The following is a 138,106-nucleotide window of genomic DNA, read 5'->3' on the forward strand; positions in this document are numbered from 1 at the left end:
TAAAATTATTATCTTATAAATGGGATTAATGCGGCTCCTTTAACGGCTGATGCAAACACTTTAACAGTGATTTGACATTTACATGATTACGTGAAGTTAAATGTAGAAACGCAGATGAAGCGAATTCACTGAGGAGTCCAGATGTTTACATGTGTCCACAGCAAAACCCTCATCTCTGACAGAACGCCTTTATTATTGTGAAGTTTAGTTTGGAGTTAGTTTGGAGCCAGATGCAGACACCTGGGGAGGCAGGAGCAGGAAACTAAAGTACTTTAATAAAACATGAAAGCACATGACCCTCAGGTCAGGATAAGTCCAAATCACAGTCCAAAGAAAAAGAGCGAGTTTATTCCAAAAAGAGCTCCAACACAGAAAGTCAGTGAGGAGGAACTACACGAGACAAGAGATCATGAGAAAACAGATGATCCAGGACAAACTCCAGTATGTGAAAACGCTTTGATGAGTAGACTGAGGAAGCCACGCCCAGACATGCCCAGACACGCCCCATAACCACGCCCCTAACCACAACCACGCCCCTAACCACGCCCTCAAATATTATGTTACCGGAAACTAAAAGCGGCTACATGTCAGACAGTTGCCTGTTGGAGTGAGATCTCAGAATATGTGGAGACCTTTAAATGTCCAGTTTGGACACTTCATTGTTTAGATGTAGATGAGATAGAAGAAGCCGTATATGTATTTATATGCACATGCGTTGTGGTTGTAAACAAGTGTGTTTAACCTCATGCTGACATATATAAGTTGATTTTCCCGGCCTCCTGTTTATTTGGAGCGTAGCTTCATAACAGCATCACGTTCCTTCTCCTTTGCCCGGCCAGACGTTTATGGATGGTTGGTCTCTGAAATGTAAGCCCAGGATGACGTTAAGGGGCATTTATCAAGCAGACGTCGTTTTTTCTCAGCGGGACAGTGTCTAATATACGAGACGCCTGTATATCACATATATCACACATAGGACACATAGGACATATTTGGACGTGTTGAGGACGACATGTGATACAGTGTCCCGTCCCTGGCTCCACTCCATCACTGGCCTGAGAGCCACAGCTGCTCAAATGTCAGTCTTTACGGCGCTTTATGGCAGGAAATGACAAAATGCAAATGTCATCTCCACAATAAATAGCTTTCATTACTCGGGACTCATTATGCAGGAGGTCTGGACGGCCCTCGTCTTCAGCAAACATTGTCTGAACCCAGGCTACTGAAAATGTCCAAATAGTAGTTCTAGGCTCAGATGAGAAGCACACACACACACACACACACACACACACACACACACACACAGGACACACACACACACACACACACCGGACACACACACACACACACAGGACACACACACACACACACACCGGACACACACACACACACACACACACACACACACACACACACACACACACACACACACACACACACACCGGACATCTAATCACACCTCAGCTTCTCCATCTAAGCAACACATCTGTCCTGACAAGCAGGTGATAATTTAATTCAAGAGAGAGGATAATTGAATTTAAGGGGGTGAGTGAGGCATGTCAATGAACTAATCTGGTCTTTCCACAGTTCATTAAGAAACTGCCCACCCATGCTAACAGCAGCCCTCCCCGAAGACTTGTAGGACCAGCATCACTTTTATTAGATGCCCGGGGATCAGCTGAGCTAATATTCGGGACAAGAGAACATTTTCTGTGTGTGTGGCGCCGCGCTGGAAGGAATCAAAAATCTATTGACCCTGTTGACATGCGAGACATTTGCATACTTTAAACTAAGGTTTACGTTGAAGTCTATGCTAATTGAAGCTAATGGACTGATATTAATTGCACAGGCCGTTGCAGCTAGTGAATTAATTACCAACGAGGATTTGCCAGAAACTGCCTCCACATCTGCTTTGCTGGATTAGGAGGCGCTGGGCCTCCTCCAAGATGTGGGTAGAAGTGAGAATTGGAGAAGGCACAAGAGTGACAGCGCGCTTGATGTTATCTCAGGCTGAGAATAAATACACAGCAGCAGCAGCAGCCGAGGAACAGACCTTCACACTCCTGCCTACATCCTCACCGACGGTTTCAGTTATGTAAGTTGTGTCCGTTACGTCTCTTGCTGCTTTACGTCAGTGCAGCGTTTTTTCTCTTCAAATGCTGATGCACCTGTTTTCAATCTACAGCTGTTGACTGAACCGTTATAACATATGTGCAGTAGGACAGCTCTATCTACTGTGTTCGTGCTAATTAGTCTGGAATATTTAAGAGGCACAGAGGTATCAATCTTCTCATCTAACGCTGGAAAAATAAGTCACGTCGAACTGTTCCTACAGGATTTTACCGGTTCCTCAGAGTTGGACTTCTGCCCGACTGAACCCTGCAGCAGCACAAGTGTTGATTTCTTTCCTCGGCATGTGTCACCGCGCTGAATGATCTCAGGAGACACTGAAAGCTGACTGTACCAAACTAAAAAAACTAAAAAAACTAAAAAAACGTATGAAAACTAAAGGGAACAAAGCGTTCCGACTGAACCTGACAGCTCCTCTTTTTTCTGACCTTAGAGTCAAGTCAACCGTTTAAAAGTAAAACATGAGTCACCACAGAGTTTTATATGTTATAAGCATCACGTCTGAGCACAACAACCTGATCATTTCCTGTTTTATTCCAGATGTGTCTCACCTCGGCCTCATTATTCTCTTTGTGTTTAGTCTCCGTGTTTCTTTCCTCCTTTTGACCCAGTGATTTTCGTGCCTGCTTCCTTATTTATGGACATTGTCTCCACCTACTTTTGGAAGAAAAGTCTTTGAGTCGTGTTTTCATTCTGACCCTCAGACTTTGTGGCTGAAAGATCAAAGTAATGGGATATTTCTGTCCACTAAGGTCACAAGAGGATGATACATGTTCAATAAAAACTACAGCAGCTTTTCAGCCGTGACTTTAATTAATCAAACTGGAATTTAAAGGATTAAAATCCTCAAAATGATTGAATTTTTGTTACTTTTGTGAAGCGCTGAAGTTGAGATTTATGCAGAAAAAAGAGGAAAATATGAATCTGTTCAGTTTTTGTGTCAGTTTTTGTCCTTAATGACAGGAGAGACGTCTGAGGTCTGAACAGAACCTCGTTAACATACCAATAAAACTTGTCATGAAGTGGTTTAAGGATTTGAAAACTCTAGAAACCAAAAAAAATAAAACTAATAATAATAATACTTTCTGTTAGAATTATACTGAAGCGAAGGTCCCTTCGTTACCATGGTTACAGAAATAACAAACACACGTCTAAAATCTCTAACTCCAGGCAAGAAGCTAACTTTTAATTACTCCCATGTTACTGGCTGATGTTTTGTTGCCCCGTCCGTCCACCCCGACCTCCTCCACACGGAGCAAACACCTGAGAGACAGTGGACGTGGTCCAGCTGTTACTGACGGTTACAGCAGCGTTTACTCTGATTATCTGAGGAATATTAGAGTCAAAGCTCCGGCTTTAAATGGACACAAACATCCTCTGTGTTTGAATTCGATACACCTGATTATTAAATTCACAAAAAGCCTGGGGCTGCGTCCTGCTTCTTATTCCGTCAGTTTTAAACACAGAGTTTAGTTCAGTAGCAGCAGCTGTGACCAGATGATAATAATAATAACACAAAGAAAACCGAGAACAGAAACGTGTTCTTGACCTTGGAGGCAGCTCTTGTGTTCGTTTTTTTTTTGACTCCGAGCTGCTGCTGAAAGAAGAAGAAAAACATCCGTATTTAATTTTTTCTGGAATAATGGGGGTAAACGCTGTGGTCGTGCTCAGTGTCGGACAGAAGAGCCGTGTGGTTTCTGCTGCTTCGTTTGTGCACTTTAAAAAAGGAAACACATGTTCACACATTTAAATAGCATTCAGATTCCAGCATAGTGACTTGTGTGGGCTGACCACAATGCGAATAAGGCCAAGAGAACTGAATGTTTTTTATTGACTGGCTAAATCGATACTTTGAGGTTGTGCATGTGTGAGCGGAGGCGAGCAGCCTGCTGCATCTTCGCCGTCGTCTTCCCGGCGGTGGGAGGAGTGTTTCCCTCCGTCTCCGGCGGTCTCGTCTCGTTTCCTACAATATTTCTCCAAGAGTTTGCCGCTCTGACAGCAGGTGGGAGTCTGATGCAGAACAAAGCGTTTGAGTGACCGGTGGGTGTTCAGTATGCCTGAATACACGCCGCAGAAAGCCGCTGTTGACTTTTCAATCATTTTCACTTTGTCCTATGGAGCAGAAAGCGGTTGTCAAGGGGACAAAGACAAAGAAGAGAAGGAGGAGGAAAGAGACGGGAGGCAGCGGCTACGTCTGTCTGCTGAGATGAAAGCCGAGCTATAATTTAATCCGAATAATTACAGTAATAATACATTTTATTTATAGGGCACAGTCCAGGCAGGGAACTCAACTCAAAGAGCTGCACACACATGCAAACACATTCATGAATACGAACGAAACAACAGAATTATCTAACACATTATTAAATGTGAGCTACTGAAGGACACATACATCATGTAATATGTGTATGAAGTGTGTGTCTAGTAGCATATTCTATGACGGTGACAGTGGTAGTGACACGTTTCCAGAGATGATCTGAGAGAGACGGAGCCCAAAGGGAATCTGAAATATCGTCTAACACCAGACCCCCTTCAGAGGTTTAAAGCTTCGCATTTGGGTGGAAATTAATTTTTAAAAAATACTAAAAGACAGCAGAGTTCGGACTAAAATGTGGCCTGAAATGTTCCTTCTTGTTAAAGTGAGCAATTTAGCAGCAGAGGTTTGAATCAAGTGAAGCCTGTGAAGAGTTTTCCAGAAGGTTTGTGAATGAATAATGCATCGCTGTGGAGTGGTCTCTTTAAATTTCTCTAAAACGTCTCCCTAACTCTTTGGCCTTGAAGATCCATTGTCTGAATTAAGAGAGAGAGAAGTCAGCAAAATAATATTTAAAGGAAAAACGTTGGGGTTTTTCTCTGTGAGAATAAATCAAGTGTCTTTTAAAGCTCGGCTTCCGTTGTGTCTGTCTGCTGTGGAGAACGTGGGCTGCGCTCGGAGCTTGTGCTGGAAACGACCGGGCTGAAAAATATGGATCGACGTAGCAGAATATTACAGGCAGGTCTGCAGCATCAGCAGTCACACGCTCATAAAGGCGTGCATTGTTACTCCTGAATGGAGAGAACAGGGAGGGGGAAGGAGAAGGTGAGAAGCAGATTGAAGGAGAGGAGGGAGGAGATGCACTTTGGTATTTTCCCAGTGTTTGGAGGCTACTGATGAGTGGTAAGTGGCAGCTTTGTGAGTACTAATCTGCAAACAGTAGCAGCAAGCCCTCGTTTAGGCACCAGCACAGCGTCTATTATAGAGCCTGAAGTGTGCAAAGCCTTGTGGGAGGTGGTATGAGAGGAGTCTGAGTCTGGGTGATGAACAGGTGCTGCTTAAAAGATTCTGCAAGATTTAGCACAAACATGGGGGCGCTAATGTTCTGGTTTGGGCCTGTTCTGCTGCATCTGCTCATCACTGATGGACCAATGAACTGTGAATTCTACCAGTGAACATGTCAGGACATGAGTCCATGAGCTGACTGGGGTCAGATTAGACCCTGATCAGCAAACCACAAACATTTAGTCTGAAGGACTCACAGACTCGAACACTGGACACACGGACTCAACAACATGATCAACACTGGACCAGTTTAACATCATGGTTCTGGTTCTCGGTCGACTTTCAGGAAGTTCTGAGTCACTTTTAAAGAGAAGTTTGGAACGTTCTGACTTTAAAGCTTCTCACTGGTCTGGTTTTTCTTTTTGACACAGTTGCTTGGTTATTCCTGTTCTATGATTTGATCATTTATCCAAAGTTGCATCTAAGCCCTAGAAGACTCTGTTTGTGATGGGATGTGTGTGCACATTCTCCACCTATATAAAGGGACCCATTACATTGTTCTCCTGGCGCTGTGTGAAGCATACAGTGTGTTTTCTGATGATTGATGACGGTCGGTAGAGAAAGTGATGGAGAGAGAACAAAGCGAACTTTCCTCCACCGACCTCTGCTCCTGGGAGACTGTCAGATGCAGCCTTCACACACATGAACCTCATGAACTCCGTAACAGCCGAGTGCATGGATGCAGGAGTCACTAGTCATTACACCGATGGTCACATGAGTCTTATCAGATGCTCCTGAACTGATGGTTCTACTTTATTTAGTACTGTATCCTCCCAGATAGGTTACTCTAGTGCAGCCACATGTACACATTTAATATGTAGACATATTGTATATAGACAAACCCAAACCAGAACAACTTTTACAAAAGACAAAAAACAATCATCAAGATCCATCATCTGGGATCCAGGAACATGTCATATCTCCAGGCAACACATCGTAAGCTTTCCAGGGTTAGAGAACTATTAATATGGATTAATATGTATAAACAAACATCTAGACGCCACAAAAGACACAGGAATGTCCAAACCACAGCACAGTCCATTGGCAGTGAATAGTTAACGTATAAATGAAGATGGAACTCTAGAGTTTTACCAGAAGTCACAGCTGCACTGGAGGAAGTTCAGCTGGTCTCATCCTCTACAAACGGTTTCATTTCATCCCCTCAACTCAGAGACAGACTCAGGAAACCTTCCTCACCAAAGAGTGGCTCGCTAAAGCTGCAGAACTAACGCGCCTTGAAACGCCCATGTTCCACAGCATTCAGGTGGTAATAAGTCCAATTACTTATTTGCATAACAAGCTTTAAATATAATCCCCCCTCCTTACCCACCATCCTGACTAAAGAACCAACTATTTTTGTAGCTAAATAAATGAAAGACCTTTATCATAATTTCCCTACATTCAGCTGAGTGGGACCAGAACTTTCTTCTGCTCGGTGAAACCAGTGTGGACACCGGTGGAGTGGATTGGCTTTTATTTGTGGGTGGAAACAGAAGACCTCCGACCAGGTCTCCAGGTGTGATTGTTTTCTGCAGCCCGCTGATTACATGCTCTGTTCTTTCTAGAGCGCCGGCACACCCGCTGTCCTGCCCCGAGGAAGAAACACATGGGCACATTTGTCAGGCAGTTAGCTGCAGATAAACTCATCCCAGCAATCATGGACTCTTTATGGAGAGCTGCTTCTCAGATTGAGCCGTTGGCCAGAGATGCTCAGTCACTTAGAAATCCTCTGTGATTTTCTGGCACACAAAGAGGTGACTCAGGAGTCCGACACTTCACACTGCAGCAGCACCAGCAGCAGCCTCTCTATCCCCAAACCAGACCAGAGCCAACAGCGAGCTGGTGGATGTCAGCTGGAGAGGTCCCAGTGTATCTATCATAGCTGCCAAGCAGGTCGGTCTGTCAGATCCCCACGGTGAGCTGCCTTCCTGGATCAGAGGGGACGCTCCACTGCCTCCCTGACCCCCGGGAGCCTCAAGGGGAAACAGCAGGATCTCACACTCTTTCAGAGACGTGGCCTCACAGAATACAGAGAGGGAAACTCAATGAAACCCTGCGAGGTGACGAGGGCTGTGACTGGAGGCCAGAGGCTTTGTGGGAATCAAAAGGTCCCCAACAGACAGTTATTTAATACAGTAAAGACCGTCACAACTATTAAGACTCTTTTACCCACATTCAGTCCATGTGTCACAGGGTTCATGTTCACATTCAGATTCAGACAATTTTACGAATCATACCAGGGACAACTGGTTTGGACAGATTGCATATATTATCAGTACACAAATAACAGGAGCAGATAAAAGTAAAATTTAAAAAAGCAGAATGGAGCAAGTAAAACGCCAAAAACACAGTGGAGTCAATGTTCAATAAACAGAACAAAGATTATAGAGAATTATGGAGGTTTTAGGAGACGAATGGTTTGAACATGGACCAAGCTACAGTCTCATCCAGACTTAAAAATAAACTCAAAGCATCTAAATAAAGATGCATTTCATATTTTAGGTTGTTCGGCTCCTGTATCAGTCCCGACCTCCACATCCACCTCACGTTTCCTGTCACCTGACACTCACTCCATGTCTCCACGTCTCCACGTTCTCCACTCAGGTCCTTGTGCTCTTAGAACCACGTGTCCATCTATCGACGCCGTTCCTTCAGCCTCAGTCATCCTGATCACAGTCCGACTGCTTTAAGGAAATGATTGTTGACTGCAGACCTGCTGGAAACAGAACAGTAGAAGAAGAAATATGTCCTGAATGTCTCCACGTGTCCACGGCTTCTGTCCTCATGGATTCCATCTTTGGTTCATCTTCGTATGTTTCTGTCCCTCCTGGTTTATTCGTTGGAGGACGATCAGAAGTAGTTCTGCTCATGTCCAACTACATGTTTACTTTGACACTTTATAGTTTTAAATATAGCATATATATTTAAATTTAGCCCTTTTAGTTTTTCTTATTTAAAGAAATAAAATGTCTCGTTTTGATAAATGTATTTAAAACTGTGTTTGTCTTGTCTGTCAGTGTTAGATTTAATAAAAATATGAGAACACCAATTTAAACTTAGAGCTAATTATACATGCACTGAAAAAGATTTTTGCCGAAGGCTACGACTCCGGTTCAAGTCTCAAACTATTAACTAGGAAATTTCTGTAAAGGTTTCTCACGATTATAAAAAACGATTCCTGCTGTAAAAGTTATAGTTTTAACAAATTAAAGTCAAGTTCTGGTTCTGTTTGGAGTTCAGGTTTACTTTATTTATTTGATTTATTTAAACCGATTGTCCCAGTGAGACCTGGTCAAGACTGGAGGCAGCATCAGCCTCAGAGAAAACCGCAGCACTGCGTAACGTACGGAAGCTCACACAGAGTTTATTCAGTAGGAAGCTCCATCCAGCAGCAGAAAATACTCATTTTATCTTTTCTAATGAACTCACATTTCCAAGGTAAGATCAATTTAACCAAACAAATAACAGCTGACGTTTTAGTTTGAGCTAACTTTTTGTTTCTATCTGAAATATTTCTCATCATCCAAGTTTTAAAGTTCACGTAAACGTTCAGAAACATATTGAGCTTAGCATTAATCCATCCATCCATCCATCCTGTTTTCCAACTCACAACATCAAAACATATAGACATGAGTTAAGTTACAAGAGACGATAAACACGTAGGATTCAGGCAAAGAATGGATTTGTAAATAAAATCACAGCAGTGACACAAAGCAGCTCAGGTCACTTTTATATAGAATATAATGTGAGTAGGAAATCTAGAGTTATGATTAAAGTCTAATTCAAGGGCCTGAACAGCAGCAGCGAGTTTAAGACTTCAATCATAAATACACGGAGCAGCACGCTGTATGATACTCGAGCATCAGTGAACTCCCTCTTATTATTCAGATCACTGATCAGAAGAGACATGAAATAGGAAAACTGAAGCCTCTTTTTATTTGAGGTACCATCAGACATGTTTGATTTGTTAATGGTGTCGGCGTGGCATTTAAATACCAGATTTATGTCAAATCACAATGAAACACTTCTCCCGTCGCACGGACCGTGACAACTGTCAGGCAGATTACATCTGAAACATTTAACGCACACGTCAAAACACGTCGTCGGACATGATTTACGCCTCTTTCATTTCCTCCACATACACAGAGACAGTGGCTCTGTGAGCTGGTAAAAGTTGTGCGTGTCAATAAAGAAGCATGTGAGGGTTTTAACTGAGAACAAACATCAGATTTACACTAATGTTTCATCATCGTGCTGGATTCGGTTCAGACAGACACAGTGGAAGCCAGAGGGGGACAGACTGCAGAGATAATGAAGCTGTAACAGCAGCATCTTTTATTATTAATTATTTACAGTCACTTCTCCGTCCACCTCTGTCTCCTCTGCGTGTTTGCAGCTTATTCTTTCATTTTTCCTTCCAAGTGCAGATTCATTTCTCAGTTAATCCGTCATCAAACTCCTCCAGCAGTCAGCGCTAACAGCTAGCAGCTAGCAGCTAACAGCTAGCAGGTAAAGTTGTCTGGGATAAATGATAAAATAGACTTTTTTTCTCGTGTCGTCTGAAACCACATATAAAAACATTCTGACCAACAACCAGACACCTGCAGTTTTCTTTTTATTCGCAGTGAACCTTTAGATGAGTAAAGTGAGCCAGCGTAACAGCTGTTACTTCCTGAACGTTTGGCCGATACTTTAAGACAGAAACACTGAGAACCTTTTCCGTCCACACGTCCACTTTCACCCATGTTTTTCCTTGGAAGCTCGTTTAACCCCTCAAAGAGTTTTTAAAAACGTTTCCATCCATCCAATCGTTTTCATCTGCTTCCCTTCGCTCCCTCATGAAGAACCGAGGACTGTATAACCCCACGAAAGCTCCTTAAACTCATGGCTGTGTGTCCCAGACTGGTCCACCCTGCTGCTTTGATCCGTTACAGACGATAATGAATGAACCAATGAGGCGGCTGAGCTTTCACCCAAAGAACCAGACGCTGTCTTCATGTGTGTAGATTGGTCTAAATAACAGAAGAAATCATCTGTTGCTCTTTGAAGCCTCATCCAAGCCTCCATCAATGTTCACATGTTCCATTTATCTAAAGTCAGGTCACAGTTCAGAACATTTTAACCTGTGACTCTGCAGGAGGAACCCAGGATGGGCCATGAGGAACTTTCTGTCACACTGAAGGTTTTTTTTTTCTTGGAACAAACTAACACAAAGTATTTGAATAAGAACAAATCAACAGGTTAGTAGATACTCTGGGTCTGGGTCTGAGTCTGAGTCTGAGTCTGCAACTTTAATAGAACACATAGACCGATCAGCCACAACATTATGACCACATTAAAATCATCTTGTGACAGTGTTCTGGTGGGAAACTGGGAAAAAGGAGAACTTCACAATATTAGGGAGATGGTCATAATGTTACGACTGATCGGTCGGTGTATCTCGGTGAAGGTTCGCAGTGGTCCAGGACTGAAGACGGTGTGTAGTGTAGGTGTTGTTGTATGAAACCGAAGAAGCTTCTTAAAGCATCATGTGACTGTTTGTGTTTTAACAAAGAGCTGAAAACGTGACAGACAATGTTTCATTCTTATTAGAATCACAAATACTTGGCTTCACTCGACCTCTCAGAGAAATACCACCGATGACTAATACGTACACATGGGTGCGCTGCGATGCAGACTGGGTCGTTATGACACAGTGTCCTTCTCACTGAGCTGCTGCTCTTTAGCTTCCTCCGGTTGTAAAACACGTACAGGGTGAGGACGGTGCAGAAGCCAAAAATAGAGGTGTTGCATGAAAGCCCTGTGTGTGCAGACCTCAGCACATCACAGCTACAAATGGGCCTTTAAGCTAATGGCGAAAATCAGACAAAGCACATGTTCAGCTGCTGTCTCTACAAAACTCTCAGGGAGCCAATTACAGAGAATCCTCCTTCCTCCTGCACAACGCCGCCTCATTCCAGGAAGCCCCGGCAGAGGCAGCGCAAGACTGAGGCGTAATTAGCTTGAGCCACAGGTACGACAATCTGCATTCACACACAACTGTCAAAACACCAATTAGCTGTTGTTCCCGGATTTGCACACGTGGAACAAATTTCACATTCAGGCGCTGTTTGAGGGAAATATCTAATAAGAAGCATCAGGAAACCCATTTTCTTATTTTGGTCATAATTAATACAAATATTTACTGGAAGCAGCTGGACGGCAAATAGATATTATGAACAATAGTCATATGGGCGCAAGTTATCTTTGCTGCTGCTGCTGCTGCTACACTGTAAAATCTCAACACTTCAAATAACGTTCAATAAGAGTTCAGCCAGAACCACAGACACAGCTCCTGTGAAGCCAAAGCTGGTAGAGCTCCCCCTGGTGGCTGGCTGCAGTACAGGTCCGCCCCCTCCATGTTAGTGGGCGGGACTCGGGCAAAACTAAAACACCAAAACAGGAGTCTGGAGGAAGTGTGGGCGGGGCATCAATATTGTGGCTCCACCCCTGGACCGTACTGATGAGACTCAGAAGATGGCACCGCCTGTATCCCTGGTCCATATTTATATGTATATATATAGTCCATATTTATATACAGTCTATGGAGGAGACGTGTTTAGTCCATATTTATATACGGTCTATGGAGGAGACGTGTTTAGTCCATATTTATATATGGTCTATGGAGGAGACGTGTTTAGTCCATATTTATATACGGTCTATGGAGGAGACGTGTTTAGTCCATATTTATATACGGTCTATGGAGACGTGTTTAGTTGGATTTCATCTCTAACTAACTGACAATAAAACAATAATTTACATTTGGCAATTATCTGTTTTCAATATGTTCAGAAACTGGAAATAATAAAGCTGTTTTCATGTAGAACCTTTGTTCTCGTTTTCATTTTGATCGTTAACTTCCTACAATAACAAGATTATTTAGGGAATTCAGAGTCAGACCCGGATTAGAGAGACACATTCGATTTAAGGTACTTCTTCTTAGTTAGATTTCAGTTTTTTGGTAGTGTAGGTGTAAAAGCAGTGTTACTGTTGAGTGATATTTTGTGTCTCTGCACATGAGGGCCTCTGGAGGTTTCACGCCTACGTCTTTGCTCCCAAAAACTGAGCGTTTATCCCTCAGGTCGGTTTGGTGTCAACGCAGCAGTCACACTGTGTTAGAGAAGGCGTCTGAGGCCGAGGCCTGGAGCCGTTCGTCTGCCGTGTGAACTCGTGTCACCAACAGTGCGACTTTATAATGAGAAGCAAGTAGTTTTACCTGACGATCATCACGTCAGACTGGCAATAAACCAATGAATTACTTTGGCTCTTTGTTTTTATTTTGCACATCTTCTGAAACCTTTAGACTTGTGCTAACTCTCATTTTAAGCATCAGCTCAACTAAAAACCAGTAAGAAAAGATTATTATGAGAAAATAGGAACAACACTCAACATAACTGCTGAGTTAGAAGAACGTTCGCGTTTGACTAAAAACAAGCATATTTTGTTTTTAAGATGTTTGCTTCCAGTTTTTATCTGCAGCCTGAATCCAGAGGTCAGCCTCGCATGGATGGAAAATAATGTGCTGGTGTTTGAAGAGGCCTCCGTATCTGTCCCCATTAATCACACAGCTTGCATCAACGTTTCATTTTTCCATCGATCGGCTGAATTATCTGCTGGCCCGTCGGTTCACACGCTGCCTGTCCACCATTTAAACTCCAACACTCTCTCATAAACGCGGAGACTCTGTCAATCGACGGAGCAGCTCTGACTTCAAATCAGTCGCCTCATCTCGCGGCAGAGTGTCGATACCATCCAGCATTAAGTGCACGCTGAAGTGGCGCTGCCAGTCCGGGTTTTTTCCACTGAGTTAATGGTAATCAATCCCCACTGACTCAACAAAAGAGTTTCTAAACGAGAGGAGCTGATGGAATTCCATGTGCAGAATGATAAAGACATGTGTTCAGAAACAAACAGACTGAGAGATGACCTGTTACATTCAACGCACCGCTGAATCTTTAATGGTGTTTGGTCACAGATTCCCTCTATTCATGGCTTTTATATCATTTATTATGTGTGTTTTAAGGACGGAGCATCCTTTCAGCGCTGAGGCTGCTTCCTCCACATCAGAGATGATTAAACGCCATCTTCTGTTGTTCCTCCTTTAATGATCTGCCATAAACCCTTTTCTCCATGAAAAGCCAGTTTCTTAATTAAAAAGGAGAGATTGCATCTGGAATTGAAAGCTTGTCTCTCAGCTGTTATCTCCCTGTGCTGGGTTGATGTATAGAGGTGGCCGTGAATGGGTTTTACTGTGAAGTTTAATAAGAATATTTTGCTATTTTATTTATATATTTTTTTATTTGAATGAACCCTATGTCTTTTCTCTAGCGCCACCATTAGGATGAAGATTAAATGTAAACCCTGCGTGAATGAGAGAGTCTGGTGACACGTCCTCTGGATTCATTACCTTTCAACCGATGCAGAAAAACAAAATAATGCTCCTCTGCTCAAAACTGGTTAGTCCTTCCACCCGTGTGAGGCAGCTCAGATAACATGCATGACTCATGGAGGACACGATTTGATTGGCTGATGCATAATTCAGCTCCTAGCGCTGAATGTGTCATGTTTGAGTTTCCTCTGCTCCACAGATTCAATGCTCCCCTGGAAAACCTGCCGTGTGCAGACTTCACTGCGACGCGTTACATGATCAATGCCTGACACTATGCAATGTTCTCATTTAATTAAACTGATTATTTAAAAGATGAAAATCTTAAAATATGCATTCATTTATTCCGTGTTAACCAAACGTAGCAGAGCAGAGGATCATGTGGTAATTATTCTCTTGTATCAGCCTCACTTTCCACATTAAGTCCCTTTTTGCCCGAGCGAGAAAACAAATGATTTTTCTTTTACTATATGCATGAAATAATAACGGGATCATGTCAGGGAACAAATACAATAGAAATGTTCCGAATACAGGAGAAGACAAAAATGTGGAATTGTTGTATTTTTATTTAGTTTGAAGATCCTATAAACACTTCAATTTAAAATGAACAAATAAATAAAAAGACTTGAATCACTTTGTTTTTGTTTGTTTGTTTAGTTTCATTTGGTTCATTCACACTCACCATCCACAGTTCTGTCTCTGCTACGTCCTGCTTCACTCCGCTACACGTCTTCTCATCTTCAGTGTTTAAAGCAGATGAACACATGAATGGTGGATTTAATGGTTTCATCCCTGGTCTGAATGGGTGAACGGGTCAGAGATGTCTCCTATTTGTTCCCTAACGTCTGAACACATTGATCAGAATCAGAGAATCAGAAAAAACTTTATTTATCCCAGAGGGGCAGTTAGGAGGACAAAGGGTGGTACATGAACTTAAAGAGCGAGAGAAGAAATACACAGTGTGGTAAATATGAAATAAATAACGTGAAGCTTGGATTAAATTAAGAGTCATACTGTGATGTTGCACCAGGTGTAAATGTTAATATATTTATTTATTAAACATCCTGATTCTTATCAGTTGTCTCAGAATGAGATGCAGCCTTAGATGTAACATATATCAGACTTCAGTCCTTCACTTCTGTTTCCTGAAACAAAAACATTTCTCCAAGTTCCTAAAATTAAAGCTGCAGTGTGGACCATGTCTCACCCCCTACTGGCTGTGGGAGTAATTACACAAGCAGTGTGAAGCTCCTGCACCGTGTTAATGCGTCCTCCATATTGTCAGTCTCTTCTTGGACGTTTCTACCCGTCTCCCCTCGGCCTCCGACGTCCCAGCAACAATGAAACGTCACAACAAACTCCAGCTTTAAAAGATGAATATTTCAAGAAATACAGAGAGATTAACCTGCCTCTGATTATCTTAATCAGCCCTGTGTGAACCAGCCTGGCCCTCATTCATATGTAATAGTGTCACACTAATGCTTTAGTGATCCCAGAGGTACAAAGGGATATTTCAGTTGCCGGAATAAAACATGACTCCTGCCGCAACTCCGTGCTCCTGGTAATAACTCAGACGCGTGTTGTTGGTGTCCCGCAGCTTGTAAATTCTGCATCTGTTTTATCGCCCCTCTGACACTGCTGCAATTTTACAAGAAGATGGGACTTGTGAGAGGAGGACCGTCCACCTCTGCAGGGTCTGTTCCCTATCTGTCCCTCAGGAAGCCATTACTGAGTGAACTGGCTCAGGTTATGGAGAGAGACTGGATATGAATGTGGCTCACCTTGCTGGGAAGGAGCGCGGTGAAATATTGTTTGTGTGCTCTCTCCGGGTAAAGGCCCAGTTTTTTAAATTCATAGTTTTCACTCCCCTAAGGAGAAGCTGGCTTTACATTGGCTGCGGTGTGTAGAACTGGCTCATGCCTGCAGGGTGCTCTGAGGATAACTCAGAATAAGGAAAGCAGAAGACAAACAAACAGACGGGGAAGCCTGAATGAAGCCGTATGTGTTTCCATCGTCTGCAGCTCATTGAAATAACAACATTAGCGTTGCAGCCTGCTCCCATCAGCTCTCATCTAAACACAGAACCTCTTTTTTGGTTCATTATGTGATCACAGAGGCAAACATTACACTTCCAGGGTTTTCATTTCAAACAGTACCTGACTGGAAACAGGAATGTGTCAGAAATTAGGTGATTAATCGCAGCAGTGCATAGTCTGGATATTTATTCAGCTTTTTAATTCTCTGCAGTTTGAATGTGAATCGTTTCTTCTCACATTTTTCATATAAACCTCAAGCTGTGCTCCACATTAACACCCCCACTCCAAACTGAAAATTAAGTTTTTCTCTCCAATTAAGAACTAGAGTTGAGACATTCTTCGTAAAATGAAATGCTGCCACCTTCGAGTTCCACATGCACACGCTGTGAGGTTAATATAGCACCGGCCTGCGAACGCATCCCACACTCATCCGTGTGCATGTGGCCCAGCCATTGTCTTATCGCTTCGTTTCCACTTTCCTTCGACGTCTTTGTGGACGCGTTTCAGGTGGATTTCCTGTCCAGAGTCTCGGTGCTGAGGGAACGTCCTCCGCTTCCTCCAAAGAAAAGTGAAAGTCAGGTATTAAAGAGCAGCTTCTGTCTGTGACCATTTCATTCTGCTTCAGCTGATACAGAGAAAGAAAACAGATCAGCATCAGCTGGATCCTCCCACCAGTCAGAGGCGTTTAAACTCTCCTCTCTGTATTCTAACCCTCTACATGTTATTTTGCAGCACTTTCTATTTCATTTGACTAGATATTACTTACATTTTATCATTATTTTATTTCGTCTTTCTTTTTACTTGCGGTTCCTACGACTGTTTCTTTTATGTGCAGCTAAGCTTCTGTGACCAGGTAATTTCCCTGGTGGATCATTAAAGTCTGTCTGAGTCTTACTGGCCTGTATGTAGAGATTCCAGACTAACGTTACTCTGCAGAACATCACATTGTTTTCAAGAAGAATTACTAAGAAACTGGAAGTCTTGATGCTACATTTTACCCCCGTCTCCTGAGGACGAAGGCTGCGCAGATTCAAGTCTAGGACCAACACACTCAGAGTCCTTAGACACACAAACACTGCCTCTGCAATAACCTGCTGTAGTGTCTGTACATTATGAGCAACTCTGTTTCATGTGCAAGACTCTTATGCACAATATCTGCACAGTTACACATATATTTATTTATTAATGCCCTCTTTACACCAGCTGCTCTGCTCTTTATATCCTTGCTTGAGACTGTCGGGTTTATTGACATTACTTAGTGTCAGATTTATTATTTTGTCTGTCTATACCTCAGTACTTCAGTTTCAGTCCCTTTCAGGTACCTTATGTTCAGTGAAGACAATGAAGCGTAGTGACATCTAGTGGTGAGGGGCAGAGTGCGACGTCTCCATCTGTCTCCAACTGTCTCCAACTTTGACTCCACCTAACTATCAGCTGATTCAAGGTGGAGCTGGCTACCTGTGCGCACACCCACCTGTCAATCACACAGACCACGCCCCCTTAATTCTGCACAGGTCTAGTGGAGCCTCTAGTGGACATCAGAGGAATAGCAGCCCCAGAAGTTGAGAAGGTCCAGACGCTCTCTGTGGATATAAAGAGCTCATTCTAACCTAACGAACCAAAGATGATTAATTAATTCCATTTCTAATGACAGAGGCGTCCACATTGTGCACACTGGACCTTTAATTTCCTGCTACAGTAAATACGTGTAAATATGCCCTTTTAGATGAGAGACCTGGCTCAGCTCGGTCCTCTTCAGGAATATGCGACGGCAGGATTGTGAGTGGAACGTTCTGAACTGTGAGTCTCCACTGAAAGAGGCGGCACCAGATCAATGGGGCTTACTGGTGTGAAGACGATGAAGGGGAAGGTCGACGCGAACAAGCCTGGCTGCTCTGAACCCGAGATACCACGTTCAAAACCTGACCTTCAAGAGTAATCTCAGCTAATGACGCTAATAAAGCTCTCTGATGTCCTCCATTGTCTCATCCTCCTCTCCAGCCCTGCTAATCACATCATGCCTAAATATTTTCTCATTTTTTTGACAATAAGGCTGATGGATGTGAAGGTCATTTATCATATTGGCGGCTGGCTAATGCTATCAGCTCGTGGCAGCAGGTTTAATCATCCTCTTATGGATGAAGCTACTGCTACATTATCCAATAGTGCACATCTTGCAGGGTAGGAAATGTTATTAAAAAGTTGCAAAGCTGGTAGATTGTGTGACTTGCAAAGATGAGCTCTCGGTTTCAATCTTTGAGGGCTGCATATCTGAGAATACAATGAGAACGGTGCATCATCTGAGCTAAAACTCCAATAACCTCCAAACCCCCCACGCCAGGAGGCTCGTATATCATATCATAACACACAGCGCAGCAGGGAGACTTAAATTACCTGCGTGCACAAGGTAATAGCACTTTAGTAAGAAACAACAATCCTGCAATATAACACAGTACTGGACCTGCAGAGTGTGAGGAAGCTTCTTCACCTGAGCCAAGAGGAGTAAAAGGCTCAGATGTAACGGTAGAGTTACAAACACCTCAACATGTTATGAACCAAAGCTCTGTCTGGTCCAGATACTCACACTCGAGGTGTTACTGACCAGCTGCAAAGACACGGATAATACCTTCAATAAAGAAATAAAGCTGGTTTTAAACTATTGATGTAGACTTCGGCTCCACACTCGAGATTTTAGTCAGAACATGGAGGCTGAAAACAATGATGTTTAGAAGAATGTCCTCCTCCATGCCAGCGTCCAGCTCTACATGTCTAGAGTAGAAGATAAATATCAGAGATTCCAACTGGAGACAAAAAGAAGAAGAAAGAAGGAGACGAAGAATGGGATGAGAGAAGAAGGAGATGGAGGAGGAGAGGAAGTCAGAGGATTAAGAAAGACGATAAGAAAGTGAAAGAAGAGATGAAGGAGGAGGAAGAGGAGAAAAAGTAAGAGAAAAATGATGAGAATGGAGGAGTCATCCTCCTCGTCCTCCTCCTCCAGTCCTGACCGTCTAGAGTGATAGAAGACGACCAAGATGTGTCCACGTCTCCATCGTCTCTGTCCACATGGATTCTAGCTTTGCTTCATCTTTTCTCTCCATGTTTCTGATGCTGATGCTGATGTATTGGGAGGTGATTAGTGAAGGTGAACAGCTCCTCCTCTACGTCCACCAGGTCTGATCTGATTGAGGCTGTTTATTCTCATTAGAAGTGGAATGTCACTGTCCTTCTAAAAGCAGCCAGTTAGCGGCACATGGAACGTCCTCTGGAACCTGGTCATGTGTTGGATCATGCATTTAGTCTCATTTCACTGCCGTGTTGAAACACGTGTCCTGTTGTATACGGAGTTATTTAAAGAGCACTCACCCTTCCAGTTGTCTGCAGAGTAATTAAGAAACAGCTGAGCTCGCTGGAAAGAATCTGACGTAACTGAGGCATAAACAGTCGGTAGGTTGTGAATATTTCACAGGAGAGGAACAGATGGATGGATGTAAGTTTAAGTGAAACCTCTGGGAGCCTCTTTTCATGCCTGTGCATTGTCAGCTGCAGCGGAAAGACGTTCACAACACACTCCAAACAAACCAGCTTCATTAAACGCCACTAACAGAAGTTACAGCTGACGTTCATCTGCAGTCCAAGGATATTTGAATTCATCTGGAACCAGATTCTGCCATTTATTCTGTATTGATTATAGTGTTCCAGACTCATAAATGGCGGTTAGGATTAATCTCTGCATGTATCCTTGGGCTCGGTGTTAAATCTGGGAACTCAGCGGCCATGAATGAGACACTAAGCTCCCTCACAGGCACCATTTGTGAGAGATTTCTGCTGGATCTTACACTGTAATTGGCAATTTGCACCACTCTCCTTACCACATGAATTATTTTAAGGAGTATTTTTAATAGAAATTAAGTGCCGTTCCACAGTCCCTCCAAGCCTCACACATACTCACAGTCCTCTCTGTCACATATACTTACACATACACTTATCTTGCGGTTTTCCCCTGAAAAGCCGAGCTCTCATTTTCAGCCTCTACGGGCTGGAGCCATCGCTCTGCTGTAACAAAGGCTGTGTGCTTTCATTCTGCTCTGGGAACCTTCACGTAAAAGGAAAATGAACAATACATCATATTTTTCCACTGCTCACCTCTAAGATTTCACCGAGTAGAGTTTTAAAGCAGTCGCAGGAGGCCGCGCCTCAAAAAACAAAAAAAACAAAAAACACTTTGGAGGTAAGTCATTGTTTTGCGTGGCAGACAGACGTGAGTCCTCCTGCAGCAACTCTCAGGCCGGTGAGAGACCACACGGTGGAATTTTAAACAGTCGGTGGAGGAGATAATTGCACTTCATTTTTCAAGTTTTCTGTTCTTTTTCAAGAGGCTCCGAAGCCGTGGAAGACTTTACTATCTGCAGGAACGCTCCAAGCTTCGAGGGAGAAATTTGCATGTTGCTGACTAGAAATCGTAGAGAATGTAATGCAGAACATATTCTCTTCTTCTTTCTTTCCTTGTGTCCCAGGGCTCGAGGAATATTACGGTTCAGAGCCAGATACCTGAATCACTACCCGGCATGAAACAGTGGTTTCACTGTGAAAGCTCAGAGAGCCCGTGGGGTGAATTCTGGTGCGTTCTGCCCCACTTACACCAGGTCTTAACAGGAGATCTGGGCCTGGATGCCGACGCTTCATCCTGCTCTTCAGAGTTCTGCCGTAAAGGTTTAACACTGACAGAGATCTGCACAGACTCTTCTATGGCAGCTTCTCCCAAACCTGCAGACGACGTCTGAAGCTCCTCTTCTGGCCGGAGGGTCGACTCTATGAAGTGGTCCCAGTGTTTCCAAACTCCTTCCAGTTGACCGTTACCGAGGTCGCAGTGCTCTTGGAACCACTCACGGTGTTGGAGTTTTTATCACAGACGTCTGCAGAGAGCTCCTGGACGTCAGGGCTCGTCTTTGTCACGCAGTTTGAAATGTGAAGCCTGACGCAGACAGGGGTGACTTTCTCAAGTCTGTTCAGTCAAACTCTAGACACGTCTGGAGGATCATTAAAGCCACAGACATGGGAGATGACAGGATTTAAATGTTTTCACTTTGACACCGTGGGTGTTTGGTCGCACACAGATGAGGAGAGTGAGAGTCTTTCTGCAGGGTTTGGTTCTCTCTAAAGTTTTAGATGTAGATACATTTATAAAATCATCCTGATACTGACGTGAGGATCGATACTGAAACATCGATACCTCTGATACCAGGTCTTTATGCTCTAAAACTGATTCTCAAATCAAAACATCGACACTTCTGATACTTCAGTCATTGGAGGTGATGTAGGAACAGTGGAAAGTAACTGAACTACTGAGTTGTGGCAACACAACAAATCTTGTGAAACACAAACTCAGGTTAAACCACAGCACAGAATACGAGACATTTATGATGAGGAGACAGAAGAGGAGAGAACAGGGTCACGATTAAGATTAAAGGTTTCATTTTATAGTAGTTAATAGTTAAACAATCATTTATTTTAATGGTCTTATTAATTTACGCATTTAAACATCATTTCCTCTTATTTTGTGTGGTTGTGTCTCTGATGGTTTTTCTGTTGTTGTACTAACTCGACTCTATAGTAAATGAGGCCGATACCTCAATATACTTCAGAGTTTAAAATAAATAAATGAATGACTCTGATGTCTTGTGTTCTTTATGAAGCTGTGGTTTTCAGTTTACCAGACGCATTAGGATGTATCTACACAAAGTATCGTATCAGTAACGCTGATACCAGCCTGAATTGTGCTCAGTATCGTATCAGACAGGAAATCGATGGATCTTTATTCCATGACGACTGCTGCTAGAATCTTTCTGGCTGAAATGACGTTGATGACATTAACTTTTATCACTGATGCTGCTGAGATAATTACGAAGTGGAAAACTCTCCTGAATGTCACCGTTGCAGATTTAGATTTTGTCTAAATGGCCTTTCGTCCGGACATTAACTTAATATTTTAAGGACTAGACGCTGGTGAATTATTTTGGCCTCATAAAACATCGTCAGTAAATTGAGCAGAAGAGTTAAAATGCTTTGTCGCGGGCGCTCCAAATCTTCTTATTATTTCTTTTCTTATTTCTTTCAGTAGCTTCACTACAGAGGATTGAGATGAGCACTTGCAATCACACAGTGTCTCGTGCAGCCGTGATGGGATTTCATCATGTTACTCAGTGATTACGGCCTCAAACAGCCGCTGCTTTTCTTTCCCCCTAATGCAGCATTTCACTGCAGAATACCTGACGTTTAAGCCGCAGTGTTTCCCCCCAGACTGAATTTATTTTTATGGATTTGAAATTGAATCAGACTCAGAGGCTGATCCTGTCAGTTCATCCATGGAAACTGACGGAACAGGTTTGTGGATGTGTCTGCGCTCGGTGAGGGATTTAAAAGGTTTCCAGATTATTTTTAAAATGAGCGGGGACGCAGGAGCAGAGCCAGAGGGCGGTGAAGACCTTTTTACTGACGGACGCTGAGACTGACTTCTAACGTTGCAGGTTCAAACTCCACGCTGTGTTCTGAACCGAGATACTCAGGTGCAGATTTAAAACACACTTCACCTGAAAGGTTGATGAGGAAACGTGGGAGAAGGACAACGTGAGGAGGACATTGCTGTTGCTTAACGGTGTCTGTCTGTGAATATTTGCTCTGTAAATGGTTCTGAAGAGATTCTGACGTTGTTTTAGTTTGAGAAAGTTTCCTGTTTACTTACAGCAGGTCTACGTTTAAGGAGAGAGAAGTTAAATACAGTTACTGTCAGAGCAAAGAGACGGAGTGAAGAGGAGGAGCAGGAAGAACCAGGTGAGCAAATGAGATTTAAATTGAGAAAATCACTTCAAATGCATCATTTCATCTTTTCATGGACGCGATGTGTGCTTTCCACAAGTACAATTAAAACTCATGGCAGAGGACCTCTCTAATCAGAACATCCAGACACTTTATTTATGTCTTTAAATTCACAGGAGGAGGAGAACCAGGAGAAATTGGAGGACAAGCAGCAAAAGAGAAGAAGACGGAGGAAAGTCGAGCCAGAAGCCGAGGCCCAAAGCAGCGTAACCATCCCCTTCATCAGACACGTCTGCTCCTGTTCTACTTGTTAAAGAGTCTGGGAGACGCATGTAAGAGCTCAGGGATCTGCTGTGGTGACGTGGTCCTATGAGTTTCATGGATTTTAAAATCTTCCATCAGAGGTGTTTGGCCACAGTAGCAGGAGACATGTTTGATCAACACTGTGCAGCATTGGTATCGCTTCAAGATGATCATCAGTGTGAAAGTGTGTGTGTGTGGGGGGGGGTATCCTGAAGCTTCAAACAGAACAAATTGAGGGTTATGAAATCAAAGTCTAGATTTCAAGCGTGCAGGAGAACCCAGGAAGGAATTATGATGAAAGGTTGGTCAAGGAGTTTCTAAAAAATACCCTCAAGAAGTTATTTCCGCTGTTTTTGTTTCCATGATAGAATATTAGGTGTTGATATTCTGTTGAATAAATGATAGTAAAAGCGTATTTAGCTCATGGCTGTGTTCAGACATATCACTGTCTGTCTGCTTCCAAATACGTTAGAAGGAAACAATATTTGTCCAAATGACTGCGAGTGAGACAAAGCGAACGGCTAATTAGGGTTAAACGGTTAAAGGTAAAACAACATAAAGGGTCAGAACTGCTTCAGCAATCATTTCCATTGTGTTGCTGCTTTGTGCGAGCCTCCGCTGATGGTCAGCCGTGATTGTTGCCATTCATCATTTTCCACCTGCCTGAGCCCGAGCCACATTCATCACTTCCCACCTGCCTGAGCAGAGCCGGGCTGCAGAATCACAGAGCCTGAGCCGAGTGGGAAACAGAAAATCACAGTGATTGAACGTCAAGGGAAGCAGATGTCAAACTGGTATTGGCCTGGAATGACACACAGGGCCCTCACTTTCTCCTGTCACTTTAAAGTGGTAAGTGACCTTCAGAACAGAAACGCTACACCATTACTGCTGTACTGTGACAGTCTGATGGCCGCCGCTGACAGATGAGCAGTGAGGCGCTGAGGCCTTCAGAAAGCACTCACATCATTAAGGTGTGACCAGCTGGCAGCCGTGTTGTGACCATAAAGGTCCTGATGAATCTGCTGCGCTGGAATCCAGGACGGCGTTTATTAAGATCCCAGTCTGGAGCCAGAGACGCCAACAATTAGTCGCTGCTCATAGAGACGGTTCTCGTCATTCTGCTGTAATTAAAGCAGACACGTTCCTGTTTCACATCAGTATCCACTTTTCACCAGGTCATATGCTTGTATGTACATGCTGAGTCCCAGTTACTCAGCTACAACGGGTGTTTCTGAACTAGAAGCGTCTATCTTCATATCTTGATGCAGAGCGGGCTCAGCTGATGCCATGGCCTGCTTCCTGCTTCCTGCTTCCTGTTTCCTGCTTCCTGCTTCCTGCTTCCTGCTTGCTGCTTCCTGCTTCCTGCTTCCTGCTTGCTCCCCGGATATGAACCGTATTCAGGCTGGGATGCCTCAGAGGACCAGAGTTCCTCTACAGGAGTCTACAGGAATTAGCCCGGGATCTGAACGGAGCGTGGGACGCCCTGCTCCCTGACAACAAGCTCACCAAACCTGATATTAGTGATGCATGAAATCCCCCGGAACATGTTGTTCCTGTTAAACTAACCAACGTTGGGACACTGAAACAAAACCCTTGATCCTACTGTTTATCATCCCCAATGTAATTTAAGCTAGAACAAAGAGTGTGCAAAGGTTAATGGTGATTTCATTTTCAGTGATGTGTTTAATACATTCAACTAAAACACAGAGAAGAATGATCCAAAGAGAATCGGCTTCTGATCAGTGCAGCTAAAACCAAAAAGCTGGAGGTGGATTTCTGGAGGACCAGACCCCACCTGCACCTGTAACCATGAACAGGGAGTGTAGAGGTACCTGGACCTGGATCTGGATCACAAACTGGTCTGGTGGGCTAACACGGACACAGAATCCATAAAAGGTCAGAGGGTCATTTCCTCAGGTCATTAAAATCTAGCAGACCATCGTCTCCAGCGTCGTACAGAAGGAGGACTCAGTGGTGGGAGCAGAGCTGGAGGCCCTGACCTCGGTGGCAGAGACGAAGACCTTGAACAAACTCCAGTCCACCCTGAACAATGTCCACCACCCTCTACACAGTCGGACAGAGCTGATTCAGGGACAGGCTGCTTCAACACGTAAAAATAGATTTCATTCCAGCTTCAAGGGCCTCAAATTCAAAGTCAAACAGCAGGAACTAAAGCTAGAAAAGCATCATTCCTGGTTTGTCTGACTCATTAATATTTCCCCCGTACATGTTGTATAATGGGTGTGGATTAGGGCCTCGGGGGGGAGAGGGGGGGCGCTGGTATCTCAGCGTGTAATAACACCGCCCTGTCTCCCAGACATGATGCTCGTTTACTTTTAATTTGTTTTCCCAAATACAATTTGAGTGAAACGTAATTGAGCGCGAGGAGAAGAGATAGAAACGACCTGTAAGAATTCTCCATCACCAGCAGTAAATGTATGTTCTTTATTCATTTCACATTACGCTGGTTCACCTTGAAGGTGTCTCACTTTTACTTATTGTAGATATACTACCAGATAAGTATCCAGCCATTTCTCTAACTTCTCTGTTTCTCCTTCCTTAGATATTTCTTTTCCCGTGAAACAGCAAAAAGACTGAGAAAATATTTCTCTTTCGAGCCTTTCACACTCCTTTCAGTGAGACCTGGTGTAAAAGCATCAAACCACTTATATGCTCAATGTTTGTTTGGATATTTCTTTTTTTTACAGGGAAAGTTGTAGAAATTGATTCTCCTGCAAAGATCTGTCAAACTAGATGCCTCTGATCGGTTGGAGGAGTAACTCCTGATAACATGAAATCCAGAAGTGACCAGGCTACGCTAGGCTAAGGTAACAAACCTAAATAAAAATAAAGTCACACCATCATTAATGTGAACCTTGATCTCAGAAACATCCAACACCACTTTACACATGAATGAAGTCTGAAGTTAGCCTAGCCTTATGCTAGCCTTATGCTAGTCTTATGCTAGCCTTATGCTAGTCTTATGCTAGCCTTATGCTAGCCTTATGCTAGCTAGTTATCTACGCTTAGAAAAATAGCACCTAGCGTCATATATACTGTGAAACCCATGTGTTCATGTGATTTATGTCCATGTAGACACATTTAATTTACCTTTACCTCAATAACTACTGAGTTATTATGGCTAGCGTGCTAATGCTATAATGATAATACCAATGATAATACTAAATAACAGTAAGACTAGTTTAATAGTATTTCTAATTTTTCTGAGTAATTTGAACTTTTAACGGTAATGGATGAACACGGAGGCTGAGGAGAAGGTGAACACAGCTCCAGATAACAAGATATTTAAAGGAAGTAGACGCTGGGACATTTAAGTGAGAACCTTTTACATATTAATAACATTTATAGGCCAGTTAATGGTGGAAATAAGACATTTATTTCAACATCCGCCCATAGGGTTACACTGTAGAATCTAACCTCTGATGTAGCAAACATGGCGCCGTGGTTTGAATCTCTCTAACATACAGTTCTGTGTGGAACTGGAAATCATTCAAGCCTTGAGCCTCTGGACTTTAACGGGTGGTTAGAGAACTAGAACCACACTTGAAGTATGTGGATGTTCTCAGACTCTAGTCAGGAGAGTTTCTGACGGACGCCACCTACAGACGTTCCTGTTTAAACCCCAAACCCCTCCCACCAGGCTTCAGGACACGTCCAGCTGTTCTTACTTCAGCTTGATCCTTAATTCACAGGGAACCATGCTGACACCGATCTGTCCATCATTCCATCCCCAGACATGATGTCACTGTGGGGTACGTCCACATAAACGTGCCCTAATCGTGCTGATTGAATGAGTGGTTCTTCAGGGCTGTTAGATTTCTCTGCCCCGTAGATTCGCTGTGTGTAAAACCACGGTGATATAAAGAGGAGACGTGAGCAGAAACAGCAGCCCTGATAGATTTGCATTTTAATCTGTCCCACAGATCAGCAGCAGCAGTTGACCCCGGCCCTCCACCTGCCACAGTCTGCAGGCCTCGTCTGCTTAGTTAGAGATATAAAAGGAAATACCTGGACGCGCAGAGATACCGCCGAGCTTTAGCCGTCCAATTAAACGGAACAGATAAGTGACCTGTGCAAATGAGAAGGGAAAAAAAGCCATTCTGCCAGATTCTTGACACCCTTGATTCCAGCAAGGTGACCACTGGCCTCCGTCTAATTGGGTTTCATTTATGGATATAAATCAGATGAACCGGAATCCATTTCCATTCAGCGCAGATTTTCTGCTGTGTAACCACCGGCAGGACGGCGCCGTGTGCTCAGTATTCCCCGCTGTGACCACCGGCCTCCGCCGTGTTGTGTTATCGTGTCGTCTGTGATGTAATAGAAGTGCCCTGCTGTCACTTATCTGCTGCCCTTCAGAATAATGACGCTGATGATATATGGGTGTTTGTGCGCCGGGGTCCTCTGAAGCCTGTGAACTCTGCTCCTCAATCTCTGTCCATCTCGTTCTTATTAAACACCTCGGAGAGACGGCGGCTGGACGGCCGGTCTGAGCGCCGCTCTCAGCGCAGATAGAATGATATTTGTTGCGTGAGGCACTAATGGGCTTTTTCAGGCACACGTTTTGACTTTGAACTGACGCTGTTTTCAAGGCGAACGCTGCTCGAAGCCAATACTGGTGGGATTCAGTTTTTTATGTTTCTGTTAAGTGCATGAAGAACGACAGTTAATTCATTCACAAGTGACAGAACCAACAGTGTTTATGGAGCTTCTACCTCTGCTCTACATTTCAAACCTTTTATTTTTAGGCTTAAAAAACCCGTGCAGATGAAAAAGATTATAATTATGTGTTTGTCACGATCAAAAATCATCTTAATATCACATCAGCTGCAATTATGAAGTGATGCCAACATGAATGATTATGATCCTGTTCATGAGATGAACATCAAGCTGTGACCTTCTCTACGTTCTCTATGAGCTCAGACTAATAAAACGCTTTGAGGAAACATTACTGAGAATAATCTCTGTCATGTGACTGGATCTGATCCCAGTTAGCTTAGTTAGCTCCATGGTTAACTTCATAGTTAACTTACTACCTGACAGTGAAGTTAAATTAGTCTCATCTGATACTTTACTAGTTAAACGAAGTTGTTGATCTGACACGTTTAAAGAGTAGATGATACATGTCTGACGTCTGATCAGCCTTAAAATGATGCTGTGTTAACTAGAAGCTAGAGAAGCTTCTAGATGTGAAGCTACGCCGTCTAAAACGTGGACGTTACCTCCTCTCTCCTCCTCTCTCCTCCTGTCTCCTCCTCTCCCCTCCTGTCTCCTGTCTCCTCCTCTCTCCTCCTCTTCTCTCCTCTCTCCTCCTCTCTCCTCCTGTCTCCTGTCTCCTCCTCTCTCCTCCTGTCTCCTCTTTCCTCTTCCTTCTCCTCTCTTCTCCGTCTCCTCCTTCTCCTGTCCCTGTCTCCTCCTCTCTCCCGTCTCTCCTGTCTCTCCGTCTCCTCTCCTCCTCTCTCCCCTCCTCTCCTCCTCTCTCCTCCTGTCTCCTGTCTCCTCCTCTCTCCTCCTGTCTCCTCCTCTCTCCTCCTGTCTCCTTTCTCCTCCTCTCCTCCCGTCTCCTCCTGTCTCCTCCTGTCTCCTGTCTCCTCCTCTCTCCTCCCGTCTCCTCCTGTCTCCTCCCGTCTCCTCCCGTCTCCTCCTGTCTCCTGTCTCCTCCTCTCTCCTCCCGTCTCCTCCTGTCTCCTCCTCTCTCCCCTCTCTCTCCTCCTCTCTCCTCCTCTCTCCTCCTGTCTCCTCCTACGTATTTCAGCACTGAGACGTGGTAGTGTAGGAGGAACTCCTCCGTTCAGCGCTGTGAAGGAGGTCGGGTGTTGATCTCGATAGATTGAAGTGGTCAAAGGACTCGTGGCTTTATTGAAACACAGGTTTGACGTGAGGGAAGAAGGAAACTAAAGCACAGACAGTGAGAAGAAACGGCTGATGAGCGGCTCATTGTTGGAAACACCTGATGTTTCCCTCGACACCGTGGCCGTGTCGACACTTGAAAGCCAGTGAGTGGTTTGCTCATTAGTGAGGTGTAAATAAGAAAATCCTGCACTTTCTTCAGTAATTTGCACGTTCTGAGCAGCACTTTGTCTCTGTTTGAACGTAATAAGTGTGCAGGAAAATAACGAGGGTGGAAGTCTGAGGTGAGGCTGTGGGATTAGTCAGGCTGGAGCTGGAGCTGCACAGCTTCACGTTCAGCTGCACACGGAGAGAATTTACACAGTCCACTGCTCAATTATTATTATTATTATCATTAGTTTATTTTTTATAACACACAAGAATCGATGGAAGGCACCTGGGAGCAGAAGTGAGCAGATTCTTTGTGCTGACGCTGGAAGTTGAAGCTCCAGGAGCGGCAGGTATGTGAGGATTTATAAAGTGAACATAAAACCAGCAGCGTAAACACGTGTGAACCAATCATGACCTATCCCACGCAGATGCTCCTGTACGGGGATGTATCCAGGAAGATGTTTACCTGCTGTGGGAGGAAGTCAGTGCACACATGAGAAATCTGGGCTGTTTGTCTCATTCACTCACATCTAATCGTTCTCTTTGTGTTTTGCACATTTAATTATGACGCAGTGTTTCAGTAGAATATAACAAACAGCCTGTGTTTCTAAAAGGACTGCAGCTCCTTAATAAACACTGGGTCATGTTTATATCCATCCACCTGGACCTCCTGCCATGGTTGAAGTGATGTTTGTTCGTGCTCGTGTCGTCCTGCTAATTGTTTAACACCTCGGGGTGAAGTTTAAATCCACCACCTTCCTGTTCCTCTTATATCTCGTATACAGACTCGTGCGACGTGGACCACGTACGTGTCTGTGGGATCCACAGGTTATTTTAGCTGCTGCTGCTGATGAAGTGCTTTTTTATTTGGATGTGAGTTCTTCACTTCCTCCAGACTCACTGGTGTTTTCTTTTCATTAATTCATTCATTCTATCTCTGCTCTGCCTCCACCAGCTACAAGGAAATGTGGGATTATACACTGAACTTATTCATGTATTTATTTTTTACTTCATCGTGAACTAAGAAGAAGTAACTGCTGGTTGGCATGGCAACTTGTAATGATCATGATCACATCCTGTTTCTATAATAACGAACTAGAGTCACAGTGATGGGAACAAAACACAAGCAGAGTAAATGTGCAGATGTTCAGAAATGTTTCCAGGATGTGATGAAAAGATTCAGAATAAATATAAGAATCGTTTGTGTCTTCAGATCATGTGAATGGCTCCGGATCAGGACAAACACTGACACTCCTCTCGTCAGGTTCGTCCCACACACACACACACACACACACACACACACACACACACACACACACACACACACACACACACACACACACTCTCTCCTCGGTGGGAAGTGTGTCTGTGATTAAGATGAATGTCCTCCCCCAGCTACTTTCTCCGAGCTGCTGAATAATAGCACCGTAAACGGCTGCTTCACAGCTTTTATCTGGAACCTCAGGAGACCACCACTCAAATTTGCAAAGTTGCAGTTACCAGCAACAATAAACTCTGTCAACGAGCCTCTCAGCTTCTATATGTGGTGGATCCTCTACAGAAATGACCCAGATTCAGTTTGGTCAGACTGAAGCATCTCACCTGCTCTGGACGTCACGTCAACATCTTTTCTTCAGGTTCCTAGGTTCATATGTTGAGGTTGAGGCGAAACATCTCAGATCATCTGCTCTGTTATCCACCTACAATACGTTTATGATAATCAGCCAGATTTTATTTATGCAGCACCTTTCAACACAAATGAATTCCAAACTAACGCAAATTGTAAAAAGAATGAGTTAAAATAATAAATATAAAAATTAAAAAATATAAAAACTTTAAAAACAGAATGAATTATAATGCAAGATTAAAAAAATAGAAATTAAATAAAGATTTAGAAAAAGAAAAATAAGATGTAAGATGCGTAAGTATTCACATTATACAGAGTTAAATTATTAGAATTAAACAAAGAAACAAACAAAGAGTCCTCAGACTGGACATTAGTCAATATCAATCCTGAAACATCGATACCTCCGATACCAGATCTTTATGCTTGAAAAATGACTCTTTAATCAAAATATCAATACTTTTGATACTTCACTCATTTAGAAACTTTGGTATCTTTGATTTACTATCAGTGTAATGAATATTTTAGAATCTATGGTTTGACAAACTGTTATTTCTGTTGTTGTATTAGCTCAGCTATATTATAAATGAGGCCACTAATGTACTTCCCACTTTAAAATGAATAAATAAGTGACTCTAATGTCCTGTATTCTCAAATTATGATTTTTTTAGATTCACTCAGTATCGTATCGGTTGTAAAGTAAATCTGTGGTGTTGAACATCACTGTCCATGTGCTGTGAAATCGTCTGGATGGTCTTTACTTTTTCCAACATCCTCCTCTGACTCAGGCCAGATCCAGGATTTATAAAGTGTCTGGAGACAATTTGTATTGTTATTGACGCCACACAAATAAAACTAATTGAAAAAATTTAGCTGAATTAAATTAAATAAAAAAAAACCTGGAACTGGACCCATTATCTCAGTCGCTGCACGTAAAACTGAACGGCTAAAATAAATTTCAGAGCAGCATCAAGTAATATTCAACCAGACTGAGAATAAATAAAGCTCGTGTAAGTGCAACATCACCACCAGCCTCTGTGCAGCTGCCATCGAGCTCCTAGAAGTATTCAACTTCAAGTAGCTTTATTTGGTTTGTTTGCTTTCGAACATGGTTTCAAGTGGAACTAATGCTTTTTTCTTTTTTCTGCAGAGACGGAGTCATGAGCTGATGCACTAAAAAGATGAAGAGACTTTTCATGGGTCCAAAGGAGATGAGACTTCTGCATGAATTAGTGAAGACGAGGAATGCTAAGTAACTCTTAGTTTTAATGATAATGATGTTAGCATGTTAGCGTCATTTGCATAGTAACAAAATATGACGTTACTGTTTCTAAGTTGTAAGTTCTAATGAAGCAATAAATAATAATAACAATAAAAACAGTTCATTGGTGGAGGTGTGGCTGTGCAGCGACCGTCTCCTTGTAGATGAAGGGAAGGTTGATGGGTGTGATGGCCCATGAACACGCCCTCAAAGTGTTAATTTATGAGAATGTTTCCTGTTTGAATGTATCCTGTGTGCTAAGCTAAGCTAAGCTAAGCTAAGCCGCTCCTTTGACGTCCATTCAGTTATCGTGACTTGAGTTTGGGAACTCGATCACGTCCCATTTCATTCCATCGCTCAGTCCTCAGACATCCCCGTCCTCATCCCTCCTCATCCATTTCTCTCACCACTTGTCTACCAGTAAACTAGTTTGAACCAATGAGACGTGGTCTCAGCGAATGTCACATTAAATCTCTTGTGAGAGGGAAGAAAATGAAGCCATGAAAGTTGGGACTTTGTAGGAAGAGTTTAAGATCAGTTTGTGATGTTCCAGATAAAAAGAAGCTGCGTTCTATAGAAGAGACATAGCTTTAATCGTGATGGTTTCCTTTAAATTCAGATGAGCTTTTTGGTGATTTTATGATGGATAAACACAGGCTAAATACGTCTTCTAAGGCGGCCGCCACTGATGCGTGTGGATTGAAGTCAGTCCTTCTTGCCTTTCTTTTTTATTATTTGCGTTTTCCATCAATCACTTCTTTTCAAGCGTGACCTTACTTAATTGCATGTCTGGAATTGGCTGCAATTTTACTCTAAATGTCCGGCTTTTGGCTTTTGACATAAGCTGCAGTGATTTCTTCAAAGCATTCAGTATCTACAAACTTGCCTCCAGTCTGAGGGGCTCTTAACTCAGCGGGACTAAACGCTGCTGTACTTACTCCGCTAACGTGCCTCATCCAGCAGGTTACAGCATTAGTGTCAGTGGAAATCACCCGATGGACTTCTAATGGACGTCTAATCCAATGTAAATGTACTTTATTTATGGAGAATTCCACAACAACCCACAGGTGCAGCAAGTACCAACTAGAATTTAACTAGACAACGTGTGCGTGTGTGCGTGTGTGTGTGTGTGTGTGTGCGCTCCACAACCACTGCACTGACGTGTGACTCCGGAACACAAACATCCAAAGAAGAAGCGACACATGAGATTAAAAAAGCTGAACTATTCTCCATCTAGTTGTTGTTTAAATGCCAATCTGAAAAGACTAAAAAGACTCACATCGCCCCCTAGTGGAGGAGGAGGAGGAGGACATGTTCCCGTCAGCTATTGGACGTAAACCAGGGCCACATTCAGAAAGTCTAATTCTGAGCGTAGCTCAGTAAAGCTGTGTATCATCAGGACGAACACATGAAAAGTCAAACTTTAAAGAATTAGAGTCAAACTTTCTCTGTTTTCTGCGACGACTCTCTCACTGCAAATCGATCCGTTTTGCTCCTCCCCTGCTCCGTAGTTAGCTACCCAGATGTTTACACCTTTTTCTCAGGTTTATTTTTTGTCACGCTGTTTCAGTTGACTTCTCTGCACGTTCCACGCTCGCTGTCAGGTGTGAGCGGTTTTCAAAGTGTGGGGGGGGCTGAGGACTTCAGAGGAGGCGAAAAGAATCAACGGAAACACCTGTGAGCTGCAGCAGCGTCGTGTTTGATCAGGACAAAAAGAAGAGATTCAGCTCACTGTTAATCAGCTCACGGTCGAAGCAGCTGCAACAATCTGGAGAGTTCGATCGCCGCCCGTCACAGCGTCACACGCCTCTGTCCCTCCGCTTCCTGCTCACTTCGCTGTGTTCCTGCTGGCAGAACTTCAGCAACGCGCTCAGAACCTAGAGAACGTGACCCCAGGCCAGAACCCCCCCACGCTCTAAAAAACAAACAGCAGAGCTGCACAGGCTCCAGAACGAGCCTCCATCTGTGTTTATAGAGGTTACTGTGCATAATTATCCATACCAGTCACGCTAAATTGGGCAGAAAATATATAGTACCAGGCACACATTGTGATAAGTGAATCTCTATCAATTTGATGTGAAGTAAAGTAATGACTCGCGCTGGTAAGAGCCTCACAGCTGGTACTCGTTTTGAATTACCCCAGATGGGTTCACATGTGTCCCATTCACCAACTGTTGTCCTCCATGTGTTTAAATTCCTTTCTCCTCCAAGCACACACACACACACACACACACACACACACACACACACACACACACACACTTGTCTGAGAGAGATGTGATGAAGTGAGAATCACCTCCACTGCTTCTTCATTAGACTCAGTTCTCTGTGTTTTGGCTCCGGGGCCACCTACTCAAACTCCTGGGAGAACAGGTACTGTTTTTAGCATTAAGGAAAAGTCTGAGACAAGTTTTCTTTCCACCGAACTTCTGAGTTAATGAGCTGTGGCGTACAGGATGCTCTTTTAAGCACACTTTTAACTTCCTGTGTGAGAGCTCCTTGACTGAGTTTGCAAGTTAAATTATTAGGCTCTTCAATGTAAAGATGTGTGTAATGAGTGCAGAGCCGCCGTTGTCACAGCGTGAGCCTCGACTCGCCGCCGTACGGGTGCAGCTGCTGGATGTGTGCGTCGGCTCGTGGAGGGAGGAGAGGCGTGCGACGAGCTGCATCTCAAATGATGCTGCTGCTGCTCAACAATTATTTCAGGTACATCTAATGACAGCCTGCAGGGCTGAGGGGAGCAGACTCTTTAAAACGCACTTCAGAACATTTAAAAACCTGCAACAGGAGTCAGAGCCAATTCACCCAAAGCTGGAGGATTGTGGACGCAGACAGGCTGGCTGTTACCTGGACATACCTCAAAGAAACCGTGCAGGTGGAACCACGGCTGGAGATTGACAGGGTGGCACTTTAGTCGGCTTCTGTATGAAATGCTTCCTGTGGAGGCTCAACAGTCAGATACACAGAGAACTATGAGACTCCAGCTCCTCCAGCTCCCAGCTCGGCTGCTCGTGGGCAGAGGCAACTCGCTGTCGATGCAAATATGATTTACTGTTGTTTATTCTCTGCTCAGACTCACACAGAATGAGGCGGGAGCTGGAGTTATTTAAAGCTGCACTCCTGAACGTCTGTCTCCCCCTTTTGGCAGTGACGGTAATTACATAAATATAGTTCAACACAATAATCTGAAGAAACAATGTCTTGGCTGAATAAAGCGAAGCAAGTATTTAAAAACCAGCCCGTTCACATGTTCACATTTCTGAGCTCTGCAACACATCACTTAAATACAGCCACTAAGGCTACATGCTACATAGCATAGCCTTGGTGGCTGGTAGCGTAGCATTGCTATGTAGCATGTAGCCTTGGTGGCTGGTAGCGTAGCATTGCTATGTAGCATGTAGCCTTGGTGGCTGGTAGCGTAGCATTGCTATGTAGCATGTAGCCTTGGTGGCCATTAGCTTAGCATTGCTATGTAGCATGTAGCCTTGGTGGCTGGTAGCTTAGCATTGCTATGTAGCATGTAGCCTTGGTGGCTGGGGTCCTGGGGAGTTCCATGTGTAAATCTCCATCTTCTTCTGGATCGTATAATGAGCTCAATGGTAGAATGTGATGATGTCCAGGAGAAATAAAATGTCCAAAGGTTGAATTGTGTGAACGTTGCCTCCTGTAGTGAATCAGTAGCATTTTGGAGCCAGATTCACTTTAAGAGGTAAAACCCAACGTGGAGGAACTTTGGGTTCTTTGGTTTGATCCTAATGTCCAGATGGAGAGTGGACCTGGTTCTGTTTCACTAGAACCTTTGGAGAACATGTGAGCTATGTGGTGTTTCTAGAAACTCTGGGTCCAGGTCTAGTCCAGGTCTGGTCCAGGTCTGGTCCAGGTCTGGTCCAGGTCTGGTCCAGGTCTGGTCCAGGGGTTGATGGATGATCAGTGATCAGGATGATGTCGTTACTATCAGGGTGGTTTCTAGTCTCTGATCTAGAGACATTTTAGTTTATCACTGATTAATCAGATACAATGTTACTGACGCTGAAGTCTGACCCATAGAGACCAGGGTCCGTAGAGACCAGGGTCCGTAGAGACCAGGATCCATAGAGACCAGGGTCCATAGAGACCAGGATCCATAGAGACCAGGGTCCGTAGAGACCAGGGTCAGGAATATGGAGCTGATGGTTCTGGAGATGGTCCTGACTCATTGTGGGTCTTTTTATCTGAGCTCCTCGTCCCAGCAGCCCAAGGACGAGGACACAGTCTGTCTTTCTGTTTGTCCTTCTAAAGCACAGATTTATTTTTAGCATCAAAAACTTTTCTCAATCACTTCAGATTTTATTTCCTTCAAAAATACTGAACATGTTTTAGTTTTTTAATGGTAACTCTCATATTTTTCACCACATTTATTTCTGGTTGATGTAAATCAGTTCACTGCTGTAGTTTTAACCACGTAACATATATTCTTACCAGGCCCCTGTTCCTGACTTCCTGGTTCCTCCCCCGATCCATCCTCCGTCTCCGTCCATTGTCCAGGTGTCACCAATCAGGCCGCGGTCCTCATCAGGAGTGCTCTTTAAAAGCCACTCAGTGTCAGCTCGTCATTCAAATTGCTACTTGCAGCTTTTTCCTGCTGCTCGCTCAGAGGTTTCGCGTTGGAAACAGCAGGTTTTGGTTCGGTTGCTAAGTGTTTACATGTTGTTTCCACTTACACAAGTTTCACTTAAAGTTTGGTGAAGTTTGTGAGCTGCTCTCGTCAAACAGTCACCACCCCCCATTTTATTTCATTTCCCTTTACAACTCGAGTCCTGACAATTAGCTTTGGCCTGAACGGACGTTGCACATGAAAAGTCTGTAGCTGCCAGAAGTGAAACACAAAGACGTGAGTGACAAATCTGTGTAAGGTTTTAATATGTGAGTGTCCCATTGTGTGTCATTATAATGAATTTACTCTCAATGGTTTTTAATTAAACTTTAGTTAATCACATTGAGTGCAGGGGCTAATTAAGTTAAATAAGAAAGTGATTGGGAACAAATCAGGAAGCACTAGAATGGATTTGACCCAGGTCACGTTTGAGAGGTGAAATCTTTGCTCTTCTTTTGTTTGGGAAAATCAGTGAAATGTGTTAATAAGAGTTTCCTGGCTAATTCTAAAAGAAACAGTGATTCGTGACCAATTTCTTTTTGCAAAACAGCTGCAACCCAACGAGAGAAAAGCAGCTTTATCTGCGGCCTGATGAAAATATTTGGTCTGTGAATATATTAATGTTGGCTAAGCCTCATTGGTGCAGGCCTAACGTTAGAGAGGGAGGCGGGAGCCACACACCCACTCTGCTCTTCTGTCATTTAGCTCCTGCTTCCAGATGGCACTTTGAAATGAAGGGGGACGTGGACGCTCTGCAGGACACAGCCAAAGGAGGACACCAAACGCCTCCCAGAGGAGTCACAGGAGAGCTGAAGGTGAAGCAGAGTCTGAGTATCTCTGGAGTCGACCCAAAGGAAAGTCTGCTCAGAAACCAGAAGAAAATCATCCAGGAGAACGCTGCAAACAGGAAGAGTAATGAAGAAGAAATGGAGCCGATAACACGTCTCCATGTGACAGCGGCACATTTATTTCATCTACGCGGGCCTTTAATTTTACTGGGCTCTACACAGGCCTGTACGCTGACGCATGTTTCCATCTGTGAGACTGGCAGAAACATGTGAGAGTTCATTTAAAAAAAAAAGAAAAGTGAAAAGAAGAAGTCGCTCAGACAGGATTTAAATCACTGCAATTCATTCCCCACACACACTGCAGCCGGATTAAAATCACAGACGACGCTGAAATCTCCTCCACCTCCTCGACAGAAATAGCTCCAGCGTGAAAGGAGCCCTAAACTGACACGGAGCTGTGACAGTATGGTTGCCACTAGCAACAGAAAGCAGCAGATGGAGGCGGGATGCTGCCCGTCGTCTGCGCCGCTTTAAGTGGAGCAGTCACTGAAGGAGAAGGATGAGCCGGGCCTCGGGTCCCGGGTCTGGGCGTAGTCGTATCCTCGGGATGGGAGGTCTCCGCCTGTTCCACTTACACAGATCTACACTCTCTGACGTTCTCATGTGAGCGTCTGTGTTTTCAGCTGGAGCAGGAGAAGGAAAGGATGGCGACGCTGCAGCGTATCAGCCACTCACACATGTTTTATAAGAATAATAATAGTCTCAGTTTAAGGTTGAATTATTATTAAGACAGAGAACTGGCTGCAAACGAATCAGCTGATTAAAGAGAAGTCTGTTGTTTTGTTTTTAACTATTAAATACAGTAGCTCTGGAATAATCCCTTCTAATCCTAAAACCTTAGAAATCTGTATTGTTCTAAAACTTGACACAGTTATTACAGTGAGAGAAAAAGAGGCTCAACGCGTTCACAAGTTGATTATTGTCCCAGAAACTGAAGAAAATCCTCTGGTTCTCTGAATGTCCGCGTTATGATGAACGAACTGTGAAGCATTCTGGGATATCAGTCAGCTGACAGGGTGGTTGGAGTATTCACAAAATCTGTGTCGTATTGTTTCATTAACTTACTGTCTGGGATTTAATTTGCAGATTTTTCTGTTTCTCTGAAGCACCTGATTTGAAAAGTCCCTTATAAATACAGCTCATTATTATTATTATTATTATTATTATAAGTTCTGATGATACTGGGTCCTTTCCATCCAACCTCATCCTTTCTTTGTTTGGTACGTTTCCTACATTAGTCATTTGCTGGTTAGCTTGCTAACTGTTAGCATCCGTGTTAGCATTCTGCAAATGTCTCCAGCTTCACTGCAGCTCAGAGTCAAGATGGCGGCGTCCGTTTAGGCTTCACTTTAGACGTGTCGGCCATCTTTAGTCTGAATGAAAAGTTTATTTTATTTAAAAGTTTTAACAGCGAGTTGCAGTATTTAATAATTTTCATATTTTCTCTCTGTAAAACCGAGTTTGTCACAATTATCCATTTATTATGAGAAAGAAAAAATCTACCTGAATTACAGCATCGCTCAGACAAAGGCCTTTTTCCAGCTGAAGGTTCATTTGGTTCAGAGCAGAAAAGGAAATGACTCATTTGTTCATTCAGAGTTTGTTTTTAAATGTACAAATATATTTTTTCAGCAGTTCTCTGGATGGATGTTCACTGAATCAAAACAGAGTGAAAACGTGGCCTATTGTCTGTGTGCGACATGTTCCGAATTTAAGAAGAAACAAAGCCGTGGCGTGGGAGTCTGTGATCAAACCTGAGCGCCGGGGATTTATCACACTCATTAAAGTATTTATCAAGGAAAGAATCAGGAATAAACAAAGAACATAACTGAAATACTTTTAAATAAAGACTGAATTTCTCTGCAGCGTGTGCTCTGGGAGGAAATGAAGACATTAATCTGGAGCTGACGACGTTCTCTGAGACCTGGGTCGCCGTCGGCCGCTGTCAGAACGTGACGCCTCCATTAATCAGTGTTAATGTTGATTCGCATGTGTACGAGACGAGACGGTTCTGACTCGGCAACCTGCTTTTCTCACATTCACGTCAACCTGCCATCAACACGCTCACCGTAATGACAGTGATTAGGAGAAGTGAGTGGACAGCAGTCGCCATTAGCATATTCTCCAGGCCAAATACTAATGCAGTTAGTGAGTGTGTGTGTGTGTCCTGTCTCTGTCACATGCCTGCATGACTCCTCACGCTGGCCAAGGAAGAAAAAATCCAATTAACCAACAGCTTGCTCTCAAGTGGAAGAGAGAAATTGAGAAACTCAGACAAAGGCACGAGCTCGGAGCCGACTGGAATAACAACCGATTACTGGAGGAGCTGCAGCACATTTCTCTAACGGTTAACGCTGCTTCACTGCGAGCACCAAAAAATAACCGGACCTGCAGTCACAATGGCAGCATTTACATGTGCATAATGGCCATTAGGAAGCTGGTAAAGCTGAACTAATGAACCAATTAATGGCAAACTCATTAAACTTATGGCTCTCACTTGCAGCTCGACTCTGTGGAGAGTTAGCATCTGTTAGCTCCTGGTCACAGACACATGTATGTAGAGATCTCACTGGATGCTACTGATGTTTGCAGCGATGAGTCAACGCGTCATCGCCTTATTGTTCAGCTCAGTGGACCTGAACTCAAATGATCCAAGGTTATTTTTTTTAGGTTTGTGGATTTAAAAGGCAAATAGTTACTGGTTATGTGGGAGCTAATGAGCTAGGAAGAGCTGCTGTTGGCTGGAGGCCCTTATTTCTGCAGAACTTTAACATGGAGATCTATGAGGACTGACCAGAGCTGTAAGTTAGAGAGAGTCTGTCCAACTCAAATCATTTGCTACATCAGAGGTTAGATTCTACAGTGAAACCCTGTGGGGCGGATGTGCCATGTTAAAATAATTATTTCCACCATTAACGGGCCTATAAATGTTATTACCAACGTCTGCCAATATATAATATCTGCCTCACTTACATATCCCAGCATCTACTTCCTTTAAATATCTTAAATGAGAGTTTTTAAGATTTCTTTGGGGACTAACTCACTGGTGGAGCCTCTAGTGGACGATAGCAGAACTGAATTTTTGTGACATTGCACTGATTGATGCGGTTTGACAGATAAACCCTGATCACATGGAGGTAGAGAAACAAGCAGCTGTTTCCATGTGGACGTTGGAGACGTGGAGACATCTGGACATTGGGGACTCGAGAATAACATGGAGGAGACAACGCTTCTTCTTCTCTGACAGAAAGTATTTTAGAAGATGTTCCCTTACATTTACAAGAAACAGGAAGTAGCTATACTGTTGCCATGGATACAGGGAGTTGCGCTCACACCCAGGAGGATCTATCTATCTGTCTGTCTGTCTATACGACGCTGCAGATCAGAACCAGTTTAAAGTGCAGAGTTGTGTCTCACTTCGTGGTTAAACTTTAAACCTTTAAACTTTCTTCTCTGCATTAACAGTTTTTCTTTTTCCCGCTGCGTTCTGAGCAAACATTCGTCGGCGTCCAGCCGTTCGGAGCGGGTGTCTCGACCCCGGCTGAAGGCTTTGAGATGTGTAGGTAGAGTCAACCAGCAAATCATTTCATTTTCACAGCGAGCTCTCGGGGCAGGAATGAGAAATTAATTATTCTGTGAGCTACACCACAAGCTGCCACGCTGCTTTTCCTGATGGTGAAATTAGGGTTTTATTAACTCAAAAACAAACAGAGTGTTTTCAGACACGAGGCCAGGTGATTCAAATAACGTGAGATCAGAAACAAAAGGTGACTCATTCACCTCGTTTACTCCACATCGTCTCATCCCAGAACTCTGTGGCTCTCCTGGAAGAGTCCCAAGACACCGACCTAAACCAGGGCTAAACCAGGGCTAAACCAGGTCTAAACCAGGGCTAAACCAGGTCTAAACCAGACCTAAACCAGACCTAAACGGGGCTAAACCAGGCCTAAACCAGACCTAAACGGGGCTAAACCAGGGCTAAACCAGGGCTAAACCAGACCTAAACCAGGGCTAAACCAGACCTAAACCAGACCTAAACGGGGCTAAACCAGGGCTAAACCAGGTCTAAACCAGACCTAAACCAGGCGTAAACCAGGGCTAAACGGGGCTAAACCAGGGCTAAACCAGGGCTAAACCAGGTCTAAACCAGGGCTAAACCAGACCTAAACCAGGGCTAAACCAGGCTAAACCAGGGCTAAACCAGGGCTAAACCAGGGCTAAACCAGGGCTAAACCAGGGCTAAACCAGACCTAAACCAGGCCTAAACCAGGGCTAAACCAGGTCTAAACCAGACCTAAACCAGGCCTAAACCAGGCCCTGCTACAGTCCGACTGAGTGAAACTTGTTTTGCTGGTTTCTGCTATGTGAATGAAGACGTGACGGATGAACGAGAGGTTTTAGAGGTTTCAGAGTCTGGACTCGTTTCCTGGTCTTTATTAGACTCCAGACTGACGTTAATGATGCTTTATTCGTTTAATCTGCCGCAGCATGTTGGAATCTGCATAAACGTTCAGTACCAACCAACAAGTAGAAAAGAAAAGAAAATCTTCTGTTAGATTTCCATCAGATTCGTCTTCATTCTCCTCCCCTCCTTTTATTCCTTCTTCTATTCCTCCTCCTCCTACTTTCACCTCCTGCTCCTTCTTTCTTTCTTCCTCATATATTCTTCTCCTCCTTATATACTTCCTCCTCTTTTTCCTTTTTTATGACCTCCTCATCGTCTATTTCTCATCTTTTCTTCTCATTTTGTTTTTTCTTCTTCTCCTCTTTCCTGTTCTCCACCTTCTTCTCTTTTTCCTCCTCCTCCTCAGATTCTTCTGCAGTCTCCTCCTCTCTTTCTTCTCATTCTAATTGTACTTCCTCTTTCCTCTTATTCTCCTCCTTATTTTCCACTTTCTTCTCCCCCTCCTCCTCCTCCTCCTCCTTCTTCTTCTTCTGTTCTGTTTCCAGCTGATTTGAGAACCACTCCATCAGCTGGAGTCTCCTCCTCCAGGATCCTTCAGTTGTTGCTCAGACAGATTCCATTTCACAATAAATTCTTTCCTCCTCGCAGCTTAAACCGACCAGCGTCTGTGCGCCTCCCAAACCCGACCAGTGATTCTTGGTGAAAGGGCAGCGGGTCTGGCTGAGGTAATTCCAGCTCTCACAGGGAAGATTAACGTCCCCACGGAGGCTCGGCTGCAGGATGTCAATCAGCCGACTCACTGCTCTCGCTTTGTTCTCCAGCTGATGCCGAGGCCTCCGCTCGGTCACATGCTGCTCCTCTGGAATATCCTCAGCACAGAGCTCGCCCAGAAACAACGGAGAATGATTAAACAGAAAAGAACTCACTTTAGGGAGATGAGTCAAAGAGATAGTTGCCATTCATCTCGGCCTCTCACTGCAGCATGAGGAGGAGAAGGAGAAGAAGAAGGAGGCGTTTAATACGGAAATGTGAAGCAGAGATAAGGAAATGACATTTCTACACAACCATTAGTTTCAGGCTGAAGATAACCGAGCCGCTCCGCTATCGTCCTCTGCAGACTCCTCAAGAAGCAGCTGCTAGATCCATCGTTACGGCCGCTAGCGGGGACATTAATTAGCAGGAGATTAAATTACCTGGACGCCGTGGACTGTTTTCAGTTTGTGGTGGTGTAAAGTCCTCATTTGAGGACTCTCATTAGAGTCTGCTCCTCTGCTGTCTCCGTCCTGCAGAGACACTCAGACACATGGTTTTCTGTTCTGAAGTCACATTTCAGGAGGACACGAGGAGGACATGAGGAGGACATGAGGAGGACACGAGGAGGACATGAGGAGGACATGAGGAGGACACGTCCTCTTCTCTGAACCAACCAACACTAACATCCCAGCAGAGACTCTACGTCCTGAAAACACTCAGAAACAACAGCCTATCTGAGAATGACGTCCCCCTGTGGTTTACCAGCGTCCCCAGAGACCCGTCCCACCCTGGTCCCCACGTACCTGACCTGCTAACCCTCTGGGGGGCGCTCTAGGACAAAGGGACTAACAAAGCAGTCAGAGCATTAAACTCTAAACCTCGTTCAGTATTCTGCCGTCTGTGAAACATTCCTGTATCGTCTGTTTGTTCTTTGTATTTTTCTTCTCTCATAGTTTCTACTTTTAAACGTATATGAAGAACGGCTGCTTCATACAAAGATAATAATGATTCTGATGCTACAAGTCGTGGGCAGACAGCGCTGATTTCTGATGGAATGTGGTAAATGTAGTAGTTTAGAAAGTAGTAATGAAAACACGTCCCTTTCTATGTCCAGGTAGGCCCTGACGTCCCTGAGCCACAGAGAGACAGATGGACATAAATCAGATAGGACGTCCAGGAGTCCTGACTTGATCCCAAGTAAAGAAAAGAGAAACATGTAGAGAAGGTTTAGGAAGGAAAATACATGGTTCACATCCGTCCATCAGACCCTGGAAGAGCTACACATGAAGAACCTCCTCCATCTGCTACTCTCCTCTTCTTCTTCTTCTTCTTCTTCTTCTTCTTCTTCTTCTTCTTCTTCTTCTTCTTCTTCTTCTTCCTCCTCCTCTTCTTCTTCTTCTACTTTTTCTACCTCCTCCATTTTCTTTCTTCTTATTCCTTCTCCCCCTCTTCCTCTCTTTCTTCTTCCTCCTCTCCTTCTTCTCTCTTCTTTTTTTGTCTCCATGGAAATGGTCCATTGATCAGGAGGAGAACTCTTGGTCCTAGATATTTCTTTTTAGGCGTCATCGTGGAAGACGTCTCTTTCAATTTACAAGCGACAGGAAGTGTGATGTCGCCGTGGATACGGTGAGATTGGCTAATGAACTGCAACATGAACCAGATTTAATATTTTCTCCACTTTAGGGAATTAAAGAACGCCAGGATGTTGAGAGAAGAATCTTTAAACCTGAACTCTGTGCCTCATTAGTCTGAATAAGAGATAATTGTCTTGTAATTAAAAGCCATTATTAAAAGATTAGGATATCGCTTTTTAGCCAAAAAACAAAAAATAATAAATCTGCATCTTTGTGTCTGTGTTTTAAAGATGTATGAGCCACAGATGGTAGTTTATGACACACTGTCTCACATACAACAGTAAACATCACAAAGATAAAGATAAGTATTGAGAAATGTTCGTCATTCTTTGTTTTTTTATGAGAACAAACACGTTTTCTGATAAAATTACTAAACCTAAAATACTGTGAGAACTGAACTACAATTCCCAACCACAACCTTCAGACAAATCATTTCACAGTTTATTTCCATTAACTTTCTGATGCACGTTTAATAGAATGTCTGGCTGCTCTTCTGCTGCTATGAATCATGGGTAATGTAGTCTGGCAGCCTTGGATGTGCAACAATGCATCAGTAAAATCCACATTTAAAGAGGACTCTGTGTGACAGGAAAAAAAACCCAGACTGAGCAGAGGAAGGTGTATTTTTCACCACACAAGCCGACGGCGAGGCGGAAAATCCTCAGAGGCTCCGGTCCGAGCGGCAACACTGCCACCTGGTGGCTGGAGCCGGGACTGGAGCTGGAGCGCCTCCTCTTCTTCCTCCTCCTCCTCCTCCTCTGGTTGTCTCAGCCGAACCCCCAGGGCCGGTACTCCTGGACCTCCCAGGGCACTTCTACGGGACAACATTTGCTTTCTGGAGCAACATGTTCAATATCAGTCGGCCGGAAAGCGTTAAATTAGTTTGAATCATGGAGGCTGTGAGTTTAAGATGAAAGTTTAAAGTCGGCTTTTAGCAGAGAGCTCTGCAGCTCCTAGAAACACCTCAGACATGACAGGGCTCAGTCCAGACCCCAGGAAGAGCCAGGAAGAACCAGGAAGAGCCAGGAAGAGCCAGGAAGAACCAGGAAGAACCAGGAAGAGCCAGGCCCCAATTAAAGCTCCTGAATTCTGCATCATCTCCTTCCATCTGGCTTCTTCTTCATCTCTTCCTCCTCCATCTTCTTCCTATGCGTTCTTCCTGTCTTCTTGTTCCTCCTCCTCTCCTTTCTACCCCTCCCCTCCTCCTTATCCTCCTCTTGCTCCTTCTTCCTCCAGTTTTCGTCCTCCTCTATAGCTACTCCGATCAGGCATATCATTATGACCACCTTCCTAATACTGTGCAGGTCTCAGAGGATGGACAGGGCCGTCTGAGCGGGTCAGAAGCGTTAAATCATCAGCGTTACATCAGTGAATTATTTCGTTCGTGCTACACCTGCTGCAAGAGCATCATTCAAAAAACTATCTTCAATTCTTTCCAGACCTGGACCTTACTGTGAAGCTGTCCTTCTGACTGGACTTTCACTGCCCTCAGTCTGGCTTCTCAGGCTGCATACAACCTTCCTTACCTCTGATGGAGGCGTTTGTGTTAGTCTGCAGTCTCAAATCAAGTCATTCACTTGGATTGTGTCAGGCTGCACCCTGCTGTCTGTGGCTGCTGATGTCTGAGTAACATCCACGTGGATTAATACCAGGTCCAGAAGCTTCCAGCAGATGTTTAAATGTTATTCACTTCTCCTGTCAGTGGTCATAATGTTGTGGCTGATCAGGTCTCTCCCTGGCTGTGCGTGGAGAGACGTAGTCTGGGCTCGGTTTGATTCTTCAGGGTCGGTCATGTCCGGTCTTGGAGGTTTTCTTCTCCTTGTTTGTTGTCGTGATGATGCACAGATGCAGAGGCTTTGATCCGAGTCTCTCTGGACTCGCGGCGACACGCTGAGACACATCCAAACATCATTAACGCAGCGAATATTCACACTGATTCCACCGCAGCACAATCTCTTTGTGTCTCTCGGGTCAAAATAATAAATCAGAGAGAACGGAGACTTCCAAACATCTGCTGTGATTTATCGTGATTGTGCAGCCTCTCTCGTTTCGACCCTCCCACATCCTCAGAGATCCACAGGTCGTGTTGTTGCTCGTGGGGTTCAATGAATATTTACTCACTTTTCCCTGCACACACTCGACCAGCGAGGCCACTTCGTCCTTGTATCTGAGCCGGTGATCAGGCCTTGATTTGATCCTCCAGCAAACACAGACAGAGACACAAGAAAATCATGTCTCTGGGAAGAAATGAAGCCCGGGGGCTTCAAAATAAAGTACACACCAGACGGACACAGAGTTCCACGACTCAAACCTTCAGTCTCTGATCCACAGTTAGATGAGCTCTACCGCCTTTACTCATGTTTCTAAATGAATTAATAACATGGCAACTAACGATGGGTTAAAAAAAATAAATAAAACAAATTCATTTTAGTTCTTGTACAGTCTTCTGATGATAAAAAAAACGTATCAGTCTTTAAACTTTCTGACAAACTCAAACCAGAGACGTTGAGCTCTTGTTGTAGCATTGATAGAGTTTAATAGATTCCTTGCTTTTATTTTTATTTTCCAACTCATCTCGAGCTGCAGGAAATAATGAGATGATAATGAGATGATAAACCCGGACAACCTGAACCAGTCCTGATCAAACCCATCATATAGACTGAGCATGGCTGCATGGTGTACCTCAGGGCTCAGTTCTAGGACCACGTCCGAATCTAAACAAGTTTTAAGTTTTGGATCTGACCCTTTCATCTTTCATCCATTCATCTCTGTAACCTTCTTGCTGTGAGGCATCAGTGCTGAGCCCCGCCCTCATTTCATTCCACGGAGCCACAGAGATTATTTTACATGCTTTTATTTCACATCTTAAATCTCCGTCCCTGACTCACTCGTATCTTTACTATTTGTACCGTCTCCATGTAGCTGCGTGGTCCTGGAGCAACGACCTCTCATCTCATCATGTGCTGCTATGCATCGTTTAAAATGACAAAACCTTTAAGTGGAACCAAGATGAGTCCAGTTCCAGCAGGTCTCCACTGGTCCCTGTACGTTCTAGAGTAAACACCTCAGAGTTCTACGCTCTGCTGCTTTAACAGGAAATCAGGTCATAGCGCCGTCTGACTTTCTATATTATATATTTACACTGATTAGAAATAAAGATTGTTACTATTTATACATCCAGGTGTTGTTCAAACATTGATACCAGGTCTTTATGATCTGAAATCGATTCTCAAATCTAAATATCGATACTTCTGATACTTCAGTTATTGGAGGTGATGCAGGAACAGTGGAAAGTAACTAAACTACTGAGTTGTGGTAACACAACTAACCTTGTTGTTGTCAGGTTAAACCACAACACAGAATACGAGGCATTAATGATAAGGAGACAGAAGAGGAGAGAACAGGGTCACAGATAAAAGGTTTCATTTTATAGTCTTATCTTCATAGTTAAATAATCATTTATTTTAATGGTCTCATTATTTTACTCGTTTCTTTTTATTTTAATTGTTTGAAACAACATTTTCACATATTTTGTATGATTGTGTCTGTTTTTATAGTAAATGAGTTTAAAATAAATAAATGACTCTGATGTCTTGTATTCATGAAGCTAAGATTTGAAATACTTTATACTTCAGCCTGAAGTTGACTCGGTATCGGATCAGAAAGGAAATCAGTGGAGTCAAACATCAGTAGTTGAAGTTATGAGACAGAGTTTAGATTGAAAATGTTTTATTTCTTTAATACATACATATTATTTAGGATGTGCAACAGAGAGGGATCAGCAGTCAGTGGGATTCACTTCAGCCAGATGTTCTTGTCTCCAACATCTGCATTATAACCAGTGGCGTACTTCTTCCCAGGGAGCTACGAGGACAAAGACACAAACAGAAGGACAATTTAACGAGACTGACAGAGAAGGGACGGGTCCAGATTTAACTAAATGTCGGGGAAGTGACTTTTGGTAGAAATGTGCGGAGGAGACTGCGGCGCCGTGCGTCTCTCTGCTCATTCTCGGCACCGAGATCCCGGCTCAGAACAAAATGTCAGGGCACGGCCTCCTGCAGCTCTACGCCGGGCGAGTCCGGCAGCAGGGGGAGACAAAAACGTCTCCAGTCAATAAACACAAAAGGTCACACCCCAATGTTTCCCCACAAGACTGATGATACAAACAAGCCGCGCAGAATATTCCACTTCTGGCATTTGGCGTCTTGTAACCGCGACTCGCTCAATATTCCAGTGGAAGAAAATGAGTTGACAGTGACAGAAGAAGAGCGAGGATCTGGATTCCTCCGTTTACATCTGTAGGTTTTTAATAAAGACGGGAGAGGAGACGACGCGGGACGTCCTCCGAGGAAAACTAAACCAAACCAAAGGGCAGATCATCGTCTGGGAGCTTAATTGGAGTTATTTCTATCTCCTCTGACTGACTGACTGCTCCTCGTTACCACTGGAAATGCCACCGAGGCGTCGGGAGGAGCGGACGACGTCGTTTGTCAAATTCAAAATGTTTATATCAGCATTCTCATTGTCGCCGCGGCGACGGCAACGTCCTTGAAGCCTGATCAACGAGATGAACGCACGGCCTTCACTGCGTCACGTTCACTGCGTCACGTTCACTGCGTCACATTCACTGCGTCACATTCACTGCGTCACATTCACTGAGTCACAGTCACTGCGTCACATTCACTGCGTCACATTCACTGAGTCACATTCACTGCGTCACATTCACTGAGTCACATTCACTGCGTCACGTTCACTGCGTCACGTTCACTGCGTCACGTTCGCTGCGTCACGTTCACTGCGTCACATTCACTGCGTCACATTCACTGCGTCACATTCACTGCGTCACATTCACTGCGTCACATTCACTGCGTCACAGTCACTGCTTCATTCACTGCTTCATTCACTGCGTCACGTTCACTGAGTCATGTTCACTGAGTCACATTCACTGTCTGGAGGAAACGGGAAGATTCTCTCACAAACACAGTCACTGTGTTCAAGAGTGAGTCTGTGTGTGTGTGTGTGTGTGTGTGTGTGTGTGTGTGTGTGTGTGTGTGTGAGAGTGTGTGTGTGTGTGTGTGTGTGTGTGTGTGTGTGTGTGTGTGAGAGTCTGTGTGTGTGTGTGTTTGTGTGTGTGTGTGTGTGTGTGTGTGTGTGTGTGTGTGTGTGAGAGTCTGTGTGTGTGTGTGTGTGTGTGTGTGTGTGTGTGTGTGTGTGTGTGTGTGTTCTGCACTCAAAGCAGAAAAGAAGAAGTGTTCTCAAACAGAGCCACAACACACACACATAAACAGACAGAAGGAGCAGGAGGTGGAGGAGGAGGAGGAGGAGCAGGAGGAGGAGCAGGAGGAGCAGGAGGAGGAGGAGGAGCAGGAGGAGGAGCAGGAGGAGCAGGAGGAGGAGGAGGAGGAGGTGTCCCTGGGTGCCCCCCCCGTGTAATGAGACGTGTGTCGTACCGATTTGTAGGCGTAGTACTTCTGGTCGAAGTCGTGGGCTCCGATGGTGATCTCTGGCAGGAACCTGGGGATGTGGGTCATCGACGCCACCTCGTGTTTGTCCTCCACACTGGAAACCAGACGACAGAGAAACAGACATGAGAACTGACTCCTCCTCCTCCATGTGTGGGTTCATGATGAGTCACCACTCACAGCATCCTCAGGTGGTGGAAGGTGACGTCGTCCTGCTCCAACCACGGCCCCTTCTCAAACTTCAGATCCTCGATGTCCTCGCACACCTGCAGACAACACGCAGCACATCAGCTGTTTGAGACGTGCACGATCAGGTCCTTCTTCAAACCCAGACCTTCTCATATTATTTCCTCATGAAGAATCTACATAAGGAAGTGAAAATATCATGGAATCGAGTCTCACCCTTTCCACCTCCTGAGCCTGAGTCGCATCGTAAGCAAGAAGCTCTGATGTTTCTCTGAAAGACAGAAAGAAAAAGAAGTTCTTCTTAGCAGGTTGTTGATTGGTTGTCAGGTGCAACCAAAGGGACGACTTCATTAGTGACTTCAGATGGTTTGAGTGGAAGAAGAAGGACAGAGGAGGAGGACTGAGACCTCCTCTGGTCAAAAGGGACAAACCTAAACCCCAAATGTGGACAGAAGAAGATTCTTGGTCTTCAACAAACTGGTTTCTGTTTGGTTTTGGGACATCCGGTTACAGGTGTCCCCGATAGAGGACAGGAAAGTCTTCTAGAGCAGGTGTTAAACTGCCAGATGCTCCAATATGTCCACAGGACAAGTGGTAAATGACATTATGGACAGAAAACAACACTAAGACGTAGAACAAACAGAAACTGCCCGTTTTTTTCTTTAGAAATATCTGGTTGCCAATTATTTGTAGTAATAGTGAACTTTTACATAACGTACTTGTTCTTCTTTGCACTAAAACAAAGGGAAACATTTGGAGTTGTCTTTATTTCCAGGTTCTGAGAGGTATTCTGAGACCTTGTGTTACTGGTCTGAACCGGTCTGAATGTGGTCCCCCCTACTTCAGAGACTCTACGTGTGCAGTTGTCTTCGTTTCAGCTCGTTTCTTATTGTCCTCAGACGACACCGTCCTAAAGGAAGCAGTGAGCTGCAGCGTCCTGGTTCCCTCATCCTCACAGCTTCCTACCTGATTTGAGGCAGGAAAGTCTTCTTGTAGGAATCCTCGACGCTCTTCAGATACGACAGGGGCACGTTGTGCAGGTAGGACTGAGAAGAAAACACACAGATTGGAATGAAATCATTCACTTCCAGCCCAGAGATCCCAGGTTTCAGCGAGCGTCTCTACCACCTTGCTGCTCTGCTTCAGCTTCTTCTGCACCTCCTCAGCCGGCAGGTCCACGTAGATCACCAGGTGAGGGGGCAGGAACTCACAGATGCTGATGTGCTTCACCTCGTTGTAGTGCTGCACACCTGCACAGGTACACAACTCTAAATACCAGAATTATATCTTCTATGTGTACTTTGGTCATTTTATTGGGTGGACGCTGAGGTTTCTGCTGGATGTCGTGTGAGTGGGAGGTTACATGCTGTTGAGTCTATACTAGGACGTTCAGTCAGGATAGTCGGTCTCCATCTGTACTTACACTCCTTCCTGATGTAGCCATGTTTGAGCATGGCCTCCAGAAAGACCATGTCACTGAAGGGGGAGCGCTCCAGGATGACTCCCTGACCTTAAAGACAGAACATAAGGTTCATACAGTCCCAGAACATGTCACAGCCCGGGGATAATCCCACTCTTACTCTGGTACCTGTGGTGAGCAGGTGTTCCAGGGCGTCAGAGTACTGCAGCAGCCTCATGGTGTACATCCACAGCTGCAGCCTGTAGCTGTTCCCATCAGCAGCTTTGGGGTCCAGGTAGAACTTCTCCAGGCTGCACATTCCATTATAGTCGAGGGGGAGCGGCCCCTTCTCGCCCGTCATCTTATCCATGTAGAAGGTGTCAGGCTCGGGCATGTAGAGCATCCCTACGGATACAGAAGGTCAGTTAGACCGACCCCGTCCAGCTACAATTTACTTCCTGAAGACAAAGCTACAGACAGAGATGTAGACAAAGCTGTTTCCTGTCTGTCTTTACTGTGCTTTCCATCGAAGGCTAAAAGCCCAAAAAATATATTAAAAAAAAAAACAAAAAAACAACAGAGAGAAATAAGTGACAACTAAAAACCTGGTGAAGCCTTGTTTGATTTCCAGACTTCAGACAGTCAGTGCCTCTAAATGATCCTTGAAGGAACTGAAAAATGAGTGAATGTTTCCTAAATGAATGATGAGACATTTCTGTAATTTAAACTGAACATGTGTACTTCATGTTTGGAACGTAAAATGGGTTCAGACTGGACACAAGTGTCAATAAATTAAAAGCATTCCCGGTTAAAGCTCGTTCAGCCTGTTCGTGGCCCATGGGGCTGCAGAGGGACATAACGGATGAGACTTGTGTCACTGCCCAAATATTTCCGGACCTGATTGATTAAATTATTATTTGTATCACGGCCTCTATTAACATCCAAACAGCTCGGTCAAAGGCTGGACTTGTGCTCTGCTGTAGTGGTGGACTGACGGCCCAACAGGACCCAGGTGGTCAGGTAATTACCCAGCTTGTCGGCCAGTTTTTGGGCCAGCGCTCCTTTGCCCGAGGCCAAGTTTCCATCCACAGAAATGATTTTGCTGGAGCGCTTTAACCGTGGCGTCGTCCTCTCTCCCAGAGCGTAGGACCACCAGCCGTACTGCAGGCTCCTCACGGAGCTGGTGTGAACACCGGCCTGATGACAAACAGAAAACACGGGAAACATTTAACCACGGACCAGTGGTTTCCAGGGAAAACAGAATCTCTCTGTCCCAGTTATACTGTAGCTCAACTATGAATGATTAGCATGTGAACATCATCTAAACTGAAGCCAGAAGCCTTATTCACACGACCAGTTTTATCAAGTCATTTGTAATAATGTCAGAGGTCCTGAGATAAAACTGATCCACAGAGAATCAGAATCTCTGGGATTTAGGGTGAGTTTTTTTTTCTGCCTCTTGTCTCTCGTCTCATCCTGAAGGATGTTAAATAAATTAAAGTGTGGACACGTGTCAGGGAGCAAAGAGGAGACATCTCTCACCGTTCAGACCAGGGATGAAACCATTCAAATACTGACAGGTCCTTGGTCTTTCTGGTCCATGAAGGATCTATTAGATTAATTATTATTATGCATTATAATATGCACAGTAAGTAAAGCCGTCAGAAAGTGTAAAGTCTCCTCTGACATGTGTTGAAGTGAAGCTGAGTTTGTTTATCATGTTTATCCAAAGCGGCACATGAAACAGAGATATGCGCAAATACTTAATAATACTACTGAGACTAATGAGAATCTTGAGATGAGGGTTTCAGACTTTGTGTGTATTAACGACACATACTATCAGACACATGCTGGCTTGAAACAAACAAAACCCTAATTACACGGCTCAGTTATTAACCTCATGTTAGATCCGATGACGAAAGGTCAGAAAAAAAGGAAATTAAATGTTAAGATACAACTGTTCTGAATTTCTACTGTGAATTAAGGCACATAATCTTAACGCACAATTCATCCACACTTATTATTAATATTTGATTAAAATTTTGGTTTCGACCAAACATTTGTCCTTTTTAACATCATGAACCAACAAGCTAAATACAACACATATGAACATAAGACTTCACTTTAAATATTAATTTCAACGTCTTGTCTTGACGGTCGCGTCGGGACAGTTTGACAGCACTGAATCTAAATAATAGAACATTTAAGTCCTTGTCTGTCAACATCATAAACAAACCAGCCGCTGTCGCTTGTCTGAGATGCTAACGGCTAACCAGCTAGCAGCGTTAGCTCGTCCTTGAGACCAATCGGGATCTGACTAAGTTTCTTTTCCGTCTTTTACCTTCTGAACAACACCCGGGGCTCTGAGAGCATTCGCTCCCGACGGGACGAGCAGGCGGACCACCCTCAGGGCCATGGTTCACCGTCCTCCAGACTACCTCCGATCTGACCCGAGACTCACCGCAAGCCGGCGACGGATTAATACGTCACACGCGGGGTCCTTCGACTGGACTCGCGTCGTCTGACGTTGGGAAGTGTAGCGGTCTAGAAACTGCCTGAATTTATTTAGCTTTTAATAAAATAAAATAAAATAAAATAAAATAAAATAAAATAAAATAAAATAAAATATATATAAAAAAAATAACAAAACCACTGAAGTTTCAAGAAGATTGAATAATAAATAGCAAATATGAGTAAATGGTAAATAAAACGGGAAATAATAATAATAAAGTAAATAGTAAATAACTATCCTAATTCCCACATTGACCTGAATAGTTTTTGGCGAAATGCAAACGTCACTTTAACAAAAGGTTTTAAGTAGAGTCATTAAGTGCTATTTATCTCCGTGTGTGGCCTCTGTATATTTCTGCCCACTGTGTGTCTCTGCGGCTCTAACAGCAGGTGGCAGTCTTCATTAAATAAGTCGGCCTCACCGCTGATGTCAGAATAAATCAGAAATCAGTCCATCTGCACAGGGACAAAGGCAGAGATGGAACATTACTTGACGATGCAGGACACATGACACATGGACAGAGTCAGCATTTTAAAAAACACTGAACTCACTGTGGGCTAAATAAAGGATTATCTTATCTTATCTCACCTTAAACCTTTGCACTGACATGCTCACATCTGCAGGGACAGTTTGCTGTCTTCTATGACAGAAGGAGATGTATGACACACTGGAGACCTTCAGTCACCTTTTGCATCCTAAGAGAAAACTGAAAGGTGCAGGAAACTGATGAGTATCTTGGTTAATCTCCTGCCTCTGATTTATTCATACGTCCACTGTGCTGTAATGTAGCTAACGTGGTTTCAGCGTTATCTCAGCGTGTGACACGACTCTCACACACATGCACCTTGGCCCCGCGGCGCCCCCTCATCCCCTGAACTCTCAGCGCTCAGGACTTTTACGACTCCAGCCTGTCAGCGTGTGAGCGTGACTCACTGCCTGTTTCCTCCAGTGCTGTAAACATGGCTGCTTTTTTGGAGGCTCGGAAGGTTAACTCCAGCTCGGACTCAGTAGCTCGTCCTCCAGAACCTCTAGAACCTCCTGATGTGACTGCAGCACAAATATTTGCAAACATTAGTTCTGCTGCTTCTACTTGAACTCATCTATTACGTGAGGAGCTGTCTGTTAAATTTCAGCCTGAATCGTTTAAATCAGAACTACGACATCTCTTCAAATCAACAAGGACGTAGGTCCCAGAGCCTCCATCAGCGGGTTAGAGCGAGATCTGAGAAGCTCAGAGACTGTGATTCATCCTCTGGGAGCAGCAGTCAGTCCAGCATCGGCCGACGCTGAAATGATGCACGAGCTTTTTAAACTTTTAAAAGACAGACTGGTGAACTGGAAACGAGTTTCTTTTTGAATCCAGCACACATGCACATGCAGTCAGAGAGGAACCAGAGTAATTAGCCAACAGTAAAACAACAATCCTCCACATTCAGATCTCGTGGCTGAGGCCCTGTGAGGCCAGCTGAGGGGTTTTGGCAAAAAGGCAGCTCTGCCAAATTTCCCCTGGTTTTACAGCAGGTTTTATTCCAGTCTCAGTGAGAGCCAGCAGGGAGGAGGTTCTCCTGTTGTTTATCGTTAAAACAAGTGAAAGGCATGGCAACCCAAACACACGGCGCTTTCTGCTGCTCCTCGTTACACCTGCGATGAAACCAGCGCCCCGTGAGGACCGGTTCTGAAGGTCACAGCAGGGTTCCCACTCAGCTGCTTCTTCTCTTTGTGTTCACGAGACTAATTATTTAAAGAAGTAATGAGTTGACTGAACCCAGTGACGTCGTTTCTTTAACAGTCGACCTCTCTCTGACTGATACCTTTAAATAAACTAATCTATTGATGCATATTCTTGTTTTCAGTCCAAGGGTCTGTTGACGAGTGCAAAGGCATCGAGTGAATATATTCATGTGTGTAACGTTCATCAGCTCGTTAACAGTTTTCTGTCATTTATAGATTAATCAGAGAAGAAAATAAACCTGTAGAGTTTTGGCGTCGGATCCCAGCAGCAGGCTGTCAAAGCATCATTCATTTAGTTTACTTTTTGTGAAGTTAATAAATGGATCAGCTGATGGACAAAAACACACAAACATTTAATAACAGTTTCATCTGTTCTTGACTCCAGCAGAGATTAGTTTCACAGTGACAGGATGTTACACGTGCTCAGGGTTTTCTTCATTTCTACTTTAATGGATGCGTCAGAGAAGAGAACAAAGTTAAACTGGCAGCGAGGTCTTAAAGCATCGTTCATTAAGCGTTAGGTTCTGTTAGTGAATGAACACTTTGCTTCAGTAACACTGCACTACCTGCGTGTGTCTTCAGGTTTTCATGCATGCGTCGCCCTGGTGGTCCAGTGTTTTCTGACGTTTATGGTCTGAACAGGCATCAAAGGACAAAATGAACAGATTAAATGATGAAAACGAGCTGAGAGTCTATAAACATCCGCATCCTCATCATCTCTGTCCCAGTGAAACATGTTTAGCTGCTTCCTGTTGAATGAGTGTTAGAATAAATGCAGGAACCTCCACGTTACTGACTAAACATGTATTACACATGTGAAATGACATTTATGAAGTCCAGTTGTCCTCAGACTTTATATTTCAGGTACTTCCTGTTAGGGCCGCCGTCCCAAACATTGCGTCCATCTCGTCTGACGTCGTCCGTCCGTCTGGCTCCAGACCAGAACTCACAGCAGTAGCTTCCCTGATAATCTCACCGCAGCGCCGCGACCACACACGCTCAGATGAACAGAATCCACCCCACCCCATCCCACCGCACCCCGGCTGCTTTAAATAAGCTGATGCTCATTTTACTGCTGCTGTGGCTCAGGGTATAATGGAGCCCAGTTACATCTCACTGAGTCAAAAGCAAAAAAACTGCCCTCCCGTCCTTCACACGCAACTCTTCCCTTCCCAGAGGGCAGCGGTCCTGCTTCTCGTCAAGCCCCGGCCTGTTTGAAAGGGGCTCGGGCTCCAGCCTGACAGCTGGAGCTGGAGGTTCCTGAGAGCTGAACGCTCTAAATCAGATCTATAGTATCAACGTTTAATAACCACTGCATCACAGCTTGGACCATCTAAATAGATTCTTAAATGGTTATTTTAATCTTGGCGTCTGCTTGCACCACACATATAGAGGCAGCACATCCCCCGGGTCGTCCTCTAACCGCTTCAGCATTAACGTCAAAAAGCCAGTTTGCACCATGAGAATTAGTATTTTTATTGCGACACATCCACGTGTTTATTCCTCTGTGCTGTAATTAGTCTGAGGGAAGTTATGCCGTGGGTGGAGAGCAGTAAAAGGCAGCGAAGCAGCCGGCCTTTCCTAAATGAAAACCACTGCTGGGCTGAATAAAACCATCAGCTCCAGAGCTGAAACAAAGACGTCGAGGGCCGGTGTGGACGGCCGTCACACAGGAATTCACCAGGGCCAAATAAAAGAGCACGCAGGGAAGATTAGAGCCAAAAATGTTGCCTGCTTTGACATCATGTCCTCTGTCTGAGGCTGGAGAACACTTTCTACCTCCATCCACCCGTCTGCTCAGCTCTGAGCCTCACCTGGACTTAAACAGCACTGTAAGCGTGTTATAAAATGTCTCTTTGAGCTACTGTTACTGTTACTGTAGAACTGTTTTACCACCAGCTGCAGGTACAACAACACATTTCACTGTGCATGTGACAAATAAAGCTTATCTTACGTTATTTTCTGTTTTATTTTACTTGTGGTTCTTAAGAATGTGTCTTTTGTGCAACTACACTGCTGTGACCGAGCACTTTCCCTTGTGGATGATTAAAGTCTGTCTAAGTCTGTTATTTAGGACATACCCTGACCTTCCTGCACAGAGCTGCAGCTGCTCTCATGTTTCTAGAGCTTTGTGCTGCAGGTCGACACACAAACTGAAGCGGGACGGTTGTGTTGAGTGTGGAAATCGTCCGTCTTCAGTCTCAGGAGAGCAGACGCCTGAGGGTGAACAGTATCCGCTCTGAGGGCCGGAGCTCAAACACAGGGAAGAAGAGAGAAAAGAGCTCCTGACTCCGACTGCAGGGGTGTATTCAGATGAAAGCAGCGTGCCGTTTTACCCCAGTGACTCTCTGAAGTCTGAAAGCTTTGCGTGTGCAGCGTTCAGTCTCGTATTGTCTCTGCCTGGTTGTTAAAAGTGAAAGTGACGCCTTTGTGCCTCCATCGATGTGGGAGCGACACAGTTGGAGCAGGTGAATGTGAACAGACGGCTGCTATGAGGAAGTGGAGTGTTCCCAAGATAAACAGCACTGTTTACAGAGGGACAGAGGGACAGGGGACAGAGGGACGGAGGGACAGAGGGACAGAGGGACGGAGAGACAGAGAGACAGAGAGACAGAGAGACAGAGGGACAGAGGGACAGATGGACGGGGTAGGGTGTGAAGGGTCGCCATGGCTAGATAGATAGATAGATGATAGATAGATAGATAGATAGATAGATAGATAGATAGATAGATAGATAGATAGATAGATAGATAGATAGATGCTCCTGGGTTCTGAGGAGTTAAAGGGAACCTGAGTGCCTCAGCAAACAGCTGGATTAGAGGATGGAGGTGGTAGCGGTTTTTGGGGAAGGTCCTTCCTGTTGGAACATGACGATACCCGGCACACAGAGCGGTCACACACCAACACCAGCCAACAGAAACATTTACAGCATCAAACACGTTGATACGAAGCCGCCAACGAGCAGCGCTGCTCATCACCACCACATCCCCACGGTAACGAGGTCAGAGGTCAGTGCTGGACATGGGTTCAGACTCAGTGGTCTCTCTGAGACTCCTCCTCCTTCCTCGGGCCATTATACATCCTCTCAGTCATAATGTTATGGCTGATTGGGATATGTTGTGTATAATCCATAGTTTGAGTGAAATTACAAAGAAAAGCTTTATTTGCGTGTAAATTACGACCGCGTACAGTAACTGAACTAAAGTCTTTGTGTGTGAGACTCTGTGACAGGATTTTACAGTAAACTACCAGCAGCAGCGTCACCAGCAAATTACAGCTGGTTTTGGTTTGCTGTAAAATTATCTTCCAGAAAATCACTGTTTCATAATCAAATCCAAAATATGCAGCATAGGTCTATACATGACCAACATGTTACTTTAACATTTATGATGCTATATGATGCTATGTGATGCTATGTGATGCTCACAAACACCAACATTTATTTGAGATATTTGTAGTTTACAGTTGACTTTTGCTTCAGTAAAGTAGTTTTTATCTGCAGCATTGTCCAGGAAATGTCTCATTCTAACTGGAATATAACAAGAGAAAAACAATATGATGATAAGACAAAGTTTTAACACAAAAAGGACAAATGTGGCTGTGATCTTTGACCTTTGAACGTTTTTCTGGATTCGTCCCCGAGAAGAAGCCGAAGCACAGAGGACAGATACTTCACGTACGTCTGAACACAGTTTGAATATTTAACTGAATATGTTACAGCTTCTTTTTGATCATACGAGTAACGAGAAGAGCAGCCCTCAGTGAGGTTATCTGAGTAACTCTCCGCTGTACGTGAGCTAAACGAGAAGGAGTCAGCGTGAAATAATCAGAGCTGGTTTTAGGAAATAACACGTTTTTCCTCAGAAGCTGCTCTGAAAACACCGTAACCCGACTAGACATTTACTACACAACAGACACAGGAAAAAAGGTGATAACAAGAAACAGATGTCACCTAAGAAATATGTGGCGGAACTTCCCATCTATTCTCTGCTAAACGGTCAGATGTGAAGAGATGAGTCAGGTCCAGTCCCACAGTTTAAAACACAGCCTCGTTTCCGGTCACTTGGTTTTGATGATCAAGAAGCTGCTGCAGGTTTGTTCCAGAAACACGTCATTTTAAGCTTCTAGATTAGATCTGGGAAACATCTGCTTTGGCCTCATTACGAATATTTACTCACACTAAGCTCTATTTTCAGTTACTTGTGCTGCGCTTTTCATACGAGTCCCGACTGTGACTTAATGTAATGCATTGTCCTTGGCTGGTTTTCCATGAAAACAAAGACCAAACCAACATTTAAGGGGCGAATATTTGGGAGTTCTTGTAATTGGATGCAGCCTCGTTGCCTTTTAGGGCTCACTGCTGGCTGTATGCGCTCATTCCTCCTCTCTTTAGCTTTTTAAAACGTTATTACACATTAACATTGAGCATATTTGAGAAACCGAAACTTGAGCACTCAAGTATTTGCCCGTGGGACTTACATATTTACTCAAGTACTGTACTTCATACAGTTTAGAAGTACTTCCAATACATATCGTCTCCATTTCATTCCACTTGACACGTTCTCTCCTTTTGTTTGTCGGTGTTTAACACAATAAACAAGTGGTTTCCAACCTTGACCTTCTCTGTTTCTGTTTCTCGTGACCTCCCAGACTGATCGGATGCGTATGAAACCAGATATAAAGGAGCTCTGATAAACATCCAAGTCTGCTTTATTGTAGTTTCCTCCATATATGAATGAAAACACAGGTGTACATAATGTGGGCTACATACATGAGACATGACAGTACGTGCTCTACACCTTTAACTGTGTAATATACACACACACAGACGACCTGTGTCTGTGTTAGTGCATAATCTGTACACTTCTTTATTTAAACTCAGATTTAAACTCATATTCTTTGCACTGTTCATATTTTTCCTGCTCAGACTTCATTGCATCAATCCTCAAGGCAAATTCCCAACGAATATGACTGGTACTAAACTCCGACTTAAATCTAACTATATAACGCGTGAACACAGTTTTTTACTGACGTGCTTGGACTTTTAAAGGAGTATTTTACACTGCTGCACTTTAACTTTAGTAAAGAATATGGACACGTCCAAACGTCCTGGGTTCCTGTGCCAAAGAACCTTGAAGTGATTCCTCAGTAAATGAAATGTTGTCACAGTCCATCACATGACCACATGTCAGATATAATAACTTTTGCTGCTAATACACAGACAAATGTGTGCAACAGTTATGATCATTTTAAATATTCAGATATTATCACTTTTACTGCCAGTACTTATGTACTTTTCATGCAAAGCTGTACTTGTATTTGACACTGTCGTACTTTGACTCAGTGAAGTGTGATGACATGTGTTCCTCTGCAGAACCTGTTGCACAGTTATATATCAGTATGTCACATATCACCACTTTCACTGCTAATACTTGCGTTCTTTTTACGTAAGGAGCTAGTTTCACGCGAGATAAGAACATTTTACACTGAAGAAGTTTAACGTCAGTAAAGTTTGTGGATATTTGTTGAACTGGGTCCGAGTCAGATCAAACTAAGTCCCAAGTCAGAACGTGGATGTTACAAAAGCAGCCACAAACAGTCCGGTCCACCTTAAAAAGCAGCTCGTACTGTACATGCACATTTCCTGAAAACGCCCCGTGTGTGTGTGTGTGTGTGTGTGTGTGTGTGTGTGTGTGTGTGTGTGTGTGTGTGTGTGATAGAGAGAGAAAGAAAACTCCAGTGACTCTGACTTATAATAACACGGCGTCGTTGTTTATCCAGAGACAGAGAGAAAAGGGGGATGGCTGGACGCGGTCTAACTTCTCTTAACCTCCGTGTTTCCTCCCCTGCGCCGAAGCCTCAGGACCTGTAGCCCGGACCGGACCGGACCGGACCGGACCGGACAGCGGACCCAAGGTCAGCCACGGTGACCGCCCACGGAGCTGTCAAAGCGGCACCGAACCTCCGCGGGACCACGGAGTCCACGGAGCTTTTTTTTTTTTTTTTTTTTTTTTTTTTAATGTTTTCGTAACCTGGTAGCGGGATGAGAAAAGAGTCCGCAGCGGAGGAGCTTTAAAGAGCTTTCAGAAACACTAGACTGCTTCTTCATTTGCTTGTGTGAGGTTTAAAGTGAAGTGACACCATGTTGGGAAACCCGGGGACGTACGCGAACAAGAAGAGGAAGAAGCCCGTCCTCAAACAGTAAGTCTGCTCACAAAGAGCCGAGCGGAAGCTTTTAGTTTGTACGAAGAAAGAAAGTTCAGAGACTGTTCAGGAAAAAGTAGAAATCATTTTCATTCAGCGAGTCACAGGCTCCCCCGCCTCCCCCTTACAGAACATCAACAAATATAAATAAAGAGCTACAAATTAAATTAGTTTGTAATCGAGTTATGAAATCAAATTGTGCTCAGAATTAAGATTTAAGGTGGACCGCGTGCTGTTGTTAACTTTTAATCGCGGCATAAAGCTTGAGGTGAGTAAGAAGAGCAGAAAGTCAGATTCATTCCCTCTGACGAGTCTTTGTGACTCGACTCTCTCTCTCCTCGTTTTTTTTGTGTCTTTTTTTTGTCTCCCTCTTCCCGGACCACCTTAAGAATGCGTCTAGATGGATCTGGCATGGATATCTTGGCCTCGCACATTAATCACGATCAAGTTGGAAAGTCGGCTGCTGCTCTCACGCGATGTACCGAGGAGGGCGGTAGTGGTGGGAGGTTCGAGTCTTCTCTGAGAACCGGCTCATTTAGCTCGGCTCTCAGAGAAGAGCCGACTCTTCGGCTCCCGAACGGCTTTTATTTAGAACCAGAGCAGACTTTATTGACCGTAGATACAAGGAATGTGCCTCGATGTTTTCTTACATGGAAAAATAATATATAACTAGATAAATTCACAACAAATACAGTATGATGTGGATTAATTTCAGTTAATCTCCGTTAATCTATAATCCTACTAAACACCTTCAACAGTTTCAACTTGAAACAACATTTTTTGTGTCCACGTGAATGTGTCCCTGTTGCTACGGAGACAAACTAACTTGTGGACATTGTCCAACCAGAGCAGAGCTGACGCTTCTTATTGAGAACAGTGTCTCCCAGTGAACAGTGGCTGCAGGAGTGGACACATATTAGCAGCAGCATTGGCAGCTTGTCTTTGTCTTGGTTTGTCTTGGTTTGTCTCCAGCTGTTAGCCGCGTTAGCCCAAGTGCTAGCAGAATCCCCGGCTAACGTATGCTTGGCTTGGTTCATGTGCTGTTTGAAGCTGGAAAGAAAACTCCTTCCTGCAGAGTGTGATGATACTTTATGTGTCTCCACTGGTCCCTCTTGGTGTCTTTGTCCTCAAATGTCCCATGGAGAGGACCAACGTGCTGTTTAGCGTCTTCCATCTTTATGGGTTGGTTCTGCTGCCTGTCACTACCGGATCAGCTGAGAGACATTCACAGTCGTTCTGCTGCAGACGCTTCATTGGGTTTAAATTATAATGAAGCCCTTTTGCACTCGGTGTTTTTCTGAGACGCCCAATAATCACAAAAGCATTCTTACTTTTGTTTAATATTTCAATAAAACTATAATTATGCAAACAACTGAACAAGACACTGCATTTATATCCACACAAGCCAAACAGAAGTAAGCTCAGTAAACAGACGGTGTAAATGTGCAGGTTTGTGGTGGAGCCTGCTCTGATTATTATGTTCATGTGTCTGGTTCTTTAAAGTCTGTTCACGGTGTCACTACCTACACCTGTACCCGTCCTCACCCCGTCTTCTCCTGTCCTACTCAGTCTGTCCACCTCTCTGCTTTCACAGGATGGTATGATCCCAAGTCCACATGGCATGTCCCTAAAAACAGAGGTTTGTCTTTGTCCTAACGTGAGGACGCTCGGATGAACGAGCAAAAGAAAAGAATACGTTGAGGAGCTGACTCCCAGTTGTTGGGAATCGACTCTTTCCATCCACAGCTAAGCATCGGCTCTTAGAGCAGGACACATCAGTGGAGGGCGGGGGGCTGGGGGGGCTGGGGGGGCTCTCAGTATGTTATTGTAATGTGATACCACCTCCTCTGGCTGCCATGGCTCAGGGATCAGAGCTGGCTGCAAGTGGCTGCTCCTCTCTCCCCCTCCTTGTTGTGTCTTTTTTAGCTTTTAGACCAAATTACATGACAGACTTTGGAAGTACAGCAACTTTTACTTCACTTATTTGCATTTAAGTATCGTTTGAAGTTTACATTTTATACTGTCAGTTCAGCCCATTAGCTTTACATGCTAATCAGCTAATGAACATTCTAACCCATTAGCTTTACATGCTAATCAGCTAATTAATATTTTAACCCATAAGCTTTACATGCTAATCAGCTAATTAATATTTTAACCCATTAGCTTTACATGCTAATCAGCTAATTAATATTTTAACCCATTATCTTTACATTCTAATCAGCTAATGAACATTCTAATCCATTAGCTTTACATGCTAATCAGCTAATGAACATTCTAATCCATTAGCTTTACATGCTAATCAGCTAATGAACATTCTAATCCATTAGCTTTACATGCAAATCAGCTAATGAACATTTTAACTCATTAGCTTTACATGCAAATCAGCTAATTAATATTTTAACCCATTAGCTTTACATGCTAATCAGCAAATTAATATTTTAACCCATTAGCTTTACATGCTAATCAGCAAATTAATATTTTAACCCATTAGCTTTACATGCTAATCAGCTAATTAATATTTTAACCCATTAGCTTTACATGCTAATCAGCTAATTAATATTTTAACCCATTATCTTTACATTCTAATCAGCTAATGAACATTTTAACCCATTATCTTAACATGCTAATCATATAATGTTTGTTTGGATTTATCAAATTAAAAAAAAAAAAAAAAAAAAAAAAACCTTCCCAGGTCAGAGAGAAACGCTTTCAGCCCGTCAGAGTCACTTAATGGGCTAAGACGAAGTATAGTACTTCTTCATTTACTGATGACACATTCCAAATACCTTTACTTTCCTCGGCTACATCCAATTAATGCACATTTATAATTGAAGGCATGTTTTTCCAGGACCTTTTTAAACCACCGTGCGCTCTATGAGTCGGTAAAGCCTGGCGTGAGATACGTCTGCTCATTCTGATCCAGCAGATTGTGCAGTGGCCGTTTCCAGTGTAAATCCCAAAATAAAAAGGTGGCCTGTGTGCAGACGTCTGTGTTTGTGAAGATGTGGGGCTGAGGTTTCTTGGACGGCCAGCTGGGCTCAGCGGCACAAAGGCCCCATTCAGCCCCACTGTAAAACGTTGTGGTCACTACACAGGGGCATTCCATGGCAGATCTGGCCATGCAGATCCAGACCCAGATCCAGATCCAGACCCAGACCCAGATCCAGATCCAGACCCAGATCCAGATCCAGACCCAGACCCAGATCCAGACCCAGATCCAGATCCAGTTTTATTGCCCCAGCACTGGACCTGCACATGCTGCCAGACTCTTCTGCAGTGCCTACTATTATATATATAAATGATCAGTTTGATGCACTCTGCATAGACTTGTCCAGAAGACAACCAGTCCTCAACACTCTTTTAGTCCGTTTGCAGGAGAGGGGACATTCATTGCAGAATGCCTACAGGTTGTGGTGAAAAGGGCTCAGTTTGAAAGAGTTAATTACAGCGTATGGGGCTCATTAAAAAAAAAGAGGACATGGTGGTTATTTGGCTGTTGGAAACGCTCAATTATAAGCTCTACACTTCTACATTCCTAATAAGGAGATATCATTTCCCTCCAGCACACACATTATTTTCTTTTGCAGAGTAAACTAAAGGCATCGTGGGGAGCACATGTTGGCAGACGTGCTGATAAGAGGTGTGGCTGAACATTACACTTTGTTCTTTGCCCTTTGTTTCATTTCAGAGAGAAGCGTTCACACACTTTTTACTGTTTCTATCGTATTTTAACAGGCACAGCTCTAATTATAGCTGTCACATCATCAAACAGGCCTGGCTGCCTCAGAGACGTGTGAATGTGTCTGTGTCTGTGGAGCAGCTAAAATAAACTGCTGCGATGTGATTAGCATGTAAAGCTAATGGGTCGAAATTACAGCACTTGTCTCTACAAGTCGAAGGTTTAAGTGTAAACTATCCTAAAGTAAAAGTCAGAGATCCCCTAAAGTAAACGAAGGGCTTTTGAGTGAGACACTGTAGGTTCAAATCTCATCTTAGACCAAAGCATCAGCCTAATGATGCTGTTTGTGTGGCCCAGTGGAGCTAAGGCCAGGCTGTGAAAATGCTTTGCATGTTGGCTGGATCCAGTCAGTCTTGGACAGAGCAGAGTTTCCCAGAGCACAGTACAGTAAGTTATAATATTAGCATGGATCGGTCCCTGTCCCAGCCTGGACGCCAGAGGTGCAGAATCATTTTCTCTGAATGAATCCAAAACCTGGATGGTAGCAGTCACTCACTGAAACAATCTCATCCAACTCTGCATTCTCACTTCTGCTTTTACAGTTTCCTTCCAACCGGTGTGCAAACTCCACGGCTGAATAATGAAACTTATGAGTCAACTCCCACGGAGCTAAAAGGAGCTAAAAGAAGCTAAAAGGAGCTAAAACGTTCAAATGTGCAACTTTACAGTGGAAATCAACATGTTTCCACCCTGGCTCCAACACAAATTTGCCCTCTAGAGCTAAATTCTCCATTAGTAACTGTTCTGCAGAATTAGTGGGTGTGGCCTCTTTGATTGACAGGCGGGTGTCCTCGCTGGGCGCTAGCTGTCTTTAGCCTCTGCTCCACTCACTATTGTTGAATGAGCTGGAAGCAGCTGAGTGTTGGATAATAGTTAGAAGGATATCAGCTGTGATTTATTTCCATCCGTCTGCTCCTCTTTGAAGGGTGCAGCCTGCTCCTGTAAACTGTCCTACTTTCATACTAGTCTCTGTTTCTACATGAAAAAGCACACTTTTCCTTCATTACAACCTCTGAGTCAACCCTCCTGGGTCTGAGCGGACCGATGTGTGTCAGCGTCTTCACAGCAGACATGGGCCGCTCTGCTTCCCAGTTCTTACCCACGGCATTGTCCTGTCAAGATAAGGAATCCAAATAGAAATTGAGGGATAGAAACATCTTCCTTTTCACACAATGAACGCCCTGATGTCTGCTGCTCAACCCGTGATCCATAGCAAATCAAGGTGGAAAAAAATATGGTGGTGAATGCTGGCTTTTGTCTCTGCTGGGCATTTCTCAGGAGTGAGATCAGTCCTCGGCCATGTCTGCGGAGATGCCGCGCTGCTATGAGGTCAGTCCAGTGGCAGCGCAGGAAATTTAATAGCCTGTCATTAACCAAAGTTTGGGTAAAGAGGGAGTTTTGGGGAAAAGGTTGGGTAACTGAAGATGTGTTATGGTGCTAGTCTGCAGTGGATGCTCTGAAAGTTCCAGGCCAGAAACCATGTGATTCAACGTGATCACAAGTAGAAAGACTGATACCGCTGCTAAATGTTGCGTGTTCAGCTAGGAGGAGGCGTGTATGGCTTTACATTGTAGGTGGTAGAGAATAGAGGAAGAAGCCTGGAGATGTGACTCAGAGCGAGGTGATGTCGTACCTGTTTGCTTCTTACCTGAGACGTGATGTGAGGGCTGGTTGTAGGTGGCCTCTTCTACAGAAGGCCTGACTAATAGGTTTCTACTTTCTGTTTAAGACACCTACGCTGAACCTAACGCCATAACTGATGTGTTCCTCCCCAGAAACAGTAACATGCTTCCTCTTTAGTATTTCCTGCTGCTTCTCCATCTCTGCACAGGTCACATTGATTGTTTTGGATCAGTAAAGGATCAGTAAAGGGTCTGTAAGGCTAACTCAGGAGGTTTGGAGATAGCAGACATTTGTGTCATCTTTGGTGAAATTTAGTTGAAATTCTGCCCAAAAAACATTAACCTGAGTCATAAAAAGACACAGCGCCGACTAGTGTTTGGTTGGAGTTGTTACAGACCGACCAGGATGACGAGGTGCAGGTATAAATGGTACGTATGCAGGTTGTGGTGTCCTGCAGTACCAGCCTTAAGACAAGCGTGGACGGGACTGCAGCACTCACACACTAGAAAATGAAAGTTGGATGAATTAACTCATTCAGAGGCAGCTGAGAACCGGATGTAGGTTTAATTATTAACTGAAGTGGCTGCGTAAACTGAGTCTCAGTAGCAGCAGCAGCAGTGAAGGTGTCTGGTCCATTGATAAGAGCCTCAGATTTTCTGTGTGACTGGCAGCAAACATCATGTCCACTATTCCTCTGTCCGTATCCTGATCAGTTTCTTTTCTTACTGATTATATGATGTTGTCAGTTATGAACGTTTCAGTTGCAGAACTTCGAAGGTGCTGCCTGGAAAATAAACTTTTCTACACAGAACTTCACAAAGATTTGGCAAAAAGCTGGATTTAGTTGAACTTTTAAATGAGATGGATTTGTTTACAAGATGGTTGGATATGTGGTTCCTAGACAGGAGTAATCAAACCTGAAGAACTGAGCCAGAACCAGACCATCGTCAGTTTACATGGTTTATGAGTTTAATATCATATCAGTGCGTTCAAGTATAAGGCAAAAGAAACCAGACAAACGCTGAGAAACAACTTTATGACTTGAAAGTAGCTGTATTTATTGTTGTTGTCATACATCACTCTGCAGAGATGATGTCAGCAAAAAATGAAAGAAGTAAAACCAAACAACGTTTTACTGCACGGTGGATCCTTAAGTAAGTTTTTAATGTACGTGTTTGGAATATATCTCAAAGTCGAAGCTATGTTTGGTGAAGTAAGAAGATTTCACAACTTTACAAATGTACAGCTTCACTTTATTTCTACTTAATTTAAATGTGTCTAAGGATTATTCCCTATTTTAGGATGTAAACAAATGATAGAAACTAAATCATTTAACATGAGACACTGTAATTTAAAATTGTTGTTCCTGTGACTTCATGTTCTCTGCAGGAACGAGCGTCCACAGATTTTGAGGTTAGTTACTTCTGAAAGCTCCAGAAAATGTTCTTTTTTTCTGAGCAGCAGGTGTGAGCTGCAGGAATGAGAACAGTGTTGTCCAGTGTTGTCCCTGTTTCTCACTTTCACTTGGTCTCAGACGTGGTGAAGCCCGTGTGTCTGATTTGTGACGACATTGATCTCCATGGACATGGGCCTGGGTGGCCCGATAAACCTGAAGAGGCGGTCATGATAAAAACTGGTTTCCATTTTGACAAAGTGCTCAAGTTGGCAAAGGAGTGATTTGTGGTGATGTTGTATATTTGTGCTGTTTATTTCAGGCTGAGAAAGACGTTGTGATCTGAGTTGTTCCCATGGTTACGTGTCCTTGTCCATGAAACCCAAATAGACTGCAGGGTTTCCCATATGTCAGATCAGAATCAGTGTCAAAACTGAAGTTAGATTGAAAGTGTTCACTATGAATTAGATGTATTTGCTCCTACGTGATGAAATCTTACATGTATTCGTCCATAGAACACCACAGTATTCCTGTGCATGAACACACAGGCCAGTATCTGCCTTGTTATGGTCATTTAAAGGTGGAACAATAGAATAAGATCATGTGTTGTTTATGTGCCACATACTGTATTTCGTTGGGTTAGCATCAGAATTAGCGTTTAGGGATCATGTAGCTGAACCCGTTGGGCTTAATGAAGACGTCTCATTCATGTCTTCATTTGTAAACGATGGGAGGTTTATCTGGGTTTTTATTGGGAACACCTGTGGACGGTGGCTCACCTGTAATCCAAGGATGTTGTCTCAAGTTTAGCATTTAGCTAGCTCAGATAACCTTAATGGGACCTTTAAGGCACGAACACAACAAACCAACATCAAACAACTGCCATCACACGTCTGGAGCCAAAAAAGCTGCAGCAAATACTAAAGCCAACGACCTGCTGCTACATGCACCTGAGAGAAAATAACAGAGCAGGTAACAGTCTGTATTCAGTCAGGATTAGCTAGTGTCTTGTTGAGTGGTTTGCTAATCTAAACAGTCAGTCAGAGGACCTTTCATTCGCTAAGATTCCTCCTCAGTTTCCAGCTGGTGTGGGACACACCTGAAGCATTGTTCCTCCTGTTAGCTCGTGCTAACTTAGACTCAGACAGACTTTAATGATCCACAAGGGAAATAAACTGATCATAGAGGCTTAATTGTCACAAAAAGATGATATAGAATAAGGAATAAAAGGAGTTCTGCAGCGTTCTACAGAGCAGTAGCTTCACCACTCTGTGATTTAATATTTGATACTGAAGCCGGACAGTTTGTCGACTCATTGATTTTTGATCCTCGTCTTTCACATAAAACCAACATGTTTCCGATTCTCACTTCATGTGGTTCATCAACTGAAATCACAAGTTTCAGTCTTCCACCACAAAAGACAGGACGTCCACATGTGAAGCTCTGAGCTTCACGGTGCATTCAGAGGGCGGTGGTTTCATCTGGTCAACAAAACCACACGTCGTCATTATCAGCTGCTTTCAGGAAACACTGTGCTGCTATGACATGAACATGATAACATGTTGAGTTTAAAGCTAGTGTTTCTTGTGGATAACATGTTGGTGGCTCTTGCTTAAAGGTGCCTGGTCATGTATCATGTTCAGAGTTGGCAGTGACTGGATATTTTCTCTTGTTGTCTCCAGAAAGAAGGTCTCCGATGGCAGCGATGTCGTTAAATCCAACCCTTCCAAGCGCCACCGGGATCGGCTGAACGGGGAGCTGGACCGGCTCATGGACCTGCTGCCTTTCCCAGAGGAGGTGCGCTCCCGCCTGGACAAGCTGTCGGTCCTCCGCCTCAGCGTGGGCTACCTGAGGGTCAAGAGCTACTTCAAAGGTGAGGACCACACTGAGCGTCCACCTCATCCAGGGCTGGGCCTCGTCACCGCTCAATGTTTAGCATGTTTTTTGATCTGCTGGTATTTCCACAACATTTTAACTCTCCTTAGCACATCTGGCATGCATATATTAGCATATATTAGCATATATTAACATACATACACACAAAGATTGATCCAAATTTAGTCCGAGCTGTCACAATATAAGTATTAAAAGCCTTTTATGGTAATTAATTAACTGATCTGGCAGCTTTGAGATCGAGGCCTCAAACTGTTGATTCGTTCACGTGTTAAAGCTTCACTGTGAAGTTACGTTTAGAACTTTGCAGCCGCTTCTCCATGAGTCAGGTTTGGTATCGTGCACAAATGACACAGTACACATTCCTGGCAACGGCGTGGCAGCGTTCTAGTCGGAGACGAGTCAGGAACAAAGCTCACAAAGTAAACTAGTTATCTCTGAGGATAACGTCTCAGCGCCTTGAAAACCTAGAACCAAAGCAACTTTTGAGTTACGTGGCAGCGCAGAGACGCAGAGACAGAGCGGCACTTTGAAGTGACCCGTCCGTGAGACGAGAAGCCAACGCTGAGCAGCCGTCAGAAAGGAAACCTGATTGAGGGGAACGTGTGAAAAGGCAGCAGATAGACGAGGCAGGAATGAGAAGCACGCAGGAATCTGGTTTTTAGGAAACAACACATCCTCGCTACGTGTAACCTTCACTCCACCCTCCCTGCCAGCGACGCCTGCAGCGCCTGCAACTAAAAGCCAACATCGCCTGCGTGTTGTTGTCTCACAGAAGCTGCTGAGTCATGTGTGACTCAGTTGTGTTGATGTTTGATGTTGTGTTGCTCAGCTCCACCTCCTGCACATGGACCTTTACCTTTGACTTAAACAGTGTGTTAAGGTGTTGACCCCTCACCCACCTCCTCTTCTCCTTTTCTTTTATTCCTTGTTTATCTTCCTCTCTTCTTCCACAAATAGTCGTTCATTTCAAAGATTGTTTCAGTTTATTGGATGTTGTGTGAGGCTCAGATCCTCCTGTTCTCTCTTCTTGTCCTCGTGTCCTTTCACCTACAGAGACCTGGTCCTCAAACAAAAGCTTCATGTCCCCACTTTTTATATCAATCATTAACTGTTCTAGGAACAAATAAGAGAAAAAGGATCTAAGTTCAGGTTTAGTGAAGTTGAATCTCTCTACACTGACCATGTGTCCTCCTCCTCTTTATCTTCCTCCTCTTTTTCTCCTCTGTCTTTACTGTTTTTTATTTTAAAAACGTGATTTAAACGTCTGCCATGAATACCGACCAGTTTTGACCACAAATTAAAAAAATGGTTTAAAATTCAGCAGTGATGGAGAATTTAAGTCCACACAAATTAAAAAGAAGAAAAGAAATCCATCCATCCATTAGCTGCTGAAAAGATGCTTTCATTAATATCTATGTTTCTGTTGTTTAGGGTCGGTGGTTTATTTGAACCTCTGCTTCAACATATTCATTATTTTAACAGCTGTCAGCAAACTGTCAGCTGCAGTCACCAGAAAAACAACGAAGGAGTTAAAGAAATAACAGCTCTGGTGTGTTTCATCCGGAGTGAAACGTCACCGACACCGTCACCCTGACATGATCACGATTTATCTGACTGGCTTCATGGAAACAGTTCTGCACAGACACACACTGAACTTAATCCTTAGACTAGATGTTTGAGTCCTGATGGTATCGTGAAGTCCTGTTTGTTAGGTCTGAACCAGAACCACGTCCCTGCTCCATCAATATGTGTTTAAATGGTGGTCGAACGGCAAAGCTGCCAAAATAAACCAAGAGGAGGAAGAAAGAAGAATGGACAGAGTTACTGTGTTTAAGTGGAGGCTGCAGTTCATGCTTCCACACAGAAAACAAAGGTAGAATGAAAGAAGAAGAAGAAGAATCTTATTGGTGGTTGATGAGCATCAGAGAAGCTGGAACATAAGCAGAACCCTGGTTGTAGCTGAGCAGTGATGGAGGTGTTACTACCACTGGAGACGAGTCTTCCAGAGAGTGTTAGGGAGTTAATGGCAGCGCTGGAGGAGCAGAGGACACGAGGTACGAGCTCCTGTCTCCACATTAACTCTGACTGAGAGAATCTCCAGGAAGCTACAGGGACCAAGTCTAGGACATGTTGGTTGATTCCTAGTTTTAACCCTTTAAGACCTGAACATCCGTCTGCACATAAAGAAAACTAGCGTTATTTTAATCACTGTAACTCAGTGAAGAGTGGCTGAACGCTGGGTAGAAAAAAGCTGCCATCACGATCATGATGACGCTGCAGGTTGGTGAGAAACACAAGAGCAGGGAGACAGAGATGAAAAACCCTTCAGATAGAAGGACAAAAGCACAACACACCAGTGTTTTGTGAAAAGAGTGAATCACAGTGAGTTACTGCTTTAACGTGTCACCAGCCATTCAGGTCATTTCACACATGGAAACTTCCCTCAGACGTAGTGAATGTTTCAGACGTAGTGAATGTTTCAGACGTAGTGAACGTTTAAGACGTAGTGAATGTTTCAGACGTAGTGAACGTTTCAGACGGTGAACGTTTCAGACGGTGAACGTGTGCGTGAGTGAGCAACAGAACAATGTAAAGAAAGAAAGTGACCTGGTAATTGAGCGTGATTCTGTGGTTTAGCAGTAAATTGTGGCTACGGCTCAGTCTGGACTCTGTCACGTTAACAATAACAGTCAGAGATGAAGCCGCCGCCGTCGCCTCATACGACGCACACATGCTCCCACAGACACTTTCCTACGCGCTCAGCGTGGATGGATGTGACATGAGCGCTTCACGCTAGCCTTTTAGGAAAGCCAGGGACACAAAGGCAGCGCTCATTTGTTCATTTGTAGGCCTGAGGTCGGATTGCAGCGTTTTTGTTAAAGGAATCAAACAGCTTTTATATCACCTTCACTAATCCAGGTTATTATCACCAACACAGGCTTTGAATTCACTGACACCCGATCAGAGGGTTTGGAAATACTCGTCCTTTCTTTCTGTCTTTCTTTCTTTTTGCAGCAGGACGTATTTCATGCAGAATAATTGAAGCTTCTGTTTCTGTCTTCATTTAAATCTGCACACCATCATAACCAAGTTAACGTCCCAAGAATTTACATTTTCGGTCCAAAATATTAAGACAAACAAAGGAAAAACAAGGTTTCTCACACCAGAGAGCCTCGTTTCATATTTTATCTTAATATTTAGTCTGACTAATCAGCCGGTTGATTTACTGCTCTGCTCCATCTAACAGTTTTCCTGAGACACAGATTTATTTTTCTGTCTCTGATGATCTGGATGTGTGAAGATGCCTGTGAGCAGAGATGAACCTCCAGCCTGTAGGTGCACTCACTTCATTGGGCTCATTAGTCCAGTGGGTCCCAACCTATTTTCCTTGGAGCCTGTGGAGTTTCTCCTGCAAAGATCCAGCCACATGCCTGTGATGGGCGGTGGGACCATCCCGACTAGAGAAACTGCATCAGAACCTGTTCCAGTAACAAGAAGCTGGGCCCCGACCGAAGAAGATGAATTTATGCATTCAAGTCCCGCAACAGATCTGCTATCTATTTAAACAAGATCATCAAGGTCGGCTCTCTGGGGTGATCCCAGTCAAAACATAAGCCTAGGATGGGCGTTCGAGCGGGGACATGCCTGGAGCTGGAGATAAGGATCCCGTAAATGGTTAGGTAAAAAGAAAAGGCCTCAGAGAGAAGAAGCATAAGCAGTGAGATGGAAAGAGCTGATTCTGGAGCGTTATCAGTGGCCTCTGAGAACGAGCTGGACCGCTCGCCTCGTAGCGTGACTCCACGAGGCAGCGCTGGATATTTTGGAAGGCTTGTGGCTCGCTGCTGCTGACATATTTGTGTGACGCTGTTGGAAATTTGAGAAGAAAAACAAAATAAAAAATGTGGACTAGCTTTCAGTTCATTGAAAACATCCAGGGCCTGTTAGCAATCACAGTTGATGTGGTAACACCATATCTGGTGCTCTGATTTGATGTAATTTGGCATTTGGGGATATGTGAACATGTAACAGAAGGAATGAAGGGGTGAGGAGGAGAAGCTTTCACAGTGTTTGTGTTGAGTCCTGACGGTTCATTAGGAGGTTCTTCTTAAACACGTGTGTCCCGATCCCGACTCGTCTTTCAGTGTGTCGTGAGAATCCCAGAACGCCGCTGGGAGACAGATTTAATCATGTTTTCCTTGTTTTGTTTTTTTTGTTTTTTTTTTTGCCAATTTCCATTCTCTGGAAGGTTTGTTCTGAGTCTCTCCAGCTTCAAACCACATCTCCCTGAAAAATCCTCGCCCACCAAGGCTTTCTGTGACATTTAGAGTCTTCCAGAAAATGCTCTGTTTGTTTATGTGCTCAAGCAAAATCAGCTGTCGTTCCTGGCCCAGAAACGCAGCATTATTACACTTAGTTAAAGGGCTGTGACTAAACGTGCTCATTTCCAAACCTGGAGCATTCATGTTCATCCACCAACACCAACCAACATCCGAGTCGTCGCTATCTGATTTACCGCGGCTAAATTTAGAAACGTTGTACGGGGCAAAGTTGGTATTTGTGCCTGAAAGCGTGGTGGTACGTGCTTCCTCTCCCTCCGAGCTTCCACTGGCCGTCTGGAGCCTGATAACAATCGCCTCAGTCATGTGATATGTGGGGCACGCCCAACGCAGCGACCTGAATCCTGCATTGTTTTCTTATTTCTCCTGTGTCTGTGCCCAGGACCGGCACTGATGACACCGTTTTTTTATATCAACAAGATAAAAGGAGCCCTGAGAGCCAAGAATAGCTCCGAGTTGATTGAAACAACAGATGCACCCCAACGTGAAAACAGATGTCGGGACTTGAATAGCACATAACCACTGTTTATTTGGATTGGGGATCATCAGAGTCTGGGCTTGAAACAGCACCTGTGTATACAGTCATTGTAAAGGTTGGACGATAAAAACACGGCCGAGACAGTTTTTTATTTTCAACGCTCCCTCAGATCTTCTGACAGTTTCTTAGAAGCTTTGAGCAGCATCTGCAAAAATCTCTGCTTTCCCTCGTCTCCGTGACGATCACAAACCGTTCCCGTTCCCGCTCCCGTTCCCGCTCCCGTTCCCGCTCCCACTCCCGTTCCCGTTCCCGTTCCCGTTCCCGTCCCGCAAAGTGGTGGAAGTGGACGGAGCGATGAATCAGAAGCGTGGTGGGAGGACGAACCTCTGGACTGAGTGACCCGGCTCATTGGCTGTTATTTGTTGCAGGCTCTGCCCTTTCCTGCACATCTGCGTGAGAACAGAGATCTCTGTACAGGATCTACTGGAACTAAATGTTTTCAAATCAAGATAATATTCCCCTATGCATTGCTGGCATGCTTTATACTCTCTCCGAATCTGGCAGATGTCCAAGCCGTGACAGCATTTCCTTTTTTCTCTGCTTGGCCTCAGCGTGTGCTGGAGCTCTGAAGAAGACGTCGCTGCTCGGCTCCAGTGTTTGTGCTTTCGGTTCGGTTTCAGTTTTCTTGTCTGCTCAGTTATGAGCTGTAGAAGAACTGTGGCCCCTCAGAGGTCTGTAGACCGACCAACCCCTGAAAGGGACGGAGATGTTTCCCTGTCCTGAGTCGTGCATCTAAAAGCCTGTTCTGCACCATAATGACCTGCTTTCTGAAACAGGAAGCTGCACTTTGATGCAGACACGGGGCCTCTTCTGGTGTCAAGTTACACTTTAGCCTGAAAAAAAAAAGGCCTTTAACAGAGGCACAAACTCACTTGGTGGTTAACACTTTATCTCTTCATTATTTATTAAATCCAATTATCACAGTCTATGTAAATCTTACGAAAACAAATGAATGATTAATAAAAAGTCTCTTTCACATTCAGAAACATATCAAATTGAGAGCAACCAGTTGATTAACCTGTTGCTCCTTTGGTGCCACAGAGGCCTGGTCCTGTCTAATCAGCAGACGTATTGAAGTATAATTTAACTACAATGATTGATCTGCTAAATGTTGCTAAACCCCTATTTTAGTTTCACAGGTCTAAGTAAACTGCTGGGACGCAGCACTGACATGCTAATCATTAGCATCACCATTTCATTTTTCTCCGGCGTCTGTGTTGGACGTTGCCGATGTTCCTCCGGTCAAACCTCGGCCGAGTTGTCCTCCCTGTCCTCTGTCCTCTGTCCTCTGTCCTCTGTCCTCGCCTTCCTTTTCTCATGCAGCATTGCAAAGTTCCCGTGAGCAGCTCTGGCGCAGAACATGAACGGAAAAAAAGTTGTGGAGGGGAGAACAACGAAGCAGAGTTCACCACTGGGGAAGAAAAAGTAGAATGAAAACAAACAGGCCGCCGCAGAAGAGGCCCACTCACTCACGCAAACACTGGGACAGAGAAAAGCACTGGAGGGATGTGGAGCATTATCCAGATTTGGACATGAAGCCGTGTGGTGTATGTTTGACGGAGGAAGTAGAAATAAATCATGTTCCTGTGTGTTTGTCTGCTCGTCTGTTGGGCGACACGTGAAGGCTGAGGGTGCTGCTATGCATTGTGAGGCTGTCAGGCTGTCGGTGTGAATGCAGTGTGGGGTTTTGCTTTTAGGTGAGGAGTGTTCGCTGGGGGGCCCGTTCCCTCCTTAAAGAAGTTGCGTGACAGGACTGGACGGACGGGTTGGGAGAGGCCATATCCTGGGATTTTCCTGCAGTGGCCGTGCAGATAAGGGAAGCGCTCTTGTCGGCTATTGCTTACAAAACCCCCCCAGGGGCAGATGCAGGAGTGTGTGCTTGTGTGTATGTGTTGTTTCATGTGTGTGCGGATGTGCAGGCTGCCAGATCACTTTTCCAGCAATGAGAAAACCTGTTTTCTGGCTCGGCACCAGCGATTGAAGCCGAGCTCCAGCCGGAGAGCTGGCTTTGGTTTTTCTGCTGCGCACTCATGATCTAACATCAGATTATTTATAGAGGCAGAAAATACTACTCCTGTCCACGGACCTGTGAGGCAAAGTGGAACAGTGTGTCATGCACCGTGGCATTTAGTGTGGATTTAAGCTCCACGGAACTCAAAGAGGCTTTAATAAGTCAGGATGTTGTGACGATGGATGCGTTTTTGCCAACGCATCATAATTTAGTGTATTTAGGCTTAAAGCTCGATCATCTCTCTCATCTCTGGGAACAATAGCATCAGTCATCTGAGCTGCAGAGTGGATCCCAACGTGACGTGACACGCTGAGAGTCATGATGAAACAGTGGGAGCGAACAAAGGAATAATAGTTCCTCATGTACAGATTGCTTATTTGTTTACAGACGTATGCAGTTTGCACAACATTTAAAAACAGAAAAAGAATGCGACACACTGCCAAGTGTTTTGTAATCCCTTACCTGGAAGTGTTGGTCTAAACTCGCTTGGTTTCTCGCTGGTATGTGAGTGAGTGTTACTGCTGTTTGTGCAGATGTTGTTTGCGGTGAAGATTAATTATGTTAACATAATCCACAGTGTGTATAGGTGATATACACTAGTTTACTCTGGATCAGTCAGGCTGCTCGTCCTGAATCTGTGAACCGCACAACTTAACACTGCTGTCATGTGACATTTCACCAACTACACAAAAGGCTCATTGTGTATTTCCTTGCGTGTTGCTGCATCTACAGTTACAGATTTGAACCAACATCTTTCACAACTGTTCTAGGTCATAGCTCAGAACTTTGAATATTTCCCAGGTTAGAAAGACGTGGTTTTCATTCATGTGGAGGTTACAGGTCCCACCCACGTAGACCAGACCAGACCAGACCAGACCAGACCCCCCACCCCATAGCAATGACACCCCTTGATGACAGCAGCCGTCCCCAGCAGGATGCAGCCTGACACACACACACACACAAAAACGCTTTAGGAACAACTCAGAAAAAGGTGTTGACCTGGCCTTCAGATTCACTCGCTCCTAAACTGATCAAATATCTGTGGGATGATCCTAGAGGCCCCCCCCCTTTAGCTTCAAGCGTATCGTAAATCAAGTTAGCTGTGACCTGCAGGACTTGTATGTACACAACCCATCTTTCAGTAATTCTTCACTATTTTAGAGACTGACTTTGAGAAAAGGTTGAATCATCTAACGTCTACGCTGAGTCTAGTCTAGTTCTCCATCTGGACTTTTCATGAGTTCAAAACAGGATCATTCGCATCAAGTCAACTGATCTGAATGCTTCAAGCCTCAAAGATGTGTTTCTTTCTTCTTTGCAGCGACCATGAAGAACAGTAACAACGGTCTGGTGTTTCCTGGCGTGAACGGGCAGAATGGGAACAACATGGACAACGTAGCCTTCTCTGAAGGAGACCTGCTGCTCCAGGTACGAGACAGGCTGTTCCTAGCCTCCCCGCTAACAGAACTGAGACGTTCAGTCTTTCTAGACTGTGACTATTGGGAGCAAATAAGTGAAACGACCATGTTTAATACGATCAGAACCTGTGGTGCATGTTGAGAAACGTTGGAAACATCCCAACAAAGGAATCACACTCAACAGAAATGAGATCAGATTTACTGAACATCCACTAGGCAACGTCTTTTAAACTACTGGCTATTTGTATTTAATTTAGAAACAAACATACACAGACCGAAGATGTTAGTCTGGTGGAGGAGGAGATGTTAGTCTGGTGGAGGAGGAGATGTTAGTCTGGTGGAGGAGGAGATGTTAGTCTGGTGGAGGAGAAGATGTTAGTCTGGTGGAGGAGATGTTATCTGTGGAGGAGGAATGTTAGTCTGTGGAGAAGAGTAGTCGTGTGAGAGATGTTAGTCTGGGAGAAGGTCAATCAAACATTAGAACTACTGAAACTGCTTAAGACTTTATCCAGACTGGAAGGACAGTGGAGAACCATGTTCTACCAGGAAGAAATAAATCCTGATTGATGGAGAAACGTTTGGAAGAAAAGCAGCAGTAGAACTCAGGGCTGTGTTTAATAGTGGAAGGAAGAGCATTTCACACCATGGACAATGTGAAGGGAACTCAAGGGATTCCACCTTAATGTCATCTGTAGAGTGTTAGTGTCCTGATCGAGCACCGTGTGGATGAAACCTCGAGTAATGAGCCGTTGTTATGAATGAAGTGCCCTCTGGCTAATGGGATGAAGTTGTGTAACTGAGCAGAAAACCTGAAGAACACAAATCTAAAAATAGCGTAAGTGCACCTTTAAACTGTTAAGCTGAAGGTTGGATTAATCAGCGTTAGCCTGAGGCTAACAGGTGCACGGACAGACTCCTGTTTGTTGTATTTAAACGCGTCTGTCCGTCCAGGAGGAAGTTATGGCAGGTGAGGCCGCTCGTCTTGGGGCCTCTTGCCAAAGCTGCGCCACGCTTCGTGGTTACTAACAAAACCTGCGCCTGTCGAGAGCCCGGTGTCCGACGTTTTCACACATTGTTCTGCGTAATGACCACGACGGCCAGTGATTATTCGATTCAGCGGGAGCTGCAGCTGGCGATGTTTTTAACACGTCACATTAGAAACCGGCTGCAGGATTTTTACAACTGTCTGTCCTCTGCAAAGAATCACAGAATTTATACATCTAAATATCATTTCTTTACGTTAAGGTCTGTGTTTTATCACACATGCATGACTGTGTGTGTTGTGTGTGTGTGTTGTGTGTGTGCAGGCGCTGAATGGCTTCGTGATGGTGGTCACCTCAGAGGGTTTGGTGTTTTATTCGTCTCCCACAATCAAGGACTATCTGGGCTTCCATCAGGTGAGACGCTGACTTAAGCAGATCTTCATAGCTTCCCAGCTAATAGTAGCTTCTCTTAGCTTCAACCAATCAGAGACAGTTTATATTATATTTACTCAACACTCTCTGTTCAACATTTAGATTTGTAAATGAACTGGCTAATGAATGAGTTCTCTCGTCTGCCGACAGTCGGACGTTGTTCACCAAAGTGTGTTTGAGCTCATCCATACTGACGACCGGGCCTTGTTCAGAGAGCAGCTCCACTTCGCCCTAAACCCACCACCCGTCGCCACGGACGGAGACGGTAAGTTTACCTGTAACTGAGGCCACTCACCTGAATGACACTGTCCGCTACCAGCATGCTAGCAGGATTAGCCTTTAAAACTTAGTCCACAGTTATTCAAATAAGATGGCGCCTCAGTGTGGACAGAAATAAAATATATTTTATTTCATATATTTGACTTTGACTTTTTTTATTAATAAAAAAACAAAAAACAAACAAAATGTTAATTTATTTTGGTTTTCTCTTCATAGCAGATAAACGGATAAAATATATAAAAAACATAAAATATATTAAAAAATAAAAGCATGTGAGGTAGAATGCATAAATGTGTTAATATAAGAAGTTATGCCTAAAATATAAAAAGAAATAAAATATACATATTTAATGAAATAAGTATGGTTATGAAGATATGTGGTGATATGAAATGTTTAATATTGTCTGAATGTCTGAAACTATAAAAACTTGAGAGATGTGTAAGGTCCGTCCTCTAGTCCGGCGTCTGTCAGCGGTTCAGGTGAATGTTTCTGACCCGTCCTGTTTCCTCTCAGCTCTGCAGAGTCTTGGAAACACGGTGATGTACAACCCCGAGCAGCTTCCCCCGGAGAACTCCTCCTTTCTGGAGAGGAGCTTTGTGTGTCGCTTCCGTTGCCTCCTGGACAACTCCTCTGGTTTTCTGGTTGGTTTTAAATGAATCTGTCACAAAACAAACAGGAACTTTAAAAAAAACCACCTGTCCTTAACCCCACGGTGTCTCCTTCACCCTGAACCAGGCGCTGAAGTTCCAGGGCCGGCTGAAGTACCTGCACAGCCAGAGCCTCCTGAGGGACAACGGGACGTGCAACGTGCCTCAGCTGGCTCTGTTCGCCATCGCGATGCCCGTCCAGCCTCCATCTATCGTGGAGATCCGAGCCAAGATGCTGCTCTTTCAGACCAAACACAAGCTGGACTTCACACCTATGGGCATCGACGGCAGGTGCTGCCGAGATCACGCTCAGAAATCAAAGCTGATCTGATTTTAATCCTGCTGCTCAAACTCAGTGCTTTCATGTCTTTATTCTCGTTTTAGAGGGAAGATCATTCTGGGTTATTCAGAGACTGAACTGTGCATGAAAGGCTCCGGCTACCAGTTCATCCACGCTGCTGACATGATGTACTGCGCTGACAACCACATCCGCAGTACGTTGGCTCCACTCACTTAGATGGAAATGTTCAAACTTATCACCTCTGGTAAACTCTGACAGGAACCAAGAAGGTTTGATTAAAGGAACTAGTTCATTTAAAGGTTCTTTAGGAGTCTCTGCAGATCTGGTATTAACAGGAAGGAAGGAAGGAAGGAAGCAAGGAGGGAAGGAAGGAAGGAAGGAAGGAAGGAAGGAAGGAAGGAAGGAAGGAAGGAGGAAGGAAGGAGAATGGAAGGAAGGATGTTATAAAGAAGGAAGGAAGGAGAATGGAAGAAGAAGGAAGGAAGGAAGGAAGGAAGGAAAGGAGGAAGTGTGTTAGAAAGAAGGAAGGAAGGAAGGATGGAAGGGAGGAAGGAGGGAGAATGGAAGAAGGAAGGAGGAAGGAAGGAAGGAAGGAAGAAATGAACGAAGTCAAAACGGAAGGAAGGAAGGAAGGAAGGAGAGAAGGAAGGAAGTAAGGAAGGAGGAATGGACGAAGGAAGGAAGGAAGGAAGGAAGGAAGGAAGGAAGGAAGGAAGGAGGAATGGACAATAAAGGAAGGAAGGAGGAAGGAAGGAAGGAAGGAAGGAAGAGGAAGGAGGAGAATGGAAGGAAGGATGTTATAAGAAGGAAGGAAGAAGAAGGAAGGAAGGAAGGAAGGAAGGAAGGAAAGGAGGAAGTGTGTTAGAAAGAAGGAAGGAAGGAAGGATGGAAGGGAGGAAGGAGGGAGAATGGAAGAAGGAAGGAAGGAAAAGGAAGGAGGAAGGAAGGAAGGAAGAAATGAACGAAGTCAAAACGGAAGGAAGGAAGGAAGGAGAGAAGGAAGGAAGTAAGGAAGGGAGGAATGGACGAAGGAAGGAAGGAAGGAAGGAAGGAAGGGAGGAATGGACGAAGGAAGGAAGGAAGGAAGGAAGGAAGGAATTAATGAATGGAGGAAGGAAGGAAGGGAGGAAGGAAGGAAGGAAGGAAGAAATGAATGAAGGGAGGAAGGAAGGAAGGAAGGAAGAAATGAATGAAGGAAGGAAGGAAGGAAGGAAGGAAGGAAGGAAGGAAGAAATGAATGAAGGAAGGAAGGAAGGAAGGAAGGAAGAAATGAACGAAGTCAAAACGGAAGGAAGGAAGGAAGGAAGTAAGGAAGGGAGGAATGGACGAAGGAAGGAAGGAAGGAAGGAAGGAAGGAAGGAAGGAAGGGAGGAATGGACAAAAGAAGGAAGGAAGGAAGGAAGGAAGGAAGGAAGGAAGGGAGGAAGGAAGGAAGGAAGGAAGAAATGAATGAAGGGAGGAAGGAAGGAAGGAAGGAAGAAATGAATGAAGGAAGGAAGGAAGGAAGGAAGGAAGGAAGGAAGGAAGGAAGGAAGGAAGAAATGAATGAAGGAAGGAAGGGAGGAAGCCTGATGAGTTGACTGTGTTTATGTCTCATGCTGTGTTGTTATACGTCTGTGTGTGATGAGTCTATGAGCCTGAGTCCTTGTCCTTGTCCTCGTCTCTGTGCCAGTGATTAAAACTGGGGAGAGCGGCCTGACCGTGTTCCGGCTGCTCAGTAAAGAGGGCGGCTGGGTTTGGGTGAAAGCCAACGCCAAGCTCATCTACAAAGGAGGGCGGCCTGAGTTCATCATCGCGTACCAGAGGGCGCTGGTGTGAGTGTTTGACACGTTTCCCTCGGCGTTTCCTCTGTGTGTGTGTCTCTGACGTCCCGTTGGTTCGTTTCAGGAACGCCGAGGGGGAGGAGTATCTACGACAGCGCAGGATGCAGCTTCCCTTCAGCTTCACCACGGGGGAGGCCGTCCTCTACAACACCGGCCCCACGGTGGACATCGACCAGTTCCACTTCAACAAACTGTTCAACAGCAGCAACATGAAGGAGGACGTGGTCCCCGGCTCCCTGGTGGACTGCTTCCTGAGGCAGGGCGAGACGGTCTACACCCAGAAGGTGGATTCCCCTCTGCCCATGGACCAGGTGTTCATGGACAGCCACTGTCTGGTCAGCGTGGCCAGCGACGCGTGGCAGGGCAACGAGGCCACGGCCACGACCAGCGACCCCGTGGTGGTGAAGGAGGAGGCCAAGCAGTCGGTGATGGCTGTGATCGACAGTCTGGAGAAGATGGCCCAGAACGGGGACTTCGCTGCGACCCTGCAGAACCTGGAGGTGGACGACGAGGAGCTGATGCAGTGGGAAAACGCTCTGAAGAGACGGAGTCACGACGAGGGGCAGCAGAGCGACGTCCGGTCCGACCTGGACAGCATCCTCACCAACGACATCTTCGACTACATAGACTCGGTTCTGTTCAAGGAGAAGGGAGAAGACTTCCCCCCCAGCTGCCTCAGCGGCGTCCAGGCGGATCTGTTCCCTCCGGCCGCCCACCTGTCCGAGCTGTGTGAGCCCGGGCTGTTCCAGACGCCCAGCCCCGACCGCTCCTACTCCCCCATGAACGGCCTGTACGCCCCCCAGCAGGCTGCAGCCAACGGGCCGGACCACATCTTCGATAGCAGCCTCAAACTGTCCCACCAAGGTCCCCTGGTTCCCCCGGCTGACAGCAGCCTGCCTCCCCTTCAGCAGCTGCAGCTACGGGACATTTTCAGTCCATCTATAGAGCTCCCCGAGCTCACCGTCCCCGACATCTCAGCTGGCGACGCCTTTGCCCCTTTTCAGTCCTGTGGGCAGGCGCCTCCCCAACACATGGGGGTGTCTGCTCCGGTCCAGCAGACCAACCAGCTCCTGCTGCATCAGAACAACCTGCAGCCGCCGGCCGTGGCAGCAAATGGACCCCTGCTGCAGAGCTCTGTCCAGCAACCAAACAATGTAGCTCCTAGTGTGGCGGACATCTTGCCCCCCCTGATTCCTTGCAATGACTTTAGTTCCTCGGCGCCTAGTATTCCCGTCGGCTTCTCCGCGCCTCTCGTGCAGGAGCCTCTGCCTTTTGACACACTCCAGCAGTGGCCCCAGAGCCAGCAGCAGAAGCTGCCTCACGCCGGCACCGTGCAGAACGGACACGAGACGGTGCCGGCGTTCCAGAGCCAAAGCTCGGAGAGCCAAACATTCCCAGGTGCTGGCTTCTGGCCGAGGAGCGTCACGGGACTGAACCACGGTCAGCAGGGGGCGCTGGCGGCTCGCCAGGCCGCCTCCCAGAGCAGCTGCATGTTCAGCCAGCACTTTGCCTCCGGTCCAGCAGGAGGCGACGTCCTGGCGCTGTCCGGGCCTGCAGGCCTCAGAGAGGCCGACCCGTCTCTGGACCAGAGCCCCCCTCAGGGCTCCTGCTACTTTCAGTGGGGCCGCAGTGACCCCGTGGTGGGAACGTCGGCCATCAGGCAGGACAGCGCCACCATCAGTCCTCTGAGCACCGTGCCCAGCATGTCCTCCACAGAGCCCCCACACAGCATTCAGCACTACCTGGACGGCAGCCAGCCCCCTCAGGTAAGAGACGGAGACGGACGCATCAGATCAGGTTCATTCATTAAAAGACACAAATCATGAATCCTCAGAGTCAGACACAGGGACTCGTAACGTTCTCATGACTACAGCGCCCTCTGCAGGATAGAAATATAGTTGCAGTCTCTTGACAGAAAGCTGGTCCTTCAGAGCCTCAGTTTATTTAGGCCTGAGTGTCCGTGCTGCCTTCACTGGCTGCAGGAACACAGAAACAACACCGTAACAGAAATTGTTACTGATGCCTGAACAGGAGCCTCTTCATTAAAACCGTCCAGGTCATTTTCTCCCATTAAATCCTCTTTTCTCTCGTCTGCAGAGCGAACAAATCTCCACCAGCTGCAACGGACTTTTCGTGGCTCCTGCTCACAACGTGGCCTCGTACCTGATGGAGTAGAGACGGGCCACGCTGCTGCTCCTGCAGGAGAAGGACTCAACCCGTGTAGTTTGCCTGTATCAGTGCTTACCGTCGCGTTATTGTAATATGTTTTATACGGCTCTGTGTCGCGCTGTCTGCTCTGCCGCTCCGCTCGCCAGCCGCATGTCGTCTCCGCTGGAGATACACTATGATAACAATGAAGTATGAAGACACGAGTGCGTTTACCAGGATGCAGCTTGAGCCGGAGGGAAACTCGAGTCAGTCCGAACAGCCAAAGATGTTTTTTATAAGGGAAAACACATTTTAATCCACAAAAATGAATAGAATTGTTTTTCTAAAAGAATTTGTAAAAAAAAAAAAAAAAAAAAAAAAAATCAGAATAAGAATCACTGAGCTGTGCCTTGGACGTAATATTTCTACAGATGAATGGATCTGTTTTTAAATGAGACCCTGTCAGTGTGTAAATGTGGTTTTCTGTTTGCTCTGCCTGGTTCTGTGTTTGCAGCAGAGACTGTTTTTTGGGTTAAGGATTCAGTCCCACGATTTCACACCCGACACATTCAGACGGACTGGGCTGGACGAGCGGCTGCTTCGTTTCCGTCAGGCTCAAACTAAAGATGAGCTGCAGACGGAAAATCCCACCACGCTCCTCTTCTTCTTATCAATGTGTCTGTGTTTGTTCCTGAATCATTCATCTCAAAGCGCTTCGTAGGAGCTGGAGGAGGCTGCAGCGTCTCCCAGTCTTCACCAAAACACTGAGGTCCACCAGGTCCAGGTCTAGATCCTGATCAGATACTAACTGTCGGTCACACGGAGCCTAAAATGAATGAAGTGATCGGTCACTGCTGAACAGACCTGCAGGAAATAGAACAGAAGAAGAAGTAGATGTATGTTCTCCTCCTCCTCGTCCATGTCAGCGTCCAGTCCTGGACTAGACCAGGATGTCTCCTCGGTCTTGACTGGAGGAAGATTAGATTAATACGTCCTGTCAGTGTAACGTTGAGTCCAGACCATGGACGTATATAAATATCTTCAGTCTGATCAGAACGGTCCGAAGGCGGAGCCACAATATCGATGCTCCGCCCACACTTTCTCTCTGACGTTTTCATTGAATTAATTAGAATTAATGACTCAGGCTTTACCTCCACCAGCTACAAAATATGTCAGGTTAAACACTGAAAGTATTTTTACAACTCCCATGGTTCCACAGAACCTCTGTATGGAGCAGTTGGCATGGCAACGCCTAGTGATCATGATGTCACATCCAGTTTCTAGCATCAAATGAACTAAACATTCATCATCATCATATTTACAACCTTAATGACAGAAACCGTCCTTGATAAAAAAATGGACAATAATTTGACATGTACGTTAGTGTTTTAGTTCGACCTAACTCCGCCCACTAGTATGGAGGGGGTGGAGCTTATCACCTGTGCTGCAGTGAATGGATCCTGAGCTGTAGACACGTCTGTTGCCTGAACTAAGATCCTGACTCAGTGTTTTGAGTGAAGGACGTGGAGACGCGTCTTCTGTCTCTGTCCTCCTCGTCTCCTCCTTTAAATATCCACACTACACCAGCAGCATCCCACCGGTTCACACCGACCGAGGCAGCTTCTCCTTCTCCCTGCTGCACCGTGGGAATCACTCAGTATTTGAGCTCAGCTAACAGACGAACGAGCCTGTGTCCTCGCCGGGTCACATGACTGTCGCCACTATGAAAAACCTGGAGCCAAATGTCTTTATTCTCATGTGCCTTGAGCGACCGCTGCCATATCTCTGTTCTCTGTATGAAACATACATATATGCATACACACATATATAAATATTCACTTCAGTGTAATCCACTTTATTTAGCCAAGTACTTAAGCTATCTATCATAATATAGCAGATATCCAGCCTGTGCCTCTGTCCTCCGTGGTTTCTTTTCATAAATATATGTGTGCAATGATTAAAGCTGTGTTTGTCCTCAATGGAAACTCCTCCTCAGACCTGAGTTTGTCTCCTCAGAGGCTGAAAGTTTCCCCCGCGTGACGATAAAAGGCCGTGAAACATTGTGATGGCAGATAAGGTTAAACGGCCACGAAGAGCATCACCCTCGATGCTTTAATGTCAATGTGCCAGCAGCTCCTGGAGCTGGGGGGTCCGCTGACCTGCAGTCCAAATACCAGCGGCAGAGTTCCTGAGGAGAAAACTTTGGGACACAGGAAGAGAAACGAGGTTCAGACAGTTTATCGTCACATATAGAAACATGTTTCCTCACCTAAAAACGCCTAAAAACATAAAACATCTTAGAGATAAAGTATGAATGGATGCATGTCATAAATATAGTCAAATGTCAATGTGCAAATGGGAGTAAACAGAATCATGATGACAGGAAGTAGAGCAGCTGGTGAAGATGTGGAAGTTACTTTAAGTTCCTCAGCCTCAGGCCTTGTTCAGGGTCTAGGATGGTTCTTCACTGATGTGGAGAACCAGGAACTTAAGCTCCGGGATCAACGGTAGCTGATGACCCTCCGTCCTCATGTCCTCATGTCCTCATGTCCACTATCGTCTCGCTGGTCTTATCTGTTTTGAGTGTGAACTTGTTGTCCTCACACCATGTGACCGAAGAGATTCTCATCAGATCTGATCCAATGACTTACTGAGACCTTTGCATCCACACTTCGCCCTCTGGTGGATTTATCTATGCACTGCAGTCTGTACGTCCTTGATGCTTCATACTTTATGTTATAGTAAAGTCACATGATACAGCAGCTATATGTGGTCATTTAGCTTCACAATACAGACTTATTTTTTACTCTTTATTTAAATTAGGGACAGAGCATATTAATGAACATTATAAATAATGTAAATACGCCAGATTGTAGCTGAGGCTAATTTCCATCTGTTGGTCCAGAGGAAAGTTGATGTTCATAAAAACATGAGAAAAACATACAAAGAAGAAAATGTAGAAACTTAGCTATACACACACACACACACACACACACACACACACACACACACACACACACACATCCACTCATTAGTGACCAAGACAGGAAAGGAGAAATACCTGAGACCCAGATTGTACTGAACATTACCTATTATTGCACGTAGCCTCATCACACATTACCAGGATACACAACCGCAAACACACACAAACTTATTGCGTTTAGTCCTGTTACACATTTCAACTAGAGTCACCAGACTTCAGGCTGTTACTGCCTCACTGGCTGGTCCCTGGGCCTTCTGATATATATATATATATATATATACACATATAACACAGGCCCCAGTGACTCGTCTGGATGATCTCTGTTTAATGAAGTCATGATGAAGTCATTCAGAGGGGGCGGAGCCACAGCTTTGGCTCTGACGTTTGTTTTTTGTTTTGTTTTTTAATGAAACTGATTATTTTAAATAAGCATTTATTCTATATTAGTGGATTTTTTTATTTTTTCTGTTCGTAACTAAGCAACTAAGCAATTAAATGACTTATTATAACCTATAGAATATTTATCATTTCAGAGACACATGTTAATGATTCAGGCCACATCTGTCGAGTTTTACTTCCACAAGACAAAAATAGAGAAATAATGAAAAAAAGATCCTGTTTGGGGGAAACTAATCATAAATAATCCAAATAGATAAAGTATAGTATGTGTTTTATTTTATTTTACTTCTGTCCTAAAATAAAGCAAATTGTGTCAGTAAATTATTATTATCCACCTGAAGGTCACATGACTAGAGTCTATGAAGGACCAGGTCCAGGACCAGGACCAGGATCAGGACCTGGAACCAGGACCAGGACCAGGACCTGGACCGGGACCAGGACCAGGATCAGGACCAGGACCAGGACCAGGACCAGGATCAGGACCTGGGACCAGGGCCAGGACCAGGACCAGGACCAGGACCAGGACCAGGACCTGGAACCAGGACCAGGACCAGGACCAGGACCAGGACCAGGACCGGGACCAGGACCAGGATCAGGACTTGCAGGACTTTGATCTTATTTTCATGTCATTCTTAAATGATCTGAACCGTCTCAAGAAAATACTTTGAAAGCACATACCAAGTGTTTTAGAGTTGAACGTGTAAATGTCTCAACCACATCCTAAAGAACCCAGTGTTTATTGTAAATGTCTCTGGTTTCAGGAAGTAGTCAGACCCCTTGTTTTTCCTGAAGCTTCTCTGAGTGACGTTAGATGAGCCAGGGTTCTTCATACAGAGCTTCACGAGTATTAAATAACAGGCCTTTCAGTAGGACCGGCTCCCAGCCACAGTTTAAATGATCTCTTACAAACCCACAACCATTATGCATTTTTCAGTAGTTCATCTTTTTTTCTTTCCACTGCGCAGACACATTCTGGGGTTTTCAGACCGAGAGCCTGCGTGCAACAGTAATATTATAGCCAGCTGACATTTGCTTTGATTGTGCGTCGCCTTCGTGGAAACGTGCAGACTTCAGACACAAAAAAATAGATAAATAAAAACATGCGGGTTAGAAAATCAGGAAACATGCAGTGAAGAAACAAACCATCTTCAGAAACATGTTCCTATGTGAATGAAGCAACAGGCAGCAGGAAGTAATGTCCGTCTATCTATCTATCTATCTATCTATCTATCTATCTATCTATCTATCTATCTATCTATCTGTCTATCTGTCTATCTGTCTATCTGTCTATCTATCTATCTATCTATCTATCTACTACTATCTTAATCTAATGGTGATGAGCCATAGATTACTCTTTATTAGACCGCCCACTTAGCTATCCATTCTATCTATCTATCTATCTATCTATCTATCTATCTGTCTATCTGTCTATCTATCTATCTATCTATCTATCTATCTATCTATCTATCTATCTATCTATCTGTCTATCTGTCTATCTATCTATCTATCTATCTATCTATCTATCTATCTATCTATCTTTTCTCAGCCTTTGGTTAATCTGAATGGTGAATGAGAGCCAATAGAATTGAGGGGCGGTCTTTAAATGTAGAACCCCGCCCACCTGTAGCATGGAGGCCCCATGTCCAGGTGAGGACTTTATGTCTGACTCTACAACACTGAGGTAATTCACTCAAACTGTTAAAGTTCATTGAACAGAAAAGATGAGGAATCCTTTGATGGTCACAGCAGTTTGTTTACAGCTCTTCTTTAGCAGCTAGCAGCTAGCAGCTAGCTGACTAGCTGCTAGCTGCTATAGCTCATATTGTTACTTTTGTTCTGATTCCAGCTTCCTGTATGTCGACACCTCCTCATCTTTCTGCTAAATCCTCTGTTAAATTTGCGTTAAGTTTGTGTAGATGTGGTTGTCGTTTGAGTGTTTAACATGTACAGGTTGCTACGTGGTTAGCATGCCCTTATAGGCTGTTTATTGCTGGATCCACCTCCATGATCCAGTCTGACCTCTCCACCTGCAGCAGCTAGCATCCCTAAGCTATGTGACTAGCATCTCTGGGCTAGCCACTCCAATCTCAGCAACTAGCAACCCCTGAGTTAGCAGCTAGCGACAGGCATCACTAGGCTAACTGTGACCTTAGGGTACTGGTTTAGATTATATTAATCAAACTTTAAACCCTTTCACTGTAAGATAAATACAAGTATCAGTGCCCAAACATCCTGGCCACTTCATTAGGTACACCCATGAAACCAGCCCTGCTCCAGAAATGTTCTGGTGTTCAGCTTTAGTTTCTCATAACTCAGAGATGTTGATTCCGCTGGGGCTTCATTTTATAGAAGGACACATTGATCATTGAGTTGACCACATTTCTGATGCTCTTTCCACATGAGAACAGTCATGAAGGAGGATTTGGGTTAGAATCCATTTGCTTGTGTACCTAATAAACTGGACAGGGAGCGTATGCAGCTTCTCTTCTCTGATTGGCCACTCCACCGTAGGGCATCTACAGACCCTACGATAACAACTAGCAGACATTCACTAGCCACTTACATCTAACCAACTTATTTACATTTACCTAAGCTAGTAACCCTACTAGCAATTAGCATCCCTGAGCCAGTGATTGGCACCACTAGCCCGGACTCTCCAGTTAAAGGAGCTGGCAACAGTTAGCATCCCAAGGCTAATGGCTTGAAACAGTAACCTAGCAATTACTATCGCTACTCTAGGTTAGATCAGATCCATCTCTACTGTCATTCCACATGTTCAGTTCCAGATCAAGTAAAGTTCATCTAACATCATCTATCATCTAAGCAGAAGTTCAGTTACAGCGTGGAGCATAGATAGTGTGGTCTTTATTATCTATAGCAGATATGGACAACATTGACAGATCTATGAACAGATGAGTGAGCAACATATACACAATGACTGACTGAGCTACTATGAACATATATAGATGGATTTGTGCATTGAATGTAAGTCGACTATAAACAGGAACTACAACATCTTTACTATAAAGGAAGAGGGTGGATGATAAATTAAGATAAGATCCTTAGAACAGCGTGGGTGAAGCAGTCTGTCGCTGGTGGAGCTTTCCAGGGCTCTGACAGTGTCATGCAGGGGGTGGGAGGTGTTGTCCATGACTGACGACAGCTTTGCCAATATCCTCCTGTCCCCCACCACCTCCACAGGCTCCAGACTCGCCTCCATCGTTGTTGACGAGACGGACGATGGCCGAGTCGTCTGAGAACCTCCGTAGGTGACGGCTGGTTGTGTGTTGGGTGGAGGCGACTGGACCGTCCCCTGCGACACACAGTCCCCTGTGGTCTGTTGGACAGGAAGTCCAGGAGCCAGGCTGACAGACTGACCCCCCAGTCAATGGGCAGAGAGGGGTGAGGAGGCGAGGAGGTGACAGTGGATGGTGTGTAGGAGTTGGTCCTGAGCCATAGAACGTTTTATTAAGTGCAGGTGAGTCTCCGGTTGCCATGGAGACATTCAACATCAACACACTTAGCTCCTGGTCTATAGCTACATGCTAATAGCATCTGTGACACAAACAAAATGAAACCGTCCGTGCTGTGACCCATGAAACCGTGACTACAGCACAGTCAGTGTGTTGGCCTAGTTTCATCCCCACGTGTGTGTGTGGGGGGGGGGGGGGTCAGCACCCTGAGGGGCCTAATCTGGTCACATGACTCAATGTATGTATTTCCATGGCTGCACACGCAGACAAACGTGACAAAACACAGCTGTGTTAAACCTCTGGGTCCGACTCGTACTCGTTACTGCAGCTGTGAAATAAATAGTTTTCATAAATCTGAATAAATTATATTCATTTAATTATCTGTGTGCAGGTTCAGGTGGGGGCCCCTACATGAGGCCCCTTACTGTCATTTATACACTTAGCACATTACCACTGCCGTAGTTAAGGCCATCGTGTTGGGTGGGGGCCACTGAGACGTCCACAGCATATTTTAATAAAACAAGGAGCCGCTGAAATGTTTCTATAGACTCTCAGAGGAAGCACAGTTCTGAACTTTTTAATAAATCTCTAATAAATGAATGAGTGAGTGAATGAGTGAATGAAAGAATGAAAGAATGAATAGTCGTGTCCTCCAGGTGCTTCATTCCTGGCTCCGTCCTCTTCGTGGAGATGTTGTTGATCCTGCAGATGCTCATGAGCTCTGTTCCATTATTCAGGACTCGAACCCCTGACCCACATCCCTCACGGGCCACTGCAGCTCCGTCTCTCTGCTGCGCGCTGATTGGACGACTGGACTCCATCGGGTACGCGCCGGCGCGGACGCGCTCGGCCCGTGTTTCCAGGAGACTCTTTGACGTGCCCGCGCTCCGCCCATCCTCCTGACCGTGACACAGGGCTTCGTGAGCGCGCGACCGTCACAGATCCGCGTCGGGCGTGCCCGCCAGTGGAATGCGCGCCCCCGCCTCCCCCGGTCGCTGCTAATTGAAGAGCTCCGCTGATGTAGAGACGCAAAATGGAAACACTGGAAGCTCCCTCCGCCTTCTACGACCTGTTCTGCTGAGTTCATGAAGAGTCGAGGCCTCGTTTATTCTCAGGATGAAAACTCAGCGTCGTCTTTTTTCTCTTTTCTTGACTTGGAATAAGTTGGTGTTTCTGAGCTGCTGATTGTAGAACAAGTGTTTCGTTCTTACTCCGTAATTCATTTCATCTCTTTCGTTGTGTTTTCTGTCGGATTGCTCTGCGTCATTTTCAGGTTTGCTTTGATTGGAGGGGCCCGTTAAACGCAGCGGAGCGCACGTCCCGTCTGCAGCGAACGGCTCGAGTCTCACTTACGCGCTTTTATTTAATCTTCTTCTTTTTTTTTTATTTTTCTTTTTTTTTTTTTTGGTGGGACAGTTTTTCTTTTTTTCCTTTCTCCGTGTGAGCAGAGCTTCTTGATGAGGACTGTGGCGGAATATTTCCCGGAGCTGTTCATGTAGCGCAGAGAGGCCGGTGTGTGTCCGGTGTGTGTCCAGGGATCCGTCAGAGGCTTATATAAGAAGAGCGTCATGTATGCGGGACGTAAGAGGAGAAAACCCGTCCAGAGAGCGTGAGTCCACTCCATCAATCCCTTTATTTTAATTTAATACTTCAGTCAGAGTCACATCCTCCGCTGAGTCTCCATCAGTCCGTCTCCAAACGCGCAGCCCTGCACAGTATTTCATTTCTTTACATTTACCACAACATTCACTTATTTTTTCTTTTCTTTTCTATTATTTTTTATATATAAATTCATCTGATCTCCTCCTAGTTTATAAAGAAATGTTTCCATCGAGGGTTTTAAAGCCTGAGGATTAGCGCAGGCCTCCACCAGCGGCCTGGCTCCAGCCCCCAACCCTCCTCCGGCCCCTTCTCTCCGGGTTCTCGACAAATAAACCGAAATAAAATAACATGCACCTATTTTTTAATAAATGTGTATTTAGGCTAAAGTTTCCATCTTGTCCAGATCCGTCATCATGTTTGGATGTTGCGCCATTTTCTGTCAAATCCAGAGGATCCTCCAGAGGATCCGCGGGCCGTGTTTTCTTTTCCCTCTCAGGACATTTAATGTTAATTTGATTTATTAAATCTAAAAATTCTCTTAAATCCGTGACTGTTGACGCCGCTTTCAGCTGCATCTTCTAAATGGTTTTAATTAACTGAGGAGTTTATTCCGTCTGTGGCCGCAACAGCTTGACGCCATTTTCCGCCAGTGAGAAAAAGCTGCAGGTGAAATGACTCTGATCGTCCGGGTCCGGGTCTGGGTCCGGGTCCGGGTCTGGGTCTGGGTCTGGGTCTGGGTCTGGATCTGGGTCCGGGTCTGGGTCTGGGTCTGGGTCTGGGTCTGGATCTGGGTCTGGAGAGGCAGAATAAAAGGCTTCTGCTTTATTTAAACGTTTGATGTGACAGGACCTGATCAATAAATCCTGGATTTTTTACTCACAATCTCTAAAAAAATAATAATAATAAAAATAAAAAAAAATCCTCATAATCACATGAGACACAGTGAAGATGAAGCTGATAAACTCATCAAGAGTTAAACGTGTAAGAGGCAAAGAAATGAATATATGAATTATAACTGTCATGACTGTAAAATGAAAAACGAGAGAGGGACCATGTGCGTTTAAGACTGAAAGGAGGATTGTTTTTGTTCTTTCTAGAGTTTAAGAATGAGACAAACTGAGACATCGAGTTTCCTTTTATGCATAAAAAAAAATCCCCATGATGAAATGAAACGTACCCATTTTTCTTGAGATGAATCTGAACCCAGGTGTGTGACAGGATTCATTCAGACTGGATTAATTAGATAAATTCAGCTTTAACTTTATTCCTGATCAGATATTTGTTTCTGATAAATGAGTAAATGTAAAGACGCTCGAAAAGTATTTAACGCACAGAAACATTTATGAAACTGATAAAAGTTTCTCTTTCACGCGTCATATTTCATGTTGTATCATAAATGAATGTCGTTCTTTAACCAGTTGAATTTATTTTTTTATATTTAAATTATTCCTCGTTATCTGAGAGGCTCCGCCCACATCAACGGTCTAAACACCTGATTGGCTGCTATTGTTGTAATTGCAATTGGTAAATTATCTTCTATAAAAATAAACTACTTAAATTAGTTACTTTAATATTTCATTTGTTCAAAGAATGTGAAGCATCGTCACCAGTGACTTATATGATGATAAAAGGTGAATTCATAGATAAATAAAAGGAATATGAATATATAACTATTTATTAAACATTAAAACTGAATCCTGCAGAGATTCGACCAATCACAGACGAGCTGCTGTTGCTGCTTGGATTAAATTTAATTTCTTTCCATCCAACTGTCCTCAACTCAAAAAATATAATCATTTAATAAAATAAACAGTTTCAGATTTATTCCATTAGTCCTGGTCAGTAAAGTGGTTTCACATAGTGAAGCTCCACAATATTCTTTTTTTTCACTCATTAGAATATTTTTAGAGAAACGTCTAATTTAACGTAGTAACCATGGATTATTTATTTTCTTTAATTAAATCTGTGTTTTGTTTGATTCATCTTAAATAAAATATGAGCAGTTAAAATGACTCAGTTTAAAATGAGCTTGAAGCAGAAATATGAGGTGAAGAAGAAATGAAAGTTTTTTTGTTTCAGGGTGAAATCTCTGAATCTGTTTTATTCTTCTTTTTCACATTTCATCCAAATCCCGTTGACACATTTTTGTGATTTTTTTATTGATGCTGTTGTTGTTATTCTTACTCTTACGTCGTCCATGTTTATTTAAAAATAACAGAGAAGGAACGTTAACGTCGACGTGCTGTGAAGATTTAATGTTTTTAAATGTTCTTAAACATCTCAGACGTGGAGTTAGTTTTTCTTCATCAGAATCATAGATGTCTGGAGATGAACAGAATGAATAATTTAGCAGTTTATTCTATATTTATTTCTTTAGAAGCCTGACTGCAGATGAACTCGTGTTATCTTTAGAACAAAGCCTCAGAATGAGAAGAATCTCCTCTTCCTTTCTGGCCTCAGGGTGAAGCAGGCTCCGGTGGAAGGAGCCAAGTCCAACCCGTCCAAGCGGCACCGGGACCGTCTGAACGGGGAGCTGGAGCGTCTGGCCGGCCTGCTCCCTTTCCCTGAGGAGGTCACCGCCAGCCTGGACAAGCTGTCCATCCTCCGCCTCAGCGTCAGCTACCTGCGAGCCAAGAACTTCTTCTCTGGTAAATCTGCTGCTCTCTGGCTGATGTCGGACACGAGGCTGTGATGATGGATGTGTGGTTAGCCTAGCTTAGCATCCAGGCTGCCCGCTGGTTTCCTCCCAGTGGGACATTTGTTTCTAGCACCAGTGATCCTGATTCCTTCACCCCATAAAACACACAACAATAAATAGACTGAGTACGGCTCAGGAACCAGCAGAAGGCCGCCAGTTCATTAGGTACGCCAGCAGACTCATTATCATAAAAGAGTTGGGCAGAAAAAACAAAAAAATACAAAATGGAATTTTCTGATATTTATTCACAGAGTCATAAAAATGTTTTAGTGCAGGAGTCTGCAACGTTCTTCAGGCCACGGACACAAACTGATGGAGAGATTAGTTAGGCCCCCCCCACACACACACTATATGTGTTCTATATTAAAGACTTTATTAAACGCAGCCTGGTGCTATTTATATATATATGTACATGATTATTATTATTTTCCATTCAATATTTAGCTTTTCAAATATACACGGGTTCAGATTTTATTTTTCTTATGTCAAACATGTGAAACATGTGAGCGGCCAACGGCCATAAACTAAACCCACATACGTACGATTTCACCTGAATAGGCTCTATTTCATAATATATATATATACACACACATCTTTTTCATTAGCATTAGCATCCTGTTAATGTTAACATGTCGGATCAATTTACATTTAATGTTTAAACTAATTAAAAATCAGTAAAGATGAATGAATCTGCCTCATTTTTAACTGACTTAAAGAATGAGTTTAAAGTTAAACTAATCCCTCCGTGGCCAGTTCATTAGGTACTAGTGGATGCTTTAGTTTCTAAATCAGAGAGATGTTGTTGAGTTGATCTACTGAACGGACACATGTTCCTAATATTTTGACATTTTAATCTAAATCAAAGTCACTCTTTCCTGTTTATTCAGTCCGGTTTAAGTCCATCCTCCACTGATGATCCTGCAGGTGAATCTTTCTCTCTCCACATAAGTCAACATTATTGAGATTAGAACGGCTTCACTAACGTACCTAATGAACTGGCAAGTGACTGCATTTAAAGCTGAACGTTGTAGAGGTTGATAGTTAGTTTGCACAGTGCTGAGTTTTCTGCTGCAGGATGTCTGGATGCCTTCATTGGTGTACCTAATGAAGTGGCGCGTGGGTGTAAATACAATCAAACGGAGACGTGTTGGGCTCGCTGTGTCTCGCTGTGTCTCGCTGGGTCTCGCTGTGTCTCGCTGGGTCTCGCTGGGTCTCGCTGTGTCTCGCTGTGTCTCGCTGTGTCTCGCTGGGTCTCGCTGTGTCTCGCTGGGTCTCGCTGGGTCTCGCTGTGTCTCGCTGTGTCTCGCTGTGTCTCGCTGTGTCTCGCTGGGTCTCGCTGGGTCTCGCTGGGTCTCGCTGTGTCTCGCTGGGTCTCGCTGGGTCTCTGGAGTCTGTGAGATGCTTAAGTCGTCTGGTTGTCGGTCTGACTCAGGGGCTCATGCTGCAGCCTCCGTCTTATTCACGCGGGTTCGTCCCAGAGAAAAACCTCGACGTTTCGCTGAGGAGATGGAGGTGGAGATGGAGATGGAGCCACATGCTAACGGCGGTCGTCTCCCTCAGCAGCCTCAGACTTTGTTTTCTCAGGAGCTGATCTTTCAAACAGAATGCTGCATTGCGGCCGTCAGATGCTCTTGAAGGTGAATAATTGAGAGGAGTTAAAGTATTTATGAGATGGAAGCAGAGCGGTGTTTGTTTAAGGCAGCAGCTTTCTTTAAAATGGCCGTTTGGGGGGGGCGGGGGGTGGAGGGATGGGGGGGTACAGTAAGAGCTCGTCTCTGTTTGCAGCTTGGTTTAAATGTTCCTCTTCCTGACACATTCATTAGAGCTGCTTCCTCTCAGTCAGTCCTGTCACAGCGTATTATTGACAGTAAATTTCAGTACCAATAGGTCAAAATGTAGCCTTGTCTAATGGCATTAGCCTACTTCCTGGACTGTCTCTAAGTAATTAACGAGCTCAGGCTCTTACATTATGGAAGCAGCTCTGCGTCGCCGTGGGCCTCCTCTCAGCTCGGCCATGATTTGTTGTATGTAAACAGCACAAACTCTGCTCGTCAGTAGCGTCTGAGAGTGGGTGGTCTGGGACTTAGCTCCAGTACAGTCTGGGAACGCTGCCACTGCTCAGCTCTGTTTGGATGTTTGGAGGCGTTACACGTGGAGGGGCCCGGCCTCGTTAAACATTCAAAAGCCCTGAATGTCTTTTTTTAAGAACCTGTGAAACCCAAACACTGGCTGTGGCGGCTGGATCTGAATGAAGCCGACACAGCTGCCATAGCTGTTAGTGTCAGGAGCTCGGAAGGGCTCGTCCCCCTCAGCCAGTCAGCACACAGGATCTGTCCCCGACTCCAACATGAGTCTGAGAGCTCTGCTCCACTTCTTTTTACATTTGAAACAGCTGAAAGGTGATGTGGAAACACTTCGTATCCCTCACACAATCTTGCTGTTGACACGTCCTCGTCTCCTGCAGCGCTGCTTAAACGTTTTTGTGTCCTTCAGAATTTTCTACTTTTTTGCAAAACAAATGACTCAAAATAAAAGTCCTGAAAAGTAGACAAAGAGAACCCAATCAAACACCTGGAACTGAAATATTATTATTACTCTCTATTATTACTCCAGATCAGACAGGAGCTCCTCTAGATTAAATGTGTTTCCATCAACGTGATGAGACTCAGGTCCTGGTTCAGTTTCTATAAATCAGGGATTTGTCTCATGTTTGTGTTGAAGTGTGTGATGACAACAGATCAAAGGAGCTTTGTGAGGAGCTCAGAAAAAGAGTTGTTGTTGCTCATCAGGCTGGAAATGGTTCCACAACCATCTGTAAAGAGTCTGGAAGCCACAAATAATCCACAGAGAGTCAGACAGATTGAAGACGACTGTTCCCCTCCACAGGAGTGGTCCACCAACAAACATCACTCCATCATAGTGGGAGAGGAACCAGAGGAACCCAGGGGAACTTCTAAGCAGCTAAAGGCCTCTCTCACATTGGCTGATGTTCATGTTGATGAATCCACTCAACAACCAAAGACACTGCTCTCTGTCCACAAAGAACATGTGGGACAATGTTTAGTGGACAGATGAGACCAGAGTAGAATAGTTTGGTTTAAATGTCTGATGAGAACTGAATCTGGTCTGGTTGATGCCAAAGATCTCCAGCAGCTCAGAGGAATCTGATCCCATTAATTAGATCAGAACCAGCTGAGTTGTGAGATGTTGGTGGTTTCCTCTCATCAGCTGATGCTCCAACATTTCTACTGGATGAAGGTCAGGACTTTGACTTGTTCCTAAACATTCATCTGGTTCTTCTGGAGAACCACTGGTGTTCTTGGGCTCCTTGTCTTCCTCCATGACCCAGTTTCTCTTCACATTCAGCTCATGGACTCATGTCCTGACATTTTCTAGCAGCTTTGTGATGCTGTTTGTGCATCAGCTGAACTTTAGGTCAGTCACTGTCATGAAGGGGGAGTTAGTGTACCTAATGTTATGGCAAGTGAATGTATTTGCAGCTCTTAGTTGATTCTTGACATTCATAGATGTTTAACTTGCACAGTGACACTAGAAGGAAGTAGTAGCACTATTTTTTTCTAATAGGACTGGATCTACGTCTCTACTGACCAACAAGCCTGAAACTTTGAGTTTAACTTTTCGTCGTCCTCCTCCATTGGCTTCAGCCGACGGGGAAAGACCGACTAGTGACTCTCCACTTGGACGACTGGTCCTCTGAGAAAATTGCATCAGTGTTTACAGTGAAGAGGTTTAACCGAGGAGATCCTGGGTGACACAACTAAGCCGATAAAGACTCTCCTGGGTTTCTTAGACGAGTCGCTGCCTGCAGCCAAACACCTCCTGCCTCCCTTTCTCCTCATCCCTCAGGTTTTAAAAGGCTTCACGGGTTAAACCTGCCGTCACATGACTGCTGCTGTTTAACCGGAGCCACACATATATAATCAGTGTATTTAATATGCAAACAGCCAGATGACTGTGCATCAGGAAACTTTCTGTCTGTTTCCAAAAAAGCCTCTGTTCCAGGATCAAATGACTTTTAATATGTTCTCCACGATACATGTTGGTTTAATTTTACCCAGTTTATCTTTAAATGCCACGTTTAATTTTATATTTCACTCTGATCACAAGGAGAGAAACATGTAGCTGTTTGTGGTGAATTATCTCCCAGTTCAAAGCAGATCTGACAGTGAAATGTCTTATAATACACAGCAGCTAAGACTTGATAAAGTCTGATCACAACTTCAACCAATGTATCAGCAAGTCCCTTATGTGTTCATTCCTTTCCTAACGTCTGTTATAATGTCTACTCACTCTTACCCATCAGTGTCAGTTAAACACACATGCTGCACATATCAGAAATACAAAAAGCTGCAAATAAAACGTGTCCACCTCATTCTTAATAAAAGCTTCAGGATAAAATGTGTGGGGTTTACGGGGAGAGACGAGGAGCTCCTCCCTCTGCATCAGGAAACAGAGGATGAATAATGTATCTGGTCCTGCTGTACTGGAGCTGCCTGTAGACTCACTCTAATGACACGAAGCGGCGTCCAGTCGTGAGACGGCTCAAAGAAAACGAGGGCGAATAAATCGTGAGTTAACAGAGTTATGTCTCTGAGCATGAAACACTGCTTATATGAGCCGCTGTGGCTCCGTCCTTCCTCGTCTATATGTACGCAAGTAAATGTCAGAGACACTGATCCTCCGTCCCCCCGTCCCCCCGTCCCGCCGTCCTTCCGTCCCCTCGTCCCTCCCCTGCAGGACTTCACCACCATCCCCCCTCAGCTGACCACCCCACAGCTCTGCCAGGAATGCAGGCCACCAAAGGGAAAACCTGGTAATCAGCAGTGGTGACCCCCTCCCCTCCCCTCCTCACCCCAACCAAATCCCACCAGTCCCCACCCTCCTCCTCCTCCTCCTCCTCCTTCTCTTCCTCCTCCTCCTCCTCCTCCTCCTCCTCCTCCTCCTCCTCCTCTTCCTCCTCCTCCTTCTCTTCCTCCTCCTCCTCCTCCTCCTCTTCCTCCTCCTCCTACTCCCTTGTTCACCTCCCACAATATGCAACCATGTGATGGAGAAACCTCGGGAGACACGAAAGCAGTGCTGGGTGCGTGTCCTCGCTCTGCATTAGTGGCCACGTGTTCCTGTTCAGCCTCTAAATGTGTGTGTGTGTGTGTGGATGTGTGTGTGTGTGGATGTGTGTGTGTGGATGTGTGTGTGTGGGGGGGTGGGTTGGGGGTCGGTGTGCATCGCGTGCTCATTTGCTGCAGCGTTCGAGGGTGAAGGAGTTGAAACGTTCTATATTTACTCGCTGCTATTCACACTCTGCAGGAATAATTAACACGTAAACACACTGTGTGTGCACTGCAGTGTGTGTGTGTGTGTGTGTGTGTGTGTGTGTGTGTGTGTGTGTGTGTGTGTGTGTGTGTGTGTGTGTGTGTGTGTGTGTGTGTGTGTGTGTGTGTGTGTGTGTGTGCAGGTTCCATTTAGCCGCGGTGTTTTCGTGGTACTCTGCAGATTACATGATGTTTTAAAGTGTGTCAGATACACATGAACATCCAGGACGTCCTGCCACCAGCTGCTAGCATGGACAGATTAGCCAGTGTAGCGCCGAGCTAACGGCATCTTAAAATCATTCAGGAAGCCACAGATTTTATCCTCTGGGTTTTTAATGACTCACCTTCAGGGATTCAGGAATTATTCTGTTTATGTGGCAACTTGATCCTTTAATAAAACATGATTTATGGTCCTGACTTTGAGCTTCTCCTCCTCCTTCTACTTCTAATTCCCCTTTTTTCTCCTTTTTTCCTACTTTTATGTTTTTCCTTTTCCCCTCTTCTCCTCCTCCTCCTCAGTAAAGTTCTCTGGTGATTTTTCGTTCTTGACGTAAACACACGTGTCTGATCAGATTTCCTTCGGTCTCCATGGAAACCGTTTAGCTGGACTCTCAGGTTGAGGATCTGTCTTGTCCTCGTTGGACAGAAACCAAAAAACGTCCTCACTCATGATCGAGATATTTCCTGCTGAGGAGAAAAGGATCGTACCTCCACCTCCGTCTGTGAGGGCGGAGTTTGTCGTCTAATCATCGGCATTAACGCAGCAGCTCCCGCAGTCTTTAATACGCCGGCCTAATGCCGTCTAAATATAGTCCCGCTCCATGATTCAGACTCCTGCTATTGTCCCATGTGAGCTGATGGTCCACGCTGCAAACAAACAGTTCTCAGTACTGACATGGACAGAAACACCCGGCTTATATAATGTTTATGTAACGTTTTTCTTTTTTATTTATTTGTTCCAAGTAAATCTATAAATTGCAGACGGCATCATGACGTAACACGTCTGCACAGCTCGGTCTGAACATTCAGAGAGAAAGTCTGCAGCAAAGTGTCTCTTCTCCTCGGTGTTAAATGGGACTTCATCCAGATCTTTTTCGGACGCTGTTGTAAACTCTTAGTGTGTCTTGTGTGTGTCTTGGCAGCGTGGTGGAGCTCTGGGCGGAGGCCAGGATGACATGTAGGGATTGGGCAGGAAATCTAAGCAGCGCAGAACATCCCTGCTAATCCTGTTGTAAATAGCATGATGGGACAAATTGAAAGTGGTCAAATATTTGATAAATATTTGCAGTGTATTTTGGGGGATAAAGCCCAGGGTAGTTGGCTCAGTGTCGGCAGATTTATCCCAGCAGCTCCGTGATGAAGACGAGTCCTTAAAAAGAATCATGTTTAAACAGTTTGTTCTGCTGAAATTATGTTCTAAGTTTACTTCCAGCCCGATGGTCCTGATGGTCCCGATGGTCCTGATGGTCCCGATGGTCCTGATGGTCCTGATGGTCCTGATGGTCCCGATGGTCCTGATGGTCCCGATGGTCCTGATGGTCCTTCAGTCCACAGGAGTTCAGGCAGAAATCACAGGAAAACAAATTCAGTATTTTTCTGGCTGAAAACTTATTCATATTCTGACATAATTTATTGAGCATTGTAAATGATTCATATGAGACTGGAAGTGTTGTGGTGGTTTGCACTGATGCCTCACAGCCACAAGGTTCTGGGTTCTAATCCATGTGTGTGTGGAGTCTGTATGTTCTCTCTGTGTCTGAGTGGGTTCTCTCCAGGTTCTCCAGCTTCCTCCCTCCCTCCCTCCCTCCCTCCCTCCAGAGATGTGCTGGTTAGATTCACTGGTCCTCACTTAACTGTGTGACCTGACATAGACTGGAGACCTGTCCACGCTCTGTCCCAGACAGCAGGGACAGAGTCCTCAACCTACAGAGGACAAGCACTCACACAGGATGGATGGATGGATGATGGGTGGATGGATGGATGATGGATGATGGATGGATGGATGGATGGATGGATGGAAGGATGGATGATGGATGGATGGATGGATGGATGGATGGATGATGGGTGGATGGATGGATGATGGATGGATGAGGGATGGATGGATGGATGATGGGTGGATGGATGGATGATGGATGGATGGATGAATGAGGGATGGATGGATGGAGGGATGATGGGTGGATGGATGGATGATGGATGGATGGAAGGATGGATGATGGGTGGATGGATGGATGGATGGATGGATGGATGGATGGATGATGGGTGGATGGATGGATGATGGATGGATGGATGGATGGATGATGGATGGATGGAAGGATGGATGATGGATGGATGGATGGATGGATGGATGGATGGATGGAGGGATGATGGGTGGATGGATGGATGGATGGATTCTGGAGTCTCTACGTTGGGAACTGATTCTGCTCCTGCAAACATCTGCTGGAAACGACGGAAACAATCAAACTGGTATTTGTCCGTTATTATGAGCTAACGTTGCTGCAGTTCTGCTGGAGCCTTAAAATAGTTTCACACTGTTTGGATGGAGAGTGTCGGTGCTTTCAAATGTCTAAACTGATCCAGAACGGTTTAAAAAGATCTGACTCAGATGTAACATTGTAACCTGTTGGTTGCCACTGTGTGTGTCTACTGTCTGCACCATGCGGTTTAAAAACAAGAAAGAAAAGAAAACGCCTCCAAAGGCTGAGCTCTGACGAACTGTGTGATTTTCAGGGTCACTGCTCATTTGTCAGGTTTAATCTATCAAGTGCTTGAACAGATACGTTAGCAGAGGGCGGCCATGAGGCCCCGTGAAAGGAACAAACCTCCCGGCCCAGCACAGAGGCTCGTACACTCGTCCTTTTCCATCTCTGTGCTGCAGCTCAAACATTTACGTTAAGATTTAAGGATTATTCTTCAAGCTGTTTCACATCAACAGTTCAGTTATTTTTTAAAGAGTTTAAAGAAGTTGTGTTCAGAGACTTAAACATCCCCTGGAGCTTCAGTTTTAAAATCCTATCACACACTTACGCTGATATTCTTCCCTCTAATCTCAAACTTGCACATGCTGCAGGATATTATTACGATCGTCAGGGGGCATTTAATGCACCACCTTGTCTTATTTCCATCACAGATTTACACTAAACTGAAGCTGTGGGGTTTGATGAAGAGTTGCTTTTAGCATCTGTCAGTGGTAGCGTGCTAGCTAACATTAGCCTGGAGGCGACACCGTGGGCTCCTCTGTGTCCGTGTGGCCTGATGCAGGTTTTAAATCTGAAACGTCTGAGGTTGGTCAGAGCGGGTCAGTGAATGATCTGGGCTGAGTCTTATTTATGGTGTTGATTTGTCCCAGTCCAGCTTCATGGGACGGACATTTAGCAGAAAATATTTTGTTGCTGTCATCTTTAATTTATGCAAACTCTGTGTTTCTTCTCGTCTGTAAATACTCAGATTAAGACCTGGAAACATTTTGTTGTTCAGTTCTGCTAAACTCAACCTTTAGCTGCTCATCTTCACGCTGCAGCAGACTGCAGTTACTCATCACACCATGCATTTTAGTTTAGGCAGAAACCAACGAACGGGATATAAACAGGGAGCAATGGTCTCCTGTTCAGCTCCATCAGCTCACTGTGTTGTTTTCAGTTGTTCAGTAACTGTGGAGCTACATGATGCTAAGCTAAGCAGACTGAATCTGGGAAAGCCAAGCTGTTCCACTCACCCCACTGGAAGAGCCTCTGGGTGATTGTGATGGCAGTGAGAATGTAAATTTTTCATCATGTACACTCGTGCCTGCTGAAGCCTGATAACAGGATCTGCTCTTTGTCCTCCTCTGGCCATTCATGAGGCTTCGTGTTGGCCCACTTTTTCTGGCTGGATGACGTGGATGCCGCCGAGCGTACCTGAGCTTTCTGATGTGTGAAACCACCAAAGTGGCGACACGCAGCAGGCGCCGTGTTGTTGGGCAGAGATATTTTCAGAATCAGAGGACGTGCACACGTAGAGAAAACATGTGATCGCTGGATAAAAAGCATCCACACACTGACTGGGTCTACAGACAGAAGGTTCTGAAGCTCAGCGCGGCGTCTGAGAGGTGGAGTGTGAGTGGAGGCTAAAGACAGCTAGCTACCTGGGAGGAGACTGATCTAATTTAAAAAACAAACTGAAATAAAGCTTCCCTGTACTTCCTACCACTACTGAATATTTGTTTGATTTATTTTACTGAAGTCACAGTGTTGGTACAGTCCAGACAAACAGGTGCCATTAGAATCTAGTAGATTTCAGTTGATTGATTAATTCATTCATTTATTGTAAGTAGACCTTTTACTTGTGACAGTTGCCTGAGAAAACGGACAAGGAAGCACGATTACTTCTTTTAATTCTGTCCTACAGCCTCACGCTCCCCAACAATTATGTTGAATTACATCACGCGTCGTCCTAGAAGTGTTTGGGAATAAGGTCAGGGGGTGTTGCTCCAAAGCCCAGACATTCTCCACTGTCTGCCCCGACGCTCCTCACATGGACTCCTCGCTGACCTCGTCTGGTTCAACAACAACCCCCCAAAAAACAAAAGGTCTGACCCAGAACGCAGACACCCACTCCACCTTCAGGGACAGAGGTCCTCGCGGGTCGCAGCTCCATGTTGCTGCAGGGGTCAGAGGTCGACGTGCTCGTGACATCATCAGCTCCATCAATCCGCTCGTCATTCATGTTTTGCAGCGAACGCATAGAGAGGATTCATCCTTCGTCTTGTTATCAGACACAGGATTTAAATCTCCAACACTTGGTCTCCAGCAGCAGAGCCACCCGGCTTTATTTAAACCAGCAGCATGCCAGCCCCTCGGCACACCTCCAGATCCAGATCCAGATCCAGCTCCAGGAAGAAAGGAATATTCTGATGTCATGCTGGGGAAAAAGGAAAATCCCATCAGGGCGAGAACAGCTGGAGCCACCAGCCAAAGTGTAAATATAGTGACGCCTGGAGGAGCCATCGCCTCGTCTGATGGGAACATACCCACAAAGACAGCATGCAGTCTGGTTCATGAACGCAGCAAACATTTGTTTGAATGCAGCCGTCATTCATATTTTTGATTCACTGACTGATACAGAATAATAAAAATGTCTGATCCATGTGGGGTAAAAAGATCAGGGTGAGGGACGGAAACATGGAGGTAGAAAAACAAAGAGGAGCTAAAGCTGGAACCAGTGAGGACAGAGACGATGGAGACGATGGAGACGGTGGAGACATCTTGGTCGTCTTCTAAGAGGAGATGCTTCTTTTTCCTCCTCCTTCCTCCTCCTCTTCTTCTTCCTGTCTTCTATTTCCAGCAGAGTCGATGCTCCACAGCAGCAGAACCACTTTCTCAATAAAGTTGTGTTGTGATTTCTTCTTCTGTCTCTTCCCTAATACTGTGAACTCCTACTGATGTATTAACAGTGAACATGTGAGCAGGTTGGAGTGATTAAAGGTTTTGTTGTTGTATCTTATGTCATGAATCTCTAATGAGCTGGTATCTGTGTGTTTAGCTGCAAACATGAAACAGTCCACCTGTCACATAGACTTCATGTCAGGCCTGAATCCTCGTGTCTCCCTCTCTACAGTCGCCCTGAACAATCGGAACGGAGCGACGCCAGCTCTCAGCAACGACGACGGCGTGAAGGCAGGAGCAGAGAAGATCCCTGAGGGAGAGCTCCTACTGCAGGTCAGACTGTCACAGCGTCCTCATCGCTTCACTCTTTGTCTCATTCAGCTGCTCTGATGTATTTGGTTATGATTTCATGTTTGTTTTCGCCCAGAGTCTATTTAGGGCAGACACAGCGGCTCAGAGCAGATTACTGCTCAGCATGTCTGCTCTCTGGAAACATTAGTCAGCGCGGCTGCTGCTGGACTCGCTCTGTGTGGCCTCACGTACAGAAAAGATTTCCAGAGCAAATGTTGATTGATTGTGTTGAAGTGAAGCGTGACCAGATCTGTTTGCTCACCTCGACTTTTTTCACTACACTTTTTATTTTGCTATGAAACTGGCCAGACTCTAATCTACTGATGACATGTTAAAACCTTCCTGCTTCAGTGAACTCAAGCTCCCAGACTCCTAAAGATGTCTGACCGGCAGGACTTTAACACCCTGTCCTCCAGTTTCACCTTCATGTCCTCAGGTCTTTGGGTTAAAACTCATCTTCCTGTTCTGTCCCTCTGGTGAAACACTCCTCCACCCCTGGACTTTTGTGTGGTGGCTGCTTTTGATGCTATTGTTGATGTCATTTGTTTCATTGTTGTGTATCTATTTATTATCTACTTAATGTCCACACATCTGTTCATCACTAATCTGCCTGATACTGGACCTGTTTAGTTTTCTTTTTATCTAGTCTGGGTACCTGCTGCTGGACTGAATTGTCTCTGGGGGATAAATAAAGTTTGATTGATCTGACTGTGATGAAACCATCGCGTCATCCTGCTGGAATCAGACATGTTGGAACAGGATAGTGAACTGTGGTCACGATCCACATCCATCGCTATCCAGCGTTTCTGGTTTGAAAGACGAGGTGGAACGCAGGACACAGGATTGAAATGGATTAAAAGCCCAAAACAACAACAAGCAACAAGTCCAAATGAAGACATGACACTGGGTCTGACCTCTGACCTTTCAGCAACCAGACCTTCCCTGCCTTAGAACCCATCAAACCCTGCCACACAGCCAAACTTCACATTAATGTGAGCGTGGACCGAAGCTCCTGACCCGAACGCGGCACAGCTGCCACGCGACCGGCTGATTGGACAGTTACACAGGAAGGTAGAAGTGTTCAGTGAGTTTGTTCAATCAGAATCCAAAGCTAAAACGTGGCTGTGTGTGGTTGGACTGGGCCCTGCAGGGAGTCGCTCCTGTTTTAGCCTGAATGCTAAGCTAAGCTAACCAGCTGCAGCTCCATCACACAGACATGAGAGGCTGTTTGCATCCATTTAATACGTCTGCTCCAGTTGGACGCCATCAAACGTCCAGACGGCGGCGGTGGTGGGAGCTGGTCTTTAATGGGACCAGGACTCACTGTGGGTTCACACCAACCACAGGAATGAGGTCACATGGGTCCTAGACCAGCTGGACATGTGGGCTGACACCAGATCAGCGTTCACACCTGGACTCTATCCTGGACCTGGTTTGTCTCAGTGAAAGGAGAAGCTCCTGCTCCCAGGACCAGAGGAGACGCTCTCTCTGAGCTGAGGCTGAGCTGCCAGATCTTTTTGGGATCGGCTGCAGTCATTGATTTTCCAGTCCAGTTCCTCCCAGTTTGCATCACACTGACGCCGTCAGGAGAGGAAACAGACCGGCAGCATTTCCCTACAGCAACACAGCTCAGCCTGAGTCAGGAGCAACATAAGCTCATTCAGGGGAACGCTGTCACCAGGAAGTCCTCCTCCTCCTCCTCCTCCTCCTCCTCATCCTCCTGCTCCTCCTCCTCCTCCTCCTTCTCTTCCTCCTTCTCCTCCTCCTCCTCCTCCTTCTCTTCCTCCTCCTCTCCCTTCTCTTCCTCCTCCTCCTCTTCCTCCTTCTCCTGCTCCTCCTCTTCCTCCTTCTCCTCCTCATCCTTCTCCTTCTCTTTGTTGTTCTTCATATCAGCAGATGAGTTATTCAGAAAATGAAAGAATCACGGAAGAATAATTATTGATGAAGAGTCATTGTAGATGAAGAGTTGCTTTTAGCATCTGTCAGTGGTAGCGTGCTAGCTAACATTAGCCTGGAGGCAACACCGTGGGCTCCTCTGTGTCCGTGTGGCCTGATGCAGGTTTTAAATCTGAAACGTCTGAGGTTGGTCAGAGCGGGTCAGTGAATGATCTGGGCTGAGTCTCGTTGGACATTCAGCAGAAAACATTTTGTTGCTTTTATCTTTCATTTATTCAAACTCTGTGTTTCTTCTGGTCTGTAAATACTCAGATTAAGACCTGGAAACATTTTGTTGTTGCGGCGTAGTTATTAAAACTGATGATGCCTGGAAACAGAAAGCTCTCATGACGTCTTCTTTCTGTTTTGATCCGACATTTGAGCGACTCATCTTTAAATCAGATCAGATCAGAAGATCCTTCAGTTCATCGCACGGTCGTGATAAGAAGCTCAGTCTCCTTCCATCACGTATCACATTTATTCTGATGTCTGGATATTTATTAAAGATTCTTTAATGTTAAATTCAGGTTTTTTACGAGTCACGTTCTTCTAAATGTCTAAAATGACATTTTTCAGACAAATGAGGAAAATGTTCATTTAGTTTCATTCTTGTTTAATTCTCTGCACAAACAAACAATATCTAAAACTGATGTAATCAGGCGTCAGAAGCAGAGGATTAGAATAGACCTGGAATAACAGGAGTCATTGTTAATATTAGCTCTTGTCTCATGTGATTGTTTTTGTGTGAAGGTGACTAATAATGTGTTGAATGTAACTGTGCGTCCTTTGACCTGCAGGCTCTGAACGGGTTTGTCCTGGTCCTCACTGCCAGTGGCACCATCTTCTACTCCTCTCACACCATCCAGGACTACCTGGGCTTCCATCAGGTATCCGTGCTTTAAAACTTCCCATCAATAATGAGCTTTTTTTATTTGATTTACAGACGTCACACCAAAAAAAAAACGCCACCAAAAACATCTGACACTTTCCGTCCAGTCTGGTTTGATTAGAATTATTGTCCCTGACGTGTCTCTGATTAAAGAGACTCTGGTGGGACTGAAAACAGCAGCAACTGGTAGAAAAGAACAGTCGTCACCTTATGGAAAAATACAGTTTCTATGAGATGAGCATGTTTGTTTGTTTCCTCCAAGCTGATGGATGAGGATCTACCTCCAGTTTTACTTCATAAACTCTAGGAGCCACAATCAATTTTAAATTCTAATCTTTCTATTTTCAATGGAACAGATGAAATTGGAGTAATGTAAAGTAATGTCTCTGGTTAACATCCTGATAATTACTGGCCTAGAGGTAACAGATGAACGAGCTAGTCTTTCAGCATTTTCATTTATATTATAATAGAGCTGGGATAGACTCAGTAGTAGTAGAAGGTGAGATGAGATAAATTATAATACAATTAAACAGACTTTCTGACTTTTAATCGAGCTCAGGACAAGCAGAAGCAGTGATGCCTCACCTCAGTCCTTTTAGTGCAGATCTGCAAAACTAGATAAGATAAGATAAGATAAGATAAGATAAGATAAGATCTGCCTATCAAAGAATATATAAAAAAAAAACTACATTACAACAAACAAGGCAGTGTTCAAGTAAAGAAATGGGTATGTTTCTAAATATAAATGATTTTGTAAATATAAAAATACATCGACTATGGAAAGTGACTCCCCTGTGATTTGAAGAGGAAATACACAGTTTTAGACACGAGAAATGACTTTAGAATTAACATTTATAGCTCAGGTCCAACTGCAAACAGAAGTTGACCATGAGGTGTTTGCATCCTCTAACATGTGGAGGTGGTTTGTGAGCTGATGAGCTTGCGTGTGATCGGAGACAGGAGCAGCTCCGGAGTCTGGCTGATGCTGGCGTCCTCTCTGCGTGGTGCAGACTCAGAGTCTCAAACAACTCCAGCAACACCTCGTGTATTTATAGTCTGACCTTTAGCAGAAAACCAGCTGTGAGCAACACATCCTGCAGACACGACTCTCAGTGTACCTGCTCCAGACGGAGGGCCGACAGTCACATTACATTTTTAGATTTGTGGAGATTTCCTCACGCAGCCGGAGCGTAGTGGATGATAACAGCCCTGGTCTCCAGGCTATCGCTAACACCCAGAGACACCACGACAACCACCAACAGCTCCACAGTGAGCTGCTACCCAGATTATATGGGATGAAAAATAGTAAAAAAAAAACTTTATATAACAAAATTAGATTATACAACAACAACTCATGGACTAACTAGGTTGTGGAAACCACATGAGGGCGCTGTTCATCTGAAACCAGGAACAGAAAACCAACCTTTTATGCAGGAGGGGTTCGTGTCTGTCAGATTAACCCAGACTGGGGCTCCTCCTGGAGCTTCATGTAGCTGCTGTGAACACACACACACTTAAAGCTGGCTACTTGTGAGCAGAGCTGTTACTGTCAGGGGTCTAGTTACTGATCCAACAACCAGAGGCTCAGCCTGTTATGTAAAACCTCTCACCAACTCTAACGATGTCCACGCTAGCGCTGTAGCTTAGCACGGTTGGTGACGTGTGACGGACGCATGTGACACACTTTCACCATCGATCGTCCTCGATCACCCACATTCACACCGTGTATGAGCAGACGTTTGAGGGGCAGACTGTGAATGTGTCTGATTACAGGTCAAACGATGTTGAAGCTGAATCTGATCTTTTCGCGCCGTGTCACTGTACAGCGTGAATCTTTTCCGGGTGAACAGTCTTGTCTCCATCCTGTACGTCTGGCTCTTCTTGCTTTGCTGACTCCTCCTCTCGTATCCTCAGACCGATGTGATGCACCAGAGTGTGTATGAACTGGTCCACACGGAGGACCAGCAGGAGCTCAGGAGAAACCTGCACTGGGCTCTGAATCCTCCTCCTCCTGCTGCAGCGTCTGCCATCAGCCAGGACTCCCCACAAGGTGACCACTCTGTGCTGTGACTGACGCCGTCTTTTCCTGCCTCCTGAGCTTCTCATGTACATTAGCTGATAAAGAAAAGTTCTGAATGTGCACCGACTCTTCACAGCTTCCTACCACCGGTCGGATGTTTGACATATTTTACAACGTAAATACAAACTGTGAGGGCGCCACATGAACAGGAAGTGATGCGTAAGTTCTGCCAAAGAGAAGCAGAGCAGACGTCGGGCTGAAGTTTCTGTGTTTTCCGTCAGTGCACACATTGGGACATGAATATCAGACGGTTAAGTACACACAGTTCAGGCATTAAGCTGTAAGACCAGCCTCAGGTCAGATCACATGACCCTCTAATCTTCACTGTGGCTTATGAGGTGAAGTGGTCCCAGATCTGTATTTGGGCTTTAAGATGCTTATGTGTGTGTGCGTGAGTTAACCCAGCTAACGCAGGTCTGCTCTGAGAAAAACTTGATCTTAAAAGAAACTCCTCTCCTAACATCATTACGTAAGAAGTAACATCGGGGAGCAGGCATCATTAAAGTGCATTTCTCTGAACCAGGAAAGAAGCACTTTGTTTTGTTAAATGTGTGAAACGATCGAGGTCGTCTCTCACACAAAACGCATTCGGTCGGTGTAAAGTCACAGCCATTATTTCTTTACATGTATTATTTTCTGATGAATCCATTAATGCTTTGGTTTAATATTCAAACATTCAGTCATTTCTAATGACACAACTCTTCTTTTCTGTGTAATGAGGAAACATGTTGTTTTCTACTCTGTTGTCTTTTATTGGCATATTTACACCGATCAGCCACAACATTATAACCAGAGACAGGAGAAGTGAAAAACACTGAACATCTGGACCTGGCATTCATTCATGTGGATGTTACTCGAACATATAGCACCCACCTAGACCAGACCAGGACCACCTAGACCCCCAGAAATCTGCTTCCATCTTATCAGTGAATCTGAGAGACAATAATGTCCATGAATTAGTAACAGTGAGGATATTACACCTGATAAAGTGAAATTCACTCACTGATTTGTCTTCGTGTTTTTTTTTAACCACAGAGATGGAACCTGACAGCAGCTCATCTTTAGTCACATACAAACCTGAACAGCTTCCACCAGAGAACTCGTCTTTCCTGGAGAGGAGCTTTGTGTGTCGCTTCCGCTGCCTCCTGGACAACTCCTCCGGCTTCCTGGTGGGTTACAGAGCAGCTGCACATGAAGGAGCATTTAAACCTGAGAATACTGTCTCACTTCTTCCTAAATTCAAAGTTCTCCTAGAGTCTGCACTGCAAATAAAGCATTTCAGTGCTGCCACGTTATAACAGTCATGGACGAATATACCTTTAATGTCTTCACAAGCTTCAAAATATGTCCAGGCTGAAAGGGGCTGAGAGGTTTTCTGGTACAAACAGATGGAGCATGATGTGGATGAAGTAATGACTGTTGAATCTTGTGAGAGAGTCAATATGAAAGTGTCAGGTATTTCCATGTGGGGGAGGTCATCTAAGCTTGTGTGTCTTGCTGCGCAGGCTCTGAACATCCAGGGCCGACTCAAGTTTCTGCACGGACAGAACCAGCGGCAGGAAAACGGAGGGAAGGCCCCCCCACAGCTCGCCCTCTTCGCCATCGCAACCCCTCTGCAGCCTCCGTCCATCCTGGAGATCAGGACCAAGAACATGATCTTCAGAACCAAACACAAGCTGGACTTCACACCACTGGCCTGCGATGCAAAGTAATCCCACTTTTCAGTAGCGCCCTCTAATGTCGTTTATGTGAATTCATTTGTGGAAGCGTTTGACAAAAGTAGCGTTCTCGTCTCTGTTGTAGTTTTGAATACCGCTCCACCAGTTTTGTCGCCTGTGCCGCGGAGCATGAACGATGCTTTAAAAATAAATTGGATGTTTTCTGTGCAGGGGGAAGATTGTGCTCGGGTACACGGAGGCTGAGCTGAGGGTACGAGGATCTGGATATCAGTTCATCCATGCAGCAGATATGCTGTACTGTGCAGAGAACCATGTCAGGAGTAAGTACTGTCAAGGAACCTCATGGTGCAGGAGTGAAGCTTTGAACTGCACCGTCTTTAATTTGACTCTGACTCGGACCTTCGCTGCATCTCTCTGTCATTTTGAGTCTCCTGGTTCTGTTTCAAAAGTCTGCACATTCTCTATCACGTCCTTTAGATTCCTGACAGTAAACATGCAGCAAATGTCAAAGTGTCAAAGTGGTTATGGAGCTGTGGAGCTTGAAATCTGCTGGAAATGGAACGGACGAAGAAGAACTGTCCCCAGTCTGAATGTCTAGAGTAGAAGAAGACGACAAAGATGTCTCCATGTCTTAGATGTTGCTGTTCACATGGATTCCAGCATCTTTTTAAACACTTGTTTGAACAGAAAAAGTGAGCATATCTTTGTGCGACCAGAGCCAACTTTACTAAATGAAATGTGAGGATTTTGTCCTTGAGGATGTGGAGGTTTGAGACGTTCTGCCCTTTCACACGTGTGGAGGACACTTGATCATTAGTTTGGCAGATGATGGTGGATTTAATTGTTGAAGAGCAACCTGTTTTTGAAACATGTGTCCCTCCTGGAAACTCCTCAGCCTGAAGTTTACCCCACGTGGAGCAAACATGCTCAGAGAGAATGGATTTATCCCGGTAACCAGAGAGAAACCAGCTGAGTTTCCATGGTTATTGGGAGGTCAGATGTTGGTTCTTAGTAGAGGAATATTAGTGCCCGTGGAAACACGGCAAGTGTTGGTATCTTAAATCCCTGATGACACATTTGTCTACTAACAGTTTCATTCCTTTATGTTGTGACTTGAGTGAAATGTTTTTACTCTACTTTAGTGAAGTGGACAGGTTTTATCTGCCAGAACATTGACAGAAACATGTTGCCATTTCCGATTGATTCCTGTCAAAAATGTTGAGGAGATCTGCTCCAACCTGGTCACAGAGTTCAGACAGATTTTACAAGTAATCCCATGGATTAGTGAGCAGATTGAGCAAAGCTGCAGAGTTGCCAGAGGAGAGGATAGGACTCACAAATCCAGTGCATGAGCAAAGCATCAGAGATGATCCATGCAGCAGCAGCAGCAGCAGCAGCAGCAGTGCACAAACACTAAGAGGTCAGCCATGCTGCTGCAGCAGAGTGAGGGTCAGCGCAGTTTAATTGAGACCAACCAGAAAAAAAAAACAAAGAGCATTATTCATTTTCAGGAATTTAGCACAAACACAGACACATCACAACACCTCACAGAACAAATCTGCGGAGAAATGGACTAAATATTAGACTCAGAATATGAGTTTGTTGACTTTCTATCTGGATTTCATTCTGGTTTCACCGAAACAGAGAGAAAGACCTCAGCATAGTCCTCCAACCAATCAGAACAATCACGACATGTAGGACTACGGTTCCTCTTCTGTCCATCAACACACGAAGCCCCGCCCATGTAATCTGATTGGTCTGATCTGAGTTACCAACAGATATTCTGGGCATGGCAGTTTGGTGTGGCTTCAAGTTTTATTATGTTTCTACACAAAAATGACCACGTTGAGGTGAATGTTTCTGTCGATACTTGTAGTTCTGATGGATCGATCTCAGAGAATCTCAGAGAAAGATTTGTTCCTCAGTGATGTCGTTGTGTAAAAGCTGTGTTCTTTAGACTTCAGACTCGTTGCATGAAGGAAGTGCTTCCTGAAAGTTTATAGTTAATTTTACTGAGTGTAACTGTTCTGTGTCTGAAGTGATGAAGACCGGAGAGAGCGGTCTGACTGTGTTCAGGCTCCTCACCAAGGAGAACCGATGGAAGTGGGTCCAGGCCAACGCCCGGCTGGTCTACAAGAACGGCAAACCCGACTACATCATCGCCACCCAGAGGCCTCTTCTGTACGTTCCTGAATATATAATGTACCAGCCCTGTTAGAATATGCTCTACATGGTTAAAGTTACAGTCAATGTTTTCTGATTAATGCCGGTGTTTAAAGTCTCATTCCTCTATGTGTTTCTGTGCTGTGGTCTCCAGATGATAATCATGCTTATGTTTTCTACAGGGATGAAGAGGGAGGAGAACACCTGAGGAAGCGCTCCATGCATCTACCTTTCACCTATGCTACGGGGGAGGCGCTGCTCTACCAGTCCAATCATCCCATCGCAGGCTACAGAGATGGGGGTCACGAGAAAAACGGCAGTAAGTCAAAGAAGAGCCGGACTGAAAGGCTGATGAGGGACGGTCTGGACCCCGGCTCCCTGTTGGGGGCGCTCATGAGTCAGGATGAGTCTGTGTACGTTTGCCAGCCGGCCCTAGAACCCAAGATGTCGTTCCACAGCAGCTTCTTTGGAGAGCAGATGGGCTTCTCTGACTCCCAGGCCTCCAGTCTGCACAGAAGCTGGGACGAGCCGACGAACGGGGTGGTGCCTCCCAGCATCACAGAGTCGGGCATCAGCTTCGACCCGCTGCTGGCCACTCTGGACTCCCTGTCCTTGGAAGGCCAGGGCGTTGACGACGCAGAGGAGGGGGGGTGTTCGAACGGCGAGCTGTTTGGAGCTCTGGAGGGGCTGGGGCTGAGCGCCGAGGACCTGGAGCTGCTGCTGCTCGATGAGCGGATGATCAGAGTGGAGATGGACCCAGAACGTGTTCCCACGCTGGACGACCTGCTGACAAACGACGAGATCATCTCATACATCTACGACTCCATAGAAGGAAAGACGGCGTCCGCGGAGCCTGGGGGGCTGGTGTCTCTGACTTCTGCCTCAGTCACCTCCACCACAGTCTCACTGCCTGACACTAGTCCCACCTCTGATGTGCAGATGCTGTTTCCTCACTGTAAGCCTCCTCTGGTGGGGCAGGCTCCCATCCTCCAGCTGTCCCAGCAGATGCAGCAGCACCTCAGCATGCGTCCAGGAAAAGGGACGCACGGCTGGGACCAGCACGCCGACCACTTGACTAACACTGTGGCTAATGGAGATCTGCTAGTGCAAAATCAGTCAGTCCCCAACGGACAATGGACCTCCCAAGAAATTCTATCAACTGCAGGGTTACAACTGGAGCACTTTAACACACAGCAGAATGTTTTCAGTGAGAAGGCCTCAGACCATCAACACTTCCTGCAGCAGCAACCCAAGAAGCAGCTGCCACAGCAGTGCCACGCCAAGCAGAAAGCTGCCAACCTCAACGGTCTGCGTGGCATCTGCAGCACAGAGCCTTCAGCAGGAAAGTGGCAGGACTATGGGTTCAGTGAGAGTCTGGGCGGCAACAGCCAAAAACCTCCGACAGACACCTCCCTGGAGTCCTGCATGGACTACAGCATGTCCAGCGTCGACCACGCTGGGTATATCAGTGGAGGTGGTTTGTTTGCGAGGAGCCGAGAGCAGCAGGAGGCCGAGGCCACACTTTCATCCTTTCAAGCCATGAACCATAAACGGCAGCCGGAGCAGATCCCCGTCCCCTTAGCCCAGGTCATCTCCAGCCTGTCTCAGTGCCCTCCACCCAACGCCTCCCTGGAGCAGATCCTCGGAGTGAGCAAGCCCTGCCGGCAGCTGGACCCTTACAGCATGGTGACCACTGACATCCCTCATGAGTCCAGCCACAGCAAGGTGAGGCTCAGTCTGTCCCTGAGTCAAATGAACACACCTGTATTTAACCTTTAGCTGCTTTAAGCTCTAAGAATCTGGAGGTTATTCCCAGATTCTCCTCTGCACCATCAAGGTTTTAGGAGTAGGTTTAGACACAGCAACAGCTCTGGTAGTCTGTGACTGATAGTCCGATAAAATAATTTAGTTATACGGCTCATCTTCTAGCTTATTACGGATCAATAATAATTAAATAAATAAATAAGTGTCAGCTGCAGGTCTTGATGAACTATGGTGATGACCTTTGAATGGGGCGTTTGGTTGCAGTTGTTATTCAAATCTTCCTCTTTCTGTTAAAATACCTAAAAATCAAGAAAGTCACATCTGGTTTTGTTCTGGACATGAATCCTAATGATCTTGGTCACACGCTGGGTTTACATTTTACCCATGACCCCATCTGAAATGTTAACAGACAGATGTCAGTGACAGTGTTCTCCCTGGAAAATATTTACATTAAACTCTTCAGTCTTTTCTTTTCCATTTAATTCTCAGCTTATAGAGAGCCTGAGAGGGGTAACATTCAGCTTCTCTTCCTTTCAAAGTAATAAGTGTTCTCTCTGTGTCACTAAACATTTTTCAAACAAACAACATTTTATTTAAACTCAGCGTTTATCCCAGAATGCCAACGATACTAGAGGTGTCAGGCTGAATTTCCTCTATCAGAGCTTTCTTTAAACCTTGCACTCAGAGGCCTGACTGACTATATCTTGACCTGCAGATGGAGAACGGCTGCATCCTGAACACTCCTTACCCAGCAGGCTGCGTTCTGCCCAATGGGAACGGACCAGCGCCCCCTGCTGTCCAGATGCCTGTCCCTGAGACTCTACCCAGCCTTCCTGACCCACCAGCCACCGGCTTCTACCTCTGACCACCTGAGCAGGAAGAGCAGAGCCAGGAACTCACAAAGACTGGAGCAGCCTTATACGTCCAGATGAGGAGCAGGCAGCGCTGAAGAAAGGGGGGGGGGATTCTTTCTGTCTCTGGAGGACGCGTCATATTATCACATGAGTTCTTTGTTTACAGTAATGCATTGAATTGAAGAGTGCTCGGTTTATTTTGAAGTACGTCTCATACGTCTGCGTTCAGATACACTGCAAAATATCTTAGGTTAGATTAGATTTTCACTACAAATAATTAATATTTAAATTCAGAACAAATATATTTTATATATGTGTTTTATTTCAGGTAACTTTTGACTTGATTTTAAACACTTTGAAAGCTCAAGATAACCCAAGAAAATTAGGGTTTTTCTTTGCTTTTTAAAGGCTGTTGTTAATTTAAACAGCGCCCTCTGGTGGACGTGTCGACCTCAGAATCTTTCTTAAACTCCTGTGATGTAGTCGCTTAGAGTTTTTAACATGTCTGAGGGAAATGGTGATATTCCCAACAGCCTCAGCCTTTCATGATGTCTTTACACTTTGCTACCTGTTAGCCTCACTGCTAGCCTGAGATAAACAGTTTATGTTCATGACTTCCTGCGTCGTAACCACAAGCTCACAAGTTACATTTAAAGGCAGCAACATGTCACTTAATTTATAATTTATGATATATATTCCTGGGTCAAGATCCTCGGACGTCTTGACTTGCTGCTTTTCTTTGTGACAGTTCACAGATGGAACTATTTATCAGTTAATGAAGGAAATAATCTACCAGCTAATGGTTCATTATAAGATGCTCAGACTAACAGGTCCTGGTTTGTCTCCACTTCATGAATGTACAACGGGCTGGAGAAGCTCTGCAACAATCAAATGCAGTTTTTTTGTGAATTAGTTCCTTTGCTTTGTATCTGAATGCACAAACACTCTCTCCAAGCTTTTTGTGTCTGTTTGTTTGTTACCAGAATGTAACCTGTCATTTCTCTGTTCAGCAGTTTTCAACAATGAGATTAATTCATAATGTTTTGAAAAAAAAGTCTAGAATATGGAAATTAAAGCTAGAAATATCCTGCACTTTATTTCAAGCACCCACTTAAAGCAGATCTGTAGTCGGGGAGAAAAAACAAAAACCAGAGCACAGTTTTTTGGTTTGGAGGATTCCTGTTTCTGCTGAGGAACCTTCAGCTGATGGTTAATATCCTCACAGACTCTTCATCACCTCCACCTTCCTCCTCTGGATCACTTTCCCTCTTGTTTCTTTTTGTTAAAAGTTGAAGTCAGTTAGATGAAGTTTATTATTTTTCTGTGTATTTATTCACGTCCTGCAGTGAGGTTAAAGGTTTCTGATTGTTCTCAACTTGATGTGAAAGAAAAAAATTGATTCTTTGTCCTCTTCTACATGAGCAGTGGTTGCACTCGCTTTTAGAAAATGATGGTTTGTTCGGGTCAGAGGACATGACGACGCAGATGTGAAACATTTTCCTATTGAAACACCTGGAGAAACAGCAGCTCAGAGATTTTTTTGTGGTTTCAGGTGTGCACAGGATCTAGGAGGAGTATAGTTACAGAATGCAGACAGAGAGAAACCAAATGTGAGAATTAAAAAGAGAAGTCTACAGAAGGACACAGTTCTGAATGTTTTCCTGTACATAGAAAAAAAACAGTCTGGTAAAAGATGCAGAGTCAAATTATTTCATCAAGAATCGATGCTGAAAAGAGATTTGAAACGCTGTCTGTCAGTATAAATATTCTCCTTGTTTTCTGTTGATGTGACTCACGTGGACGTTTCATGTCATTCCTTCTTTTTTTCTACAACAGAAATGTTTCTTATATTTAATATGGTTGATGTGACTTATATGACAACGTGGAAAAAAAAGATGTGTATATAAAGACACACAATCTACGAAAAATACAGGTCTGTACATAGTTTCCTGTCTCGTTTCAAGCACTATTTTTAAAACACACACTTATCAAACCTTCTTCTTTTTCTTTTTTGTAAATAGTGTCTCATCACAAACACTGGATTCCGTCTGAAAATGGTGCCATACTGCTGAGACTTGTCAGAGAGCTGAGTCTGTGTGTAGCCACAGTTATGCTAACAGACTGCTTGATTTCTTTTTTATTCGTTTGTTTTCTTCCTTTGAAAATAAAGGATTTCTGGAATCACAGTGAAAGAAACAAACTGACCACTCTAACATGTCCTGAGTCTCTGAGCCTCCAGTTTTGTACTCGCGTTGAGCAGCGGGGTTGTTGGTGACTCCTGACTGTGGAGCTCTGACGTGTAAAGGTGCTACATGTAGCATTTAACATCAATAAATCGTTACCACATGAATTCACAGAGGTCTGTGTGATTACTGGGAACAGACGTACACGCTTCAGCCTTCAGCCTTTGGTGTAATCAGACGGCTGCAGGAGATTCAGATGAAATAAGCAAAAAGAGAAGAAAAGAGAAGCAGACATAAGGTGGTTTATACGCATCCCAGAACCCAGAAAGGATGAAAGATGATGCTATTGGAAGAGGTTTATGTGCAGATATCAGATAATTGCAATGTGTAACTGATCATCTTGTTCAAACTGAACTGACTTTATTTGTGGAAACAGATGAAAAAATCCTAGAGTGGATGTGGAAACAGCACCATGTACTGGCCTCTTGAGGAACTGCAGCTGAAATCATCAACAAGTTCATGAGTTATTATCGAATGGATATTTCGAGGACCTGTAAATAATTTCTGCAAATACACACATCCTGGTCAACTGCCTACATAGAAGTCAGACTGCTACCAGTCTGTGTTTAGTTCACTGTCAGTTTGTCATACCTTCTCCTGGGCTGACCACAGCCAATGCAGGGAGGACAGGCCGACATGCTTCCCTCTACTTCCCAGCCATCACTGTCAACCCAGTTACCTCCAGTACCTGCTTCTGAAGTCCACCTGCTTCCTCCCCTACAGGTGATGCAACGAGTTATTGTAGTCTCTACGCCGTACTGGACCACATCCAATACTGCAACCTGCTGCCACCTCAGTGATACCAGTAGCCATGGCACTTGGGTCTGTGAGACAACAATCTGGCCCAGTGTCAGTCCTTGAAATCCCTCAACCTTCCCTGCCAGTGTTTGAGAGTGGTCGGGGGAGTGACTTCGCTCTACTCAAGCTTGCATTAGATAACATACTGGGAAGTAACCTTCACCTTAGTAAGCAATACAAATATCAAGTGCTGATCAGACTCCTGAAGCTCTCAGGTGTATTGCAACTTGCTAAGGGATATATGCATGACCCAGCACCATATACTAGTGCACTGCAGGCTCTACAATTTAAGTACGGGCAGCAGCAACAGCTGGTCCAGAGCGAGCTAGCCGACATACTCAATGCTCCTCCTCTCAAGATGGGTAGCACCGATGCCTTCGACTCATTTACTTTGTCTGTTCAGCCCCTGGTAGGTATGTTAAGGTCCTTTGAGGGACAAAATTGAGCTCCACTGTGGCTCTCACGTTGATCGACTGCTGAGTAAGATGCCTCCCACCTACCACAATGGCTTTGTTGAGTATTGTCTGCGATATGGCACTCTGCAGACTGGCACCGATAGAACAAACACCCTTCAAGATTTGGCTACCTGAAGTAGAAGCTGGACACTGACCAGGTCATACAGTGCCTCAAGGATGGCAAGCGATGCCACACCAAGGTCCGGTGCACTCTTAAGCGCCCTTGCAAAACCTGTAAGGAAACACATCGCACTGTCCTGCATGAGTCAGTCCAGGAAACCAAACTGAAGGTGTATACAGTCAGTCCCCTCACCACAAAGGTGTATCTGGACTGGCCCAACCGATCTCCAAGAGTAGTACTGAAGGTGGTCAAGCTCCTCCTCCATAATGGCAACCAGAACATGGAGACATATGCAGTACTTGATGATAGCTCAGAGAGGAACATCATATGTCCTGAAGTGGTGCCACAACTCAACCTCATCTGCCTCCCGGAGACTCTACCTCTGCAAACTGTGTGCTCCGTGCATCGGTCTCCCTGGAGGTAACATCAGCTCTTATGGCCATTCGAGAAGCACCAGATATCCCATGCCTTCAACACAGAGGGACTGGTTTTCGCAGAACTCACTTGTTGTGTATTGCAGCAGAAATACGAACACCTCAGAGAGCTTCGCTGGATAATCTCGCCCCACTTAAAACCAGATCTGTCACTTTTACCTGCTCTGCTCCGTGGTTCACCCCAGCCCATAGACAACTCAAATCCAAAGGACGGCAACTAGAACACCTCTACAATAAGACTGGTCTCACTGTTCACAGGGATATTTACCACAGCCATATTCCCCATTACAAGAACAGTATCTTACAACCCAAATCCACCTACTACTTTAATCGGTGCAAATGAAGGAAACTCAAAGACTCACTTCTCAGCAAGATTACTCATTGCTCTGACTCTCTCTCCCCACAGATATATTCCACTGCCTTCTGTAACACCCTTCTATCTATTTTTACTACTAAAATCCATAATATTCACCAACAATTTGCTCCCAGCTCCTCTCACAATGCACCGTCTATACCCCTCCCCCTGTCGCCCCTCCTCCTCAGTCACTCTCAGCATTTGTTCTGCCATGAGTCTTTGATATCGCTCATTTGATTAAAACATCCAAACCATCTACCTGCTAGTTAGACCCCCTCCCAACTTCTCTTGTCAAAGCCACCGCTGCCTCTCTTGTCTCTCACATCATGCACATAATCCACTCCTCCCTCACAACAGGAATTGTTCCCTAACCCCCCAAAACAGCTGCTGTCATCCCAATACTCAAGAAATCTGGTGCAGATCCGAATGACGTCCAATCTCCAATTTCTCTCCAAGATCCTTGAAAAAAACAACTGTTGCTTCTCAGCTCCACTCGCATCTCACAATGATCTTGTATATTTTTTGGACTTTTTAGCCTTTAATGAAAGTGATGGTGTAGAACAACAGGAACGGAGGAGGCAGCAAAGGTCACCCAGTGTGGTATTTGAACCAGGGGCGCCTGCAGTTAGGACTGTAACCTCAACACATGGGGCAACCCGTCTTTAAGGGAGCAGTGGACAGACTGAGTGAATGAGCTCCCAAAGACCTATTCACCTCTATGTGCCAACAAGCCTACTGCATCCAGGGAGCTTCATGTCTTCCGTGTCGCTTCAGAGAGAGCGTATGGTTCAGTGGCCTACCTATGCACATCTGAGCATGCCACGCCTGGAATTTAGTGCATCGCTCATTGGCACCCAGTTCACCAAGCTTATTCAAGTAGAGCTGACTGTACCCATCCAACAGACATTCCTCTGGTCAGACTCCATAACGGTGCTCCAATGGCTGACATCAGAGACATGCTGTTACAGAGTATTTGTTGGCACTCGCATAGGGGAGATTCACACCCTCACCAAGGTGGCCAGCTGGAGATGTGTGAGAAATCCAGCAGATGACATAACACAAGGTCTGAAGCTCTCAGATTTGGCGTGGAGGTAGATGTTATCCATCCAATAATTCATGATCCCGGTGCACCCGATCACCAAACTACGGATTCAGGACTTCGACCAAAAGCTCCTCTACCCAGGACGAGATCGTGTGTTGGCTGAGATCCAGCGGCAGTACTGTGTTTTGCGTCGCCGGATAGCAATACGGAGGCATCAGCACAGCTGCAGGGAATGCCAGCTCTGGCGTGCCAAGCCAGATGTTCCTAAGATGGTGGATCTCCCACTATCCAGGTTGTACATCTACAAGCCACTGTTCTATTCCATGGGATTGGACAGTTTTGGCTCATTCATTGTGAAGATCGACCGCAGGACGCTACCGACCCTGATCCGATTACACTGTATGTCCTACTTATGGGACGTTATGATTCCTCACTGCCTCAGGCAATGGAGACATAGTCAGGTGCTAGCAGACAACTTCTGGTCAACTTTCATCAGTCGAAAGCTGCCAAGCCTACAGGGATGATCTAACGGCATGACGGCAAACCAATAGAGGCCAGCTTGCTGTGGACCAGGTGGACCTGGCTTCACTGAGAAGCAGCAGACCAGCTAATGACCAGAAGATGTAATACAGTTCATTGTCTTTCTTTATTTTCAGACCACACACATGTTCTGTAAATTGAAATAGGCTAAAAAACATTAAAGAAGGAAACGAGATTTCTCTCTTCAAGTGCCTTGATTCTCTGACCGGAATCATAGTCCACGATCCACCACCTCAGTCAGAAATTGTTTATCGGGGGTCTCCCTCAAACATCAAAGATTTTGGGACCACCCTGAAATACCTCCATTGACCCATTTTTAGTTCATGTTTCTGTTGAACTTGTGGTTTATACTGGCCTCTTCAACCTGCCCAGTGTTCATGTCTTATAGTTGCAGTAGTTCCAGCCTGCTTATGTTTCCTCTGCCTCCTGCCAATGGGTTAAGTTTTTTATGCTTGACAAAAATCCTTACAATAAGCACAGAGTTCTTGTCTCTCCTTGATAAAAGGCTTTTTTGCTTTCTTGAAATTCTCTTCTTTTTTTTCTTTTTTTTTTGCATTGTAGCAGTGAACTCACCTGGAATAGAACAACTATTATCACTGACAGTTTGATGCTCATGTTGATCCACATAACAGTCACTTTATCAGCTCTCTGTAAACACACTAAACATATATATACATATATAATTATATATTATATAATTATTAATTTGAATACTAGCTCTATCAATCTCTTTACTGATCATCAATCTCTCATGTAGCATCATCAGCTGTATCTTAAGCTCTTGTGTTTCATGTTCAGATGTTACATGTCTGATTTAATTGAGGTGTATGAATTCCTGATGAAAAATAAATAAATAAAAGCATCCAGCAAATACACACATCCACTGGAACTGAACAGAAGCTCCAACAGTGTCAGGAAATATCAGAGAAAAGTCCAAAAGTTTTAGATTCCAATGTTGACTCAGCGGAGTCCATAAATGCTGAGTGAGTGAAACTGAACAATGGCTGCATCACTGTGAGTAGAATGTGTGTGTTTTAGTTCATGTTTCTGTTGAACATGTGGTTTAATCTGCAGCATTTATCTGACTCAGAGTCTCTCTACACACAAGCTGCTGCTGCTTCAACCTCTGAATCCTCTCTCAACTCACACACCATCCTCTTCATAAACATCATCACCTCCATCTGTAGAGAAGAAAAAGAAAGAAGAGAAGAGATAAATGAGTGTTTCCAGAGACTCCCTTCATCCGCTTCTGTCCAATCCTGAAGCCTGTCTCCATTCTCCTCTCACAGCTTCACTGAGAAGCTGCAGGTTTACAGGAAACACTGGATCTTTGATACTAACTGTGTTTAGGACGATACTGATGAAAGCAGCATGGACTGACTGGAACCCTCTACTCACCTCATAGTCTCCAGTTTATATTCTGGACTCTTCACAAGATCAAGAAGCTGCTTCACTCCTGAATCCTTCAGGTTGTTGTTTCTCAGGTCCAGATGTTTCAGATGGGAGGGGTTGGACTTCAGAGCTGAGACCAGAGAATCACAGCTGATCTCTGACAACCTGCAGCAAATTAAGCTGAATAAAGAATAACATATGTAGATTAAACCAGTAAAAACAGTATCATGTACATCAGTACATGGCAAATGTAAAATAAATACAACTGACATCACAGCCACTCCACACTTTAATGACATCTACATACATATGTAAACCAAATATATACATAGTTTTCATCTATTTACACTGTTTTATTTATTGATCAAATCAAATCAAACTTTATTTATACAGCACTTTACATGCAAACATAATTAAATGTCTTTCTTTTGTCTTCTGTGCTGACTAACACCCTTGAATCTAACACTGGACATTTTCTACAGTTTCTGCAACAAACACTAGTCTTGAACTAAAGGACATTTTCAGATTTATGGAGGAAACTTCTGGAAGAACATGAATTAGATTCAGTTGGTGATTAAACATATCAGATCTACAACAGTAACGGACAGTGAACTGACCTCAGAGTCTCCAGTCTACAGTCTGGACTCTCCAGAAAACCACACAGCTGCTTTACTCCTGAATCCTTCAGCTTGTTGTCATTCAGTTCCAGATGTTTCAGATGGGAGGGGTTGGACTTCAGAGCTGGTCCCAGAGAATCACAGCTGATCTCTGACAAACTGCAGCTCCTTAATCTGAATAAAGAATAAAAGATGTAGATTAAAATCTCCTCTCCATGTCTGAGTGACTTTGTCCTTGTGTTATTGTGGATCTCCATCATGTCTTGTACAGACAGTAATATGTGACAGTGTGAGGTGTGTGAGCTCCTTCCAGCAGCTGTGGTTCAGAGAGAATGGACTGATACATGGATCACAGCAGATTTGACTCCAAATGAAATGTGAGTGAATGATGATGAAACAGCAGGAAGCTCAGACACTAAACACACCTCAAACACCTGCATCTGAACACATGATCTCATCTGTGTGTGTTGACCAGGAATGAAGCATCAACATTATACACTAATTGAAATGTGTTGGTGTTTGTTTTCAGTTTGAGAAACAATAAAGGTCTCATCTTGTCTCATCCGCTCATCCGGGTCTGGGTCGCACAGGCAGCAGCTTCAGGAGGGAGGTCCAGACGGCCCTCATCCTGGCCACTTCCACCAGCTCCTCTGGAAGAATACACAGGTACTCCCAGGCCAGATGGGAGATGTAATCCCTCCATCTTGTCCTGGGGTGACCCGGAGGTGTCCTTCTGGTGGGACATTCCTGGAACACCTCTAAAAGGAGGTGTCCGGGAGGCATCCTCACCAGATGCCCGAACCGAACTGATTCCTCTCAATGTGAAAGAGCAGTGGTTCTACTCTGAGCTCCTCCCAAGTGACCAAGCTCCTTACCCTATCTCTAAGGCTGAGCCCGGCCACCGTATGGAGGAAACTTATTCTGGCTGCTTGTATCCGCTACCTGGTTCTTTCGGGCATCACCCAATGTTGACCCAAAGTTGACCATTAAGTCAATCATCAACCTACGAACTAGGCTGTCATGGTGCCAAGAGCACAGATAAACAGCCCTATGTTTGAACATGGTGTTACACAGAAGCCCAATAACTTAACACCACTTGGGTTCAGATCAGGCAGGCCATTCCTCCTAATCATGCCCCTCCGAGTCACACTGTCATTGCCCATGTGAACGCTGAAGTCCCCCAAGGACAATGGAGACCCCGGTCTGGGCACAATCCAGTGTCCGACCTATAGCCTCCAAAAAGGGTGGGTACTCCATTCGTCCCCTGACCCAAAGGCGCAGGGAAGTAACCCTTTCATCCACTGAGGAGTACCCCAACATGCAGGCAAAGAGTCTTGGGGCAAACAAAAACCCCACCGCGGCCTTCTGCCTCTCACCTGGAGCAACTTCAGGAATGAAGAGAGTCCAGTCCCTATCAAGAAACTCTTAGATTCCAGAGCTGGAGCTATGTGTCAAGCGTGAGGCCAACCATATCTAATTGATAGCGCTCAACCTCTTCCACAAGCTCTGGCTCGTTCCCCATCAGAGAGGTGACATTCTATGTTGCAAAAGCCAGTTTCCATAACAGACGACCAGACTACCAAGGCCCCGGCCTTGGTCCACTGCACAACCCATACTACCCCGGACCCATCGTGGACCTCCTGCGGTGGATGGGCCCACAGGGAGGCAAGCCCATGTAACCGGTTCAGGCTGGGCCCGGCCGGGACCCATGGACCACCAGGCGCTCGTCCATAAACCCCAATCCCAAGCCTGGTACCAGGGTGGGGCCCTGGTAACCCTCCAGACTATGCACACTGACTCTTGGTTATACCTGTCATTCAGGGTCTTCTGAACCGTTCTTTGTCTGACCCTTTGCCTAGGACCAATCTGCCATGGGAGACCCTAACAGGGGCAAAATGCCCCAGACAGCATAGCCCCTAAGGTCATTAGGGCACTCAAAATCCTCCACCACGATAAAGTGACGGTTCAAGTATTAGCAATAACGGTTATGAGATCTACAACAGTAACAGACAGTGAACTGACCTCAGAGTCTCCAGTCTACAGTCTGGACTCTCCAGAAAACCACACAGCTGCTTCACTCCTGAATCCTTCAGGTTGTTGTAACTCAGGTCCAGATGTTTCAGATGGGAGGGGTTGGACTTCAGAGCTGAGACCAGAGAATTACGGCTGATCTCTGGCAAACAGCAGTCAATCAATCTGAATGAAGGATAAAAGATGTCGATTAAATCCTGAATTCCATCAGATGTGTTCAGGTTTTAAATATTCAGCTCAACATCACTGTGTCCTAACGGCCTTTAAGCTTCATAAACTTAAACATTTTCTAAAGTTTCTGCTACAAACACTTTTCTTGAACTAGAGGACATTTGCAGATTTATGGAGGAAAGTTCTGGACGAAGATGAATTAGATTCAGTTGGTGATCAAACATATCAGATCTACAACAGTAACAGACAGTGAACTTACTCCAGAGTCTCCAGTCTACAGTCTGGACTCTCCAGAAAACCACACAGCTGCTTCACTCCTGAATCCTTCAGGTCTTTGTTGTAACCCAGGTCCAGATGTTTCAGATGGGAGTGGTTGGACTTCAGAGCTGGTCCCAGAGAATCACAGCTGATCTCTGACAACCTGCAGCTCCTTAATCTGAATAAAGAATAAAAGATATAGATTAATCTGCTCAGACATGTTTGAGTGACTTTGTCCTTGTGTTATTGTGAATCTTCATCACGTCTTCTACAGACATCATCACTTACTGACTAAACCCAGTAACATGTAACACCAGTTGTAGCATCCCTTCACTGCGTCTCTGTGTATTTTAGAGCAGATGTTAAAGTTTCAATGATGACTTTCAGTCTGGTGTGATGTTGGTCCCTGATTGTATCTCTGACATGTGAACCCTCCTCCAGTTGAGCTCTGTTACTAATTCCTGGGTGGAGGCTAAAAACCAGAGGAGACTGAGCCTTTGTGGTCAGAGACCCTCAACTCTGGAAAGGAGCTCAACCTTTTGTCTGCAGTCATTCCAACAGAGTCCTGTCTCTTCTCCAGCTTCTGTTTGAAATCCTCCCACTGAGCCTGAATCCTGCTTTGTTGGGATGTTTGGGCCTGTGTTAGGCTGCTGTTTAGGACTCTGCTTTAACACACACCTCACCACAGCAGCTGTGTGGCTTGTCTCTGTAGCAGCCATGTCAGCTTCTGATCCATCAACATCATCACAGCTCCTAACTTCACCTTCATCCAGTTTTCCATTCACGTCTTTCTCTTCTTTCTCTGACCTGTATCTCTCTCAGACTCTCTGCAGCCTGTTTTTATCTGCTCTCATCAGATCTTCAACAGCCTCATTCACATCCTCACACACTCTACAGCCTCATCAGTCCTGACTTCATCTTCACTGACTGATGGAGCACAACATGAGTCTGTGGAGGCTCACATCATCCCCCCGTCATGACTCCACTTCTGTCACCTTTAAATGAACCCTACTCAAGTCTTTCACTTCTATTTGGAGCCACAAGGAAAATAGTTTTTTTTTGTTCAGACATTTTGGAGAAACACAACATTTGAGAAATAGAAAAAACACATCAGTTAATGATTTAAATTAAATAAATAAAGAAAATCTCAAACAGCTCCAGTCAGTGAACTGACCTCATAGTCTCCAGTCTACAGTTTGGACTCTCCAGTCCAGCAGACAGATGCTTTATTAATGAATCCTTCAGGCCATTGTTACTCAGGTCCAGCTCTGTCAGATAGGAAGGGTTGGACTTCAGAGCTGAGGCAACAACTTCACAGTGAGTCTGTGAGAGTTCACATTCAGTTAATCTGTGATTAGAAAACATAAAATCTGTTATAAAATCAGATCATTAACATTGTAGATCCAGACTGAATGAGTATCAAACAGAGTGAGGTGATCATCTGATGAACATCTGTGGTTCAGCTCATCTCATCTTATTGTGTTTGACATGACACAATGACTCTCTTTAGTCTCTCTCATAGCTGCAGACTTTTGATGAGAACCTCTGTTCTGGTTTCATCTTGTAGATGAAGGAGGTAAATAGAGTTACATTTATGCTCCATACTGTCCACAGTCTGTCAGTGTGATTTGATCCACACAGTCAGAATGAAGACATCTGGTTGATGAAAACATTTCTTCAGTTTGACTCCAGAACATTTAGAATGAGTTGAACTCAGTGAACAGTTCCAGTTGGGGAGATGATCTCTCTTTGCTACCTACTACTGTCAGCTACGACTGTTCACGTCCATACGCAGGAAAAATCTGATGACTGCTGCCAAACTCTGCAGAAATGAAACTAAACACTTGACATCCTACATAGAATGTAATGTATGAAACATCTTGAGACAAATAATGTATAAATATTCTTCTAATCAAATGGTTAAAAAGAATATAGACTTTAACAATAATAACAAATAACTAATAGACAATAACAGAAATCACAACCAACTGAAATAATCCACATTTTACTCACAATACACATCAGTTAAGTTGATTTCTGAAGCTGTTTAAAATAATGTTTGAGGTAACACTAAGAAAAATGACACTAATGTAATCCTGTGTAAATCTGAAGAACTAAACTACTAATCTCCACTGACTGATTCTGTTAATGATAGGGATGTATATTGTTATGATTTTATCGATACCGATACCAATACCAATACCGATTCTCCTTATCGATACCGATATTTATCGATACTACAATGTAATTTAGAACAAACAATAAAGACAATACAAGATGTTAAAAGATTCAGACAAGAAGCCGGTGCCACTGGCATAGTGTTGCACTCAGTAGCGTTTGGCGGATGAACTTTTGCCGCATCTAAGCAGTCAAAGACAGTGCACTCCTTCTGTTTTATATTATGAGTGCGCTGCAAGTGCTTTATGATGTTGTCATAAAGATGTCTCAGACAAGTTTTATCTCAGCAAAGGTCCAAATCTAATGTCAATCAAAATAGTGTACTCTGATGTAAATAAAATCAACAACGAATGTACATTTGTATATCATTCATTGTTTTTAAAGTAATAGTCTACATTTTTAACATACCAATAAGTCTGAGCCATTGACTGTATAGATCTGAACTTATCAAACTGCAATCAATTTGTTTGGCTTGGCCATTGATGACGCTCCTGACGTATTAACATGACATGAAAGACTTTTGGACAGGGTATGACTAACTTTGTTTTCTACCAACAAATTCCTCCAAACAACTCTCTCTTCCTGGTGCTCTGTGATCGAACATTGCTCCTCAACCTGGAGCTGACAGCAGCGGTGGTCTTAAAAGGTTAATATTAGAATTTTAATGGGTCCAGGCAGAACTGTCACTAGGGCTGTGCCCGGACCGGGTCCACCATTTGGTAATTTCTGCATCATCACCTATTGACGGCGGTAGTGTTATAATTTCACGACGGTTAGGTAGACAGACGTTCAAAAAGTACAGATAACAGTATCGTTTGTCCAGAATCTTACCGGTACTCGGTATGCATCCCTAGTTAATGATCACATCAGGACTTACCGAGCCTTTCTGCAGTTCCTCACAGCTGGGATCAGTCTCTGACGTCCCACCCTTGATGTGTTGTACTGATCCAGGTCCAACTGATCCAGAACCTCCTCTGACATCTGCAGCATGTAGGCCAGAGCTGAGCAGTGGATCTCAGAGAGATATTCTGATCTGTTCTCTGACTTCAGGAACTCCTGGATCTCCTGATGAACAGAGAGGTCGTTCATCTCCATCAGACAGTGGAAGATGTTGATGCATCTATCAGGAGACATTTTATCAGTGTTCATCTTCTTCAGGTTGTTGATGCTTCTCTGCATGATTCTTGGACTGTTCTCTGTCTGACCCAGCAGACCTCCTAAGAGTCTGTGGTTGGACTCCAGAGAGAGGCCATGAAGGAAGCGAACAAACAGGTCCAGGTGACCATTTTTACTGAGCAGAGATTTCTTCATGGCTCCAAACAGGAAGTCATCCAGAGACTTAGCAGAGACATGGCGGCCTTTTTTCCTCAGGAAGTCCTCCACCACCTTTGTCTTCTTGTTGGTGTAACAGTGGAACATGTAGACTGCAGCCAGAAACTCCTGAACGCTCAGATGAACAAAGCAGTAGACTGATTTCTGGAAGATCACACTCTCTCTTTTGAAGATCTCTGTACATACTCCTGAGTACACTGAGGCCTCTGTCACATCCAGACCACAGCGCTCCAGGTCTTCTTGGTAGAACATGATGTTTCCTTCCTCCAGATGTTCAAACGCCAGCCTCCCCAGCTTCAGAAGAACTTTCCTGTCATTTCTTGTCAGCTCCTGTGGACTCGTCTCATGTCCCTCATGGTACTTGTTCTTCTTCCTCTTTGTCTGAACCATCACAAAGTGTGAGTACATGTCAGTCAGGGTCTTGGGCAGCTCTCCTCTCTGCTCTGTAGTCAACATGTGCTCCAGAACTGTAGCAGTGATCCAGCAGAAGACTGGGACTCCACACAGGATGTGGAGGCTCCTGGAGGTCTTGATGTGGGAGATAATTCTGCTGGACAGCTCTTCATCACTGAACCTCTTCCTGAAGTACTCCTCCTTCTGGGCATCAGTGAAGCCTCGTACTTCTGTTACCCTGTCAACACATGTAGGAGGGATCTGATTGGCTGCTGCAGGTCTGGAAGTGATCCAGACCAGAGCCGAGGGAAGCAGGTTCCCCTTGATGAGGTTTGTCAGCAGCACGTTGACTGATGCCTTCTGTGTCACATCAGACACAACCTTCCTCTTGTTGAAGTCCAGTGAAAGTCTGCTTTCATCCAGGCCGTCAAAGATGAACAAAAGTTTCCAGACAGCCAGCTGCTCTGCTGTGACCTTCTGTAATGTTGGATGGAAAACATGGAGCAGCCTGAGAAGACTGTACTGCTCATCTTTGATCAAGTTCAGCTCCCTGAACGAAAGCACAATAATCACACTGACATCTTGGTTTTCCAAACCCTCTGCCCAGTCCAGAGTGAACTTCTGCACTGAGAAGGTTTTTCCAACGCCAGCGACGCCGTAGGTCAGAACCACTCTGATGTGTCTCTGTTGGTTGGATAAGGCTTTAAAGATGTCGTGGCACCTGATTGGAGTGTCATGGAGGGCCTCCATCTTGGAAGCTTTCTCAAGCTGCTTCACCTCATGTTGTTTATTAACCTCTTCACTCAATCCCTCTGTGATGTAGAGCTCAGTGTAGATCCTGTTGAGGAGGGTTCCTCTTCCTCTTACATCAGTTCCTTCAGTCACATGTTCACATCTCCTCCTCAGACTAATCTTATGTTCATCTAAAACCTCCTGGAGACCAACATCTGACGGAAAGAAGAACAAATGTGAGACAGAAAGAAAATTATCCGTGTTTGAATTCTCAGAAAACTGACTTTTAAATGTGTTGTAAAGAGTTTGTGATGGAAACATTTGCAATGCATCAGTTTTTTTTTTTTTAATTCAATATGCAGGATAAGGTGTGTAGGTTAGAGAAGAAGGAGACGTTAGCAGGAAAGCTAATGTGGGCTGTTGTTCAGAGTCTGTGTCTCTTGTTGTGTCTCAGGCTGCTGTCTGGCTGTTAGTCAGTCTGACTGTCTGTAATACACAGCATTCACTCCTCTCTGTCCTGCTGTTATTACTCTGGAGCAGAAACAAAGCAGTGACATTTCACTGGGAGTTCATTGAGAATGATCTTTATAATGATCTTAAATCCCCATGCTGTAGAACACAACAATGAGTCTGGATGAAATCAACAGGTTTCCAGAAAAGAGTCCATCAGCAGACAGATGTCCAGTCTTACTTTGTCCAGAGCTGCTCTGACTGGCTGTCTGCAGGCCTGGTCTTGTCCTGGGTCTTTTTCCACACTGGGGACAGGAGGAGTGTCCTGATGAAGCAGACTGGTCCCAGTATGAGGTGATGCACTGTCTGCAGAACCAGTGTCCACAGCTGGTAGAGACTGAATCCTTCAGGACGTCCTGACACAAAGCACAGCAGGACAGCTGCTCCTCCACAGAAACAGGACTCCTCTTCCTCTCTCTGTCAACACATTTCTTCATCACTAAAATCATTTACAGATGAAAATCTTCACAAACTACAACACTTGGACAAATATATCTGAACATTGATGAGTGGACATTCTGAAATGGAGGTTCTCGGGTGTTTTACTACAGAAATACCATCAGTACTTCCTGGTTCTAAACCCAGACTAGGATCTTACCTACCTGCATTAAAACATCTGCATCATTTACTTCAAATCATCGTCTTCCATCAGGTCAGTTTACATTAGAAACAGTCTCTTACTTTGTGTCTGAGGGTCCAGGTTCTTCACTGAAGTCTGGAGGTAATCTTCTGGACATATCACTCTTCATAGATAGACATCTGGATACTGTAGACTCTGCTCCATCCTCCTCTTCCTCCATCTTCTGGACTTCAGTCATTCTGAGGTAAACCAGTAACACTCAGTGAGCTTACATCAACTTCAGTTACAGTCTATATTATGGTTTTCTTATCTTCAGATAATTATGAGGAGATGTTTGTGTTACCTGCTTGGTTGATGGCAGATAACACAAACATCCATAATATATATCTAAAATAAGACATAATGAACCTCATTAATCTATTCAGTTACAGTCAGTCTTCTCCAGTCAGTTTATTTCTTCATTCAATCAGAAACCTGGTTACCTGAATACAAGAAGGAACCAGAGAAACCAGATTCCATCTGGTTTCTCTGGTCTGATGACATTTAAAACCTTTCATAAACCATTCTGATGAAATATAAGACCTCACATTTCAGAAATGACAAAACTTAATACAATTGACATGAATCTAAATAAAATCTGAGTCTAATGTACTCATTTAAAGGAACGTATTTGCCTGTGACCTCTGGCCTAATTAATCTAAATATTAGAACAATAGAAGTGGATGACTGGCCTTGAACAGACCAGAATGTTTAGACTTTGACCGAGAACCGGAAATGAAACACACACTACACAGTTTAATAAAAGTAGCCAAACTCACTCACATGTTTGAATCAATTTTTTGAGTTCTGACTCTTCTTCTGACTCTTTACATTCCATATGGAGAAGAAAAGACTTTTAGATTTTTAAAAAGACTTTATTTACAAAATTAAAAACTAAAACTTTTCATTTTCAGACAGTCATTTTTCATTTTCAGGGGCTGGGGCGTCCTGCCAGCCTCTCCATCCATATACAGTTGAGTCTGCCCGACAGCCTTTGTCTGTTGATGGTCTTTACACACTTATATAGACTTTTTTTGTTGGCACCATGTAGGCTGAGGGATGTGGTTGACAGGAGTGGACCACGTTAGTCAGCCAGCACCAAACTGAGGCTGAGGTTAGGGATGGGGTCCATCTGATCTGGCGGCAGCTGTCCTTCAGCGTAGTTGTTCAGTAGTCTCCTCTCTGCTGAGGATAGCTTCTGCCTCAACAGGCCCAGTTTCCTCTGGACCAACCTGGCAGACCACAGCCCCAACAGTTGCCTGGACATTGGAGAGGTCTGGTCCTGCCACATCTACCAATCGTTTAAGGGTCACAGAGTGTGTGTCAAACAGTGCCCCCTTCAATTCAGGTGTGGTGCTGCAGCATACATCCAGTTTAGCACCAAAGACCAGGGGCTGATAGCACCTACTGCAGAGAGGTCGAGGTCTGTGACTATTTCCATTTGAACAGTGCAAATAATTTAAAAACACACCCTGTAACTTTAAAATCTCTTAAAAACAGAGCAGCACCCAGGCCCAACCTTCCTACGTGCCCAAAAATGTAATTAGCCACCTCCCTCCACACAAGCTCAGGAAGACCAGTCAGATACCTCAGAGCATACTGCACCCTGAATGTGGCGGTCCTACTGGTCAGGAGCCTGTTCCACTTTGCCAGGTTAAGCTCCACTTTCTCGGTCAGGTTTTCCCAGTTCTTTTTCTCATACATTACATTTCCTAAGAAAACCCCCAGGTATTTATAACCATCTACCTTCCAGGTTAGATACTGTGGTAGCAGAGGGAGGTTTTCTTTCCACCTACCAGCTGCTAGGGCCTCACACTTAGTCCAGTTTACCTTGGCAGAGGAGAGAGCAAAAACTGTGTCTGTTAATCTGACTAGTGCGTGTACGTCTCCTTGATGTTTCACTTAAACCACCACATCAACAGCATACGCAGATAAAACCACATTTTTCTTAAAACCAGGTAAAAGCAGAGCATTTAAGTTTAAATGCATTTTTTGGAGGAGAGGTTCCAGGGAGAGTGCTTAGAGCATCCCAGAGAGAGCACAGCCCTGCCGAACGCCTCTCTGCACCCTAAAAGGAGCACACTACCAGACTACCATTAACCTTCACCACACTCTCAATGTCACTGTACAACACCTGGATCTGGACAATGAAACCAGGGCTGAACCCCATAGTTTTCCAGGTCAAATGCCTTTTCCTAATCTAGTGCAATCAGGCCAGTATTTAGACCCAATGAACGAAAGACCTCCAAAACATCACAAATCAGGTAGATATTATCTACCATGTGTAACACTTATGAGGGCTTCTCTGCATCTAATACTTGGAAGGTGAACACATCTTCTGAAATGTCCCAGCTCACTCCTAAACTTCTCTGCATGGGAGGGAGGTCTGTGTTGAGATCCAGGTCCTTCAGACCCTTAGCCAGGTCCTCAGGAGGGAAAGCTCTCATAACAGCCACCCTGGTGGACAATATCTTGTGAAGCCGTAGGTTGGAGAGGGCTAACTGTCTTGAGTGTTGCGAAGAAGAGTGATGGCTTCTCTTTCTGTGGGAAACGACACCAGATACAGTATACGACAAAGCAGTGGAACATCTGCTGTATATCGGTTGTCACAGCCACTGGCTCCCTCCTAAACCGCAGCAGTACCCCAAGCAGACTGTTGTTCATGTCTGGGCCAGTAAGGAGGACGTCATTGAGGGATACACCCTGATGTTGGGCGCTGGAGTCCAATACCACCCTTACTTGTCCAGGTTTCTGAGGATGATACACCCCGAAGTAAGGTAAATACCAGCACTCTTCATCTGTAAGGGTGGAGCCACTTCGGCATGTCCATTCTCCAAGAGCTTGTTCATGAACTCAATAAAATGATCCTTCCTCTCTGGGTGTTTCCTGAGCGTACGGGTTACTGCAGTGAGATGGTTCCTCGCTTGTTCGCGGTTATTAGGGAGGCGCTGGCGTGGACTGCAGAAGGGGAGTGGAGCAACCCAGCTGTTGTCTTCATCCTGCTGATGCTCATTTCCCATAATCCTCAGGAAGGCAAGATCTTCCATAGATGGAC

General features: G+C 44.6%; 4 protein-coding genes across 4 annotated transcripts in view; 2 read left to right on the forward strand and 2 right to left on the reverse strand.

Moving 5' to 3' along the window:
• Positions 1–47,917: 47,917 nt before the first annotated feature.
• Positions 47,918–53,764, reverse strand: ndufa10 (NADH:ubiquinone oxidoreductase subunit A10). Its single transcript, XM_047601705.1, has 10 exons — positions 53,597–53,764; positions 52,284–52,452; positions 51,445–51,660; positions 51,280–51,366; positions 50,985–51,106; positions 50,823–50,902; positions 50,073–50,127; positions 49,851–49,936; positions 49,659–49,767; positions 47,918–48,069 (listed from the first exon to the last, which is right to left on the reverse strand). The coding sequence occupies exons 1-10, from the start codon at positions 53,669–53,671 to the stop codon at positions 48,001–48,003; spliced, it is 1,068 nt and encodes a 355-aa protein (XP_047457661.1). The 5' UTR covers positions 53,672–53,764; the 3' UTR covers positions 47,918–48,000.
• A 7,438-nt stretch (positions 53,765–61,202) lies between these two features.
• LOC125018044 (aryl hydrocarbon receptor-like) lies at positions 61,203–87,255 on the forward strand. The gene is made up of 11 exons (XM_047601683.1): positions 61,203–61,699; positions 70,140–70,330; positions 78,561–78,667; positions 79,965–80,054; positions 80,223–80,337; positions 80,865–80,992; positions 81,087–81,289; positions 81,383–81,492; positions 82,972–83,113; positions 83,187–84,888; positions 85,220–87,255. Exons 1-11 carry the CDS (start codon positions 61,641–61,643, stop codon positions 85,295–85,297), a joined length of 2,925 nt encoding a protein of 974 aa, XP_047457639.1. The 5' UTR covers positions 61,203–61,640; the 3' UTR covers positions 85,298–87,255.
• A 4,168-nt stretch (positions 87,256–91,423) lies between these two features.
• LOC125018046 (aryl hydrocarbon receptor-like) lies at positions 91,424–121,180 on the forward strand. Its single transcript, XM_047601684.1, has 12 exons — positions 91,424–92,130; positions 92,863–93,734; positions 96,188–96,375; positions 107,348–107,448; positions 110,199–110,288; positions 112,205–112,340; positions 113,406–113,539; positions 113,876–114,078; positions 114,260–114,369; positions 116,089–116,230; positions 116,395–117,937; positions 118,692–121,180. Exons 2-12 carry the CDS (start codon positions 93,694–93,696, stop codon positions 118,839–118,841), a joined length of 2,838 nt encoding a protein of 945 aa, XP_047457640.1. The 5' UTR covers positions 91,424–92,130; positions 92,863–93,693; the 3' UTR covers positions 118,842–121,180.
• A 3,725-nt stretch (positions 121,181–124,905) lies between these two features.
• The window catches only part of LOC125018047 (protein NLRC3-like), an 18,735-nt gene continuing 5,534 nt past the window's right edge, over positions 124,906–138,106 (reverse strand). The window contains exons 2-8 of the mRNA XM_047601685.1: positions 135,114–135,251; positions 134,598–134,849; positions 132,343–134,205; positions 130,462–130,635; positions 129,289–129,465; positions 126,217–126,390; positions 124,906–125,999 (exon numbers count right to left, since the gene is read on the reverse strand). Of these exons, the coding sequence (XP_047457641.1) occupies positions 125,990–125,999; positions 126,217–126,390; positions 129,289–129,465; positions 130,462–130,635; positions 132,343–134,205; positions 134,598–134,849; positions 135,114–135,251 (2,788 nt within the window). The 3' untranslated portion in view covers positions 124,906–125,989. The remainder of the gene's footprint in view (positions 126,000–126,216; positions 126,391–129,288; positions 129,466–130,461; positions 130,636–132,342; positions 134,206–134,597; positions 134,850–135,113; positions 135,252–138,106) is intronic.

Source organism: Mugil cephalus, chromosome 12 (genome assembly GCF_022458985.1).
Source record: "Mugil cephalus isolate CIBA_MC_2020 chromosome 12, CIBA_Mcephalus_1.1, whole genome shotgun sequence".
Taxonomy (NCBI): Eukaryota; Metazoa; Chordata; class Actinopteri; order Mugiliformes; family Mugilidae; genus Mugil; species Mugil cephalus.

Excerpts from the sequence above, each read along its gene's own strand:
- ndufa10 (XM_047601705.1), bottom strand. The coding sequence starts at position 53,671 with ATGGCCCTGAGGGTGGTCCGCCTGCTCGTCCCGTCGGGAGCGAATGCT. Across the intron at positions 52,453-53,596 it reads CCCCGGGTGTTGTTCAGAAG|GCCGGTGTTCACACCAGCTC; the intron begins GTAAAAGACGGA and ends GTTTGTCATCAG. Across the intron at positions 48,070-49,658 it reads AGTACTACGCCTACAAATCG|CTCCCTGGGAAGAAGTACGC; the intron begins GTACGACACACG and ends TTGTCCTCGTAG.
- LOC125018044 (XM_047601683.1), top strand. The coding sequence starts at position 61,641 with ATGTTGGGAAACCCGGGGACGTACGCGAACAAGAAGAGGAAGAAGCCC. Across the intron at positions 81,290-81,382 it reads CCTATGGGCATCGACGGCAG|AGGGAAGATCATTCTGGGTT; the intron begins GTGCTGCCGAGA and ends TTCTCGTTTTAG. Across the intron at positions 81,493-82,971 it reads CGCTGACAACCACATCCGCA|TGATTAAAACTGGGGAGAGC; the intron begins GTACGTTGGCTC and ends TCTCTGTGCCAG.
- LOC125018046 (XM_047601684.1), top strand. The coding sequence starts at position 93,694 with ATGTATGCGGGACGTAAGAGGAGAAAACCCGTCCAGAGAGC. Across the intron at positions 93,735-96,187 it reads AGAAAACCCGTCCAGAGAGC|GGTGAAGCAGGCTCCGGTGG; the intron begins GTGAGTCCACTC and ends TTCTGGCCTCAG. Across the intron at positions 110,289-112,204 it reads ACTACCTGGGCTTCCATCAG|ACCGATGTGATGCACCAGAG; the intron begins GTATCCGTGCTT and ends TCGTATCCTCAG.